The sequence below is a fragment of the Ursus arctos genome, unplaced genomic scaffold, assembly GCF_023065955.2.
Source record: "Ursus arctos isolate Adak ecotype North America unplaced genomic scaffold, UrsArc2.0 scaffold_12, whole genome shotgun sequence".
Classification (NCBI taxonomy): Eukaryota; Metazoa; Chordata; class Mammalia; order Carnivora; family Ursidae; genus Ursus; species Ursus arctos.
The window spans coordinates 36,283,876-36,428,054 of NW_026622786.1; the positions used below are offsets into that span (position 1 = coordinate 36,283,876).

At 44.3% G+C, this 144,179-nt stretch overlaps 1 protein-coding gene and 2 non-coding genes across 4 annotated transcripts; 2 read left to right on the forward strand and 1 right to left on the reverse strand.

Annotated features, from left to right (window-relative positions):
- The first annotated feature begins 7,968 nt into the window (after positions 1-7,968).
- On the forward strand, positions 7,969-82,666 carry LPAR3 (lysophosphatidic acid receptor 3). Of its 2 annotated transcripts, none has more exons than XM_044383942.3 (3): positions 7,969-8,069; positions 32,255-33,011; positions 80,850-82,666. In XM_044383942.3, the coding sequence occupies exons 2-3, from the start codon at positions 32,276-32,278 to the stop codon at positions 81,176-81,178; spliced, it is 1,065 nt and encodes a 354-aa protein (XP_044239877.1). In that variant the 5' UTR covers positions 7,969-8,069; positions 32,255-32,275; the 3' UTR covers positions 81,179-82,666. The 2 variants fall into 2 exon arrangements, with proteins under 2 accessions (XP_044239877.1, XP_057166504.1); XM_057310521.1 differs by lacking the exon at positions 7,969-8,069 and adding an exon at positions 8,363-8,485.
- Positions 36,851-36,957, forward strand: LOC113254847 (U6 spliceosomal RNA). The gene has a single exon (XR_003315970.1). It is a non-coding gene; the product is annotated as a U6 spliceosomal RNA (small nuclear RNA).
- A 6,350-nt stretch (positions 82,667-89,016) lies between the features above and the next one.
- LOC113254837 (small nucleolar RNA ACA64) lies at positions 89,017-89,139 on the reverse strand. Its single transcript, XR_003315963.1, has one exon. It is a non-coding gene; the product is annotated as a small nucleolar RNA ACA64 (small nucleolar RNA).
- Positions 89,140-144,179: the final 55,040 nt, after the last annotated feature.

Sequence of the window (144,179 nt, forward strand, 5' to 3'; positions counted from 1 at the left end):
CAATACAATATAATGAAAGTAAATCATAGCCCAGTAATAAAAAAGTTAAGATTTAAGCCTCCTAGAAAATCTTCTATTATAGCAAAATAATTTATCATGACATTTTCTTCTTTGTAAGTAAAATATTTATTAATGATTGAAAAGCCAAGTATAAAATGACATTATACAATTATTATAAAGTGCTTCTTTCATAAAATTGCAAAATCCTATTTTATTTTATACTATAGCTTATATTGTATTCTATATTATATTTCTAGTTTCAAACTTTATTACATTAAAAAGAAGACTCAAAACTTCTTAGCTGTTGATCTTCCATTTTAAATGAATCAATCCTCTATTTCAAATGGACTAAAGGTTAACAGCTCAGATTGTTTTTATAGTGCATTCATGTCTTAGTCAACTGTGTTATCATTCAAATTATACAAGAACATTAAATATTAATCTGGCTGGCATTTATCAAATCCAACTGAAAAAAATCAATCCCAGATATGAGAATGTTAATGTCATATTACAGCTTTCTTTTGCAAAACAAGGAAAAAAGTTTAGTGCCTAGAATGCAGAAAATTCTAACAAAATTTATTTACAACTATTTCCTTTTTCTTTATCAGGTTTACCAGAATAAATATTTGTGCAGCTGAAAGTGTTGCTATTAGCAAGTTCTTGGTGCCTGCCTCAGGCAAGGCAAGTGTCTAGTCATAGCTTGAGTACCAGGTTTGGGAGAAGTTAGCCTACTACACAAGGCGTTATCATTGTCCTCACAGGGCTTCAGCCTTGTCTGACTGGACCCTCAGCACCCCACATTGTTGAATATATGCAGCCTCCACGATACCCTCTTAAAGTATCCCTGTGTAGTGTATACACATTTCTCAGGCTGCAAACTTTGCAGGAAAACATATAATTATTTTTCTAAAAGTGAATCTAAATTCTATCTTGACCCTCCTATTTCTATCACTGACAGAACTGAATCATGTTACTTTCCAGGTAAACTCAGGCCAATTCAGTGGCTTTGGTCATTTGAAATTTGTACGTAGGCTTCTGTCCCTCTCATTTCTTTCCCTGTTGTGGGATCTAAGTTCCGAATGGACTTTGCAGTGTTCAGGTGTTGGGATGGAGCGGGTGGGTAATGAGAACCTGCTTCACTACATCTTTTGAGAAGTGATCCCCCCTCCTGATCACACTGACGTCTGTCCCTGCTGCATCCGCTGCCAGTATTTCCCTTTAGGTACTTTTCTGCAAGGAACTGACTTCAGTGCTGGTCTGCATCAAACTGGGGGCCCCGGAAAACTCAGAGAGAGTGGATTCAGTTCCTCCCGTGTTTAGCTATGCCATGTCACCACTCCAGTATCGCTGTTCCCCTCTCACAGTGGCATGGAGCGCGTGTGTAGGAATGGTTCCTATCCAAGTCTCAGATGGACGCAGGGCAGGGCGTAGTACTCTGTATTTGTGTCGGTCAGGATAGGCTTGTTATGCTGCGGTGACGAATACCCCCTCCACCCCCAAACCTCAGCAGCTTAGAAAGACTAAGGTCTACTTCTTCCTTGGGTGTCATTCAGGTCAGCCATGGTGCTGCTCCATGCCCTCTTTCCTCCGGGATCCAGAGAGATGGAGCTGCGTCTCCCTGGGACACTGCTGATGCCAGGGCAGGGGAAGAGAGAACACAGAGAACTTTCTGCTGGCTAGTACAGCTCACACTTTATTGGCCAAAGCAAGTCAAATGGATAAGTAGAGGTATAATTATAATTCTCCCCCAGGGAGGGGCAGCTTATATGTTTAATTAATACAATCTGCCACATTACCCCTGGGTTGCTAACTTAAGGGGGGATCTATTTTCTATAACAACGTAGCCTGAGGAGGGGTGAGGGGTCAGAAACGGGGCTATCAGTATTGCTTCTCCTCCAGCTCAAATTCTTCTCCCCAGTCAGGATATCTTATCTTGTCTTCAGGGAGGGTGGTCTGGTTCTCCCATCTGTTTTCTTCTAGTTGATTGTTTCTGGGGGGGGGGGAGTTTATGTTAACCTTCTTTCAGCATGTAGCTCTTTGAAACTCAAGAGAACCCATCTTTTACAAATCACAAACCTTGGTGTTTAGTTTTTCTGCTGTGAGTTTAAGGAAATCTACTCAGGAACCGAGGAGCTAAGAACTGATTTCTTTTATTCTTTCCGGTTTTTCTCTGAAAAACATGTTGTTTTGTGTTCTCCTTTATTAAATGCTCTGAGGAACAATGAGTGCTCAGGGGTCAGAGGGGCAATAAGGAAAAGTAGTCAAAGAAGACCTCCATTATTATCTCCAAATGCAATTTCATCATAACTGTAAAGAGAGTGAAGGGGTCGCTAAAATGAAGGCTGCTTGTGGGAGGAGAGATTTAGGGCGTGGTTATCTTGAGTGAATAAAGCGTGCTTTTCCCTGGTGGTAGTAGATGACCATTTTCCATCCCTTGGTCTCCAAGGCTCATTGTAAAGGATTTTGGTAAAGGACTTCCAATTACAATGCTAGCTTCCTAGCTTTTGCTTGGGACCTTTCCTTTGAGAAGTGCGGTGTTTGCCTGTGGTAGCTCACTAGCCAAGCTCAGAGGTGTGAGCAATCAGCATTCCAGGGAATCCCCACAAAAATGAGTCAAGCTGAAAATGAATAAAACAAGAAGCTAATTCTTTACCCTTAGATTCTGGTTTCTTGGACCATATAAAATTGAACAAACCCTCACATCTCAATTTGGCGATATGCTTTTCTTATTTATAGTTATTTATGTTTGAAAAAGCATACGTTCCACATGACTATTTATTTATAAGAATTTACCACTTCAAATATTATTTTTAGGAAATTTGAGTCACAAATATTATACATGTTCATGGCAGAAAATTTTGAAAATATAGCAAAGTATATAAAAAATAAAAATGGGCATAATCTGGCCTGCCCATAATATCTACAGTTAACATATAGGGGTATTTATTTGTGGTAGTTTTTCTTCTACGTAGGCAAACACGTTTTCAAAAGAAAGAACAGATTTAGTTAAATAGTTTTATATTCTACTTTTTATAAAAATTTAATATGAAATACAATGCGTATGGGGTTTCCTTTTGGGCTGACAGGCATGTTTGGGGACGTAGAAGCATTGTGAATGTCCTAAATGACACTGAATTATTTATTCACTTTAAAATGCTTCATTTCATGTTATGCGAATTTTGCTTAAATAAAACAAAAATAAGAAAATTCAAATAAAAGAGACACACTGAAAAAATTTAATATGAAATGATAAGTGTCTTCCTATGCCATTATATATTCTTTGAGAATATCATTATTAAGGCTGGAGACCATTCAGTCCTATGGATGTATGATAATTTATTTGATCAATTTCCTATTGGGCTTTCAGGTTAGACTTCTAGGTGGTTTTTAACATTTCAGTTGTATAAATACATAAATGTTTATATTTGTATTAACATTTTTACACGCCTCCAATGGTGTCATTAGGATAACTTTCTGGATATGAATTTGCTGGGTCAAATGGTATGAACAAATGGTATATCACAGTTCACCATACCCAAGGTTTCATAAATTGTAATGTGCACCATTATTTTATGTGATACCAAAAAGGAAAATGATGCCAATTAAACACAATGCTTTCTTATCACTATAGCTTTTACTTGATAATTATTGAGTTTTCTGTACTTATTTCAAAAGACAATTAGCTTATATTTTATTCTTATGTATCCAGAAAGAAGAAGCAAAAACCCTGGCTAGGTATTCATTCCTGAACTTCCTCATTCTTTGGAGTCACTTTTTGACTCTGTGTGGTCCTCGGCCTGAATGCATCAGAAGCATTTGGGTGCAGCATATATTAAAAATGTGCTCACTCTTTGCTCTGGGATTTCTTCCAACAGCTGACACCCAGTCTTTAAAATCTGGTGCATATAGGCAGCCAGGGACAGTCGAATCCTAAGTGCTGCCTGGCGGACAGTGATCATAAAACACATCTCAATTTAGAGGTGTTAAAATGTGAGAAAACTGTATTCCTGAGAATGAATGGAATATAGTCTATTGCAAATTGTCCCCCAGAAAAGTTTTCCCAATTTGTATCCCCACCCATACCACACAAAGTTAACCCATTCCCCTTACACCTTAGTTCATATTGGGAATCTTTTTAATCAAAAACCTTTGCCATTGGATAGGTGACAAGTTGTCTCCCATTTTCATTTATACTTGTTTTACTATTAGATCAGTTGAAATTTATCTTCATATATTTTTGGTCATTTGCATTTCTTCTTTTCCAGTTGCCCATATACTTGCCTTATTTTTGTTTGGATGTTAATCTTTTAGTTTTCTACATGCTTCTCAATAGCTGATGTAGGAAGGATGTTAATCTTTCATCTATCATATGTTGCAAATGGTTTTTCCCCTAGTTTTTAGTGTGATTTTTAAATTTAAATTTATGGGACTATTTTTACTATGTGTGGGAGTATCTAATTTACATGCAGTCAGTTTAGTTAATAACTTCTTCTGTGACTTCTTCCCTTGCTCTTATGTTTCAAAAAGTTCATCTCAGACTTCATTTTTATTTTTTACAAACTTTTAATCAAATAAATATTAATCTTTATTTGCTTCTGATTGTTTTAGGGTTCTTTCTCCTTTTTAACAAACTACCTCTTTCATGCATATGAGAATTGTTTTGATAACTGTCTAACCTTATTTCTCCTCAAAGGTTAATGAATTGTAGCAGGGCAACTGACTGAATAGGCCTTCCCTTTCCTACTGATGTAGGAAGTCAGATTTTCTTCAAATATAAACATTTTTTATACTTGTGATTTGTATATGGGATAGCTATTCTAGTCTAATGTTTCGTCTTTCTAGTTTTGTATTAGTGTCATATTGTTTTAATTATTAATTAAATTCACCATATAATCTAATCAACTGAACTAGGCTGCTTTTGCAAGTGAATTATGCCTGGATGACAGGCTCAAATCTGAGTCCAGGGGCACCCTAGTTGCAATGCTTTTATAATGTATTTTCATTTTTGTTACAACAAGATTCTCATCATGACTTTTGTTTTCAAAATTGGTTACTCTTTTCTAAAGCATAAAAATACACAGAAATTAATTAGTGATAGGAAGAGTATCTAAGAAGTATTTTTGAATGATTCACATACATCATATGAGGTGGTTTGCCCAGTTTAAATGAGCTTGAGTTTGATTTTTTTGGTATTTGTTGACTATTTCTGTGACTTTCTGTTGCTTTCCACTTCAAGTTACGCGCAATTGAGAGGTACTCTATGGGGCTATCACCTTGCTTATGCCATCTCTCTTTTCCTTTGGGTTCTGCACAGTTAACCTTTTGCTCAGTCTTCCCTCAGAACCTTCTAGCTAACTGTTACTTCAGGTACCACTTCCATCCCTCATGCCCTTCCACTTTCGCACACTATTCATCTGCTGTAGGCATCTTCATTGCTAATTAGTACAGAGGAGCAAAAATTTAACAGAGATTCAGCTCAGACTTCCCAAAGTTGAGAACAAGAAGTCTATGAATTTCTGCTCATGTAAGCAGAAGTCCAAACCAAGTAGGGGACAGAGGAACATGAGCCTCTTTCCATAAATCCTGAGAGGAAGAGAAGTCTTGCCTGAGTTCTACGTTGCTTCTCACTGTAGTAGGTGACAAGCTGGGTTTTAGTTTTATTTGTTTATGTATTTATTTTGCAGCCTTTATTCCCCGCCAAGTACACCCTGGTGGACACAGTTTCTCCAAGGCTATAATTGCTCCTTCAGCCATCACAATTCCTTTCCATCAAGCACCCTGGAATGCCCCTTTCTTCCCCTTTATAGAAACAATGTTATAAAGTTTTGTATCTCCAGGAACACAAAACATAACCCTCAGGACACAGGAAGCTGATCAGCAAATGTTTGTTGAAAAAGTTTTGAATGATTTTCTAGCCAGTGATCTTTAAGGCAAAGTATACCCTCAGCCGAGGTGTTTGTCATTTTTCATGTTAACTTTAGTTTTGCTAATAAAAACATTTTGGTAGAGAGGTGAGACACCACAGACCCTACCAGGACTTAAAGAAGGTTCTGGTGGATAATCCCACCAGAAGCTTCTTTCCAAAAATGAGAATTTGGGGCCACATCTTTCTTTTTACTTGTGCTTTGCCTCTTGTCCCTTTTGTCCTTCCCTGCCCATCGGTCTTTAAGCCAGATGTTCTCCCTGCCTCTTTCCCTCTACAGTTCTTTTCTGGCTCACTTTCTTGCCTTCCCCTCAGATCTGACCCACATTAGTTAAAAAAAATCATCTAGCTAGAATGTCTGTTTCCTTTCACAGCCCAGCTCGCCATCTTCCCTTCTCCTTTCTCCTTTGTTTGGGACTAATATATTAAAGGTAGTCACATCCGGCTTTACAGAATCCCTGTTCTCTTTTGCAGTGCTCACGTTCAGGAGGTTCCCAAGTTACAACACAATATGCTTCCCCAGTGCCTTTGCTAATAAGTTGTTTGGAACCTGGAAAAAATTTCCAACAAAAGAAGGCTTTCACCAGTGTTTACAGTTGCCCATTCACGGTTACAGCAACGGACTCAACATACTACACGTTAGCGTTGGCTAAGTGCTACTGGTTGTGAATTTCTGCGTTCGCCCAGCTGCCCTTTCAACACTGTGCTGTTGGAGTTGAGCTGTTCACTCCCCTGACCTTGTTCTCATATATCATCTGCCACGTTTTTCCTTGTTCCAGTAAACATGATCTTTCTTTAGCACTAGCTCTGCAAGTTGTAGCCCTCCCTATACCCTTCATCTGTAGGACACCACAGGAATTTTCTGAACACCCAGGTGAAGCAACAATAATTTGCACATGTCACTCAAAATGTAGCCATATCCCCGTGAAAGCTGGAGGTGTAGCAGGATGTCATGCCCTCTGGGATGAGGTCCATCACATAAGGAAGGAAACGTTATTAAAGTATCATCTTCAAAGAAAGCAGCATTTCTTGGATGGTAGGAGACAGGTTATCATGCAGTCTGTGTCCTGGGATATGGTTCCTAGTTGACATACAGGGGGTCCCAATATCAATGTCGAATGAATGGCCAAGGGCTACAGGAAGACAGGTGGGCACAGGCTCTCAGCGTTTCCCTAGGTTTTGAAGCATGAGTGGGAAGAACCTCATCTCGCAGTGTTTCTCTCTGTGAAGTTACCAGAAAGGCCCACACTTTTACCACATCTGTGACTTCATTTTGCTTTGCACAGTTCAAAGAGTACAAAGTCTTGAGGACATTGTTTCACTTTGCATCTTTCTTTACCAAAGGTGGGTCAGTGGAGGCTTTATATTTCAGCTTTGAAAAACAAAGTATCCAGGACTGTTTACCCCAGGAGGTTAAGAAGCCTCTTTCAAGAACTTTGTTTTTTTAAAATTACCTGTTTCAACAAAAAGGTGCCCAGGAAAGGCTCCAGGTCAGAAGTACGTGAACATCGTGGGCCGCTGGGGGCTGCCTCACCCTCGAGAAGCTTTAGGGTTCAAGTTTTAGAGCAAGCGTTTGGCCTGGCAGTGAGCCTGCCTCCCCTGGGAGGGTGAGTGTGGGCTGCACTGACCCGCAGCCACTTCAAACAAAGCTCTCCCAGGAGAGTGAGGAGAGAGGGACAGCGCGTTAATACCGCGCTCCGAGGTATGGCTCTGTAAGCCCCGTGGGTGCTCGCCGTCCTTTAGTGGGTGCCGTCTCCTCCTCCAGGCCGGCCACGCTCCTGGGGACCAGTCCGGGCAGGATGGCATCTGCAGGAGCGCCCCGGCGCACCGCTCGGCGCCTAGCCGGTGGGGGGCGCTCTCCCGTGGGAACTGCCGGACGCCTGGGGCAGGGCGGGGCAGGGCGGGGACGCGGCCCCTCCGCCCCCTCGGCGCCACCCCTCGCTCAGCCAAACTTTCCTCGGGCTCCGGGCGTGCCGCAGAGGCCGCTGGAGAGGAGGCGTGCCGCCGCCCGCCCGCCGTGTCCTCCGCCGCTCCCTGCGCCCGGCCGGACCCCGGCACCCGGTCGCCTCGTCGCGCTCGGCCCCGAGGGCATGCGGCAGCCGCAGGAGTCCCCGCTCCCGGGCTCGGCGGCGGGCGAACGTGAGCGGTGAGTGCGGGCGCCGGGCGCGGGGAGGGTTCCCGGAGCGGGGGCCGGCCGGGCCGCGCTTGGGGAGGCTGCGGCGCACCTCCGCCGGGCCGGGCCCGCGGCTCCTCAGGGTTGCCTGACGTCTAGCCGGGCGCCAAAGCCACTCCAAGCACCTGGGACAAGACTCTTTGGGGGGCGCATATGGCCCGCCCCCGCTGTTTTTTTTTTTTTTGGAGAAGGAGCCGGGATGCAAAATCGGCGTTGCCTCGTGCGTGCTGTGGGCTGGGGGGCAGGACGCCGAGGGCGCGGCGCAGGCTCCGCTCTGCTTTTGCACAGGTGCCTCTTTTCCAAGCTCGGCCTTGCAGCCGTCGATGGTGACCTGAGATGCTCCGGTGGAGCCCAGGGATGTCACATTTTTCCACCTCCAGTTACGCCCGGTACGTGGTGTGTCCGGGAAAAGCTGGAAGTCTGCAAGGCATAAAGATTCCGGAAATAGTTATTATTAACTAACTGGTAACACCGTGGGGGGTGGTGCTTTGTGAGTAAGCGAAGGTCCTAGCGATCCCCCCCACCAACGGCAGACAAAAGTGCTTTGTTCGGTAGCAGTGTTACTTTATTGCTTTCCAGCAGCAAGTTGCGACTACCCAAAATTGCTTAGAAGTTTCTCAACTTGTAATTTGAGTAGTGACGGCGAATATTGGAAACAATTTAGTCTTATTAAGGTAGTCATTAAAACAGCCCTCAAAAGCAATTTTCAACTAATTTCTACGAAATGCGTCCGCGTAATTTGTTATTGGCCTTGCAATGCATATTCCTCCTCACCCCTTTGCTGCCCAGAGTATTACCTGGTCTTGGAATGTTACTTTAGAAGTTAAGGGCCGCTTAGCTCCTCACGGTACCTACTTGTTTGGTTTTATAAGTTGGAGAATAAAGTAAATGGCAGTTACAGACAGATGATCCCTTCTTTACCAATAGGTTATCAGTCCATACCCTGAATGACATTTCATTAATGCACGGACTTTTCTGTTGCCGAGGAGAGGAGTTAGATTTTCCGGGGAACTATCTATCCGTAGTTGCGAACCCTGCTTCCCCTGAGACTTTGAATCCCATTTTGTGTGGTTTGGGTCCAGCGAATAGAATTTTCCTTTTTTTTCAACTGGAAGTCATACAGTTAGAAACATACAACCTTGGCTCTGTTAACATCATACTTGTCTAAACAAACTAGACCATTCTAAAAAGAGTAGCAAACAAATCCTGCCAGTGAGGTTTCTGTACTTGAGATAAGCTTCCAGAGTTGTCTCTTATGCCTTGAGACTGTGTGGACCTGGTATCATGTACTAGGACATGTTGCAGCTGGCCATTTAACCATCTGGACATAACTGATATTGTCACTAGGAAAGTAGATCATTTGGGCACATTTTTCTTATTTTCTTTGTTATCATTAGCATTCCAAACCTTTTAGCTTTGATTTAACTATAAATGACACATCCTCTTTCCTAAATCTGACAAATGTGTAAACCAACTACCAGCCTCTTTTTATCAGATCAGATCTATTTTAGGGATCTGGTTGTTGTACAGGATGTTTGATAGAACAGATCTGCATATGTTTTCTATAAATGAAGACTGAAATGAGAACAGTAAGACATGTGCTTCTTTTTTGTGTACGTTCCTCAGCCCATTTGAGAGTCTACAGCATGTTCATGCTTTCCCTCATTTTTCCAAAACACACACACTTAGGGGGACTAATGCACACACGGCATTGTAGCCAGGCAGCAACCAAGACACCCTCTCAAAGTCATACATACATACCCAAGGCGGGCTGCCTCTCCCCCAAGTTCTCCATTTTTTTGATGCGGGGCAGAAATGCACCATAACTTAAGTCCAACCTCTTATTTCTTTGGGCTGGGGCCAGGGGAATCGTTGTAACTCAAATGGAAATTACTGTAACTCAAATTACCTATTAGCCATTCTCTTTAGAGTTGCCTTAGTTCAGAATGCTTTCTGGCCTGTGATTATACCCAACAGAGTGGTTAAGTCTGATTGCAAGCCTCTAAATGGTAGAGCCCGGGCCCAAGGCCCTATTAATACGGTGTAAGGAACAGCGCGGAGTCAGGTCAGCCTTTGTTCCGGACCAGGCTTTGTGACCTTGGATACTTGCTTCACTTCTCCAAGCCTCAATTTCCTTGTCTGTAAAAATGAAGATTATATCCACCTCCCAAGATTCGAAGAGAAAGCACTTAGCAGAGTCTCTGATACACAGGAAGTACTCCTTAAATGCTGGTTGCCAGCGTTTCCTCCAAGAGAAATATTAAAATATTGATATTTCTGTAAGCAGCGTTGTGGCGAGGGTGCGAACGTAGATCCCCAAGGCGTAGGTGACTTAGAGGTGTCCACATACTTTCCTTGCTTGCTCTCCCCGGCTTCCTGGTCCTATTGCTCTTCCCTCCATCATTCGTCTTGCAGGTACGGAGCCTCCTCTTCGGCCTTGCCGGTCCTTTGTTCCTCATCCTGGATTCCGCATGGACGTGGAGGAGTCCCCCGGAACTTAGTCCCGCCGTGGTTGGGCGAGTTGGGGGTGAGGGGTGCAGCCCTGTTCGCAGAAGCCCTGAGACTGTGCTTTTACAATGCTGAGTTAGAGAGGCAGGCGGAGTATAGGGGTCTGGGTTCTAGTCCCAGTCCCACCTTTGTGAGTTCTTGTGACTTTGAATAAATCACTTGTTGTCCTTGAATTCATTTCCCCATTTATATAACGGGGATGATAATTCCTTTTCTACCTGTGTGCATGTATTGTTGGGTGCCATGGAGTCATCTGTGTGAAAGAGCTTTGCACCCAGTGAGGCCTCCATAAACGTTGTGGGGCACCCCAGGCAGGCTGCATGGGGGTGGTCGGGTCTCCGTGTGAGTGTTGGGTGTGCTAAGCTGCGGTCCCTCCACACCACTCTCTCCTGCCCTCTTGTGTTGAAGGGGACTTCAGGGAGGAAATCCTGCCAGAGGTTGCAAAATTGCTATATGGGAAATACACGAGGAACAGAAGTTTCAGGACTGAGATGACCTAACACTGTGTGATCTAAGGTGCAGGGCCAAGTTCTGAAGAAACTGTAATTCCCTCGTGGAAACACCTGTACTGTCTGCTCCTCTCAGTGCTTGCTGGACAGAAACACAGAGCTGGCTGGCCAGCCAGTGAGTCAGAAGAGTGGTCATGCAACTGCTGGATATTGAGTTGGGCTGCCTGATGCCACCCTCGCTGGCCTGTGCCTTCTTGCTAACTTGGGTCTTTAAGGTTCACTCTGCAAAGCCCTAAACCAACTCAGTGCATTTCCATGCTGCAAACAATTAAGCTAATTATTTAATTGAGTCTGAAAGTTGTGTTGTTCTCTGCCCTGCCTGGTAAGCCAGGAGAATAGTGCCCAACAAGAGGAAGCTTCTGATTTCCTGGGTTGCCCCTACGTAGCCCTCTTCGCTCCCCAGGCTGATGTCCTTCTCCTTATTTCTCTTCCCTCTTCATCTGCTGACCCCGCCTTTGCAGTACCTGAGCCCTATCCTCCTGTCCTGTCTGCCACTTGCCTTGAACTTCTCCCTTGCCTTGACCGCTGACATCACCCAGCTCCCATGGACCTTGCCTCCCCTCCTCAGATGTGAATCATTCATACACCTTAGGCTGGGCCTGACTGGGTGTCACTCTGAAAAACAACCTGCCAGTACAGACAGCTCCACCCCTTCCTAAGGATGTTAGTCAGCCCCCCTACTTACTCATCAACTAGTCCTGCGTCTTGATTGTTCTCTGGGACATTAGGCTGGAGGTGCTGCCAGCCCTGGCCTTAACTTAGCCCCATGTAGATTCTGTGGTATCATCAGGGATGGCTTGGCTGGTGGCAGGGCTGGGTTGGAGGGCACTCTAGCTCCTCCATAAATGCCACCAGTTTGTCCAAAGGCCCTCCAAACAGACATGCAGTCTAACAGAAGCAGTATGCTTGCTTTGTGAATGAAGCTTTAAGATTTCCCTGGTCTCCCCTTACAGATAGGCTGCCCCAAGGCTCCTCCTCTAAAGAAATTCTGAAGCTGGGGGCACCTGGGTGGCTCAGTCAGTTAAGCGTCTGCCTTCGGCTCAGGTCGTGATCCCAGGGTCCTGGGATCGAGTCCTACATCGGGCTCCCTGCTCAGTGGGGACCCTGCTTCTCCCTCTCCCTCTGCCCCTCCTCCCCGCTCGTGCTCTATCTCAAATGAATAAAAATCTTTAAACAACAAAAAAAATTCTGGAGCTGCCCCCAGCTAGACTCAGACCATATAAGTCAAAGGTAAACAGTGGAGTCAGTCCGAGGCATTCGTTCCCCAAGGAGAACTAAAGAAATCCAAAGTTAAGCTCTTGCGGGTAACTAGCTGTTGAAGACCAAAACAAGAGTTCAGATATAGAACTTACTGACTCATTTGCCTCCTGCCCTGGTTGATTTTTAATAGGTTAGTCCTTTGAATGGGGGCCCTTTCCCTGGACTAAACTGAAAATAAGTATGACCTTTTTTTTTGTATCCCCATGGCATTTGGATTAGTCAGGGTTCTCCAAAGAAACAGAACCAATAGGAGATATAGATAGATAGATAGATAGATATCTCTATATAAAGATATATGTGAGGATGCTTATTATAGGAATTGGCTCACAGGGTCACGGAGGCCAGGAAGTCTCATAATGTGCCATCTGTAAGCTGGAGAACCAGGAAAGCTGGTCATGTCTTTCAGTCTGAGTCTGAAGGCCTGAGAACCGGAAGCACTGATGTCCAAGGACAGAAGAAGATGTATGTCCCAGTTCAAGCAACAGGGCAAATTCGACCTTCTTCCACTTTTTTGTTCTAGTCAGGCTCTCAGTGGAAGATGACACCCACTCAGAGGGTGAGGGATGTTCTTTACTTAGTTTACCGGTTCAAATGCTAATCTCTTCCGGAAACACCCTCAGGGACACGCCCAGAGAATTTGCTGGCTCTCCGTGCATCCCTTAACCCAGTCAGGCTGACACACACAATTAATCATTGTACCAGCAGTTCAGGAAATTGACGTTGGTGCAGCTCTCTACCATCCAGTCTATAGAACCCATTCCTAGTTCATCAGTCATTCCCCCAGGTGTCTTTTCTTGCTTTATCTAGCATCCGAGTTACCTTTGTCATGTCTCTTCAGGAATAGTTCCTCCGACTTACTCTCTTCCTGAGCTCCTTGCCCCTGTTACAGGTCTCACACTTGGTAGGCGGATTCTCCGTCTGGGTCTAACAGGTGTTGCTTCAGAACCAGACTCAGGTCACGTGTCTTTGGTGGTCCTCTGCTCTTCTTGGCACATGGCATTAGAAGATGCACCATGTCAAACTGTCCTACCACTGGAATATAGGCCTTGAGCACCTGGTTGTGTTGGTGTCTGCAGATCCCCTCACCTTAAAATCACCATTTTTTCCCTTTGAAATTTGTTGGTGTTTGTGGGGAAGTACTCTGAGGTTATGTTAATAGCCCGTTCCTCCAATAACCTCCACCTGTCACCATTCATTGATGACTTCTGCCTGAATCAGCCACGTCTGTGAAGTTTGCCACATGGCGATTCTTTATTTCCATCACTCCTTCTGTGTTTACTCATCGGCATTATACTCTAAGGGAGAACTAACTTTCTCCCTCGTGTGTTCATTCATTTCTATTAGGAAGTATTGATGGATTCCTTTTGTATCCAAAATGTTGAAATCTGTTACTGTTATTATTTATTTTGATGCTCAAATTGTCCTCATTTGGCCAGCGGAAGTCCCTCTAAGCTGGCTCCTGTGTCCTTTTGAGGTCCCCATTATTCATTGAGCATTTAAAAATTTTTTAATCTTATTTATTTGAGAGAGAGACAGAGAGCGCGCAGGAGCAGGGGGAGGAGCAGAGGGAGAGGGACAAGCGGACTTCCCGCTGAGCAGGGAGCCCAGTATGAGGTTCGATCCCAGGACCCTGAGATCATGACCTGAAGCGAAGGCAGGTGCTTAACCGATTGGGGCCACGCAGGTGTCCCTCATTGAACAACTAAAAATTTTCTGGCCACACAAGATATTTCAGGCTTGTGTTGACTTTCCTTCACCTAGTCAGTCTCCCTTTTGGTAAAGAATGATATTATAAAGATATGGAAGTTGGATGTGCCCATTGCTTCTGGAGTGTCATTGCTTTAGACCTCTCAGCGGACCGAGGTAGGAAATTATACACACACACACACGTATGTGTTCATAAACTTTTCTGCATTAGGCCATGTATTATAAAATCATGAATTCATAACAAATACCTCCAAGTCCAGTCCAACACCCAAGGATCTTTCTGTTCTCACCCCTTTATATCTTTGTACATATCGTCTCTGGCAGTAGGAAGCTTGTAGCCCATTGTCTTCAGTATTTTTACTTATATTCTTATTTTTACACTGTTCTGCACACGCTAGCCCATCTCCCAACCACGAAGGCCATCCTGCCTCCCCTGTGCCCGACTCTGACACTGCCTCTTGTCCTCAGCTGCCAGGCCTGCCCATCCAGGCCTCTCCCAGCTTCATCAGCAGCCCCAGGCTCTGTGGCTCCCCGACCACAGCCCAGGTCTCGGTGCATCTCCCTGCACTGCCTCTCATCATACTGCCTTCTCACTCCCGAGCTGACCCCTCAGTCCTGGGGTGGGAAGAAAAGAGAAGGCAGAGGAAGAGAAGGGAAGATAGGAATGGAAAGAAAGCAAAGACAGACATAACATATAAACATTTTTACAGCTTTTGATGCATCTTGCCCCGTGGCACTCTCCACAAGCTCTGTCACTTCACCTTCTCACCCCGTGGTCTGCGGATGCCATTTCCCCTGCACTCTTGCCAACACTGAGTTTCCGTCACCTGTTTACACATCAGTCTGATAGCACTTCACTTTTGTCTCTCTCATAGCTCACACCATAGCCACCTCGCAGCAGTATGACACTTTGATTTGTCATCTGACCCTTTAGGTCAGGCTTTCTCAAGCTTGGCACCACTGACATTTGGGGCTGTGTCATTCTCGGTGGTGGGGGTAGCATGTGTAGCAGCACCCCTGGCCTCCAGCCAGCAGATGCCAATAGCACCCCCGGCCGTGTCTAACACAAATGTGTGCAGCTATCGTGAGATGTCCTGGGGCAGGGTGTCTGGAGGATTGGCCTGGCTCGATCACCCACTGCTCTGGATTACGAGCTTCCGGAGGGCATTTTACATCTTTAAAGTGTTTGCACATCTCTATCTCTCCTGCATAGAATGAACACTGACGACATGTTAACCAGACAGGGATGAGAGGGACCCACGGCGGGATAGCATTCACCAGGACAGGACCAGTGGAACTCACCCATTACGTATTTGGAACTCGTCACGTATGCAAAGTCCATGAATATCCAGCAGAGGGAAAAGAAAAGGAATGTCGGCAAGGCTAGGTCATTACTAGTCTTTCTCAGTTAATTTCCAGTCTAATTTCTTCAGTCAGGTCATTGAATTCTGTAGTCTAGTTCAACTGGTAGACTGTTGAGTTGATGGGGAAAGTAAAATGCTTTAGGAGAAGGCCTTTCGTAAGTCCTGTTGTTCAGTGCCCTAGAGGTAAACCCCAGTTGCTTGTTCTTCTGAACTTTCTCTGAAGCAGGCAAACTGTGACAGCATTGCTATTTTCTGTGATGTATTTAGAGTTTTATTCTGTCGTTTTCATTGGATTATATGAACTTTTTCCCAGAAACTTTTGTCAAAATTGCTAAGTAGAGATACGCTGACAAATTTTATTGACATTTAGCATAATCATATTATATTTCTTCTGGAATCAGTAAGTGCTTGCAAAAGGCATTGATGTCATTATGGAGAACAAATCTGCATATTTCATTTCTCGTGGGGGCATAGAATTAAGTACCGAAAAAGGGTTCCAGTGGTCAGTGTGGCCCCAGAGCCCTGGGCCGGAAGGATCAGCGCTGGTGAGAGTGAACCAGGCTGTCCGCTTTTTAGTTTTCTTCTCTGTAACGTAGAGAATGCTACACTGCCCGTCTCACCGTGGGATCCAACGGGAAAAGAGATTGGAACTCACTTGGACCACTGTTCAGTGGTATGTCAAGGAATGTGTTTTGATGGATTATTCTAGGATTCAGACAGAGTGGCCTAGTACAAGCGTGGTAGTATAATTAGAATGTTTCAACCCAGCTGGCTAAACTCCTCTAACACATATTCATCTAAATGTTTTCAGTGGTAGTGCAAAACACCAGTTCATGACTCTGGACAGGGTCGTAGAGGAGAGAGAGCCTTGTCTTTGGAGTTGTTATGCTGGGGACCCACCTAGTCTGAGGGAGGGATTCCCTCTTCTGGTCTCCTTTTCCCAGAAACCTCTGTTGAGACGCCCCACTTCTCGGCCTATTGGGAACAAGCTTGCCTTGAAGTTTACTGGAATCTCCTGACTCCTCTGGACTTGGAGATGGGCTGAGGTCTTTACATTGGCTACTTTATTCATTTTGTCCTAATGACTCAATAACCCAACAAGTTAGAGCTTCTCTCCCTTTTACGGCAGACAAAATTAAAGCTCAAAGAGGGTAAGTAACTTTCCCAAGACCCTATTGATAATAACTGTAAAGGAACATCAGATTTAAATCCGCTGACAGTCTTAGGAAGAAGATACTGTCATTATCCCTGTTTTAAAGATGAGGACATTGAGGCACAGAGAGGGTAACTGGCTGGTAGCAAGGCTTCAGACGCAGGCACGCTCCTTTGCATGTGGATGCCCAGTTTCCCCAAGACCATTTGTGGAAGAGACTGTCTTTTCCCCACTGTGTATTCTTGGCACCCTTGAAGATCCGTTGACTGTATACGCATGGATTTGTTTCTGGGCTCTCTATTCGGTTCTGTTGGTCTCTATCTCTGTCTTTTTGCCAGTACCACATTGTTTTAATTACTGTAGCTTTGTAATATGTTTTGAAATCAGGAAATAGGTAGCCTCTGAATTTGTTCTTCTTTCTTAAGATTGCTTTGGCCGTTTGGGATCCTTTGTGTTCTATATGCATTTTAGGATTTTTTAAAAAAGTGCTATTGAGATTTTGATAGGGCTAGTTCTGAATCTTTAAATCACTTTGACTAGTATGGACATTTTGACAGAATTGAATCTTCCTACCCACTAACGTAGCATGTCTTTCCATTTATTTCTGTCTCTTTTAATTTCTTTCACTGATGTCTTATAGTTTTCAGTGTGTAAGTCTTTTGCCTCTTTGGTTAAGTTTATCTCTCGGTGTTTTACTCTTTTTGATGCTATTGTAAATGGGATTGTTTTCTTAACTTCCTGTTTGAATGGCTCATTGTCAGTGTATAGAAATGTAACTGGTTTTTGTATGTTTATTTTGTATCCTGCAACTTTACTGAATTCATTTATTAGGTTTTTTTGTGCAGCCTTTAAGGTTTTCTCTGTATAAGATCATGTCATCTGTGAACAGACACAATTTTACTCCTCCTTTTCCCATGTGGTTGCCTTTTCTATCTTTGTCTTGCCTAATTACCCTGGCTGGGACTTGCAGTCCTATGATGAATAGAAGTGGCCAGAGTGGGCAGCCTTGCCTTGTTCCTGATCCCCGGGGGAAACGCTCTTAGTTTCTGACTGCTGAGTCTGGTGTTGCTGTGGGAGCCATGCTCTGTGTTCTTCAACCACACCGCGTCGTCTCTGCTCTCTCTCCCTCCTCCACTCCCTTCTCCATTCCTGCCTCCCTGCTTTGTTCCAAGCAGCAGAAGAAGGAAGTGGCAGTGCCTTCAGCTTAGTCACTGTGGCCCTGGGCCCATTCTCAGGCAGGGAGAAATTCGTTCCTAGACTGTAGTTATTTTAGGGTAGCTATAGGATGGATGACTTTGTCATCACTCCTTGTTAAATGAAGGTGTCAGAGCATGAACAGTTAAACTTCTGGAATGCCAGTTGTATATTCCATTGACTTTTTAAAAGAAATTTTGAGTTACCTAACTTTCTTGGAAAGTACGGTCTGCCATTTATTACTTCCTCTGTGCTAAGCATCTTGCTAATGACTTTGTAAACAGTGCTTTAATTTAATCCTTCGGCAATCCCATACAGTCATTGTAGTTATGGTGCCATTTTTCTAGAGAAAGGGAAAGGCTCTGGCTGCATCGGCAGTGTGCCAGGGGGAGCCGTTGCTGAGTGTGACGAGCCTCGGTCTGACTCAGGTGCCGCTGATGCCAGTGCTTCTGCTCCTCACCCCTGCTTGGCCTGCCCCGCCTGTGCCATGGCCTGCCGCGCCTGCCTCGAGAGGGTTTCGTTTACCAGACTCCACAGGTGGGGCCTTTTTCTCTCTAACCTCTGTTTTGTATGCCAGTGCTGAAATGTTCCTTTCTTTCTTTCTTCTGACTGGCCAACATCTGCTGTGTGATGGAGGAGTAGAAAGGAGAAAACGGCATAAAAATAAAACAAACTGCCATTCAGAAGAACAGGAGACCTGCGGCAGTCACAGGCGCCTGGAAATAGGAAGCCTGCTGGGCAGGAATTAGAACCTCTCTGCCCTGGCCGTGGAGTCATTCTGCGGCCGGCCCCTGCTTCTGCTCTCCAGGAGAAGCCTTGCGAGGACCCTGACCTTGACTTTGTTTCCTGTGACCTTCCCGTCCGTTCCCCTCTGCAGCCATATCTGAGATGGGTGTGGGAGTGGGTGTGCTCCTTGGGGGAGAGTGGACAGGGGCCTTTCCGGGCCCAGCTGTGGCCTCCATGGCAACATAATATCCTTAAGAAGTTCCTAGTCTTTCCGGTCTGTTTGCTTCTAGTCAGTCCCGCTCATCAGTCACCGCATTCACACTGTGTTCTGGACCAAGTTCTTAAGCTTGTGTGACTTCCCAGCTTCCGTGGTTGGCCCACCTCCGTCTTCTGTCTTCATCGGTCTCTACCCCGAGGTCCTCCAGAATGTGGACTGGGGCAGGAAGGCGCACCTTTACTCTGGTCTTTCCTATAGGCCTGTCTTCTTTGCTTCCCTGCACCATCTTGAGAGGCCTTCAAGAAAGGCTGTGAGCGGTGATAGTATCTTCTGCCCTTTGGGGTCCAGAGCAGTTAACTTCTCTCATCTCCCAGTCTCCAGATGCTGTCTGTTCCTTTACACCGTTGCTTACATTCTTACCAACAGTTCTTGTCTGAGCTCATCTCTTTCTTGTAATGCTTTGCTAAGAGCTGCAAGGAAGGAGCAGCCAGCGCACATTCCCATTCTGTTTCCTTCCAGCGCCTTCACCGACAGCTACAGGCTTCTTGGGCAGAGTTCCCAAAGCACAGTGGCTTGAAGAAGACAGAAGTTTATTTCTCTCTCTTGCTCACAGTCCCGAGGTGAGTGGTTTGGGTTTGAAGGGTCGCTTTCATCTCATCTTTCCACCGTCCGCTAGGGCAGTGTTTCTCAAACTGTCTGTTCAGGGACTGGTTTTCTTTATTTCCAATACAGCGAAGACCAGTAGCTGTGGTTTATACACCACTGATCATGCACTTTGTCTTTCACAGTAATGTCCAAGTGCCATAAACATTTCTAGGTGCTTATTTGCAATTTCGGTACTTATCTCCTCATTGATAGAAACTTGTCAACGGACTACGTAGGATCGTGCAGCTCTCGGGCTTCGCCCTGGTCCGAATGCTGGATGCGGAATCACAGGCCCGTCTCTATTCCAACTTGCAGGAAAGTGAAGAGCGTGGAGGGGCACAGGGCTAACCTGGAAGTAGCGAACTGTTTATGTTCACATTCCGCTGCAGAAACTTAGTCCTGTGGCCAGCCTAGCTGCAAGGAGCCTGGGGAACGGAGTTCGTTACACTTGGAGAACAATTTAGCAGTCTGTGCCATAGAACATAAAGCTAAATACAGATACAAAAAAAAAATTATCACGAGAGAAGTGGCAGGGCAGTATACAGTTCTGGGCAAATGAGTAGCAGAATAAGTTCAGTGCCGTACCAGGCAGAGCAGGACTTCCGAGAAATGGAGTCAAAGGTCCTGCTAGTCCTTGTTTGCAGCCTGAGGGTCAGAGGCCTGGTGCGTGGTAAGGTTAACAAGGGGGAGTTCACTTGAGGAGAGGCTGAGAACCATTCTCTGGGGGAAGCCCAGCAAGGATAGACGCAGGTTTGGAGCTGAGTTCGAATCCCCAAGGGCATAGCCAAAGGGCCGGAGCAGGAGCCGATTGAGAGCCCGGAACATTATAGTAGTCAGGACCCGGTGGGGCATCGGGGAAAGGGGCTCTACTAGTCTACCCTGAGCCTAAGCCAAACACCCAGGAGAGAGAGAACATAAGGCCCTGGCCAGTGCAAGTGGGACAAAGCCTGTCCCATTCCAAACCTCTCTGCCAGCAATGCTGTACTACAAACAAGGAGTGAGGCCTGGGGGGCGCCTGGGTGGCACAGCCGTTAAGCGTCTGCCTTCGGCTCAGGGCGTGGTCCCGGCGTTACGGGATCGAGCCCCACATCAGGCTCTTCCACTATGAGCCTGCTTCTTCCTCTCCCACTCCCCCTGCTTGTGTTCCCTCTCTCACTGGCCTTTGCTATCTCTGTCAAATAAATAAATAAAATCTTTAAAAAAAAAAAAAAATAGGAGTGAGGCCTGGGGTGCCTGGGTGGCACAGCGGTTAAGCGTCTGCCTTCAGCTCAGGGTGTGATCCCGGAGTTCTGGGATCGAGCCCCACGCCAGGCTCTTCCACTATGAGCCTGCTTCTTCCTCTCCCACTCCCCCTGCTTGTGTTCCCTCTCTCACTGGCTGTCTCTCTCTCTGTCGAATAAATAAATAAAATCTTTAAAAAAAAAAAAAAAGGAGTGAGGCCTGAGACCACCATCACTCTAGCTCCCTACATTAAAAACCTGGTGTTTAAACCTGCAACTTAAAAAAAAAAAAAGATTTTATTTATTTATTTGACAGAGAGAGCACAAGCAGGGGGAGTGGCAGGCAGAGGGAGAAACAGGTTCCCTGCAAGCAAGGGGCGTGATGCAGGACTCAGTCCTGGGACTCTGGGGTCATCACCCGAGCTGAAGACAGACACTTAACTAACCGAGCCACCCAGGCATCCTGAAACCTGCAACTTTTTTATTTTTTTTTATTTTTTATTGTGGTCTCATTATCTCCAACAGCTGAAATGGGGGAAGTCGAGAGTTCCAACCTCCATATGTACTACCTTTAGGGTAACTTTCTTCTTGCTCATCTTGAGGGCAGTCTGAGAGCTTAGCATGAGAGAAGAGGGGGTGTGAGAAGTGTCAGGGCTTGAGATAGTTATTCAGGAGTTATCCACATAGAGGAAATAATTTAAGCAACCATAGTTCTGGTGGAAGAAAGTTTTAAGGGAAAAGAAGAGGAGGCCGTGAACAAGTCCAGGTGTGTGTACAGGGTGGGGCTGATGGGAGAGCAGGGGACAGAGATATTGAGGACAGTGGGAAAACACCAGCAAAGGATATAGTCCCAGAGGCTCAGGTGGGGAGTTTCAAGAAGGGAATAACTATTTGTCAACGTCCACAGTGAACCAAAGGAGAAGAGGGATGGAAAGAGAGGATTTGGGGAATTACTCAATAAAAGAGGAACACATTTTTGTTTTGTGCTGATGACAAGCAAGTACTTGTTTGTGCTTCAAAGACCAGGGAGACAGGCTACCAGCTGTGCTTCCAACAGGTTTGGAAGTGATGTCAAGAGAAATAAATATGCGTTAAAGCATGTTGAATGCCATAGAAGAGGTGCCTGGTATTTTCCAGCCAAATTTCCTGAAAGAATAGCCTGCGCTTTCTTTTTACTCCTGGTTATTCAACATAATGTGGCCAAGTTTCCAAGTCCTCTGCTCGCTACGGCTAACTGAAGCTAACCAGCACGCGAACCAAACATTTATTGTGTATCCACTCCACGCCCCTCTGTTGGGCGTCAGGGGCACAAACGTAAGTAAGAAACTGTTCTAGCCCTTGCGAAGCTCACAGTCTGGTGGGAAAGGCTGCCCCTGGGGTAGGGTCACTCAGGGGAGTTCTCCCCAACAGTGGCTAAAACAGAGTCTGAATCTAGTGCATCAAGTCAGTCCAGGAAAATCAGGGTATACACATTGGAGAGTTCCAGCTGTATAGATGTGTCTGAGTTCCAGAGTCAAGGGTGGCCTCTGATCCCCCCCAAGCATGTTTGTATTCGTGCTGGAGGGAGCAGGTGTAGGAGCAGAGGTGAAGAAGGCTGGGCTACGATGAAGCTGTTATGGGACAGGGACGAGCTTATTCCTGAGACCCCCCAGACCCCCCCCCCCCCCCGCCCCGCCCAGTACTTTGAGCCTCCCTGCTTCTTGGCCTGTTCAGGGACTCCGTCAGGCTCATGTCCCCAGAGTCTAAAGATGGTCTGCCATCATAGCATCCCCAGTGATGCTGCAGGCTTCAGAGCTTCTGAGAGAGCAGCAGGGGTGCAGGGTTCCCCACTGCTGGCCCTGCCACGGGAGGCTGGATCGCTGGTGCCCACCAGCAGGGAGCCCTTGCGGGGTGTCTGCATTGCTTTTGCCTTGAGTCAGGGGGCAGTGCCTCCTCGGCTCAGGTTGTCATTACCTTCCCCCTGCCCTCCTCACAGGCATTATAAGGAAAAGACTACTGAGTCCTTTGGCGTACCGTCGGGTTTCAAACCTGGCTAATCCTTAGGCCCATCTTAACACTTAAATCCGTGTCCTTTATTTCCATGGTGTCTAAGAACAGCAACACAGTTGGAGTTGGGACTGATCCTGGATGACACGGAAGGACATCCATGATACCAACTCCGGTGTGCGGGGATCTGGTGGAATCCAGCATCGTCATCTGTATTTTATAGAACCCCTGTCACTGTGGGTAACTCACCTATTGATTAAATCACTGACTGTATGCAGAGAAATGTAGTAGGGTCCCAGCGCAGGTAAGGGGACACTGAGGGCGTCAAGAGAATTGTGATAATGGTCCATGCCCTCAGGAATGTGATTTATTCCTCCTTCCTTCTCTGGGAGTCGCTATATTCACAACCAAGAAATGTGAAGTGTAATAAATATTACTAAAAGATTTAAGAAAATCCACAACATATTAAAACCTTGAAAATAACACTTTCTGTTGTATTACAGTGTGCTGGAAAGGACATCTGTATTATCAGTGTTCCACCAGAAACACATGATACAAACTGGTCACGGGAGTGGGGGGACAGTAACTTGGTAACTGGGGGAGGGCAGAGTTCATGGAAGGCAACAAGAGAGCTGGAAAGAGCAAGGAGGTGTTAGCACCCCTCAACCTGAAAGCTAAGGGGAGGGGGGAGAGGAGACGGCCTATGTGGAGAGGTTGGCTGACCGGAGCTAAACAGGCCAATCCACAGCAACCCAGCGAGTGAGAGGGAGCAGGGAAAGTCAGTGTGTCAGCCTCGGCCTCCTGCCTCCTCCCGATGGCTTGCTGTCCCTCTCCTTGGCAGGAGCTGGAGTGCAAGGCCTGCTGATGCTGTCCTGCAGGGGAGGGAGCACATGGAGAATGGTGGAGAGGGGAGTCGGAGGGACCAGTGGATGACATCAGGCACGGCACTCAGATGCCCTTTATATACATTTCATGACCTGGCCACCTTGACCCAGACGCACTCTTTGACTAGGAGCGGGCACAGGGCGGAGAGGGCTGTGAGCCTCCCGCTCTCATGATGAATGCTGCTTCCTGATCAAGGCCTAGAACTCCTGCCCGAGACCCTGTGACTTGTCTGTTTAGTGGAAGCCTTGATTACAACAACTGTTTCCTCTGAGAGCCACATGCTTTGAAAATATGATTTCCCTTTCTCTACAGAGTTTTAGGATTTAGTCAGGCCCTAACGTGGGCCGGTGTGGTCTCCAGAAGCCCAGAGGGGTCCCTGCAGATCACAGTCCACCCATCGCTGGTAACGGCAGGGGATTATTTGGAACAAACAGTGCAGAGCGAGAAGATCTTGAATAGCCTTTACAGGACTGGAGGCAGGGGACAGGATCATGACATGGAATGAGCAAGGGAATGCAATGCCATGATTAGGTTAGGACAAGCAGTTTGGACCAAAATTTTGTCTGTTGTGGATTTTACATCTAAAGACACCTAATTTTCTTCTTGTGGAAGGTCTTTACAGGATCTCTGAAGTTTCCCAAAATATATTGTCACAGTGACAAAGTTGTTCGTACAAGGAGAGTATCTTTCTTCAGCTATAAATTTCGGCACTTTCCTCCTTCAAAGAGTAAAGCATGGGATTGCATCATGGTCTAAAGTTTATTTGCTATACAATAGAACACATGTAGTTATATTCTGTGTAAATATTAATTCTAAGCATTGTGATTAGCGTCTTTACAAAGTGTATCTGTCATCTTTCTAGCCTCATGAATCAGATGGCATGAAAATTGTATAATAGATGCAGCAAACACAAATATTTACCTTATATTCGGATATGTTAAGTCAGGGCATCTGCTGATTGTATAAAACCTGTGTCTCCTTTGGTTTAGTTCTGTATGTTTTCTGGTTTGCTTTCCTGTTTAATCAAGATGTTTAAGACAGACTTCAGTCATCAGTGACATCTGGGGAACAATACGTTTGCTCGCAGTTGTTTATTAAACAAGGCCTAGGGTAGGAGCAGTGTGTATATACCGGGGCCTCTTCTAAATCCACCCACTCGATGGAGTGAGAGAAAGCTGTGGTCGAGCCCGCTCACATAGGGCGGGCGGCCCTCCCGCCCTGGGGCTCCTCCGCGCGCGGTGGCACCGTGGCCTGTTTATTCTGCGAAGCCGCAGCTGCCGTGCTCCCCCGCGGGTCACCGCCCCCAGCCCGAGGAGGACCGGAGGCACAGATGTTTGTCATTTCCCAAACGCACCCCGTGGGTGCCTGGCCCTCCTCTGTGTGGCGGCCGCCTGGGAACTTTACTCCCGGTAGAGTCTCGGGGTGCATCGTGGAGACAGAGGGTCCCCATCAGAGCACTTTTGTGTGCCTGACTTTATTCTTTCTTAAGAGACGGAGCGGCGCAATGTTAGCAAAGCTGAGTGTAGCTCTCTTGAGAGAAATGATCTAGGGTACGAAGATAGGGTATCAGGTTACTTAACAAGCACCCCTAAGTAAACACAGTAGCTTTACCCAATGATCACAGAGGCTCCAGCACTCTGGTATAGACAATCTCCATTTACATTGAACCCCAAACAAATTGCGTCTCTCTGTGTATTTTACCCTAACGGAGGATAGTGACCGTTTATGAAACATGCGAGCTCTGTTTATCTTAAAATTACTGAAGTATCGCGAAGTTCATAACATTCCCCCCCTTTTAAGTCTATTTTAGTATTTCTTTGTAGAACAGTTTTATATTTACAGAAAAATCGGGCAGTATAGAGTTTCCATGTTATACTTCAACTCACGCACACAGTTTCTATTATGTACGTCCTCATCAGTGCGGTACATTTGTTATGATTAGTGAACTGGTATGTGACGGTATGATTAGCTAAAGTCCATGTTTTATTCAGATTTTCCTAGTTTTGACCTAGTGTCCCTTTTCTGTTCTAGGATCCAGGACACACATCATATTTAGCTGTTATGTCTCCGTCGGTTCCTCTTAGCTGTGACAGTTTCTCAGATTCTCCTTGTTTTTCATGACCTTGACAGATTTGAGGAGTCCTGGTCAGGAATTTTTCAGAATGTCACCCAATTGGGAATTGTCTGAGGTTTTTCTCATGGTGAGACTGTGGTTGTGGGTTTGGGGAAGGAAGATCACAGAGTAGAGTGCCCTTCTTAACATCTATCAAGATTACAGATTGGCAACAAGACTTATTACCACTGTTGTTGTTGACCTTGATCACCTCACTAAAGTCATTTGTCAAGTTTCTCCACTGAAAAGTGACTCCCTACCTCCACCCCCTTCCCTTTTCCTATTGCCCTCTGGGAGAAATTATGTTCTCTTTTAGAGCAGACATGTCTATATAATTTATTTGGAATTCTGCATGGGAGATTTATCTCCTCTTTCTCGTTTGTTATTTTATTCTGTCATTTCCTTACATCAGTACGCATTAAGGGTGTTAATTTTATACATTGGTTTATAGTCCAGTGCTGTTTTATTTTGTTGCTCAAATTGTTCTAGCTTTGGCCATTGGGTCCCCCTCTCTTGAAGTTATGTTTAAAGAGGAGCCAGTTTCTGATGTCCCTGCACACAAGGGAGAGGTCTCTACTGTGGGACTGCCCTTCAGACCACCCTGTTCAAGGGCGGCAAACTCTGCTCCTCACACCTCTCAGCCAGCAGGGCCCAGGGCCAGGTCTGTGGAGGGAAATGAAAGAGTTGTGAGATCCAAATTAGAGAGTACACCGAGAAGAAAGTAGTAATGCTCAGGTTGGGTGAACAGGGGCACGCAGGCATGCTTGCATGCATTTGATTTATTTCGTTCTACATTTAACAAGTGTTTACTGAGTGCCTACTATGTGCTGGACATTGTTTCAAGAACTCGGGATGCACCACGACGACACCGCATCCCTGACTTCCTAACCCCTGGGAACAGACGATAAGCCCAATAGACAGTTTCTATCTACTAGGTAGTGAGAAATGCTGCAGAGAAGAACCAAGCAGGACAGAGGGTGGAAACATAGCAGGGTGGTGTGAGGTGCTTTTTTAGGGAATGGCAGAGGAGGGATCTCTGTGCGGTGACATTTGAGCAGGAATAGGTGGGGAGATAAGCCTGTGTCTATCTGGGGGAAGAGGCTTCTGGGCAGAGAGAATAGCAAGCCTAAGAGGCTTTGAAACTAATGGCTAAAATGAACCTCAGGGATCGTATGTGGATTTAAATCTCCCATGCTATCCTGATTTTGCCATTAACATGAATTATTGAAAGGAATTCAGTGAGCAGACGTGATTGCGTATGCAGGCGTAGTCTCTTTTCTGGCTGTGGGCACGCCAGCCGACCTAACCTCTAACTGCCATCTGGCTGGCGTTTCCAGAGAGGAGAGGACTGTTCTACCTTTGCAGGCCCTCGGAGAAGAAAATATGCACGGCACCCGCTGACCTCGTTCAGGATGCCGCCCGTTCCATCCTAGGAGGCCGAGGGGAGCATTGTTGAAAGCCAGCTGAAAGGCCAGCAGCACCCTGTCCTGTAAGATGAAGCTAGAAATAAAAGCTGCTTGAGTGGTTTTCAAATGTCTTAATTTTCATAATTGTTTCCACATTATGGGCTGGCTGAACGTTTTTTCAGAGAATCAAGTCTGGGAGAGTCTAAATGAGAGCTTTGCTCATGAAGTTTTCATTTGGGTTCCACATATAGACTTTCTAAACCATCATTTTATGAAGTCTTAAATTACTGAAGTTTGAAGTTGTGGTGATAGCTCCAAAGTTTAACATCTTTTGTTTTTGGGTCACAACTAGCCAAATCCTCTAAACCTTTGGTATAAAAAAAAAAAAAAAAGAAGAAGAAGAAAAGAAAGGGAAAAAAAAAAGCCAGTTTGGGATTTGGAGATTAAAGTTTAGCAACATCAATCTTGAAATTGACCATATTGTGGGCCTACTTACCATAAAATTTGAAAACATATTTTCAGAAAAGTGCCTCTTCTGTGCTTCTCGGGGCTATTAGAAGAAAACAAAGAAACCCTAGGGGCACCTGGGTGGCTCATTCGGTTAAGCATCAGACTCTTGGTTTCAGCTTAAGCCCCTGGAGTCTGGCTCGGTGCTCAGCGGGGAGTCTGCTTGAGATTCTCTCTCTCTCTCTTCCTCTCTCTGCCCCTCCCCATCTCATGTCTGTGTGCGCACTCTCTCTCTCAAATAAGTAAACCTTAAAAAAAAAGAAACCCTAAAGGCTATTTATAATGCCCCCATTTTTTTTTATAGAGCAAGACAGTCTTTGAATGTGTTTTGATTGGCTTATTCTATTTTGGTGATTCTATAGTTATTGTAAGTATGACTATAGTTCTTGGTCCGTCTGGTGTTTCTTTTGCCCATGGAGAGAAAGTGTTATGTTGTCCATAAGCACTCGGGCCTGGGAGCACAGCCTCCCCAACAGAATCCAGGGTCTTCTCTTACTGGTTGTAGGACTGTCAGGAAGGGCACTTCAGTTTCCTCATCTGCGAAGTGGGTACGATAATAGCATCTACATCACTGTTGGGAGGATTAAATGAGGTGATCCACCAGGCACAAAGCAATCACGCAAATACTGGCAATTAAGAATCGTAATAACGAAGTGGAGATGGTAACCAACCCAAGAGCACGGTTAAGTGAAGCTGTTCTCTAACTGACCTATTTAGTGGGTGATGTGTAAGTCAGCAAAGATGTTTAATTGGACTTGTCATTTTAGTGGGGGAAAAGGTGGTGTAGGATGGAGAACCATTCATCCCTTCCACAAATGCTGATGCTACGGATGTGATCTTTTTTTTTTTTTTTAAGAATTTATTTATTTGTAAGAGAGTGAGAGTGAGAGAGAACATAAGCGGGGTAAGGGGCAGGGGGAGAAGCAGACTCCCCGCTGGCCAGGGAGCCCGATGCGGGGCTCGATTCTGGGACTCCAGGATCATGACCTGAGCCGAAGGCAGATGCTTCACTGACTGAGCCACCCAGGCGCCCCTATGGACGGACATGATCTTAAGAGTCGTGGTCCCTGCTGTACTCAAGCAGAACAGTCTAGCAGTGGGGATGGGCATAAAAACAAAAGAAAACACATAACAAATGATAGGTGCTCTGGTGAAGACAACAGGCCTCTAGGGATACTTTGGGTTGGTTGGAGAAGGTGTCTCTGTGGAGGAGATGTTAAAGCTGGGATCACAGAATCATATTTTAAGGTTTGAGAGGGTTCAAGAGGCGATACATTGATCGTTTGTTAGAAACCCCCTAAAGTTTTGGTAATTTCCAGCTAAGAAAATATGATGATGTGTCATTAGTATGTCCTGGGGACTGTCAACAAGCTTGGCAGCATATGGCAGGGAAGGAAAAAAATCAAAAGCACCAATTCATAGAACTGCCAGTTATTCATTTTTGGAGCTCTGGGGTGATTGCATTAGGAAATGTTTTACAGGAGAGCTGGGGAAAGTGATGTCCTGAATTTGATTATGGTTGTCAATGTGTAAGGTTTTACAGCTACATGAAATTTTAAGTAGAAAACCATTTTATTTTCATTATCACTGAAAAACTCTAAAGTGTGCTGTGCTGGTGAGAGTAATAATGAACATAGTGAATCCTTGAGGCTTTTCCTTTGAACATTAATTTTGATTTTTTTGGAGCTGTATTTGTCAAAGAAAGGTAGAATACATTAAGTAGGATGCGTGCTCCAAAGACAGAATTTTAATAGCATTTAAAACTCTATTTATTTATTACAGAAAATGTGGAACAGAGAAAAAACTGGAAATAATTGTTTTAAATGATTCCCAATTCCACCATCCTTAAATGAAGTATTTACACTTTTAAGATTTTTTCCTTATTTTTTTCTATATTTTTAAGATATTCAAGAAATATGTGTGTGTATATGGTTGTGTGTATATAAAATATGTATGTAAATGCATACATACATATATAATTATAATTAAAATAATGACATGTGCTTTTTCTCATATTACCACAACTTCATGGTAATGATTTTCAGTGGCTGTACAATATTCCAGCCTGTGGAATGTTTTTCACAGGTTTCCAATGTGAATGAACTTTATTTGCTCTCATCGTCTGTTTCTCCCAAAAGTAGGATTTGAGGCTTCGAGATAGGGAGCTGCTTGGTGGGAGCTCTGGTTAATTATGTTTTCTTCTGTACCTTTTCAACTTTGGAAGACAAAACCGCATCTCAGTCTCAGGATGATTTTTTGTTAAAATATGTCTAAGAATGTGCCATTTGGGTTTTGATGGGGGGAAAGTTGAATTTGAAGATTTTTCAAGTAAAAATTATTGACGTTTTAAGATATCATATAATTGCATTTCACCGAATTGTGAACTAAAACTAAAATGTTAAAACCTCTTCAAAAGGAAACTAGGAAAATTTTGAGTTTTTTGGTAGTATCTTCATACTAACATCTTTCTGACATATTAATTGATATTGCTGATGAGTTAGTCAAGGACAACATAACTTTTAAATTAGAAATGTGTTTCTCTTAGCTCTCCAGAGCATATAGCAAAATAAAATACACGAAATATTTTTTATTAGTGAAAGGACACATAATAGTTGCACCATGAAAAATTCTCTTGGATTATTTGTCTTGAATTTCTGTATACTTCCAACACTATTGAAAGCTGAATATTCTCCTTGAATATTTAAATTGAATTTCACTAGATTAGTGTCTTCTGTTCAATTCTCATATGCTGCTGGTGAGATTAGAAATATATGATCTGTCTTAAGGCAGTTTGACGATCAGTATCAGAAATCTTTAAATACATTTCTATTCTTTACTTCAGCAACTTGAGATGTATGCATTAATCCTAAGCAAATAATTGGCCGAGTATGTGAGATTAATGCACAAGAACACAGCCTTGCTTATGGGGCTAAATATTAGAGGCAACTGAAATATCCAACATCTAGGGATTAGTTAAGTAAAGTGTGTTATGATCATATACTGAAACATCACGAAGCTATTAAAATTAAATATCTATATTTTTAATTTGGGGAAATGACCACAGTACAGCATAGGTCAGTTGGCCTATTGTCTGGAGTTAACTGCTATTGGCAGTTAAACATTGGTGAATATCTGCCAAAGAGAGTAATTTTTGTTTTGTCATTAAAATCAGGTCCCCTTCCTTGTAATTGAAAGGCTCTAGAGTCATTTGTCTCTTAAGATCACTCCCAGTTTGTTTATTATAAGCTTATAAAATGATATTTTACCTTCCATTTGCTGTGGCAGAGAAGTATGTATCTAATTCATTTAAAAGTATCATTACACTATTAAAATAGAAATTAAAAAGAACACTAAGATATATTTGTATTTTGGGCTACTTCAAATATCTGATCTGCTTATCCTGATTCTGGATATGGTATTGGACTGCAGAATTTATGAGAACCTTAAAAGCTGGGGATTTCTATTATGCTTTTGCTATTAGACACTTCATTCCCACCAGTGGACCGCTCAGTGCCTGGGCCTGCTGGATCTCTGGTTCTCCAGTGAAGACATTGCAGCCTCGTTCCTTGAAAGGGAGCCCATGGTCATTCTCACTCTAAATTTCCTGGCTTTCAACTCCAGTCTCCTTTGATTGGACCCTTCATAGCTGTGGCCAGACCACTGTGAGGTAGAACACCTGGTTTTTCCACCAAGCATAGATGGAGAGGCATCCTTAGAGCCCCTCCCAACCACTCTTTGGCCAGAATCCCTTAGTTTTGGTGTCTAAGAGATCTTGTCCTGAGATGAACATCTTCTGTCTGCCTGATACCCCAGTTTGGGGTCTGCTTTCAGACATGTGTCCCGAGGGCTTGCCCTCACTTGGCAGGTATGTTCTTACATTCTTCGACATCTGCCCAAACTCCAGAGCTCAGTCTTGTCCATGGAGCCCTGCTCTTCCACCACCTGCTGTGTTGAAAGCCCAGAGAAGGAGCCTGACTTAAAGTGATTGAGTTGGAAAATCCAGTAAGCACATTCACCACCGGTACAATTTGGTTTAGGACAATAAGGAAAAAGTGAACAAAAAAGGAAGGAGGAGTATTGAGAACACAGTCTTCAGCCCTGTATCACATGCTTAATAAGTGAGCATTGTCATTATAGCTTGAAACCAAAAGATGGCGGAAGGAGGGTCAGGAGTGGAATCAGAAGTGGTAGAAAATTGATCTCTTGGGGAATCCATTTGGTCATGTGAAGAGTAACTCAACACTCAGTTATCTTGGTGACAGTGTGCCTGGCATTACCAACTTGCCCTTGTCTAATGAACAGAACCCATAAATAACAAATGAGCTGGAAACCACCAGGAGAAAGCATTATTGGGCTGTGCTGTAGTTATTACTGATGCAGAGTGGAGGACTCAGAATATTTGCTCTGTTGCCAATCCGTGATCGCTCAGTCAAGTCAGCCAACCCTCTGGCAAATACCTGTCATGAGGCAGCTGGGGCAGGTGGGTCTTGGGATTATAATGGTGACTAAGAGAGACACAGACCCTCCCTCACTGAGCGTGCACCTAGCCTGGGAAACAGACAACAAACAATTATTGATGCAAGATAAGTGCTATAATAAGAGGTCAGGACTGGAGTCCTGCAGCAAGAGACATTTACATTGGGATCTGAAGGACTAACAGACGCTGGCCAGAACAGGGGCTCAGCAGTGGCAATTGGTGGTTTAGTGATTGAATTGCAAGAAGAGTGATGTTTGTTTCTCCTTTGAATTTCTTTCTAGGATGTTCAGTCCTTCTCCACAATGAATGAGTGTTACTATGATAAGCGGATGGACTTTTTTTACAATAGGAGCAACACAGACACTGCCGATGAGTGGACAGGAACGAAGCTTGTGATTGTTTTGTGTGTTGGAACATTTTTCTGCCTGTTTATTTTTTTTTCGAATTCTCTAGTCATCGCAGCAGTGATCAAAAACAGAAAGTTTCATTTCCCCTTCTACTACCTGTTGGCTAACCTAGCTGCTGCGGATTTCTTTGCTGGAATTGCCTATGTATTCCTGATGTTTAACACTGGCCCCGTTTCAAAAACTTTGACTGTCAACCGCTGGTTTCTCCGCCAGGGGCTCCTGGACACTAGCTTGACCGCCTCTCTGACCAATTTGCTGGTTATTGCCGTGGAGAGACACATGTCAATCATGAGGATGCGGACCCACAGCAACCTGACCAAAAAGAGGGTGACGCTGCTCATTTTGTTTATCTGGGCCATCGCCATCTTTATGGGGGCGGTCCCCACGCTGGGCTGGAATTGCCTCTGTGACATCTCCGCCTGCTCTTCCCTGGCCCCCATTTACAGCAGGAGTTACCTCATTTTCTGGACTGTGTCCAACCTCGTGGCCTTCTTCATCATGGTCGTGGTGTATCTGCGCATCTACATGTATGTCAAGAGGAAAACCAATGTTTTGTCTCCGCATACAAGTGGGTCCATCAGCCGCCGGAGGACACCCATGAAGCTGATGAAGACGGTGATGACTGTCTTAGGTAAGGAGAGACCAAGTGAGCCGTTATTCCCATCCATTCAGCAGATCTTTATTGAGCACCTAGAGTCGGCAAGCTGTTTACTAGGTGGGAATGCAGGAGTGAACAAGAACAGTCGTAAATCTGCAGGCTGCTTGGAGCTTATACTGTAGCAGGGAAGACGACATAAGTATTCTAACAGGGATAACAAAATAATTTTATAATACATTTTAATATAACACTTATCAAATAAGATAAGGAGGCCAAGCAGGTCTGGTTGCAATTCTAGCTTCAGATAGAAGATGACTTTTGAGCAGATGGGAAGGTGGTGAGGAAGCAAGCCCTGTGTGTCTGGGGAAGGGCACCAGCAGGAGATGCAGGAAGCGTAGGAGCCCGGAACAGCAAGGAGGCCAGTGTGGCTGGAGTAGAGCAAGCCGGGAGAGTGGGAAGATACATGGTTGGAGGGTTAATGGGAGGTGCTGGGGCCACTCAGATCATGGAGGGCTGTGTAGTTATCGTAAGACGAGAAGCCATGGGAAGGTTTTGAACAAGGGAGTAAAGTGATTGGACCTACATTTTGATGGTATCTCTTTGGTTGCCATTTTGTGAGGAACAAGGGCAAAGGCAAGAAAATTGCTTAAGAGGGTATTTCAGTACTCAGAGTGGTGATAGTGACTGGGACCAGAGGGCAGCTGGGAGGTAGTGCTGTGTGGTTGGATTCTGGATGTTTTCTTAAAGGTAGGTGATAGGATTTGCTGACGAGTAAGTATGAAGCAAGGTGAGAGGAGGAAGGAGAGTGGGGAGTGTCATTCACCGAGATGGGGAGGCTGAAGAGGTTTGTGGGGAAGATCAGGAGTTTGGTTCTGGACAAACTAATTTTAGAATTGTATTCAACATCCAAGTTAGTTATTGAATCAGGAGTTCAGGAATTAAGTCTGGACTGGAGATTCACGGTCATTGGGGGAAGAAATGGTATTTTAAACCTCCAGGCTGAAAAAGCTCACGGTGGTGAGGTGAATGTGGATAGTGAACGTGGAGAAGAGGACCAAAGAACAAACCTTGGGGCATTCCAGTGTGAGGAGGGGGGGAAGGCAAGGAACAACCAGCAAAAGAGCAATCCAGGGAGTAGCTGGAAAACCCCGGGGGAATATGGTGGCTTAGGAGCTGCCAGAAGAGAGCCATCAAGGAAAGGGAGTATCAGCAATGTTAATACTCTTGGGAGGTGGAGTTCAATGAGGTCTTACGTGGCTTAGCTTAGCAAACAAGTAGTTTTTGGGTGACTTTGAGGAGATCTCATTTGGTACAAGCAAGAGCCTGATCAGAACAAAACGAAGAAAGGGAGGAGAGGCCTTAGGATAGCACGTTGGAACAGCTCTGAGGACTTTTGCTTTGCACTGCCAGCCCTGTCCCCAGAAGACATATTTCATGCAAAAAATTTTCCCTTTGGTTTATTGTCTCTCTGGTAGGCTGCCCCCCAATTCCAGTCTGGGTTACAGGTGGAATTGGTGCTGCGTGGGTTCACAGGCCTTGTCTTCTATGTTAGAGAGGCCATTTCTTACTATGTGCGATGGCCACAGCAGTGGGGACTATTCCCGAGTGAGGTCCCAGAGCATGTTCCTGTCAAGTCCTGATGTGAAGGAATTCTTGGGCAGCAATTCATATTAGAGGATGCAGGGAATATGTGGTGTGGGATGGGAGCTATCAGGATATCTCTAGGTCCTGAAATTGCCAGTAAGATATGGAAGTCAGAAGACACACTGTGTGATTGTTAAAATGATTTCAAACTGAGGATTTATTTTAGTTAACAAATATTTGTATAGTCCTTACTATGTGTCAGGCATTGTCCTAAGTGTTTTGTAGATAATAATCTCTTCTACCCTCATGCCAATCTTGCGATGTAGGTGGTACCATTACCCTTATTGCCCAGATGAAGAAACTGAGCAGAGCAGCCTGCCCAGGGCCACTCAGTGATGAATGCATAGGGGCGCCAACACTCACTCTGCCATTGGCCTTTGGAGCCCACATGTTTAACACCCTACTCTGCAACCAGTTTTAATTTATTTGAACTTTTACTGGTTTCCCTGGTTTCCTCTTTGTCCCATCTTCTGCTTTGACCACATCATTCTTCATTTAGCCCCTTGAGAAGAATGTAGGCTAAGAGCAAGAAAAGGAAAGGGAGGGTATCAGATTAATCAGTTTTTCCATCCTTGAACTAGACAGGATATTGGTATTTTTGGCAAAGAGTAACTCACATTCAGTATTTATTGGTATTGTCCATGAATTTGCTCTTTTCCCTCCTTGACTTGCAAGCATCATTGTTTGGCTGTGTGTCTTGAAACATTACCTTCCTGATTAAAGAGAAAACTCTCTTTTTTCAGCATCTGATGTATCATATACAGTGTGATAGAAAAGATATAATCTTAGGTGGGGAGAACAGGACTCCATAGGATAGTCATGGTCACTAGCTTCAGCTTCGAAGGTAACTTTGCCTAGAATGGTTACAGAAGGGTAAAATACAGGAGCGGTATGGTTTTGGCAGGTGTGGTTGGATAAGGGGAAAAAAAACGGAATAAAGAGTGAAATTGTTAAGTAGGATAAGAGAAGTTGTGGTGCTGACAGGGAACAATGTGGAGGAATTGGTTCATGGCGGGAAGACGGTTTGATGGCAAGGACCTGGGGAAGTTCCTTAGCGGTGAGACAGAAGGATCTAGTGGAAGATGAGAAGTCTGGGGACAGAGGAAGTGAAACTGAAGAGCTGGGTGGTTTGAGGTTTTTTGAGTTCTGGATCCTGATTTCTTTGGGTTATAGAAGGTATGGTTTTAGCCTCAAATCTGTCATTTCCTATAAGGGTGATCTGAAGTACATTATTAGCTCACCTTTTCCTGGTTAAATTTCATCATCTGAGGTGGAATAGATCATCTTTAATAAATTCTTTCCAAGTTGTAAAATCCAGTGATCCTGTTATAACAGTAAGTAACCAAAGTCCACACAGAGTTCAGTGTGTTGACTGTGTATCAAAGCACAGAGTCTTTTTCCATGAAAGCATCTACCATAATATCTCCTTAGGGAAGAAACCCCTCAGTTGCTCACTGTGATGCATGTAAGAATTCTGTTGGCTAACACGAGCGTCTCCCAAATGATAGTATCTTTGAAAAATCAACAGTGCTGGCTCTACCACCATTGTAGTTACTGGTTCTAAGTATGTGTAAATTAATAGCTTCATACTTATTTCTGTACGGAATACCTGATTTAATCATTTAAACCTTTTTCTTATGTCGATATATATGTTGTAGGAAAGGTTAATTTAAGATGAAAGTTTCTTATAAATGTGCCTTCTTTTAAATATTAGAAAGTCAATCAAATATATATTAACTGTCTTTTTTTTAAAAGATTTTATTTGTTTATTGGACAGAGAGAGACACAGCGAGAGAGGGAACACAAGCAGGGGGAATGGGAGAGGAATAAGCAGGCTCCCAGCGGAGCAGGGAGCCCAATGCGGGGCTCGATCCCAGGACCCTGGGATCATGACCTGAGCCGAAGGCAGACGCTTAATGACTAAGCCACCCAGGCGCCCCTATGAACTGTCTCCTAAACACCATCTAAAAGGCAAAGAGTTGCTTGAATTCAGGGAGCTGAATCTCATTTCAGAGAATGAAGATGGGATGGACAGGTGGAGTTGGGGGACAGCTTCTTGGAGGGCTTGGGGTGTGATCTGGAAGGATGGGTGGGATTTGAATGGGCAGGAGGGAAATTTTAAGTCAGAGAAATGGCAAAATCAAAAGTGACAGTAGAAACATCTAAGCTTGAGTCCAAGGAAGGCCCTTGCAGATGCGTGTTGTGGTACAACAGAAAATAGCTCAATTGTGCTTCCTTGGGCAGCACACAGACTAAAATTGGAACGATACAGAGAAGATTAGCATAACCCCTGGGCAAGGATGACACACAAGTTCATGAAGTGTTCCATATTTATTCAGCCATCAAAAAAAAAAAAAAAAGAAATCTTGCCATTTGCAATGACGTGGATGGAACTAGAAGGTATTATGCTAAGTGAAATAAGTCAGTCAGAGAAAGACAATTACCATATGATCTCACTCATATGTGGAATTTAAGAAACAAGGCAGAGGATCATAGGGGAAAAGAGGGAAAAATAAAACAAGACGAAATCAGAGAGGAAGACAAACCATAAGAGACTCTTAATCATAGGGAACAAACTGAGGGTTGCTGGAAGGGAGGGGGGTGGGGGGATGGGGTAACTGGGCGATGGACATTGAGGAGGGCACGTGATATAAGGAGCACTGGATGTTATATAAGACTGATGAATCACTGAACTCTACCTTTAAAACTAATAATACATTATATGTTAATTAATTGAACTTAAATTTAAAAAAAAAAAGTAAGAAAATAGCTCCATTGTGAGCCAGGAAAGTTTGGTTGGCCATCCTCTTTGGAAGGAGAGGGGGAGACCAGATGACCTCTGTATTTCTTTCCAGCATTAGTATTTTGGTTGCACACAAAGCATACAGAGCTGGACAGGGGGCAGATTTTTTTCCTTGCTGGGGGAGGTGGCAGTGGTGATGATGGTGGTGTGGCTCTCGCATGTGTGTATGAGTGGAAAGGCATCTAGGCATTGTGTTCTTATTTTAGCAGCCCTGAGGCAGAAGGCTTGCTCATTTCTGAGTCATGATGTGTGATGAGCCCTTTACATGCAAGAAGTTGCTTATTGAATGTTCCCATGGAAAAGACATTGGGGACATATGATCCTGCTTTCTATAGGGCACCAAGGCCCTGCCTCAGAGAGTCATATATTTTGAAATCCTACGTGTTAACAAGCCTAATCAGCCTTAGCAACTAAACAAGAAGCCCCCCGTGGAGAAACTTCTCATTTATTGTCAGACAACACACCCTGTGAGCTGTACACACAAGGATGTTCTGTTTCCGCAGAAAAGGGTTGGATTTTCTTCTATTTTGCACTGTCTTGAAAGGTGAAAGAAAAGAAGGCTGAGGGGGATTTGTGAACCATACACTGGAAATCTTCCATAAAAAAAATCTTCTATAAACCTTCTTGTTTCTTAGGGTGGTGTTTCCCAAACCTCAGGTTGTGACTCACTGGCAAGTGACAAAATCAATTAGGAGATTGTAACCGACACTTCCTGTGTGTGCACAGGATTGTAATATAAAATGTATTTCTTAACACGGGTTATGGTCAAGTATGTTTGAAAAGCCATGGTCTTAGGGTCAAGGTCTCTTTTCCGGCCAATAATGACTGAAATCTTTTAAATTACGAGAAGCATTATGGTGAAGGGACCTTGAAAAGGTTTGTGGTAATTGAAACAAAGAGCTGGGTGTTTTTCTTGTCATTTCTCCCTCCCACCCCTCCACTTAGGTCAGTGCTAAATCCTCCTTGCTTTCTCTCAGGGGAGAGAGCAAAGAGGCAAAGTGCTTGCAAAGAAACAGTGCTGGGAGTTCTCACACTGGAAGGAAATGGGTGAAAATTAAGTCCATCACAAGCCTTGCTAAAATACTAATAATCATACACGATGTTTCTGCAGCACTGTCTTTTTTAGTGTTTTAATACATGTTCTCATTCCATCTCGGGAAATCCTGCAAAATATTATAGAATAGATATTATTCCATTTTCCTGCCTCTCCCTTAGACGCGTCCTCCACTCAGTTATAATTGTTTATGGGTTTTCGTTTGGCGTCTCTAAGCCTTGCGCATGGTGGAATACCTTTCCCCTTGTTCCGGCTGGGAAACTCTTGTTCGTCTCATAAGACTCAGCTCAAGGGCATATCTTCTGTGAATCTTTCCTTGCCCTACCGAGGTAAATCTGCTTATGATGTCCTTTGGGCTGCCTCTCTATTTTGTTTATATTTCATCCACTTAATTGTTACACGCCCTCATTTTGAACCAGAGTGTGTGTGCTTTGAAGTCAGAGATGGTACCTTATTTATCTATCTTTGCGTATCTGACATGGAGCACACTGTCGGGAACATATTTGTTGAGATTATAATAGAACGAGTGAATGAATGAGGAAATAGAGGTTTAGGGAAGTTAAGTGGCTCTTCAAAAGCTGGAACTGAAAGTAGAAACTGGGTTTCCTCACATCCAGCCTGGCCTTTGGCAGGACCTGGCTGTGACAGACCTGTGAGGTGGATGGTGACTGAGGAATGGCTGTGTCTCCCATTTTATAATATGGGAAACTGAAGTCTTAGAAGGGTGAGTGGTAGCGCTGTCTTGGGAAGAGGAAAACAAATGAACATTTTTGAGTGCCTACCAGCAGGTAGTCTATGAGTTACATGCTTTGGGGATTTCATCTCACCTACCCCTCATAACAATGCTACGCAGATCTGTTTTGTGGAGAAGGAACTTTGGATGGACTTAAGCATCTTGCCCGTAGACCCATATTAGCAAAAATAATAACAGTTAACATTCACTTTGTGTTATACATGGTTCTGAGCACTTGGCATGTTCATTTAATCTTCGTGACCGCTCTTTGAGGGAGGTCCTGTTGTCATTGCCAGATGAGGAAACTGAGGCCCAGAGAGGTTCAGTGGCTTGCCTGAGATCAGTAGCAGAGCTGAGATTTGAATCCAAGCAGATTGGCTCCAGGACCCCACTCTTCAGGGTTAACCAGCAGCTTCACATAAGTGATAGGGATAGAACAACAGTGACCCTAGTAATGAGGTTTATAACTTGTATCTCCCTTGATTTCTAGTTATTTCTGTAAAGTCACTTGAACTGTCAACATCGAGTTCACTCTTGATTTGTTCTAAAGATTTTTGCCGTATGGTAGTGACCACTGTGACGGCATCTCTTGGGGAATGACAGCTGCCCTCTCTTGAAACTTTATGCAGGACGTAGACGGCAAGAGCAGGTGCTTGGCAATAGGGAGGGAACAAGATTTCAGTCCTGGCTTTGCCGCTTCCAGGTTGCGTGACCCTGAGCAATTTCCCTGACGCTCTGTGACTTAGTTTCTTGCACGTGGGGATACTGTCAGTGCGTCTGGCGTGGCAAGGTTTTGAGGATGCAGGGGGAGAATGCACGTACACGCTCCTGGTGTAGTGCTCGGCACATAGTGTGTGCTGATCAGTATCGGCTACTCTTCCTAGGCCTTCGTTTGACTCTGAAGAGCCTGGCCCCGCGTTTAAGCAGAGTTTCCTTTTATTCCCAGTAATGTCACAGGTCCTGTAGGAGAGGGAGGCCAGTGGCCATCACGACGGCAGGTTTTGTAATGTGGACGGATGGTCAGGAGGAAGGTGCCCGGGAGGGGGGCTGCCTGACAGCTGGCGTTGGCACCAACTCAGTTCCTGGAGACCCAGGCCAACCTGACTACGTGGGTGCCACAGAACTGAAAAGCTCTCAGTTTGCATTACTAGGCCCTGTAAACACCAACCCCAGCCCCGAAATGCTGTTAATGATTCCTGTCTCTGACAGATGATCTCTGCATTAATAATTCATTTCACTTTTGCAACATTTATGAATAAAACATTATAAGTGAGACCCTGACCATTAAGTATTAGCTTAATAAAAACCCCGTAACATGGCACCACCATCTTGTGTGTAATCTAGAAGACATTCCTCCTAAGAAACAGTCCCGTCTTGCTAATGAATCCTGCCAGGATGCCTTGTTAGTCGAGTCCTGTTACCGCCTATCCCAGGGCTGGGAGGTTGGCTCTTCATCTGAAAACAGCTGAGACCAGAACCTAGGCCTTTTGATATTATTTATGGGTTTCATCAATGACATGTCCTTGTTTCATTAAAAAAAAAAAAAAAGCGGACACACGCACACACACACGCACACACAGAGAAACTGGGAGTCAAGAAATGCTAACAGAATCCCGGGAAATCCTGCATCTGTTTGCAGCTTTCGTAGCCAGGTAGCGGCTTCTGCCTTGCAGAAGCCTTCTTGCCCTGTTTGCTGCCTTGCATGCCTGAGTTATCAAATACCTGTTTAAGAAAAAAGTGAGAGCTTTGCTTTAAGAAATGCTGAGACGATCAGATCGTTGGCACGCGGGAGCTCTCTTGTTGCTGGGCAGTCCCATCAGGCGGAGAATGAGTAATTCTTTTCAGAGTCAAGCCATCCAGGCACCAGGACTTAGTACATTGAGTTCAGGGGGTGTTCAAACTTTTGTTTTAAAACAGCTAATCCAGGGAGCACCTTTGTTACAGAGCTGTTTTGTGTGTGCTTCGTGGCATCGCCACAGGCGCGTTCGGGGAGGGAGGCACCGGCTTGCAGGGTGAGCTGGGAGTGCTCACGTGGCCCCCCTGGGTTGTGGCCTCCCACAGTACTGTTTGCCATGCGCCCTCTGTCCTCAGGGGGACATGGTGATGGAGAAGACCTCGCTGTCTGATGTTACAAGGAGGACAGCTTCAGGTTCAACCCCACTGTTGTGTGCCCCTCCATCCCACCTCTCCAAGTTGCCTGCGCTGCTTCAAAGCCCGTCCACCCAGATGTGTGGGTGGAAGGCTGTGCCTCCCCCCACCTCTACCTAGGGAGCTGTTAGGGTCTCTCTGGCTCTCAGTTCTTTTTTTTTTTTTTTTTTTTTTTAAGATTTTATTTATTTATTCGACAGAGATAGAGACAGCCAGTGAGAGAGGGAACACAAGCAGGGGGAGTGGGAGAGGAAGAAGGAGGCCCATAGCGGAGGAGCCTGATGTGGGGCTCGATCCCATAATGCCGGGATCACGCCCTGAGCCGAAGGCAGACGCTTAACCGCTGTGCCACCCAGGCGCCCCTGGCTCTCAGTTCTTTTTCCCCCTTCTGCTTCACTCCTTCACATGCCTCCCTGTGCAGTCAAATCAAAAGTCATCTTTCCAACTCATTGTTCTCATTTCCAGTACAATCCCTGCCCTACCTTCTTTCTTCCATTTCTTCCACACACCCCTTCTGTTCTGTCATACTAAACACAACTCAGTTTCTTTTATTCCCCCAGCACACTTCCTCCTTCAGAACGGTTTTTCTTTTTAAAGAAACCTGAAACCTTCCTCTTCAGCTGGAACAAACAGTGATTGAATCTTTCCCAAGTGTGAGGTACAGAAACATTTCTCAAATTCTACCTTTGTGTTTCCTCCAACTTCACTGAAGAATAACGGACAATCGCAGCTGGGTCTGTTTAAAGTATCAGACGGGATGATGTGATACACATACACATTGTGCAGTAATTACCAAGGTTGAGATAATTTATACATTCATCTGAGCCTCCCGCCCGCCCTTCCTTCATTCCTTTTTTTTTTTCCAGTGAAAATGCTTATGATCTTTTCTCAGCCACTTCCCAGTATGCAGTGCTGTATTCTTAACCGTGGTCATCATGCTGTACATTAGATCCTCGGTACTTACAATTCTTTTTTTTTTTTTTAAGATTTTATTTATTTGACAGAGAGAGAGACAGCCAGCGAGAGAGGGAACACAAGCAGGGGGAGTGGGAGAGGAAGAAGCAGGCTCCCAGCGGAGGAGCCTGATGTGGGACTCGATCCCATAATGCCGGGATCACGCCCTGAGCCGAAGGCAGACGCTTAACGACTGCGCCACCCAGGCACCCCATGAACTTAAAATTCTTATAACCAAATATTTATACCTTTTGACCTACATCTCCCCATTCCCCCTCCCCTTGGCATCCACCATTCTAGTCTCTGTTTCTATGACATTGGCTTTTTTCTTCCCTTTTTTTCCTCTCTTTTTTTCCCCTTACAATTCCACATATAAGCGATACCATGTACTGTTTCTCTTTCTCTGTCTGCCTTTTTTCACTTAGCAGAGATGTTCCATTACCCAACTATATCCAGTGCTCCGGCCAGCACCCAGCCAGCCTCCTGGAAGGTTTAGACTTCCAGAACTCAGTAATGCCTTCTCTTAGGGCCCCGATTTCTGCAAAGGGGAATGTGGCTATTGTCTGTTGCCCAGGTGTCACACCACTGGGCTCGTACCTGGGATAGCATGGTAGGTGCTGACCCATGGTAGAACTTTATCAAGTCTGTGCTCACACTGTTTGTATTTTTAGACACAGCTGGGGGCCCGCTGCCTTGTGTGTAGCTAAAGCAAACAGGTTGGGTGGGAATTGGGAGTAAAGGTGTTTTCTGGGATCATGGCCTGGTCAGACCTAGGGATCAATGTAGAAGCTGGGATAGAGGTCAGGTAAACCAGAAGTATTGGCTGGGGGACACCACAGATGAGCAGCCCTCGCCCTGCTCTGACAGTTGTCCCTCTACTCCAGCCGCCCACTCTCCCTCACCACCAGATTATTGGTATAACTGTAGCGTGTGAGAAGGAAAGATCCCATTACCTCGAAAACTCAATATCTGTTGAGAGGTTTGTCCAAGTTCACCTTGTAAATCATTGCTGGTATTGTGGCCAGAGCTCTGGACTTCCAAGTTCCTGCTTCTTCTAATGGGTCTCCCTTCTTGCTTTGGTGAAATATACCTGTCCTTGGATGGCTAAGTGACCGTGATATATACCAGAGTTGTTTGTTTTCATCAAGTCAGAGAGTTCACGGCCCAACACTGGGCCCGTTTTATCCTTTTGGATTTCTGAACAGGAAGAGAGTTCTGGTTTTTACATTTTCTCATCGTAAACATTTATTGGGCACCTCTGCCCTAAAGGCACTACGAATCTGTGCTTGTTCTGATGTTTTATGGTTGTCGGGAGATGACCAAGGTTCGTGAACCAACGGTATGGTTGTCGGGAGATGACCAAGGTTCATGAACCAACGGTTGGGTCATGTGTGAGATAGATTACACAGAGGCAGGTCTGCTCCGTTGGCATTTTGTACATAAGATTTAAAGGGAACTCTGTTTATAGGCTGATCTGAGAAAATAAGAAGGTTACCAAGAAAAAATAACTAATAGGATAATCAAAGGAACAAATAAATATACAGAAGGGCCAAGTGAGGGGGCCCAGGCAAAAAACACTGTGGGTTTGGATGGTCTGCGGAGGCTTCCTTGAAGAGGCAGGATATGAACCAGATCTCAGTATAACAGGTGGAGAAGAGAGGGCAAAGCCTTGCAGACAAGTGGAATGGCAGGATGGAAGACAGGCATACACATATCCAGGGAGACCATACTGGGGCCAGGAGTGGGAAGAAGGATGTGGTAGACTGATTTCTGGAATAAGGGGTTTGCAGAGTAATGACAGTCTGGTTTGAGAGGCATACTAGGGTCAGAGAATGGAAGGCTTTGAGTCCTAAGATGGTGTGGACTTCATTGTGCAATGTCTACAGAGGCCAGGCAGATGGCATGGGTGCCTGGGTTGGCCTTGGATTTATAAGGCAATAGGGAGGGGTGGCACCTGTGGATGCCTGGACAGATTCAACTCTTGTTAAAAGACTCTACAGGCCAAATTATATAGTCTGTGGCCACAGCTAAACTGTCTTATCTGGCAATGGAGAGCCCTGTGGGCTCTTGAGGGCATTGACGGGTTGAGAGGAAGGTGGGAGTTGCTAAACGTAGAATTTTAGAAAGATGGGGAGAGATCATTTAGGAGATTGCTGGAATTGGCCCAAGGCTCTGTGGGTGGTAGGTAGGTCAGATGCCACAGAGAAGGCAGAGCTGGACTCTTCTGGAGCAGGAGGGTACAGCTGTCAGCAGAGGCCAAGTCTTCATGGTCCGGGAGGAGCAGCCAGGGAAGCCCAGCAGTGGAGCAGAAGGGGAGCAGGCCAGCGGAGCATGAGCTTGCAGAAATCTGGCAAGAGGCCGAGATCGAATAAGCAGAAGGCCAAGGTCAGAGACACTTGGAAACAGGAAGCAGAGATCCATCCCGGAAACTAAGATCCAGGGACAGGAATTCATCCTGGAGACAGATTTCTTAAAGCCTTTGAGTTTTACCCTTTCTCAACCCCCAGCTGACCTCACCTTCCTTGTTTCCTTCTAACCAAGAAGATAGAAGTCATCTGGTGTGAATGTTCCTATTACATCTCCCTCCACCATTTTAGCTAATCCACAAAGGCCTCACTTTACCTTCTAGCTTTCTACGAGAGCCCATTACTTCCAGCCTCCCCAGAAGCCTCTTCTCATTACTCTTGCTCTGCTGTGTATTTGACCATTAAAAAATACAGCCCCTGGCCTTCCATCCCCTTTCTAACTACTGTTCTATCTTTTCTCTTCCATTTCATATCCTGTTTTCTTAATACCCCAAGCCATGGTAAGCTAGCTCTGCCCCTGTTAAGATTGTGCTGATGAAGCCACCATTGTCCTCCCAACTGCCCGCCCCAGTGATCTGACCTGAGCTCCCGGCTGCACAGCCGCCTGTCTCAGGCCACCCTTTGATGGTTTCTACCCCCTTCAGTTCCTTCTCTATCTCCTGTCCAGTCCCTCCCATCTCTGGCCATCCGGGAAATGCCCTTTGTTCCTGTCCCCTGTGGCTGCCCAGGTTCTCTTAAGATGACCTTCCTCCTGTGGCTTGGACTAGTGCCCCTTTGTCTGCTCAAAGCTGTGTCTCCATCCTTGGCCTCTCTCACGAGATGCAGATCTCTCTTTCCAGCTGTGAGTTGCGCGGACACAGCCAAATGCCCTACAGGCCTGGCGACTTCATCTTCCCCTATAAACCTGCTTCGTGGGTCGTGTTGCACGTCTGCAGTGGAGGTCCCACCTGCCTTCTGGAACGCTTAGTATGGCCATCTCTCTCACCATCTACATCCAGTTAGTTACCGCATCTACTTGAGGGGGGCCTCAAATCTTACGCATCCCCTTAGACTGAGTCTCACCATTCTGTTGCTTACCATCATCGCTGGGTTCCCTCCTGCCAGCTTTTCCTGCCCCAGGCCTTCCTACATACTGCCAGCTGACGCACCATCCTAAAACACACAGTGAACTCTGTCTAATCTTTTCTGGGCCCTTCTTGCACTCTAGATAAAGCCCAAATTACCAAGCTGGAATTCGGAGGCCACTTTCACAATTCTGGTCCCAACCTCCTTTTCTAAACATCCCCCCTCCCACACAGCCCAGGCGTCAGTGGTGCGAAGCTTCTCCCCATTTTGCTGCTGTGCAGGGTCTGCTTAATGCTGTTCTTGGGTAATTTTTTTTTTTAAACATGGGTGCTAGAGATAGACCACTTGTTTGTTTAATTCTTTTAAAAAAATTTTTTAAAGTAATCTCTACACCCAACATGGGGCTCGAACTCATGACCCTGGGATTAAGAGTAGCATGCTCTACCACTGAGCCAGCCAGGTGCCCCTCTTAGGTATTCTTAGCATCTCTCTTTTAAGATCCTTCTCTGTGATAGTTTCTGACCCTCCCAGAGTTAATTACCCAGAGCTTCTAAAGCATACTATTTATATGTATAAAAGTATTTAGCCTGTTTTATTATGATTCATTTGCTAAGTGCTTGTATCTCTGACGAGACCGGGCTTGTCAGGGACGGGACTGTGTCCGTCTTCATTTCCGTAGTGCCTGGCACACGGTAGTTGTGCCGCGGTGGCGTAGCAGAAGCAAGTGGTTGTGGGCTCTGTGGCTTAGCAGCTGAAACTCCGTCTCTTCAGTAACATGGAATGAACCCTCGGAAGGGCAAAGAAGTGGTCCTACAAGACGTTTGTGCTAACTTATGGGCTACTACTGGACTCTCCTCCATTTGCTCTGACTTGGAAGGGAAATAGTGTTCCTTTGCTTTAAGGCAGCTTGCACGTTAGAGACTGTCATGAGCCTAGAGAATCTTTAGGCTTCCTGAGTCTTCTTTGCTGGCCTCTCTGTAATAAGGGATCATGTAGACCTGACTGCGGGCGTCTCTCTGGATGTGGAGAGGGACAATGCCAAGGACCAGCCATTGGATTCTGGACTTCTGTCACTTGGGGTGAGGGGCAGTGCTAGCCTGGGGATCCTGCAGGGGCAGTCTGGAAGTTCTTAAGTTGAGGGCTTTTTTGAATTCCTTTAAGTTTAGGAAGGGGAGGTAACATAGGAGAGTTCAGTGGGTGGTTGGGGTCAGCCAGAGGAGGCTCAGTGATTGTGGGGTAGAGGGGCTGTGGTCTTCAGGACCCACACGGAAAGGTGGGGCTCTCTGGTCTGAGGAGTTCTCTGGGACTTGGCTCTGCAGCCCTTCTGAGGCACGTTAGGCTAGTCTCTGGGGACCTGGGAACCTCCTGCCAGACCCCTTCAGGGTCTCAGGAGAGAGTAGCCATCTTGGATTGTTCAGAGACTGGTGTGACCAGGCACGAGATGTTCAGAGAACACAGCTGAGCCAGGGTGAGCGGGGCTCATGAGCCAAGGGCAGCCTTGGACAATAGAAAAGAGGGTATATTAGGGTATAAGAGTTCTGTAAGAGAGGCCTCATTTTCTTAAGGTCCCTTGAAGGCATATTGGAATATATTAATGCATCTTCTGTAGTTATTAGTCGGGGGATACTAGGCTGAGACAACCCTTTATCCAGTGAACGGGAAAGGCTGGATGCAAAGCTCATAGCACGTATATCTAGAGAGCTTTCTGGGCATTCACCAGGCATGGACGCCTGGAGACCTGAGAGGACAACTGGCCTGCTGGACCCTTGGCCCCCTCGGTGGAGCTTCTCCAACGCCTCCAGACCAGGAAAGGGTCACAACGTGACGACCGAAAGTAGTAGGTGGGAGCTGCCACACTCAGATGGAAAGCATTTGTTCCCTTCAAGCTGCCACTGTCCAAGCTCTGCGGCAGGTGGAGGGCGGGGGCAGCTGGGAGGCTGGGGCCAGGGCTATGCTATGATGCAGGGCAGCAAGGAGCTGGCTGGATCTGGGCAGGCACACAAAGGCCCGTGCCTGCTGTGTGAGGCAGTGCCGAGGGAGTGCCACAGGCAAATCGGGACAGTGGCAGCTTCTAGAGGCCAGCACAGTAGCATGGGCCCTGGAATAGTGCCAGGAGCTGGCAAGGAAGGCCCGGGGTCTAGGCAGGAGAGCTGGGGACAACAGAGACCACTTCTACCAACCACCAGGTGCAGGAAGCCACCTCAAATTTAGTAGTTGGAAGTCAGGGAAACTTGACTGCAGGTGGTGGGAACCCAGTCACTGAGCTGAGCCGAGCTGGGGAGCAGGATAGGCGGATGCGTCCTCTGGCACGGAGGGCTGCAGGGCCCTGGGGGACTGGCAGGAGGCAGGGAGAGGCCCAGGCCCAGCAGACCTGGAGTAGCAGTCAGGTCACGGTGGACACATAATTGGTGGGGCTAAAGTATAAAGCAGAGACCAGGAACAGGGCCGACCTGAGGCTGGGGGCTCCTTAGATTCTTCCTGATGAGAGGTGGGCTCTGACCGGCTCCCGGGGCTTGGCTGGGAGGGCTGCAGGGAGAGGGCCCAGACGGTCTGTTACAGAAGTGAGGTTGCAGGAGGTGGGGTGGGGGCATTGTGTCAGGATCACAGGCGGACAAGTCTCCCTCCCCTCCTGCACGCACGTACCACTTTCTGCCTCAGCGGTCTGCTGCTAGAGCCCTGACCTGCACGTTTTGAAGAAACTAGCCGGGTCCCAGGCAGAAACACTTCACAGAAACAAGAGTTACTATGGCGGCAGTGAGAAAACAGGAAAAATAGATTTAACAGGCGTTCAGAGGACAGACGCCTCAGGAAGGGGAGCAGCAAACGGAAGAACCCAGCTTCAGAGCTTTACATGTGGATGACCGAAAGAACAACAAAAAAGTGCTTTATAAACAGAAGTTCAGTGAAATAGACCCAAAGCAGATATTCTTAGAGAACATAAAATATTGTACCTATGTTTAAAACCTTTGGCAAATACCCCCTCACCCCAGTCTCTAGGAGCATAAAAGTCCCTCAGAAGTTCCAGGAGCACACTGAAGCCACAGCATCTGCTCTGAGGGGACCCATCTGTTTAATACACTTCTTCTCTCCTGCCTGTCTATCAAGAGACTTCAATTTTTGTCATTATCTTGTTCTTTTAGTTATCAGGACTAAACTATGTTGTTAGGTTGAAATTAGCCGGTTTGCATTTGTATCAGATCTCATTTGTTCTGACACAAACAATCCCTTTGTGGGTAATGGAAACAATTTAATGGTGTGGTCTGAAGGAGAAAACAATATTACTCAAGCTATTAACACCGAGGGACAGCTCGCTGACCTCTCACAATGACCTGCAAACTGGGCTTCCGATATTATTGCACTCCTGAGGAAGCCTGGAGGAAATCTCGCCCCAAGATGCTTTAGAGAGCACTTCATGTGAGAAAGTCACGAAAGGAAGAAGGAAGGATGGAAGGGAGGGAGGGAGGGAGGAAAGAAGGGGGGAGGGGAGCGAGGGAGGGGCCAAGACAGAGAAGGGGAGGCAGGACTTCTAACATTAACCTGATGACAACGTTGACTAGTTCGAGCTGCATGTCTTCAGTATCAGGGCTGGAATTGGGCACAGGAAGCTGTTGGACTAGTCTCTTGAAAATAAAAATTGCATGGGGTTCATATTGTGTTTTGAGATTCTCTAATAGAACTGGAACTTTCAGAGAAGTGCCAATTAGTCATAGCTTTTCGGAGCTTAATTCTGCGTGTTCGTTGACTCTCTCTGGGGCAGGGACTGCTGCATCTCGTTTGTCCTTATTGGCACAGCACGCTGCACATAGTGCGACTCAAGTAGTAAGCAAAAAAGTCTTCAAGAAGCCAGTCTTTTGTTGCTGTGAAACACCTCTGGATGACACTCTCAGGAAAAGAGAATAATTATTACGATTTAAAAAATAATATCTAGAAGCAATGTAATCAGTAGTTATGTAGTTGAAACATCTGTAAAATGCCCTTTTTTCTTTAAATAGGAAAACTTACGCGGGAATGCTTTTTGATGACCTTTGATGATCAGTAAACCTACTATCTTGAATTTGTTTATTATATTACTCAACCATGCTGGTGCTGGGGAATTGACAGAACTTTGTGATGCTAACACTTGCTTGCCTGAGGCTGAGGGCTTTGGAGCACACCCACCTTTTTAGAAATGAGCCTTCTTATTTGAAGCCTTGGCAAGAGTAATAACCTTTAGGATCACGGCTGCGTGGGACTGATAGTACACGTTGTCCTGTCCTCTTGTTTGTACATAATGGTAGCATTGCGTAACAAGCAAACCTTTAGAAACTTCCCAGTGTCAGAATGACGGCTCCTGCTTTTTTCTAAAAGTCTCATTTTTCCTCCAAGTAAAGGCGTGTTTGTTTTAGCAAAGCCTGTTTTCTCTTCTTCTTTTTAATAGTCTCGACTATTTATTCTGAAGAGGTTTTCCTAAACAATTACGGTTTGGGGTGCATAAAAGCATTCATTTGAGCGTAATTAAAGGGATTAATTGGCCTTGGACCAACACATTTGCAGGATAAGAAGCATAAAGTTTTTTCACTGTAGCTTTATTTCATTTTATGCTCCTAAGTGTGCCTGTCCCTGCTCCTGACTGTGCCAGGTCCCTTTCATCTGGGAGGGGCCGTGCCCTGCATGGCCTTTTCCTCCGCCTTCTCTCTGGGTAATACCTGGAATGGAATGAAGGTTTAAAGTTGGCGTTGGATTCTAATCCTGCAGTCTGAGGGAGAAATTCCATTTCTCTCCACCTGTTTCCTCACCTGTAAAAGTCCTACACAAATCCCTCCTAGAGTGTATTCTTTCTTTTTTTTTTTAAAGATTTTATTTATTTGACAGAGATAGAGACAGCCAGCAGAGAGGGAACACAAGCAGGGGGAGTGGGAGAGGAAGAAGCAGGCTCATAGCAGAGGAGCCTGATGTGGGGCTCGATCCCGTAACGCCGGGATCACGCCCTGAGCCGAAGGCAGACGCTTAACCGCTGTGCCACGCAGGCGCCCCTGTATTCTTAGGAATAAATGAAATTTAATGCTAACAAGAAGCTTCAACAAGAATATAATAATATGAATAATGGCTTCCTGAATTGACTTAGTAATTTCAAAATGTTTTCAAAACTCACCCCGTGAATTTAATTTAGCCAGTAACCCCAAGCAGCAGACAGGACAGAAATTCATAGCCACATTTTATGACTCAGGAATAAATAAAGCCTAGAGAGGTGGCAAAACCTGTGAATCTGGACATCGAGACTAGAGCTCAGAATGTAAATAGTTTTATAAATATGAAGTGCTTTGGCTCCAGAATTTAAATATGTTTAAATTCTTTTTTATTTTTGTTATCATGAATGTAGTCCTTGCTGGTTGTCAACATTTACATATTACAGGAATCTATGATTTAGAAAATGGAAGTCACCCTCAGTCCTGTCTTTAGAAAGGTCCGAACCACTGTTAACAGTTTGATGTGTCGTCTTGTAGACCCTTTCCCTGCAAATAATAAGTGTGTGCGCGCGTGCGCACACGTACTCCTCACACATACATGATAATGAGTTTTGTATAGAAATGTGTTGTTAACATTTATAAAAGTTGACCCAGCTTGCTTTTTTCACTTGACAATATATCTTGGATTTTTTTTCAGTCAGTATCAACATATCTAACTCTCTCCACAAGTGTATAAGATTACACAGTATTGCACAACCAATTAATGATATTTTATGGTCTATTCTGATTTTTTATCCTCACAAATAATGCTGCAGTGAGCATCCTTAAAGGTACATCTGTGTGCATTTGTGGAACTATTTTTGTGGACGCTCTTGTTTGAGAATTAGTAAGTCAAGAAAATGCCGATTTAAAATGTCGTCAGGAATTTCTAAATCGTGCTCTGATAGACTGTCTCAGTCCACACTCTCGCAAGCAGCGCAGTGTCCTCCTCCTTATGCTTTCTGTCAGCACCGGGTTTTTACAACTCACACACCTTTACGTGAAGCATTTCTGCTTTAGCACAAGATGCTGGAGAGGGTGGAGCTCTCCGTCTATCAGCGCTTGACAGCAAACCACGCAGAGAAAGCAGAGAGGAGTAAATGAAAGCCGACAGGGAGGTGAGCATATGTTAAGCTAGAAATTGAGATATTTGCCTTCCGTTCCTACTGATTCATTCAAATAGTGTTCACGAAGGCCTGTTATGGGCCAGGCCCTATTTAGGTTCAGGGCATCGAATAATGAACAAGGTGCAGCTCCTGCCTTCACGCACTTGCATTCTCCTGTGGGGGAGCCAGAAACAGATAAATCAGAATATAATGTCAAGTCGTGTTAGGATCCCTGATGAAAAATAAAGCAGGGAAAGGGATAAACAGTGGCGGGGCAGAGACAGGGGAAGGCTAGGCTACTTTAGGCCGGGTGGTCCCAGAAGTTTCTCTGCTGACGTGCCAACTGCATAGAAACCCAAATGCAGTGAGGGCTGAGCCCAGTCACGATGGGGGACAGTTCCATTTAGGCAGGGCTGGCGACAGCAAGAGCAGAAGGCCTGAGAGAGGGGCGATTTGGCAGGCCTCACTGAGTTTTGATCTGCCACAAGAGGACCATTGGGCTACTTACTTTCTTTGTAAAAGGCCATGTTCCAGCGAATGAACTGGTGAACTGCTTGCGTCTCTATAGGAGGGTGCTGCTATTAGTGTTGACGAGAATTTAACCCCTGAAAGCCTTCGAAGTCTCCGCCAATGGCCAGCAGGTATGGAGCTGCCCACAGCCACCCCCCTGCCCTACCCCCCCTCCCGCCCCCAGCAAGAAGACCGTCCACACGATACTGATAGAAAGGTGAACTAGGCCCACTGCACCTCCAGTGTGGAGAAGGTTAGGCCTACACACTCATGATTGGGTCCTTCCTACTTCTTTGCCTCCTTAGAACCCACTTCACTATTACATGTGTTTTAATGCAACTGAAGGGAAAAGTCATAATTTAAAACAACGTTTGTTGGAAGGTGGTCACAGAGAGGAGCTTCCACACCCCAGGCCCGGGAAGTTACTCCTGTTTCTGAGGAGGGATCACTGCCCGTCTTCCCTCCCAGCTCAGAGCTGCGGCCAGGGGCTTGAGGAATAGTTGTGTGCAGGGGAAGAGAGGACATGATGAAAGAAAGGAGGCAGTTTTAAGCGTGAGGAGGGAGAAAGGAGTTAGAGTTTTCTACAGGCTGGAGCCTTCTCCACAGGCTCTGAACTTTGGACACAGCCCTATCACCCACCAGGTCTGACTTGATTTCTGCAGTGTAGAGACCAAGATGGGAGTTTCCTTTCTCCTCAGTGCTGGGTCCCCTTTTTTTGACCTCATCTTTTGCAGGAAGGATGAAATTGCTTTGCTATTCAGCTTAAAAAGGCTGAAGAATTGCTTCTGGGGTGTTTTACACTAATTTCTTCATGTCTCCACACGTAGTGAACCGTTTTTTTTCTTTGCTCCCTCCAAGAGTCTTATGCAAGAGGGCTCAAACAAGAAAAACCTCCTTGTGAACAAAACAGCACCCCTGGAAGACTTTGAAATCCATGCCAAATGTGATATTGAACTTGAAATTCAAACATAGGACTGTTATTATTATCTTCTGCTTCTAAAAGAAACTCCCAAATCTACCCTCATTTACCTACATAAAGAAAAAATGTGCTGACTCATAAGTACTTTAATAGATCATTTTTTTTAAATGACAATTTTTAAGAGGGCTATGAATAAACAGACTGATGAGGTTTGTAATCTGCACGAATACTTTTATTTTATCAAAATGAAAGCGAATCTACTTGAGAGTATTTCTTTAATATATGTCTTCAAAGCTCTAACTTATGAAGCTAAAGAAAATGTAAGGAAGATGATTTCTGCTAATTCATTTCCATCATTAAAAGCACTTGTGTAGCCCACACATTATCGTTTTTTTTCTTTAAACTCTCTGAGAACTTTTTGGCTTTTGACCATGGACTGAACTTCTTTTGTCTAAGACTCTAAAATTACAGCAAAAGATTCATTTGATAGTGGTGGCTATGACATATCTGGAAGAAACTATATATTTCAGTTTGCAGCCCTATACTTAAATTTGGAGTTCTATTCATGTATTAACTATCCTTTCGATTATAAAAACAGGAACCAACTCTTGTCACTTAGGTGAAAAAGAAGAACAGAAGTGTCATAGAACCCAAGGGTGTGTAGGTCACCACGCCTAGGGAATAGCCTGGCACCAGAGGCTGGAAAGCCCTGTGCTATCCAGGAAAGCCTTCTTCATCTTAGTTTCTCCGATGTGCTTATTTTATTCTTACCTTCCTCTGCAAACTGCTTTTCTTCTCCCCAATCCCCCCAGCCTCTTCTGTTTATATTGTACAAAACATGGCAACTAATCGTTCCAACGTGTGTCTATCAAGGTCTCTGTCTTTCTGGCATTTATAAATTTTCTGGGAAGGGACTCAACTGGTCCAGGCTGGAATCAGATGCCAACCCTTAGACCATTCACATCTGACCAGAAGCTGCAGTCTAAGACGGGAATTTTAATTGGTCCGTTATGGATCTGGTGCTTCAAAGGAGCTAGTTTTGGTCAGGAGTGGACTCAGACATGCCAGGAGCTTCGCCTGTATAGCCATGTGGCTGGAGGATGCGTGTTTATGACAGAGACAGACAAGGGAAAACTGACAAAGACAGAGACAAGGAATATGAAACTTTGATACTGAGGGAAAGACCGAGACAGAGAGATTAATTGAGAGGGGTGGGAAGCTAGAAGCAGCCATCAGAAAAGAGGGAATCTGACTTATTGGTGTCCATTTTAATCCCAAAACATGAAGCCATGAACACCAAATGACATCAAAGTGTAGAGGTATAAGCTTGGAGAATGACAGAGCCATTCAGAATTTTCTAGAATCTCATGGTGGCTTCATCCATTTTCCTTTTTACGAAAGGACAAATTCCTCTTCAGCAAAATCTAGGGCTTCTCAGATTTTTAGTCATAATGGGGTCTTGTTGTCTCAAAATTTTTTAAATTAAATTAATTAGTAAAATATTATTTGTCATGAGATGCCATTGGTGGTTCTTGCAAACCTCTCAGGCAAATAAAAATGTTCATGATTTTGCAGTTTTTTAAGTAGGGTTTAATCTCCGTCACAAAAATGGGAAATGGAGTTTCAGGAATTCATTTTTGACATGTGATTTAGAAAGTAAAGCTGTGAACCTCAATGAATACTTTACTATTTTCACTGCTGATCATTGCCAAAGGATAGATTACTGCTGAGAACCAAGGGATAACATTAGAGTAAAAGTTCTGGTTGCTTTTTCTTCACCCGGAAATTCCCATGAGCATTTTAATGGCTTACGGACATGAGGGCCACAGCTTTGGATTGCTCAGCAAAGGGTCAACTCTGAATAAGACTTTTCTCTGTGTCTCCTTTGATGAAAACTAGCAACTGTTTTCAGCCCCTGGGGTCTTCATTTCAGTAACCTCTGAGCAAAGACAATATGCCTAACAAGAAACACAGTACTTAATTAACGCCACAAAACCCTGTCACAGTGTTTACTCTTTTGGTTATATCTTTTCTTAGACAAAATTTTTATCTCGAAAAGACATCTGCTTTGCTTTTAAGAGCACACAACTAAATCCCCTGTCAAGGTCTGAAGATGTAAGTTTTTTCACTGTCCATAAGTAATTTGTTCAGGGCATTTTTTCTATAAAACGGAGCTTCTTTGGTCCTAAACATTCCCACAAATCAGATATGGTCCTGTTAGTCTTAGGAAACATTACCTTGTAACTTTCTTCTAAATTTGGCCCTCACATGTGGGGGCACACTTTAGAGAAGTAAGTGGTGTGCTTTGAATCCTCTGGAACATTTTCTCTTCGGAGTTGGTTAGGAGCCCACTCCTTCATCTGCTGTTGTCCTTGTTGCTGTCTTGTAAAAGTCTACTGATGGGATATTTTGTAAGGAATCCTTCAGCGATGTCTCCGATGTATTGTAACAAATCTTTGGATGATGATATTTAATTTTAGAACCAGCATATATTTGAGGATTGTCACTTGATCTTAGCTCCTCTTGCCAGTAAAATTGAGCTAATGATATTTATTCCATTTCACAAGTGGTTTGAGTTCCTTCATTAACATGAAGGCTAATAATGGCAAACACTTATATAATCATTATATATGCCAGGAACTCCTCGAAGCACTCTACACGTATTAACTTCTTTAACTCTTACATGAATTATATGTTATCATTATCCCCATTCCAGGCAGAGGGGTTAAATAACTTGCTCAAGGTCACACAGTTAGTAATTGGAAGAGCTGAGATTTGGATGCAAGCAAGTGGGTTCTAGAATGTGCCCCCAACCTGTATCCCATATTGTTGAGCACTGTCATCCTGTATCAGTTCAGCACACATTTAGTGAGCTTCATAACTAGGAGACCACTCAAAACCAGACATGTCTTTTTCCTTTAGGACCTGTAGTCTATGGTACAGAAAATTGGGAAAAAGTATAATAGTACGTTTTATGAGAAACACAGGGGGCTCTGGGAGCACTTAGAAGCACATAATCCAGCTCTGAGAGATCATGCCAGCTTGCCTATAAAAGGGGAACATGATAGTAGTTACCTCAAAGGGTTGATGCGAGGATTAAAGAACTTACTGCATAAAAATGCTTAGAATGGAACCCCTCACACTGAGTGTCGGCTACAACTTTTATTAAGGCAGCACTGGAAGCTGTGGAGTCATGTGAAGGACTGGCTTGTGGATCTTAAAGCATGTTGAAGGCAGAGGAAGCTGCAAGGACAAAGACCCAGGAATGAAAGATGGCGTGACCAGCTCAGGGCATTGCAAATAACGCAGAGCACAGAATAACGGGTCAGGGGAACAAGGAGGCCGGTGGGTCCGTCGGGGTGAGGTCATGAAGGAGCTGTCTCTCAGGCTGTGGACTTTGGGCTTGTCCTGAAGACTCTTCCACAGGGAGGTAGCTTCATCGGACTTTATAAACAGATTGCTGACCACATTTTGGAGGATGAATTAGACGGGGTAAATACTGGAGGCACGAAGGCCATTTGGAAGGTGATGAAATTAATGCAAGCTACAGATGATGATGATCTGATGTAAGGGACGGCTAGGCTGGATGGGAAGAAATGAACGGATCAGAGTGATATCGATGTGGTAGAATTGATAATACTTGATGACTGTTGCCATGTGTTCCATGAGGGGCAAGTCAAGGATGACACCCAAGTTTTTGGCCCCGACAACTGAGAGAAAAGTGATCCCAAGACCTGTAACTCCGAGCATAGAACGTGTATCTAGGAATGCAGACTGGAATCACGAGACCACGAGAGATGGTGGAGTTTCTAATGAAAGAAGGAGATCTACGAAGGAATTCATAGTGGATCCGGCATCCACACCGGGTGGCAAGGCTTTCTTAGCGTTCAGGCAGAGAGGCTACTAACCCGCCTGTTGGCACAGCTCTGCTGACCACAGTGATCCCCATCCACGGATACTGTTTGCTCCAAGGATCCTCATCTTGCCTCCTGGCCTCCAGGGTCTGCGCTGGTGGGAGGTGAGGAGCAACTTGTTTCTCCTCGAGTTAGCCTGGTGCTCTTTATGCCCCCAAATATGTGTTTTTCAGTGCTCTGATGTTCTAGGGAGATTTCTAGAAGTCCATCCTGTTACACCAGCTGGGACCTTAGAGGCCATCCAATGCAAGCATCGCAGGATGGTATTTCACAAGTAGACATGATAGGACCACGTTATGTGTTATTGTAAGGATACCATTTCTGAATCATTTTTCTTCTAGCTCCAAATAATAATCTTTTCACCCTAGTTCTTGTGCAAATAAAAATGTAAGTTTCTACCGTTTGATTTTACTATAGTCCAGCAAAGAGGTAGCATATAAAGCCTCACTGCCCTCTTGTCTTCATATCTCATTACCACTGGTAGTATTTCAGCCTTCCTTTTCTGTGACAACACACTGATATGAGTAGTGTGTGTGTGTGCATGTGTGTAATATATATGCAGTAAAGACTTTACTAATGGACTGTATTTCCATGTTTTATGATGAGAAACTCCTGCCTAAGTTTGACATTCAGTTGACATTTCTGTTGACTCCATCAGAGTAATGTCACCTTGGTTTTTTTCTAGAATGGGAAAGGACCCCAGATTCTCTATGCTGGCCCCAAACTAACTCAGAATCTGCAGGGAGCAGAGGTGCTGACTCTAAGGAATCGGCCTAGAGGAGTTTTCTGTCTTTCTTTAAATAACTGAAGAGCTGTGTTCATAGAAAGTGAGTTTTTAGAATTAATAACTGATAGAGTAAGTGTTTTCTTTCAGTGATGGAATTACCTTTTTTCTTAAGAATATAGGTATTTTAATTTGCAGGCAGATCAGCCTTAATTGTATTATTTGCTAATAAGATTTACTTAACTATCTGTGTCTCAGTTTTCTCATCTATAAAATGATGCCATTAGGGCAACACTTTCGGGTCCCCTCCCTCTTTGGGAGCTTTGTACTGTCACTTTACTATTGCTCAATAAACTTTGCTTTGGGGCACCTGGGTGGCTCAGTCGGTTAGGTGTCTGCCTTTGGCTCAGGTCATGCTTCAGGGTCCTGGGATTGAGCCCCACATCGGGCTCCCTGCTCAGCAGAGTGCCTACTTCTCCCTCTCCCTCTGCTGCCCTCACCTGCTTGTGCTCTCTCGCTCTCTGTCAAAGAAATAAATAAAACCTTTTAAAAAAAAGTAAATGGGGCGCCTGGGTGGCACAGCGGTTAAGCGTCTGCCTTCGGCTCAGGGTGTGATCCTGGCGTTCTGGGATCGAGCCCCACATCAGGCTCTTCCGCTATGAGCCTGCTTCTTCCTCTCCCACTCCCCCTGCTTGTGTTCCCTCTCTCGCTGGCTGTCTCTATCTCTGTCAAATAAATAAATAAAATCTTAAAAAAAAAAAAAAAAGAATACAATAGTTGCGAACTTTAGAACTTTACATTTCATTTTTGGACCATGTTTGGAGATTTTTTAATATTTTATAAATGTGAGCAGTTTTGTATAAGGTCAGAAGATAAGTCATAAATATATATTGCTTAACTGTTTTTATGTTTGATGAAGAATCATATGCTCAGCAAATTGTAGAATGGATTTTTAAGTGAAAAAAGAAGAAGCAGTGTTCAGAAGATACCACTTAAATGACAAATTAATGGGATAGACCAGTGATGGGTAGTAAGGAGGGCACGTATTGCATGGTGCACTGGGTGTTATACGCAACTAATGAATCATCGAACTTTACATCGGAAACCGGGGATGTACTGTATGGTGACTAACATAATATAATAAAAAATCATTAAAAAAAATAAAAAATAAATTAAAAAAAAAGTTGCTAGAAAAAAAATAAATTAATTAAATGACAAATTAACCTAATTTACATTTTGTGATAAGGTTGCCGGGTGAATAGATAATGGGAGTGCTGTGGACAGTATGTATGTGGCTGTCAAGAAGGCCTTTGGTAACTGGACATAATATTCTGATTATCAAGAAGAACTGTGGGCAGGGTGATAGAGCAGTCAGGTGATTCACCAGTAACTGAACAATTACATCTCAAGCTTGGTGATAAAAGACAAGATTGATACCAACCTGGCAAGAATCTCAGGGACTGCCAGAATTCTTGCACTTGGTCAGTATTTCCCCAGCAAAATAGCAATGACTTAGAGAAGATGTAAAAACATTGCTGGCATACATGGCAAAAAGAGGCAAGAATAGCTCGTCTGTTCAGGAAGAGATTCCAGATTTAAACAGCTGTCAGCAGAGCAGAATGATATGCCAAAGCAGGCAAGAATAGCATTTTATAAGAATAGACCTGGTCCCTAGGTTTATATAAAACACACCCATGCACACGTGGCAACTACACAACCACAAAGGTAAGGTAGACCTCCTTTAAAAACAGTGCATGTTTGGGCAAGAGAAGAGAAAGACCCAAGGATTTTTACCAACCGGAAGTGCTGTTGTGGAGAGGATATCATGCTGTGTGGTTGCCAAAAGAGAAATGTGACCCTGGGCATACTAACTGAACGTGAAAAATCCAGTTAGAGAAGAAATTGTCCTGTTCTCTCTGGATACAAGTTAAGTCCATGGAGGCACCGTAAGGCCAGTTATGGACATCACATTTGTAAAGGAATATTGTCAGTGTAGTCAGCATCTGGGATTTTGAAGGATCCAGGACAGATGAAGGAATTGGGGAAGAGTCACTAAAAAAAAAAAAAAGAAGAAGAAGAAGAAGAAGGAGAAGGAAAAGGAGAAGAAAGAAGAAGAAGAAGAAAGAAGGAAGGAAGAAGGAAGAAGAAGAAGAAAAAAAGGGGGGGACGTAACAGTTATCTTAACATTTTAAGAATTGTTACCTGGAAACGGGATTATATTTCAGAGGTTGGGAAGTTAAAACTAGGGTCAAGGGTAAAAATTACAGAAAGAATATTCGAACTCACAATTGGAAGAATTTGATAGATTCAAGCTAGTCTCCAGTGGAGCTGGCTGTCTAGTGCAGTGAGGCACAATCCCGCTTGTTGGAAGTGTTACACAGGTATTAGGTGCCCCTCGTGTCTGGTGTTACTTAGGGATTCTTTCACTGCGTAGGACAGGTAGACAAACTTTAAGAATTCTTGCAAGTCTCAGAGTCTGTGACTCAACAAAAAATTTTTATTAGATTTACCTACTGATGAGATTTTTTCAGAAGTATGGGAAGAAAACTTGATCTCATTTTAAGTAGGCACAGGCATTAACTACTTTAATTGCATGGGTGTGTATCAGTTGCAAAGAACAAAAGCATCTTGCCAAAGGCCCTGTGCAATCCATTAGCTCAGGACGGGCTAATTAGAATTGGCAAGCAAACAGGATGATTCGTAGGAAGAGCTCCATACGGTAAAAACGAGGAACTGTGAAATTGAGGTTCCAGGTTATAGGAATGTTACTCCTGTTCATTTATCTTCTTCCTTGCAATGGGCTCTGTCCTAGTGATCCCAAGAGTCAAATTTGGTTCTGTTAGTGTTAAAAAGTCTTCTTGAGGGGCGCCTGGGTGGCTCAGTTGGTTAAGCTTCTGCCTTCGGCTCAGGCCATGATCCCAGGGTCCTGGCATCGAGCCCCTGGTCTGGCTCCATGTTCAGCAGGAGTCTGCTTCTCCCTGCCCCTGCTCTTGTGCTCTTGATCTCTCTCTCTCCCCCCCTCTCAAATAAATAAATAAAATCTAAAAAAAAAAAAAAAAAAAAAAAAAAAGTCTTCCTGAGGAACCTCCATACTGTTTTCCATAGTGGCTACACCAGTTTACATCCCCACCAGCAATGGCAGGGGTTCCCTTCTCTCCACATCCTCACCAACACTTGTCTCTTCTTGTCTTTGATTTTGGAATGACTATGTTGTACTCATGAAATTAACGTCACATTTTGTGTCAACTATACCCAAGTACAAAATTTAGAAAAATAAAAAGTCTTCTTGCACTTGGGCAAATATCTACACATATCTTTAGACTATTCTTCTATTCACTTATCTGACCACTCACTCATTAGTAAACATTACGTGCCGCTTTATGTCAGGCACTATGCTAAGAACTGGGGATACAAAAGTAAACTGGCTGAATATAGTGCTGGTCCTTGAGGTCTATCTGGTCTTGGAGAAAAGGAGCATAATAATGAAAACAAATGTTTGCAGCCTTGCTGGCGCTAGAATAGAAATATGTGGACGGGATAGGGCTCAGATGCTACTCCTGCCATTCACGTCTTTTTCACTTGGTGCCTTCTGTACAGCTCTGTTCTAAAACACTCCCTTTCCTTTAAAATCCTCTGGGATTCCTTAAGGAACAACAGAACGTTCCTGCATCTCCTGTAACTCTGGAATCTTAGTATTTTTTCACCCTTTTTGAGACTCTTGAGTTTGATTCTGACCATCTTCAACCCTGGAGAGCACGGTCAGCGCAGGAATGGCTAACACGTGAAGTCAAGCACTGATCTGTATACTTTATGAATAATCAGTCATTTGGCCCTTCCAGCAACCCCAAGAGGGGTGGGTGTTCTTATTCTCTTTATGTTCTGGGTAAGGGAGCAAAGTAAGGTACAGGTGGGTTAAATAGGTTTCATAAAAAGTGCCCAAGGGTACCCCAAAGTAAGTGGTGGGTCTTGGATTTGAACCCAGCAGTCTGGCTCTTGAGACCAAGCTGTGAAAACACTATGTAGGTTTTCCAAATAGGAGATCGCAAAAGGTCTTTCCTGGAGCAATCATAAGAGATGCTGATCGTGACAATGACCTTGTGCTAAATGCTGCAGTGGAAGGCCTTGTGTTCCTTCTTTCACTTGGGCCTCACCAGCCCGGGGACGGGGATTTTACTGCCTGTGTTTTACAGATGAGGAAGCAAGGCTTAAGAGTTTAATTATCTAAGTTTACCTAACTAGTAAATCCTTCAGTATATGTATGTCCTTAAGTAAAAATACCAAGTAGTCATTATACACAATAATAAACACGTTTGTTTCAGGAAAATAAAAAGATAACATGTTGAAAGAGGAAGCATTTAAGTGTTTTTCTTGGGGATGGTTAAAGGGATAAGAAGATGAGCCTTTGGTTATTTGACTATTTGACTTTCATGATGTCTTTAGTTCCACAATTTGAGTAAAACACTATTCCAGACTTTTTTATTTGCCGTTTATTGAATTTAGTTTAGGGTGTTTGGTTTGTAAAAAGATGGTCTAATTCAAGGAGTCCTTTAACCTTTGAATGGTCTTTCTTAGCATCTGTATTTATGTGATTTGGATGTTTCTTCTTCACTTGTTAACAATTTACAAATTATTTGTTGTTTACACATTTTGACTTACTAATCTCATTTGATTAATAGGATAGTAAAAGTAACTTTTTAAACAGAGGGTTCTTTCAAACAATGATGTAATGTGGCTTATGTGAGTTTGATTAACCCGCATGTGGAAAAACATGGACTATAAGAGCCGCAGACTCTTCATTCTGAATTATAAGAAACTATCCCAGTTCAGAAGAGGAGTCCTTGGCTTCCCCGGTACCTGTGATAACATGGTTTACAGACCCATTGGGTGAGATGAGCACTGGGAGTTGTCCCATCTTTCTTTTATCGCAGTACAAGGTATGGTGCCTGATCTCAAAGGTGTTGGGTGTATCCTATGCTAGGTATCTAGCCGGTGGGTTGGGGGACAAGTTGAGAGTGTTCTTTCTATCTAGCAATTCCTGCGTTTCCTTCATGATCCCCCTCAAACCCCGCTTTCTCCATCAGGTCTTCAATCACCCCAACATGTGGAGATTTCTTCTCTGCATTCCTATATTATCCCCCATTCCATTCATTTACTATGTGTCATTTACTGCCTTAATGGTAATTTATTGTTATGTGTGTGCCCTTTCTGCCCTACTAGAGAGCAAACACTTTAAGGGCAGGAACTGTATCTTATTTGCCCGACACTTATTGCTGAGATTAATAAATGTGTTAATGATTACCGGAAGACACAAGAAAAAGCACATTAGCATTTTGTAAAGGAGTTCTTCAGTGGGGAGGAAGCATGTTTATGACTGGCAGCACAGATTGGAACCGTGATCATCTTGCCCATAGCGGAATGTGATGATTGGTTAGGTCATATTGCTCTGTTAGCACAGACAGTCCTCGCATTTAAGTTGGCTCCTTGATTTCCAGGATGAAGTGATAAAACTAAGTTCAATCTAATTTTCTGTAGAAACAATGCCTTAAAGGGAAACTGTGTTCCCACCCAAGGGCCTGAAATGTTCAATCTTTCTCTAAAGGAGATTTTTGCCAATACTTGATTTTATCAAGTCTGAACTAAATATTTGTATATAACATAAAGTAAGTGTATGTATTTGAAGTGTGCATGTATATGCATTTGTGTATGTCCCTGCATTATACAGGGTAAATAGAGTAAGCAGTTGTATGTTTTAAGGTTTAATTTAGTTTATTTTCAAATACAGAGGTGTAAGAGGCAGAAATAACTGGAAGACAGAGAGGAGAACCTCAAACGCTCTTTGCCGGAACTGTCAGGGCCTTAGGCCAGGTGATGCTCACAGTTTGGGTGGAGACTGTTAGAAGTTGTTTCACACATTAGCAAGAATAGAAAGGGTATAACTGTTCAAGAATGAATCAGTGAAACATTGCAAATCAACTTCCAGTTAGCCTAGAATTGCCTATAAAGTAACCAACGATATATGGGTGAAATGGGCTTTTTTTTTGGTAACTCAAACCGCATATATCAGTTGTGCTCATGACAAAGTTAATTTTGAATTCCAACCAACCAACTTGCACAGTTTGCAAACAGACCATTGAGTGAATTCACAAGGTGGGTCTCCTGTGGTGCCTTGCACTTTCCTTGATGGCACGGAAATGTGATCAGGGCTGACTGCCTGGGAAACGTTCTGTCTGAAACCAGTATATGGGGATGAGTCGTCTAGTGAAAACCCAGCAGGGAGAATATTTAATTTTCTCCTGTGGTACCTCTACTTCCTGTCTGTGACATTCCAGCTTTCCTTGCTTGCTTTCTTGAAAACTGAGCGCCTACCAAGCATCCAGTCCTGGTCAGGTGTCAGGAACCCAAGGTGACTGTGGCAGCATTTCTGCCCTGCAGGTGCTCTCAGTCTCACCAGCTGTTAGAGGGACAAGCCACCAATGGTGTCTGATTTGACAATAAGATCAGGAGAGTACCATGGAAACATGGAATGGGAGAACATCTGACTTGGCCTGGTTGGGGGTGGATGGGGAAAGCTGTGAAGAGCAGGTGACAAATGAGCTGGACTTGAGAGAATAAGGAAGAGCGTACCAGGCAGTAAAGGTGACAGAGGGAAGAATGTGAGCAAAGCATAGGTGTCACTACTCCCTTCCTTCCTTCTTCCCTTTGGCCTGCCCTCCCTCTTAATTACCAAGGGGTTTGGATATTCAATACCTGGCAAGTCCAGTTACAATCAGAGGTTGCCTTTCGTGCTGAATCAGAACATTAGAGACCTCCCAGCCACAAGAATAGACTGACCTTGGCCAAGAACTTTTCTCCCTGAGAGTTGCATAAGGTACTTCTAGACGTGTCTGGCTCCAGAGACATTCTTTCTCCTGAGATGTTATCACCTTCAGTCAAATTTCCGTAAAGCTGTTGCAGATCCAAGGACCATAATATCTCTTTAAGTGACTTTGGTTTAGGGCTTAACTCAAAGAGCAAGCTTTTTTCTCCCATTTCCGGGTTCTCACGGGATAACTTAATGGCATCTCCATATATGTTTCGCAGTGGCCGTCTTTCCTTCCATCATTACCTTTTACACGTATTCTATTTATGTCCTCCAACCTTACTTTGCTATATACATAAGCCACCCATTTCCTCATATTTCTCCTATCAAACTTTGCAAATTTGCTCCATGCAAACTATAAATATGTTTCCAAATACTGTTTTTTCTTTTTCTGATGGCATAGTTGATCCATTATAGTAAGTTTAATTAGGTTGTCCTTTACCAACAATTTTTTTTCTTGAGTATAAGCTTGACCAATAATGGTTTTTCATAAGCTCCTATAGGCCTAGGCCATTTGGTATTACCAAATTACGTTTTACACGAGTCTACAGACTATATCAGAATTGGAGACTTTTCCTTTCCAGCAGAAGGATCCCCAAGAAACCATTCTCTCAGTGGGATGGAAACAGATATGATCATCAAACTTTTGGATTGATGGATAAGAGTTAAGACCCGGGTTTGTATAAAATCGAGTACTTTGCACATTTGCCCTGAGTAGGAGAATCCCTTAGAATATTTGTTAAATATTCGGATCCTTGGGCCCGACTCCAGACTCCTAGAATCAGAACCTCCAGAAGGGAACGAGAAAGTACCATATACATGGAAGGTGTCTGCAGGTGAATTAAATGGGCAAGGGCCTCACCTTCTTGTTTACTTTCCAGCTGGGGTGCCAGGCAATTAGTAAGTCAGTCAATCAACCAGGCAACTAATAAACAAGAAAAGTGCAGAGAGTGATACAAGAAAACCAAGCAGAATAATATTTTAGGGAATGGCTGGGCTGGGCACTACTGTATATGGCACAAAGGAAGACCTCTCCAAAGGGCACACTTGGTGCTGACACCTAAACTGTGAGGAGGAGCTGGTGACGTCAAGAACTGGGGAAGGGCTCGTGTCCATCTTGTTTACCTCTGTGTTCTGGTTAATTTGCACTATCATCAGCTCCTCTTGGGGCTCAGTAAATTGTTGTTGGATGATATATGCTCTTGGAGGGAGGGGGAAGTGATCATTTGGGACCTGTTGGCCCAGTGTACAGTATAGTATGTCTTCCTTTCTTTACCCTGTCCCTCTTGTGATTAATATACAACTAATGGAAAATGTTTTTTAATTAACATTGCAATAACCTCACATTTTACACAATTGATTTTTATTGGTTCTACTTCAAAGGTTATGACATGGTTTTACCATTTGATGACTTCTCATACTCTTTCTATGCATTTTCCTATTTAGTAAACTACCCATAGGTAACTTGGACTGAAACACCCATTAAGAGATTTGTTGGGAGGGGCGCCTGGGTGGCACAGCGGTTAAGCGTCTGCCTTCGGCTCAGGGCGTGATCCCGGCGTTATGGGATCGAGCCCCACATCAGGCTCTTCCTCTATGAGCCTGCTTCTTCCTCTCCCACTCCCCCTGCTTGTGTTCCCTCTCTCGCTGGCTATCTCTATCTCTGTCAAATAAATAAATAAAATCTTAAAAAAAAAAGAGAGAGATTTGTTGGGAGAAGCAGTCTTGACCTTCCTGTTTCTCAACTACATAGGATCAGTCTTATGCCATTTTTTGCAGTAGAAATCTAGTGCATGCAAATATATTTGTTCCCAAAATAGAAACAAAACTATGGTAAGAGCTTATTATTAAAAAAAAAAAAAATTGGCTCCTAGCAAAAAATTAAAGACAATAATGAAAGAGGTAAGGAAGAAGGTAAATAGCACCGGAATCATGTTGCCTAGAGATTATATTTGCTAGGGTATTTGGATATACTGTACATTTTGTGGTCTTTTCTAAGTGCACACATGTACATGCACAAATATATCTTGTTCTTTTTTAAAAAAAAAAGATGTATTTATTTGAGAGAGAGAGAGCAAGTGCGAGCAAGGGGAGGGGCAGAAGGAGAGGGAGAGAGAGAATCTCAAGCAGTCTCCTCTCTGAGCATGGAGCCTGATGCAGGGCTCAGTCTTACAACCCTGAGATCATGACCTGAGCCAAAACCAAGAATTGGACGCTTAACTGACTGAGCCACCCAGGTGCCCCTTAATTCTTTTTAATCAGAAGGGATTAATACTATATTCATAGTGTTTATAACCTGTGTTTTATGTAAATTCAACAATATATTATGAATATCTTCTACATCAATGTTTTCAATACTACTGTTTATATCAATATTATTGTTTTCAATTATTTAAATGTTTCAACAATATTATTTTTAATATATAAAAAATATTGTTTACATTGAAAACAATGTAATAATACCTACACTGCCATAGGGTATTCCTAACATTTGTATCTTCTTTTTAAAAGATTTATTTATTTATTTTAGAGAGAGAGACAGCATGCTAGAGCATGCGTATGAGCGGGGGGTGGGGGGGCTGAGGGAGAGGGGGAGAATCTAAAGCAGACTTTCCACTGAGTGCAGAGCCTGACAGAGGCTCAATCTCACCACCTGGAGATCACGACCTGAGTCGAAACCAAGAGTCAGATGCTCAACCCGCTGAACCACCTAGGAGCCCCTACATTTCTATCCTTTGAAAAACTCAACCCATGGTGACACTGTAGAGGATGGTAATTTCAACTCTTGTGAAGACCATTAGGCAGTATGCCCTGACAATATCTCATGCATACCTTGCACGGTAATCGTTTACTCCTCTGTGTCCTTTGACTTGCTATTCCCGGTGATTAGCATAGTGTGTAACAGTTCACAAACGCTCACTGTGTGTTGATCGAATAAACATTGGTATCTGAGAGCATTCTGGGTGTCCCCACCCAGATACCAGTTTCTGCTAGAATCATGTGACATGCATCTTAAATTTACCACAGAATTTTCTCTCTGTCACTTGGCACCATAGAGAGCATCCATGTTTGCCTTTCTCCTTAGTTACTTGGATGTTCATTGGCCATGACTGGAGGAAGCACTGAGTGAAACCCAGAATCATCAAATGTGAGAGCCAAAAGGAATCTTGCATTTCATTCTAATCCAATCCCATTAATGGACAGATGAAGAAATTGGGAGCAGAGAAACAATGACCTTTTAAAAAGCATACTCTAGGGGCGCCTTGGTGGCTCAGTCAGTTAAGCATCTGGCTTTGGCTTAGGTCATGATCCCAGGGTCCTGGGATCGAGCCCCACATTGGGCTCCTTGCTCAGTGGGGAGCCTGCTTCTCTTTCTCCCTCTGCTGCTCCCCTTGCTTGTGCTCTCTCGCTCTCTCTGTCAAATAAATAAAAAAAATATTTTTAAAAAAAATTGTTAAAAAGCATACTCTAGGGTCTGGATTTGAATTGTGATCCCTTCACATAACAAGGTTTTATTACGTACCAACTATGTGAATGGTGCTTGGCTAAGCACTGGGCATCTCAACTTGAGTAAGATACAAAAGGGGTCTTTCGGAGTATGTCAGCCTAGCAGGGCAGCCAAATGCATGCAGAATTAGGACCAAGTGTAATAAATTGCGTGTGTGTGTGTGTGTGTGTGTGTGTGTGTGTGTGTGTATTCACATGTGGGTACACAACAGCAACTAAAGCACCCTACTGGATGTGTTTATGAATTACCTTAGGAAGCACAGCAGGGAAGACAACCCACACTATCTGAAGTCAGAACTGACATTTTCTGTTGGACACTCCATGTATTATCTCATTAGATCCTCACAAAAATCCTGTCAGGTCAGTATCATGCTCATTCCGTAGCTTAGAAAATGGTGGGAGGCCCAAGAAGGTGAATGGATTTGCCCATGGTCAACTCAGTGTCTGCTTGATCTCCAGCCTATGCTCTTTCTACTATAACAGGGATGGTTAAGTGGGTTTCATCTCAAGGGCAAATTCCATCTGATTGCTAGAGGCTGCTTGCAGCTGTGCTATGAAGGATTCAAGGCCATGCGTAGATTCCGACGCAAGTAGTGTGGTTGATTAATAATGGCGGCCAGGGTCATGGGATGGGAGGTGATAGCTCTTGTGTCAAGACATTGTAGTTTCTAAGCTATAACATGCTCTTTCTCCTCCAGGTACAACTTTCTCTAAGTCAAGTCCTGCTCCTGCTAATTCATGTTCCCTTCCTCTGAGCTCAGAATGGTGTTTTGTGCCATCTGGGTGGCCAGAATCTTGTATACTATTCAAGTCAACTTTCCTGTGCAGTGTCCCATACTATAGTCCTTTCGAAAATTTTCACCACATTGAAGATACCCCTTTAACATCCCCTCAGAACCTTGACCATGCCATTGACCTTTGCCAATGACCATTTATATGATAAAATATTAGATGCCTATAGCTTAATATGTTTACATTTTTAGGTAGGGTACAGCAGAGACCTCCTTAATCCAAAGGAATGACTCCAGCAAGAATTTCGAATCCTTGGGCAGACTAGTTGGGATCTGTCCGTCTTTAAAATTATACCCAGCCAAGAGCTGTTACTTTGCCAATACACGCAGCTGACCTCACACCTTTTCTTAGATGCTGGAGAGCCCTTGATGTAAAAGTTAGTGAGGTACTGAGGTATTGTTGGTCCATACATATTATGCTTAAAGAGGAATCTGGAGGTGGAGATGGTGTTCTCTTCCTTATTCAGTTTATGATTTCCAGCTGTTGTCCAGAGTGAAACACTAGAATTAGGTCTAGGCTGTGGTTCTAGCTGCTATATGCCTCTCCTTTCAATTTTATCTCGTAACCCCTTGGCACTGAGATTTTCAATTTTCCAAAGCTGGCCACAGACTTAAAACAAGTGTCTAAAACCAGTTGTTAGAGTCAAAAGAGCCAACAGAAGTGACAATAGTGTTAAATGAATCATTTGTGGAATGCTTAACTGCCCATCTTCTATTTGAAGTGTCTTAGCGTTTCCTTGCTTTCTGTGGTAAAAATAAGTCAGGTTTACTAAAAGTACATATTTTCATTCCTTTCACTTATGTGACAATCTATTTTCTGAATTATTGGATTTCTGAAACACTGTGGGCATACGAAAATGAATTTAAATGCAAACCACAATCTAGAAGCGTTATTTTGAAATTATTGAACAAATTCTTTGCTATCCTGAGAGCATTTCCACTGATATATTCTTAGTGTGTGATTTGCACATTTATAACACTTCTGATCAAGGATAGCTTTTTACTTTAAAATTTTACTTTGAAATTAAATTTCTTTTCAAATAAGAAGAGAGAGCTTCCCTCGAATGAGGTTCACAACCTGATTTTTATGTAGAGTTGTAATTTTCTATTTTAGTAAATCAGACAGCCCTGCGGCTTACTAGGTTAGCATTATTGCCTGTGCCCTGCCACTTTTTCCTGGACTAAAAACAAAGAAAAACAGAGTGAACATATTTAAAATGTATCCTCCTGTTTGATGAAATGGGTAGTCCATGCGCCAGCGTGTGACTATTCTGTGTGAGTGATTGCTTTTTATTGTTACAGATGTTTCATTTGTGTGCAACTCACAGGTCAGGATTTTTTTTAATTGCATGTGTGAATTTTTAAACAGATGAAAATACGGGTACAAGTCTGACTAGTGGAACAGAGAAAAAAGTACGAGTCCTGCAGAACAGGTTTCATGCACCTCGAAGTCTTCCTCTCCTGCACATCCTGTCACCAAAACCCCAAGAACGCTGAACTATCTTAATTACATTCCAGGGAGAGGCCCTTCTTCCAGATGCTGCTGGTGTTCTTTCTGATTTCCTGTATATGGTGGAGATGAAGTATTAGCCAGAGGATTGTTGAGATACTTTGAAAACTTCCAAATAAGAGAGGAGGGTTGTTATATACTGTCTAACATGATATTGATTAGGGACTTAGATTTTTTATTTCATTTGTCACCAATGTTTTCATCTGTAATTCTATCTTCTGAAGTGTTAGACATGCCTTAATTTGATATTTCTGATTACCTTAAATTGCAGTCATTAAAGATCATTTCAGCACTGTAATCGCATATTCTAGTAGATGATTCACTGTGCTTTAAAAATTAACATTGAACTCATGGTACTGGTTTTGGAGTATAGCACTGAAACTAGTTAATTTAATTACCAGAGGAAAGCTCATTTATAGTCTAATTGGACAATTAGTGAGTCTCTTAAACAGGTACTGAAAGAACACAGTGCCTCATTAAAATAAGACCTAATTGCTTCTTGTCACTGTAACTGACCTGTCACTTGGCAATAGAAGGAAATTAGATTTGTTATCCAAGTGTGATCATCATGACAATATTCACTCTTACTAGCTGGCACATGGTAGGTGATTGCTTAGTAAATATTTGTTAATGGAAGGACATATGGCCGAAGTGCCCACCTAGTGCTGATGACTCGTGAGGCAGCATTTCAGTCTGGAGCTCTCAGAGTGCCACCCGCCCGCCTTCTACACAGCTCTGGCTTGACGAGCACAGGTACTGCACTTACGATGCCTCAAACTGAACACCGTCTCGTCCTTCTGAACCTGTCCCTCCGCTGCCTCTCTGCTTGATTTTCAGAACCACGCGCAACCCCGTCACCACTCCCTCAGTTCCCACAGCCAGTTCTTATCAAGTCCTCCAGTTTCTTCCTCCTTATCATCTGCTCATAAGCATCTGCTTCTGTCCGCCCCCGCCAGCACTGCTCTTCCCATCCTTATTCTCACCTGAATTTTAGCCAGTCTTCGGGTGAGTCTGTCTGTCTAGGCCAGTGGTTCTCATGCTTTGCTCTACGGAAGTATTCCCCAGGGAGCTAGCTCAACCTGGAAAAGCCTAGATCTTACTTCCATCCGTTTCTCACTTGGTAGGTCTGAATGGGGCCCAGAAATCTGAATTTTGAGGAACCCCCCACCCCCGGTGGTTCTGATGCAGGTGGGAGCAGACTTCAAGCTCCCTTACCTCTAGTCCATCCTGAGCACTGAAAGCTTTGCTCTAAAATAAAAGACTTACAAGTGTTCTATAGTTTTCAGAGTACAGATCCCTTATCTTTTTACCTCTTTGGTTAGGTTCATTCTTAGGTATCCTGTGATTTTTCGTGCAATTGTAAATGGGATCAATTCCTTGATTTCTCTTTCTTCCACTTCATTGTTAGTGTGTAGAAATGCAGCTGACTTCTGTGCATTGATTTTATATCCTGCGACTTTGCTGAATTCATGTATAAGTTCTAGCAATTTTTTGGTGGAGTCTTTTTTTTTTTTGAGAGAGAGAGAGAGAGAGAGCATGAGCAGCGGGGAGGAGCAGAGGGAGAGGGAGAAGCAGACTCCCTGCTGAGCAGAGAGCCTGATGCAGGGCTCAATCCCAGGACCCCAAGATCGTGACCTGAACCGAAGGCAGATGCTTAACCAATTGAGCCACCCAGGCGCCCCTGTGGAGTCTTTTGGGTTTTCTACAGAGTATCATGTCCTCTGCGAAGAGTGACTGATTACTGAGGCTGGGACTTCCAGTACTATGTTGAACAACAGTGATGAGAGTGGACCTCCCTGTCATGTTCCTGGGAGAAGGTATTTGCAAATGACATATGAGATAAAGGGCTAGTATCCAAAATATATAAAGAACTCATCAAACTCAACACCCAAAAAACACAAAATCGGTGAAGAAATGGGCAGAAGACATGAACAGATATTTCTCCAAAGATGACGTGCCAGTGGCTAACAGACACATGAAAACACGCTCCACGTCACTCGGCATCAGGGAAATACAAATCAAAACCACATACCACCTCACACTGGTCAGAGTGGCTAAAATGAGCAAGTTAGGAAACAACAGAGGTTGTCGAGGAAGCAGAGAAAAGGGAACCCTCTTACACTGTTGGTGGGAATGCAAACTGGTGCAGCCACTCTGGAAAACAGTATGGAGGTTCCTCAAAAACTTAAAAATAGAGCTACTCTACGACCCAGCAATGACACTACTAGGTATTTATCCAAAGGATACAAATATAGTGATTCGAAGGGGCACATGCATCCCAATGTTTACAGCAGCAATGTCTGCAATAGCCAAAATGTGGAAAGAGCCCAGATCCATTAACAGATGAATGGATAAAGAAGATGTGTGTGTGTGTGTGTGTGTGAGAGAGAGTGAGAGTGCGCGCACATGCACACACACGAGCGTGCGCGCGATAATGGAATATTAGCCATCAAAAAGAATGAAATTGTGCCATTTGCAATGATGTGGCTGGAACTAGAGTATATTATGTTAAGCAAAATAAGTCAGAGAAAGATAAATACCATTATGATTTTACTCACATGTGGAATTTAAGAAACAAAACAGATGAACACAGGGGAAGGGAAGGAAAAAGAAAATAAGATGACAACAGAGAGGGAGGCAAACCATAAGAGACTCTTAACTCTAGGAAACAAACAGGATTGTTGGAGGGGAAGGGGGTAGAGGGGTGGGGTAACTGGGTGATGGGCATTAAGGAGGGCGCTTGAAGTAATGAGCACTGAGTGTTATATGCAACTGATGAAACACTAAATTCTATCCCTGAAACTAATAATTCACTATATGTTAACTAAATTGAATTTAAATACTTTTTTTTTAAAGGAAACAACTTATCCATGCCCCATTGAAAACCTTCCAAGAACTAGCATTCTATAGCAGTTTTCGAACAGCGGTCAGTGGCGCTCCCATGGGAGCCTCAGTGTGTACACATGTGGGGGGGTCGTAGTGTGAAGAGGGGTGTGGATGCTGCTGTCAAGGGCTTTACTCAGCTTCTCCTCACCCCTGCTCCTCATCTCTTTCTTTAGTCAGAGAAGCTTGGATTTTGAACTTTAACAAGAGATTTCCTTTGGGAAGTGTTTCTCTACTTTTTAAAAAACTGATTTGAAAAACCACTGATCTATAGAAGTGGCTTAGACTTTTTTTTTTTAAGTCAGGACCACAATAAGAAATTGTGTACATTCAATATCATGGCCCAGTGAGCACACACCTTTTTCTGTGTAACTGAAACAAGTTTCATGAAACGTACCCTTACTTGAGGCACTCTGATGTTTTCTGTTCTGTTCTATTTCATCTTCCAGAAAATTGCTGGTCGCAACCCACTAAATTGATTTCACAGCTCACTAATGAGTGGCAGTTGAGACTGGAAAACCTCTGATCTAGCCTTTCTCAATGGGATTCCTTTATGAACCATGGGACATAGAAATATTTCTTAATCTTCCTAAGGATGCTGTATGACTCCTACCGTTCTAGATGCTTGGAAGAGAAGTTAATTCAGTACATACAAGGGACACCTGAGGGCAAAGGCTCTGGGGTCTGCTCTTTACAGTAAATCCAAACTCCTGAGTGTTGAGCGCAGGGCCCTTGCTCAGAGGTGCCTGGGTGTATGTGGGGGGGGGGGGCGGGGGGTGTGGTATGAAGGTGACAGTGAATAGGCAGCATGGGTCTGCCCCAGGTCGTCTCTCAGACTTCACCGTACTTCCTCAGTCACCTCTCTGGCTTAGCCATCCTGGACTATCTGGAATCCCCCCAGTGCACCCTGCAGTGCCTCACCTCTGCACGGCTGTTCTTAATCGTCAATGCTCTGCTCGTTCAACTGGCTGTCACTTCACCTGAGACCTTCCTGGACCGTAGTCAGAATCGTCACACATCGCATCCAGGTTCCGACCTGACGCCGTTCACAGCAGCAGCGCTGCGGCGGGTGCGGTCCGTCGCCCGGGGAGGTCTAAGAGGAAATCTCGCCCACCTTTCCCTGCATCTCTGCTCCTGAGCGTGGGGCTCCGTACTCAGTTCTGAGGACGCGGGCTGCCGATGAAGCACAGCCCACCTCCTTAGGGAGCTTAAATCAGGCCTGAGACAGAGAATATGTGTATTAAAAACTACCTCCAGTTTAGCCCTGTGCCCAAGAGTTTGGTGGGGGAGTCAGGCCTAGGTCCAAATTATGGCTCTTCTGCGTGTTGGCTTCTGGACCCAGGACACATTCTTGAGCTCCTTCTGCGCTCCAGATCACTGTACGTAAGACTGGGAGTGGCAGCCTCACAGGGCTGTGAGTTTTAAAGGACCAGCGCGTGTATCGTGCTGAGCACACTGGCCGCCCAGTGCTCTTGGGAGATGTGAGAGTGGATGAAGCAGGTGATGTGCTCAGCACCGTGTGGCTGTTATGGGGGAAAGTGCTTCACGAGTCGAGAGGAAGGGATGATCGCTGTGCGTTGGACAATGGGAGAGGTCCAGTGGAGGAGGCAGAATTTGAGCTAAGCTTGGAAAGAAAAGTAGACCTTAGATTAGGAGGCGGGAAGGCATTCCTGGCAGGACAAACCGGAGAGCCGACAGAGGCCAGAGGGGGACATGCTTGCCTTGCCTGTGGTCTAGTCGCGCTGCTAGTGTCCGTACATTTATTTATGTATGTGATGTGCTCAAACATTTTTCCAAATGGAAGCTGAAGGTATTGATCTCTAGAGAGGCTTATTTTCTTATTTTGAAGAACTCTGACCCCTCTCTCTTTTCCCTGACTTTTTACTAAGTCTCTATGGAGTCTGCAGTTTTGCTGACAGGGTCGGCCTGAATAAACTGTTTTGAGTCAGCGTAGAGAAATGGTTTATAGAACTGGCCGTGCATCACCACCAACCAGGGAACTTTTTCATCGTATAGATTTCCACATCCCACCCCAGAGGGTCTAACCGTGGGACCAGGGAATTTGCATTATTTTTAAAAATTATTTATTTATTTGTTTGCAAGAAAGAGCAGACACACATGAGCAAGGGGCAGGGCAGAGGGAGAGGGAGAGCAGGCTCCCCACCCCCCAGCCCTGTTGAGCGGGGGAGCCTGAGAGCCCAGCACCCTGGGATCATGACCTGAGCTGAAGGCAGGTGCTTAAGCCATCCCGGCGCCCTGGGAATCTGCAGCATTCAAGAGCTGCCCTGGTAATTCGGATGACCAGCCAGGGTTGGGGACAGCCTGCCCAATGTATTCACCTCCACCAGTTTGCAGCCGTGCCGTCTGGTAATTGTGTCCGGGAAACAAACAAGTGAAATTTGTTTGCATTTTATTGGGAGTCGAAATTCATAGTTTTGTAGAATGTAGTGATTTTCTACTTGGAAAAGAATTCGGAAACCACTTCACCCTATCTCTCATTGGGGAGAAATGCCTTCCTTTTGTACGTCTCAGGATGATCCAGGCAGGGGAAGTATGCTGCTTTGAGGGGCCCTCTGCCCACTCAACAACCAGTTCCCCTCCTAAATAGCTTTGTGTACCTAGAACTCTTACCTCCAAATTTTGCCTCTTTGTACTTTTCCCTCTGTTTCAGGGTGACCTTCTGGAATGGCGCAGGACAAGTCTATGTGTCCTCTTTCTATTTGACGGCCTTTCAGGCTTTTGAGGCAGTTAGCACATTGTGTCTTTCCTAAGCCTTTTCTTCTCTAAGGGGAACATACTTGATTTTTTCCACTGGTTCCCAAATAGACATCTTGGATCCACTCTTACCTGTGAATGCCTGATTTAAAAAAAAAAAATGATTGGGACTTGTCATGACCTCTCTTTGAAAACTCTGCTTATTCCCAGCTGGCATGGTCTGAGCATTGAGTCTAAATACTCAAAAAAAACTTCCATTCTTTTTTTCTTCCAAAACTTCTTGGAACTTGATAGGGGACTGACTGATCTATATTTCCCAGGCTCCATCATCTCCCCCCTTTGTCAGAAACAGGCCAGTTGCCCATCTGTTTGTTTATGACATCCCCTGCATTCCCTGAGCATTTCTCCGAGGTTGCAGATTCCCAAGGCCAAAACCATTCCCGACATGTTCTCCTTCTGAATTGTTTGGGGGCCTCATATCTAGCAGCCGACAGACAGTAACCCCCCCACCCCGCCCCGCGAATGAAGTGTTAGATGAACCTCGCCCTCTGCTGAGATGTGCTTGGTGGGGAAGTTGGCTGCCAGGTGGAAGAGTCAGGAAGCCGTGTCTCCCCCAGGGTTACTGCCCCGTGTGCGGCCATCTCCTCAGACAGCATGCCGGAGCACGGGCTCTCTGGCAGTGGAGGGGTCTGGGCCGCTTGTCAAAGAAGACTTGCCGTCTGTTGTTCTTGGAAACAGTATAAAGGAAAGGTCAGCAGATTTTTGTTTCTTCTTACTCCTACGGCCAGCCTGTATTTTTGTTGGAATTCTTTCCCCCTTCTTTCCTCCCCTCCCTTCGTCCCTTCCTTCTTCCCTCCCGCCATCCCTCCCTTCCTCCCTTCCTTCCTGACAGAAAATCTTTACGCTAGCAAACCAAGCATGACTTCATTGTTAGATACGCAGCTTCACAGTCAGATGTGACATACCATAGATGGGACTCTGAAAGCCAGATTACCCTTCTCCCTCCCCGATCACTCACTTTAGTAGTAAGATTCTCTGTCTGTTGCTGAACAGCCTAGCATGTGGACAGGAGCCCAGCTTCTGGGGCCAGGCTGCCTGGGTTCAAATCCTGGCCCTTCCATTTAGCAGCTCTGTGGCTTTGAGCATGTTACCTTGCTTCTCTGTCCTTTCGCTTCCTCAAGTTTAAAAAGAGAGTAGCATTAGTGTTTTATTAGGCAGTGTTCGTAATACTCCTAGGGCTGCCACGGAGACTAAATGGTTAAGGCACATAAAATCCTTAGAGCGGTGCCTGGCATATGTGATCATTGCTCAATGAAAAGTTGGTCAAGTGGTGATTGAATGAATTGTTGGGTGGAATGCAATGCAAAGGGAAAATACACATGAATTACTGCATTGTGACAAACAAGACATCAGTTTGGAGACTTTATTTAGAGTGTTTAGGTCCCCTGACTAATCTAAAAGCAGAGTTTCGTGCTGGGGGGCAGGGAAAGCTTTTATGATTTAAAAAAAGATTGATTTTAAAAACAGTTTTTAGGAAAGCATATTAGCAATTTACTTTTATCCTTTTTTGACATGTGTATGTGTGGAGTATATCATTCAGACAAAATGATAAGCGACATATGTACAGTATAAAGAAGAACACCCAAAAGAATTTTTAAAAAACTTTAAAAATGCCTGTATACCCGCCACCCAATGTAGTAGAACATGTCTAATATCTTCAGCCTCACCTGTGTGGACCTGCCCCAGTGAGCACCCTCTCTTATGGAGAAATAACCGTAACATAAACTTCATGTTAATCATCTTGCTTTTCCTTATCGTTTGTACCACATACAGATCTAATACTAGACATCAACTTGTTTAGATTCACCTGTTTTTAAAAAACAATACAATTAACATTGAATTTGATTGTCAGTATATTTGGATTCATTTCCAGTATCTTCTTTTGTTCTTTCTTTGTCCCACTCTTCTATGTTTGACTCCCGTCCCCCTTTTTTTATATTAAGATCTTGTTTTCCTTTCCTTTGGTTCCATCCTTCCCCTTCCATTGGTTTGGAAATTTATTAAATTTTATTAAATTTTGACATGCATATTTAACAAAGTATAAAGTTAATCAATATTTTTCCCTCTTTCCTGTTAACACAAGGACATTGGAACTCTCCCACTGGGATTTCTTTGGAATTATGCAATTTCACACAGAAAGGAGTCCTCACATCAAAATTGGCAGCAAGAGCCTTTGATGTCTGGTTTGTTTAGTTCTTGCCTCTTGACAACATAGTAACCCTCTCTCGGGAAGAGCAGAGAACAAAAGTGTTACTGTTAGGGGGAATACAGACCATTGGAGCTGGAGGGGGCCTTCAAGATTATCTAAACTAGTGTTTTCCAAATTTTTTGACAAAGCCTAACAGTAAGAAATAATAGTTTACTTCATAACCAATATTCACATAAACATAGTATGTAAAACTGAAATGAAAGTTGCATGAAGCAAAACTTCCCTTAGTCTGTGCAATATACTCTGAGCGATTCCATTCCATTCTTGCATTTTAAAATCCCCAAACTTGTCCAAACCCATTAAATTGACTGCATACCCACCAAGGTCACCTGGCCCCAAATTGGAAAAACCCAGAACCTGCCTTAAGTCCTCAATTTATAGTTTAGGAAGCCAAACCCCAGACAGATGACATGGGTCTCCCAGAGTTGTACAGTAAGTAAAGGCTAGGACCCAATCTCTGATCTCTTATCCCCAAGTTTTTAATTCACATATGTCGGCCAGACCAAAAATAATACAGAAAGGAGTGAAAAGGGAACCATTGGTGAGCTGTAATTACGAAATGGGGAATTAAACCCTCCTGATAACTCCTAAACATCTAATTTTGTCTTTGACAAAGCATCTCATGATAACCGCTACTTAGTGAACCCAACTCAGTACTGGGCACCACTTTCCAGTACTTCTGACCCCTCACGACCACCCATACAGTCGGGATTGTTTTCCTTATTTTATAAATGAGGGAATGGGAGGGTGCTTGGGTGGCTCAGCTGGTTGAGCTTCTGACTTTGGCTCAGGTCCTGATCTAGGGTCCTGGGATAGACCCCTGTGTCTGGCTCCCTGCTCAGCAGGGGGTCTGCTTGTCCCTCTCCCTCTGCCCTTCCCCCCACTCATGCTCGTGCTTTCTCTCTCTCTCTCTCAGATGAATAAATAAAATCTAAAAAAAAGTAAAATAAAAAATGAGGGAATGGGGGTTCAGAGAAGTGCAGTGATTTGCCTCATTTGTGCAACTCATTAACGAGGAGCCGGTCACACCTGTCTGACCCTGAGGCTCATGGCATTTTATGGCCTCACACAGCCTTTTTAGAATTCTTGACTTGCTTATTAGTGTATCTCTCAGAATGAAGATAAAGCGACAAGAGGAATACCATCCAGGACTAATTCTAACTTGTGAGAATAACTAGTTGGTGATGTGATTTACAGACTTGCTAGTTTCTTCTGTCTCCCCGTTAGCACCTTAGCTCCTGGAGTGCATAGTCTTTGCCTCATTTACAGTCTAGTGCAGTTCCTGGCACATTGTAAGCTCACAGGGGATGTTTATTGAATGGATAAGCAAGGGCATTTAGAAATGATAAGGACTTTGGGGGAAAGAAACCATTTCACAGTATGGAGACAGGTCACATATGTAGTGGCCGGGAGCACAGCCTATGGAGAAAGACTGCCAACATTCCACATTCGATGTCCCTTACAAGCTGTTTGATGGTGAGCAAGTTAACTTTCTTTGCACCTCCCTTTCCTGGGGAAGATAACAATGCCTACCTCATAGTGTGGTTCTAGAAGTTAATAAAGGAAAGCATTTACACCAGTGCCTGGCTCACGGTAAGCATTATATGACTGTGAGCTGTCATGGTTATCCAAGGTGATGGTGACAAAGTAGGGGAATATTGAACCTATGTTTCGTATTTTAGGAAAAACATGTCAGAAAGTTTTAGTGGTAAGTATGAGCAGATGTCTAGTGACTCAGAAGACACTACCCTTCGTGTACAGTTGGTGCTAAAACGGTGCTAAATAAATAAATCTGCTACAAACACATCTCTACCTCATCATGAAACAGAAAGATTTATTTCTGACAACAACCAACAAGAACAAAAAACTTAATCCAGAGCAGAAATAAGCAGATGGCCTATGAATATGTCAAAAAGAATACAGTGCTTACTCAGCATCAACGTGGATTTATAAAGAATAAAATTTGTGAGCAGCTGACTTAGATAAGAGGCTAGCAGAATGCCATAGATGCAGTGCGTCGTCTTGTCAGGAAAGCATTTAGAACATCTGAGTTAGAGAACAGCGGAGCACCGGGCTAAAGGCGCGAGGCCCTCCCACGTACACTCCTGGCATTTGGCCTTGGTTTTCTCATCTGCAAAGCATGGATGATGACTACAGCAGCCTCCTAGTGTGGTTCAGAGCGCTGACAGAGATGAGGTATGTGGAGTGCTTAGTAAGCGGCTGGTAAATGTGAGCCCCTCAAGACGCGCCCTGGGTAAGCAGATAAGGAGTTGAAATAGAACGCGGTGAACAGTCAAGGGAGTGCCTGGCCGTTGGCCTCTAACAAGCCCAGGTCTCCAGTGCTCAGAAGAAGGGTGGAAGTTTGCTTTGCAGTGGTCAGAACAAATCCTTAAGGTCCCTTGATGCCACTGACTGAAAGCTGGGCCAGAAGAAGCCTTGGTAAGCAGCCCGCTTCCTTTTGTCTCCCCACAGGGGCCTTCGTCGTGTGCTGGACCCCGGGCCTGGTAGTTCTGCTGCTCGACGGCCTGAACTGCACGCAGTGCGGCGTGCAGCACGTGAAAAGGTGGTTCCTGCTGCTGGCGCTGCTGAACTCCGTCATGAACCCCATCATCTACTCCTACAAGGACGAGGACATGTACAGAACCATGAAGAAGATGATCTGCTGCTGCTTTCAGGACAAGAACCCAGACAGACGCCCCTCCCGCATCCCCTCCACCATCCTGAGCAGGAGCGACACGGGCAGCCAGTATAAGGAAGACAGTATCAGCCCAGGCACGGTCTGCAACAAGAACAGTTCCTAAGCTGTGGGTGTCCCCGTGCCCACCAGGGCCTCCTCTGGGAGAGGAGCTGTTAAGAATGGCTACCTGTCTCTAACAACACCCACCTACAGTGTTATTTCAGGTCTAAACTAATCACTGGTGGATTTTTAAAAATCTATTTTACATAGTTTCAAAGCATGGGGACACAGTGCGTTTGGAGAAAATGCACAAAAGAGGGAAGACAGCACAGTGGAACCCTCGGTGATGTCCTTGGAACCGCTTGGAGCACCATTCTGGGCCCTGCCGCCATCTTGTAGCCATTCTCTTTGTGTTTTAAAAGGATGTTGTTGATAAAAGGCTTAGGCCAAGATAAATAATAATGTTACTTGAGCCACTTGATATAGCTGCTTGGAAAGCCTATGTAGTTCTTTCTGCATGCATTTAAAGTTTTGAAAATGCTTCAGCTATGATATTTGTTTCCTCAAAGAAACCGTGGCCAGTAGCTAGGTGTTCAGTAGGAATCTCAGAATAACAAGTCAGTCAGGGCTCCAGATTAGACTTGACTTTTAACTAAAAGAACATTCTGAGGAAGAAGATTTAGTTAAATTAATAACAAAAAAGGTAAATGTTAGAAACTTCTCTTGAAGCAGAAAAAAAAAAAAAGGCCTTGATGTGGTTGTCCTAATGTGCATGGGTGTGTATACACACCTGTTTGTTTATACATTTCTAATTTGTATTTAAAGACCTCAAGGGCAGTGATGGTGAAATAAATTCACTGGCCATCTGGACTGTTCAGTCTAGGACTTTAGCTGTAGAAATGAACTGTGTGCTCTAAAAGAAAAGAGAAAGAGGTGATTCATTTGCAAACAGACATATGGACATACAGCAGAGTAAAAGGTATATTGATAAGTGGGAGGTGATTCATTTGCAAACAGACATACAGACATACAGCGGAGTAAAAGGTATATTGATAAGTGGGCTGAATTCCTTTCATATAGGATCAAATATGAGCTTGACTTGAGTCCGTATTTTTAGTTACCTCCATACCACTGATGGCTCATCAGACTTAGTATGTGGAATAATTTTCACATGTCATATTTTGCCCACAGTTACCGACATATTTCTGGTACTTGTCTTACTTATGGACTGAATTTTGATCTGAGTTCAATTTACAATTTTCTCCTTCAAAGACCTAGGTAAGCAACGTGAAAGGCAAGTCAGTAAAAAAGAGTGTTGTACACATAGGCTACTGACCAAAGTTTTTTATGTAAAGCATTTAGAATATATTCTGATTTTAAAATAAGAATAACTTCAAGGCAGTTATTATAGTATTTATGTAGTTTGCAAAAGAAGTTTACCTTTTTTTGCTATCGTGATGTAACATTTAAGTGCGAGAACTACTTGTAATAAAACGATTTGAGAAGTCGTGCTTTTTAGATGTAATGGCCTAAAATAGAGAGTATTATGATTTGAAGGTGTAGATTGCACAAAGTCCATGTAGTAAGTGGGTCTATCTGAAGCTTATATCAAAACTACCCATAAAATAAAATCGAATAAAATAATTCATTCTCTCTTGTTGAGGTGCATTATTGCTTTGCGTATTTTCTAAGTAAAAATATCGTCTGTGGTAACTATAACACACATTTCTATTGCAGAAGAAAAATCAGATTTGCCATGAAGTACATACTCTCAGTGTTTTATGTAAGCACTTTGAATCTACAGCTGGCCAAAGGGTGGAGGATTGAAATTGAATTCCAGTCCCTGAATAGCTACTAAGGGATCTTTAAAGGTTTTATTTTGAGGAGAGCACCATTTTTAGTACCCTGCAGCAGAATGTCATATTCAGAATAGTGTCTGGAGGGGATCCAAGTGTGGAAATGTATGATGGAAATATATAGCTTTTGTTTTTATGTACACACACATATCTCAGAGATGGTGCAAGAGTAAAGAAGTTGTATTTGGAAATGACAAGGGGCAACGGTCACAAGGCTCACCCAGAGCATGGCAAGCCCATCTCTTAGTTGGAGAAAAAATGAAGAAAGAACATTTTCCCTCAAATCCCAGGACCCCAAGCTTACCTGCAAGTCATCGAGATGACGGTTCTAAAAATTCGATCTAGACCTTTTCAGACCAACCCTTGACTCAAAGCTTGGGCTACTCCCTAGCCAAACAAGATTTAATTTTCTTAGATTTGTAGCACTGCCCAAGGTGTTCTCATACATCGGTGTTGGTGACGGAATTTGGTTCTTTGTGAGGACTGCCTGCTTGGAAAGAAAGAATTTTTGGAAATAAATTGTTGAAGATTTTTGGTGAAATTTTTTAAAAAGTGAGTGGTAGACTTTGGGCCATGATGTGATCTTTAGAAACACTAAGCACTGAAACAATTATGGCCCCCATTTATGTAATTCCAATTACAAACAATAGTAAACGATAGAATAAATGCAAGCCTCTAACAAAGCTCTCATTGCCCTTACCATCAGCCCTTTGATGCTTTTTATAAATACTAACAATCAAAATTTAGGAATTTCGCTGCCCCTATTTCACTGGGCATGCCGAGAACACGCACAGCCCGTGGTCGGATGGCCCAGGATCCAAGACCGGGTGAAGTCAGCAACATCAGTATCAGGTGGCGGGCGGTGGGGGAGACATGGGAGCAGGTGGTACAGCTCTGTTCATCTGTGGATGCCACCCTTCCTACTACGGGGCATGCCACGTCCCAGGTCTGTAGACTAATTTCATGAGGTTGGAAGTGTTTTCAGCTTATTAGCCCATTAATCCTTTAATCATTCGGGGTGGGGGAGAAGAATGCTCGGCCCTCTTTTAATTGACTGAATAGCCATAATGAAGCTAAGCCCGTGAAGACACCCGTGAAGGTGACTTGGCGACAAGCCCTGTTAGAACCTGGAGTAAAAATAACCAACGTGATGATCCATCTCACTGTGTACTGAAAAGAATTTAAAACTTGCAAACGCAGATCTGACTTCTGGGTTACTTACCAGAGAATTCTATCCCCTTGGTGGATACATTGGAAACCCCTAGGGCTCCTTGCAGTTTTACACACTGTCTTTCAGGTATAAGTGTAGGGGTTAGAATCACTTATAGACATGAAAAAATTTTAAAGTAAGGGAAGCTGCATTTTGTGTGAGCGATGCTCTTTTGAACGCATCACTTAATTTAAAATACTCATAATTTAAGACCAGTTTTCACAGAAGAAGAATGTTAGGATGGGAGATGCTGTTGCTGTGGGGGTTGGGTTTTGGGGGCTCCTAATACTGTATTTTATTTTTACAGCATTCTCTTCAGTGCTTTTTAGAGTGTGCTTCCTCCAAAATTAACAGATAATCAACTATTAATGGTTTATTAAGATTAAGAGTTCAGAGTGTTTTACCATATATAACTTCTGAGCTAAAGGTTTATAGTGCAGACGACAGTACAATGGTCACCAGAATCACGTGGAGGTTCCAACGGACATCAGTAAGAATGTGGGTCACATTGTGCTATGGGTACAATGCAGTACCTTTGCATGCCAATCCACGAACATGGTTTGCAATTCACTGGGTCAGCTGGTCTTGGAATGCACAGTGCTTGCCAGCTTTTTAGAGAGTGGCAGTTTTGTACAGCAAAACTTATAAAATTTTTCTGTATCAGCAACTTCAAGTTTGAACAATTCAAATTTCCATAAACCATCTGTGTTGTGTTTGTTACTGAGATTACAGCCAGCACATTCTATATTAGTCATACGGTTATATTGAAAAAGTGGGGAGGGAGGAGGCTGCCTGTCACAAGCCCAGGTTACATGTTTGCACATATTAGAAAGTGCTAGCAAGATACTCAGCTTGCATTTATTGGAAAATCATCTGATATACTAATTTTGTTGGAAATTTACTACTACTAATCAGAAAACTGTACTAATATATATGCATGTCCATAATATGATTGGCATACTTAGAGTTGTTCATTTCACCACTCATACAAATGTACATGACAAACATCTTAAAGAAAGCAGTAGACTGCAGTTCAGAATACTGGGGTTCCAATCAATTTTTTTTCTGCCCTAAACTGTCAATGAAACTCTAGATATGATTGCTGGCCTACTAAATGAGGGGCTTAAATGACCTATAAGGACCTTTTAACTCCAGAATTCTGTGATTCTATACATCACCTCCCCCATACGAATCATGGAAAGATCCTAAGTCTTTGGATTCTTTGGATTTCACTCCTTGTGTGGGGATTTCAAAGAGAAGGAGCTCTGTTTTCACTTATTACAATGGTTCCTCAAGATTGGGGCACCTGGGTGGCTCAGTCGGTTAAGTATCTGCCTTTGGCTCAGGTCAGGATCCTGAGGGGTCCTGGGATTGAGCCTCATGTCAGGCTCCCTGCTCAGCGGGGAGCCTGCTTCTCCCTCTCCCTCTGTCTCTCCCCCCCTTCCCACTTGTGCTCTCTCTCTGTCTCAAATAAATACAATCTTTAAAAAAAAAAAAAAAAAACAACCAAACAATGGTTCTCAAGCTTTGGTGTATGCTAGAATCACCTAGGGAGACCATCTAAAATCTATAAGGGACGCCTGGGTGGGCCAGTCTGTTAAGCGTCTGACTCCTGATTTTAGCTCAGTTTGTGATTTCAGGGTCATGGGATTGAGCCCCATATCGAGCTCCCTGCTCAGTGGGGAGTCTGCTTGAGGTTCTTTCTCTCCCTCTGCCCATCCCGACTCATGCATGTGCTCTCAGAGAAATAAATCTTAAAAAAAAATAAAATCCATGAGATTAAGGTAGGTGTGAAATGTGTAGTTATAAGTCCACCATCAATACAGGGGAAAGGATTTCTGTAATAAAATCGAATTGCTCATCAAAATGGAGAACCTCAGAGACCTGACGCCTGCCTGTGTGTGCTAAAGTGAACTTAGATGTGGTATGTGTGAACTGCTGTTTACGCCAAGGCAAAGAGAAACACACACATTTATTTTTACATTTAACCAAAATCTTTGAACATCCCCTAGGTGCTAGGGAACAAGTAAAAAGTCCGTCCCTTGGGGTGCCCAGGTGGCTCAGTTGGTTGAGCGTCCAACTCTTGGTTTCAGATCAGGTCATGATCTCAGGGTTGTGAGATCCAGCCCTGTGTCGGGCTCCATGCTCAAGATTCTCTCTCCAGCTCCCTACCCCCCAGACTTTCCCCCCCTCTGCCCCTCCACCCCCTGCTTGTGTGCACTCTCTTTCTTGCCTTAAAAAAAAAAGTCCTGCTCTTAAAAGAATTAACAAAATCATTAATCAAACATATATACAAATAATCCAAGGGAAATAAAGTGAAAGGGAGCTGAAAATATTAACGAGGTTTATGAATGGATGTAGCCATCCTCAAGGTATCACTTTGGAACATCGGTGATATTGGTGTTATATTTCTTTTGATCTGGCCTCTGTGGTATAATTCTTGATGCAGAGTTCCCCAAGACCTGGCAGAAGAAAAGGAAATCACATAAAGGGGCTACTTTTTAAAGTTAAAATGAGTTTACAACTCATGGGTTAGGGATCTGGTACTGGTAATCTAAATTACACTTGTGTTTCTTTTAGGTGAATGCCTGATCACAGGTTTATATAAATTGGGAGATGGGACACATCAACCAGGCTTCAGTTAGGAAAACAGAAACCATTCTGGGTACTTGAAGCAGAAAGATATTTAAAATAGGCAATTAGGCACTTATAAAACAGTTGGAAAGGCTAGAGGAGCAAAGGTAAGAGAAGCCCATAAATGGCTCTCAGGTTTGCAGCTAACTTTCTGGGATATATTGCCACACCGCTCAGGAACTTTTGGAAACTGCCTCCTGAGGCAGGTAATTTGTGAAAGGACACCCAGAGGCCATGACAAAATCTCACATCTGCTGCTAGAGCAGCAGATGAATACAGCTTTGGCTTCCCTTCTGCCTTCCTCATCTCTCATAACTGTCTAGCACTGGTAGCATCTAGATTGGGATATTTGTTGGCTTTGTGTTCTGGGAAATAGGGTGCCCAGGCTTCTAACCTTTCAGATTCAGGGGAGACAGAAAAGATCAGCAATACAGCTGATTGCAAAAAGCCAATCCAGCACATAGAGAAAGGAAAAAGGAATGAGAGGGGACTTCTTGGCTTCTGAGAATGTCCCCATTCTGAAATATGTGTCTTTTAGCTGTTCTTGACTGAGGGTAGAAGATACAGCTAGTTCTGGAATAAGGGGTGAAAATTCTCTAAAAAATAAAGTGTTGGTACATATAAATTACAGGTTCCATATATTAGTAAATGGATCTTCTGAAGGCTAAATGGGAATAAGACAATAAAAGTGGAGTTCACTTATTATGGCTATTATCCAAACCTATAATATCAAAGTTAAGATTAGAACATGAGAAATAAAATATTTGTGTCACAGTTGATATGCAACCATGACAAATATAGCTCTATTCAATCTTTCTTTCAGGTTCAGATAGTGAGTAGAAGAGGATCTTGAAACAATAAGGAGTGAGCCAAGGCGGGTGTAAAACTCAGATTTGCCAAGTCATTTAAAAGTCAGAACTCAGTGTTTCATGGTCTTAAAAGATGCAATGGATCAACCCCTTCCAGAGTAGAACAGTCATAGATCTAAGTTTCAGAGTTTGTGGTTTGCTTGGGGGAAAGTAACACTAAAGTTTCTTCTTTTGACAGAAATTAAGACCTGATAAATGCGTCTTTGTGAGGAAGTTGTAATGTTGGGATTATCTTGAATTTACAAATGGGGAAACTGAAGACCACGAGATTGAATGAGTATGTAAGATACACAGTGAATAAATTAAGGATCAAACTTAGCTATTTCAAGTTCTTCTCTAGATTTTCTTCTCTATTCATAAAACAGTCCTTGGGGGCGCCTGGGTGGCTCAGTCCTTAAGCGTCTGCCTTCGGCTCAGGGAGTGATACCGGCGTTCTGGGATCAAGCCCCACATCAGGTTCCTATGCTGGGAGCCTGCTTCTTCCTCTCCCACTCCCCCTGCTTGTGTTCCCTCTCTCGCTGGCTGTCTCTCTCTTTCTGTCCAATAAATAAATAAAATCTTGGGGGAAAAAAACAGCCCTTAATAACTGTATATGACTTCAGATTTCAAAAAGCCAATGTTAATTCATAATAGGTTATCCATTTTAGGGATTAAGAATGTTTATGCTCTTTGAGCAATTCAACTTCTGAGAATGGTTCTAAATTAGGAAGAGGGCTTTGTACACAAAGGTGGTCAAAACAACATTTCTTACACTGGAAACTTCTAAACAATGTAATTATTCAAGCACCGTGATAAATGTAAAGCGTTGTAGTCAAGCACATGGACGCTGAAATCCTATTGCCTAGGTATCTCAGCTTTTTCACTTGCTAGCTACGGGACTCTGGGCTAGTTCCTCTTTGGGCAATTCCGCCTACCGTAGGCTTGTTATGGAGATTAAGTAAATTATGTCAAGCATTAACACAGTGCTGGGGCACTCTGTATGTGTATTTATTGTTATGGATGGAACGTTGTTCAGCGATTTTTAATTAAGGGCATGGTTAACCTAATAATATTGAAAAACGTGCAATTGAGGATTTGCTGATGGACTGGATATGGTAGCGAGTGATGTGTCTTAAAGAGACTTCTAGGGTTTGGGATTGAACTGCTACAAAAGTAGAATTTCTTCCCCCCGCCCTTTTTTTTTTTTCCAGACCAACAGCTTTACTGAATGTTGAAAGCAGAGCTCTCCTCCCCTCAGGGTGCTAGCGGCATGGGCGTCAGCGTCGGGCCATCTGGGCATCTGGCAGGCAGACCACGGGTCGGGGGTCAGAGGCCAGAGCACACGCATGCGCATGGGCATGCGCACGCGCAAGCGCGCTCAGGGGGGCGCAGGGTGGGGGGCCGGAGCAGCGGCGTGTGCAGACGCCTGGCTTTCACCCTTCGACACAGACGTGAGCGGTGAGCTGAGGTTCCTGGCAGCGCTGGATGTCCAGTCTAGCCCGGGGCCACGGACAAAGCCATAGTGGCCAAAGCCAGTGAGGACCTCCCAGCTACCACACCGCGAAGCCACGCGCGGGGAGAGGCTGGGGCATGAGGCGCGGACCTACCTACAGCCACCTAAAGTAGAATTTCTTCTCACCGAGATGGAGAGGTTGGTAGGAGCAGGAGAATTGGGGGTGGGTGGGAATCAGGAATTCAGTTATAGTGTGACTTTTCATGTTGCAGAGACAAAACCAGGTGGAGATGTCGGGAAGGCAGCTGGACAAACAAATCCGTGTCCAGGCTGGAGAGGTTAATCTGGGAGTCACAGTATATGAATGGCATTTAAAGTCATGGGGTTAGACTAAGTCACGTAGACAGTGAGTTAGATGGAGATAATAAGTCTGAGAACTGACTCCTGGGCATTTGCAATGTTTGAGGTCAGAGAAGAGTCCGTTAAGAAGACAGAAGGGCACCCAGTGATGTAGGAAGAGAACTAAGAGGCAGTGAAGACCCAGAGTGACCAGCTGTGTCAAATGCTACAATGGGAGGCTTGAGAATTGACTGTTGATTTGGCGTTGGAGGTTTTGGAGGCCCTGACAAAGCTGTTTCAGTGCAGTGGTGGGGATGAAGGCCTGACTGCAGGGGCTTCACTGGGACACTGGGAGGAAAGCAGCAGAGAGAAGTGAGGACTAGCTAGTTTTAAATTTTTGTATTTTCCTAAAAGGGGACCAGCAAGGTAGGGTAGTAGTTGGAGGGCCATGTGCAGTAATGGGGGGGGGGGCTTATTTTAAGATGGGAATTATTATAGCATGTAGTTCCGGGTGGGAATGGTCCAGTAGGGAGGGAATAAGTGATGATTCAGGAGAGTCGTGGTGATGATTGCTGGAAGGAATGAGCTCCAGGGTCTAAGTGGAGGATCTGGTCCGTCACAGAAACAGGGATGTTCCATTCACAGTAAGAGGAGAGAAAGCAGAGTATGCACGCCGAGGTTGGGAGATGTGCCGATGCGGTGTGTTCAGGGTTTTCCTCCTGTCTTGCCAGTGAGTGCTGCAGACGCTTAGCAGAGGGTAATGATAAGGCAGGAGTTGAGGGGTTGAGGGGAGGAGAGGAAGTGAGAAGTCACATCCGGGAGAGTGGGACAGTGAGTGGACAAGGGAACTCAGGGCTGCCACACCAGGGCCCACCTAGCGAGGCTAGTGGGCACAGATTTAAGACCATTCAGAAAGTTCATGTATTTCCCTTCAGCCTGTCTAACTGCTTGGCTGCAGTCATGGTGCAGACAGAGAGCTGAATTGTCTGTCAAGTAACATCTGGGCTCTCTCCCAACCAATTAAATCAGAATCTCTGGGGCTTGAGCCCAACCATGGTGTATATCTGAAGGGATTGCCATGTGCAGCCAGGCTACAGAACCATGGATTAAAGCAAGAAGGTGAAGGGAAGGTTCACAGAAGAGCCCGAGATCCAGGACATCCTGCTGTGAAAAATTCAGTGTCTGTTTAATCACGTAAGTGTGGACTGAAAATTTAACTGAGAAAAGGAGCCCAAGAGGGGAAACTAACATTGAGTAAGTGCCTACTATGGTTAGAAATTGTGCTGTGCACCTCACGTGCTTAGTCTTGCGTAAGATAAGAATTAGGTAAGAATCTTGGAGATAAGAATTTTTAACCTCTCCTTTATAGTAAAGAACCTGAAACTCAGAGAGGTGATGTGAATGGCCCTCAGCAACCCTGCTAATAAGTAGTAAAGCCAGGATTTGGATCTGGACCAATTTGCTCTAAAGTTTTTGCTTAAGATTTTGTGAAAGATGTGAGACTAAAGCTCTGTGTTCAAGGAGGAAGTGGGTTTTGATTTTGGACATGTAAGAGGGCTTCTCAGCTGGAGGAATACTCAGAAAAAAGACCTGGAGGCAAGAAAGAACACGATGAATACAAGGAATATTTAGGGAGAAGGATGCCTCCTGTGGCCAGGTGGGTTGAAGTAAATAAAAGAACAAATGATTCAACCAGCCAGCAAATAAATGAGTTGGGGGAGTGTCTGTCCTCAGTGGCCAGATATCTGGGCTGCCTGCCAGTGTACTTGGGGCCCATGGAAGCCGCATTGCAGAACTGCTAAGCAAATGTTCCCTGCATTGTTTGTACAATTCATTATTTTTTAAAAAATGATAGCTGTTGGGCTCCATTGAGATAAAAGATGGCCTCTGAGTATAATCTCATTATCATCTGTCACCATGGCTGGGGAGCTTTATGTGTCCACAGAATCTCAGAATCTATATTTCTCTAGCTTTAATCTCAGGGTCGATATCCCAACACAGCACTGCTCATAATAAATAGCTAGTAGTAAATGATAAAGTAGGCTACTGTGTTTTATTTTATTTGGCTTTCAAGCCAATCAATTTTATAGCTGTCTGTTTGAGTGCTGAAAAAAAATTCTGGAGACAGCAAAGAATCATATGAAAAACTAGAACATGCTGACGAAATGAATCTTTATCTCCCCAGCTTCTCCCATGGAAAGAGGCCCTAGGTAGACTGTTGATTATGCATCTAATAAGGCGGCTGCTCATGGAAATGGTCCTTTTGATTGGTTTGCAGACTATGTATGCCCCTTTGGCCAGAGATACAGCTTCTCATATGCACTTGTGTGGTATATTCAGTGATGACATTGGTTTGCTTGTCTTCTGTCAGCGATTTTTTTTTACTTTGAGAATATGGAAAATCATAATTCCTGAAATGATAGCAAAAGAGAGAGAGAGAGGGAGAGAGAAGAAAAATAGAATAGCATCTGTCCTCAACTATACTGCTGATTAAAAAGCTGAATCTACTCTCTTTCTGACTAGTATTCTTCTTGCAAATATGTGTGGTTCAAATAAGGTGGAAGGTGTCTTCCTTGTCCCGGGGTAAGAAAGTCTACACTTTTGAGTTTTTTTATGTTACAGGGAAAAAAAAAAGAAATAGAAATGATCCAATCAAAAACTATGCCATAAATTCAACAAAAAAGGCAACTTCTAAATATAATTGCTATGCTTGTCTGTGTTTCAAGTTTCCGACCAAGAAAGTCTATTTGGTTCAAGTCATTCGTCAGTGCAGCAGGCACTATTCATTCATTCCCTGAGCAAACTTTATATTATAGAGTATCTACCATGAAAAAAGCCAAGGGAAATAAGATGGACCCTCAGTTCAAAAACAGCTTGACACTAGTGACTAAGGCTCTTCCAGTAGATATTCATGGGACAAGAAAGGGACTAATACTCAGAGGTTGCCCCCACCGTCCAGAATATATGACCAGAGTTGTGGCTATTCAGAGTGCCATTTGGATTGCCTTTGTGCAGCTTGCAGGGTACGGTATAAAATTCACCATTGCTGTGGGGTCAACAGGAATCTTCCTAAGAACCAGTGACTGCAAGGGCATTTGCATGTGATGTGTATATTTTATGTAGATTATGTGAGTGAGTTATAGGCATACTTTTAAAAAAATATCATTTCTATCCTGAGGTGTATTTCTTGATTTTTATTTCCTTTATTATTTTTTAATTATTAAAATCCATTTAATTCCCTTATGGAAGTCTATGCAGAAAGGCAAAAGATGTTTAGCTAGAGAGGAAGAGTCAGGGGAAATTGGGAGGGCTACAGCAGATGTAACCCAAAGAGGCTCATTGTCATCACATAGAGAACATTCCCAGAGTTAAATGCAGACTCTAGCGCCATGGAGGACAACACAGCTCCTTGGTTTCCCAGGCAGCACATTCTCTTCATTGCCCCTTCTCAGTCTCTTTTGCTGGTTTCACTTTTCTCCCTGCTGTCTTAAATCCTAGTGGGGGCCACCACTGATTCTGTTCGCTTTTCTTTCTACCTTCACTCTTGGTCACATCCTCAAGTCACACAGCTCTGAATACCGTCTATATGCTGGCAACTCCCAAGTGTATATCTATACCCAGGACCTCTCTCTTATTGTCTCTTTCAAACTCTAAGCTCGTGTAGAAAATTCCCCTTCAATATCTAGTAGTCATTCCCTCTACCCCAGACTTGCTCTACCCACAGCCCTCCCCATCTCAGTTGATGGCAATACAGTCCTTCTGGTTGCTCGGGTCAAAAATCTTAGCATCTTCCTTCACCTCTTTTTTTCTCCCCACATCCTGTATATCAACAAGTAGTGCTTTCCATGATCAAAGCAGTGTCTGACCACTTCTCACCACCTCCAGTACTGGGTTCTGGTATGAGCTACCTTCGTCTATTGTCTGGATTCCTACATACCTTCTGATTGGTCTCTCTGCTTCTACCCCCCCCCCACCACTATCTATTCACACTGTAGCAAGAGTGATCCTTTTAAAATCCAGGTTAAATCATGCCATCCCTCTGCTCTTGGCCTTGTGATGACCTCCTATTTTATTAAAGTGATGCCAGTGACCTTCATTATCTAGTCCTGTCATCTCTCTACCTTTTCCCCTTCTATTCTCCCCCTCTCTCACAGCACTCCAGTTGCACTGTTGTCTTGCTTGTCCTTGAACGTGTCAGAGATGCTCCCACCTCAAGGCCTTTGAACTGTTGCTTCCCCAGCCTGAAATGCTGTCTCCAATATATGTGCATATGGCTTACTCCCTCACCTCCTTCAAGTCTTTACTCCAGTGGCTCCTTCTCCATGAGATCCGCCCTGACCACCCTATCTAGATTTCAACCTACCCCCCTCCTGGCGCTGCCCTGTCCCCTTCCCCTCCTCCGTTCTATTCATAGTACTTTTCATCTTCTATAAGTCTCCCCCAACTAGAACTTAAGCTCCATGAAACAGGGATTGTTGCCTGTTTTGTTTAGTCATCATCCCAAGCACTTAGAACAGTGCCCAGCAAATAGCAGGTGCTCAATAAATATTTGAATATAAATAAAAATGAATGAATATGTAATATGCAGGAAGGAACCTCCTTTTAAGGAATATTTCAATCTATACCAAATTTGTGTTCAAATAGTCCCTAAGGAAACATGGAAACACTCTTCTGAAATTCTAGTATTCTTTTTTTTTTTTAAGATTTTATTTATTTATCTGACAGAGACAGCAGGAGAGGGAATACAAGCGGGGGGGGGCAGGAGAGGGAGAAGCACACTCCCTGCTGACCAGGGAGCCCGACATGGGGCTCGATCCCAGGACGCTGGGATCATGACCTGAGCCGAAGGCAGACACTTAAAGACTGAGCCACCCAGGCACCCCTGAAATTCTAGTATTCTAATCACTAACATTTTTTGTGTGCTTGTTATAAACTGGGCACTGTGGGAAGTACTCTCCATGCACCATCTCTTTTAGTCCTCACAACCCAAAGAAGTAACTTGGAATGACGTTACCAACATTTTATATACAGGAGTACACCAGCTCAAAAAGACTAAGGAGTTTTCCCAAGCCACCAGCTTATACGTAGAAGAGTTTCTTTACCACTCTACAATGCCACCTCCTTTAAGTAAAGACCTGTTGAATTGGTTCATTGAGATTCATTTTTTCAACAGTTTGTTCAAAGTCCTAAGGGAATTTCTAACCAATTGTTTGCAACTGGCAGTGGAAAGACCTTAGAAGTATGACTGACTAGCCAGGCAGAACCATAAGAGAGATACAGAAATTCAATTGGATACTGTTTTAATAACCCTAGATATTAATTATTTTAACAGATTGGAAGGATATGAAAAGAATCCAGGATTCTGTCAAGTACAAATGTCTTTAGAGATAACCATACAATATATTTACATACGTTAAGAGTCAATAAATGCAAAACCTAATCGAGTAAAGCGTGTAGTCCAGGTGGGAGGAGGTTAGGGCAGAACTCTATGAGGGGGATAAAGAAATCCACTAAGACGGAATGTGAACTCAGAGCTGTGAACTATGAGACCAGCTCATCTGAAACGCACTGATAGCAGTGCTGTAAATAGAACTAGGAAGTCCCATCAGTGTTGCTGCCAGAAAGGCACTCACCTACCACCTCTGGACGTTACCGTGATTCACTTGAATGACAAGCGCCTTTGGGGTAGAGTGGGTTGAACGGTGGCCCCTCCCCCAAAAAATTATGTCCACATTCCAAATCCCTGGAACCTGTGTATGTTCCCTTTTTTGGAAAAAGGATCTTTGCAGATGTAATAAAATTAGAGATCATGATATAAGATCATCCCCTAGTGGTCCAATGACAAATGTCCTTGTAAGAGAAGAGGAGGCACACAGAGAGTGTAGCGTGAGGATAGAGGCAGAGATTGGAGTGGTTTGGCTCCCACAAGCCAAGGAAAACAAGGAGTGTCTGGAGCCAGCCAAGCTGGAGGGGGCAAGGAGGAATTCTCCACTCAAGCCTCCAGAGGGAGCAGAGCCCTGCTGACACCTGGATTTCAGACTTCCAGCCTCTAGACTAAAAGAGAATAAATTGTTTAAGCCACCCAGTTTGTGGTCATTTGACACAGCCCTAGGGAACCAGTACAGTGCTTAAGTATCACTCAGCTCCAGGCTGGTTTAGATTTAAGTACGGATGTGTTTAAGGAAGTCAACCTGCTGTATATTAATATTTTGTGTGAGGGAGAAGCATATATTTAGCATTTCATGTGCCTGTAATGTTTGAGACAATTCAACCTTTTATTAAAATGAACAGAATTTAAACTCCAATTTATAACATATGAATAATTGCTTTAGATTTTTAAGTTATACTTTTACTAAGTTTATATATACAGTGCTGCAATATTTAAAAGGTTAGCCCTCCTTGTAAGTTTGACTTATCAGTGTTCTTTGTCATTTGAGTACTCAGGTAGTTATGTTAGTTCAATCAAAACATTGAAGTAATAAAAAAAATAGAACGCATTGATTTATAAATGCAATTTAAAATGTTTGAAAGTACTAGCTTAGAAATAGGATCACATATTATTCAAAGGCCTTTAACATAGTTTAAAAATATATACCAGGCTATATATAATATACAAAGAACAGGGAGATTTGATACAGAACTCAAAAGCTTCAGGAAAAATTAGTTTTTTTAATCTGTAACTTTAATAAATTGAATATTAATTTTTAAAAACGGCGTTTAACCTCTGAATCGTTTTTATTGCCTCAGAACCACCCGAGGGCACCAAAAAGCTCACATTTAATAGAAACAACATAAACTTTCTAACTATGTCGTCCTTCAGGAACGGGGCCAAGGGAGGCAGTCAGCAGGAGTGAATCAGTGTCCGGACAGTGTGAAGGTGATCTGTGCTCTGGTGGGAATAGCAGAAGGCTGTGAACTTCGCTGGTGGGTGCCTTTGTTCTGAGTCAAAGCGTTCCTTGGCATGCGGAGGAACATCAGGTCCAAAGGCCTCTAGTGACTGAACAGATAACATGAGTTCCATCAAAGTTCAGCTCCGCTCATCCCTGCTTCTCCTCCACAAGACAGCGCAGTGAGTGTGGCATTCAGGCAAGCATTTAATATTCTCTTTCTTTATTAGTTTAATTTGGAGAACCAATTCTGTCCCCACAGAGAAAACCATAGAATGATCATTTTGAAATGGTAGCCATTTCTGGTTTTAGTACTTAAAATCCTCATTCATTGCTGCACGTGTCATTGGTTTCCTTACACGTGGCTGCTGGTCCTAATTTTCATTTGCTTTCACATTGGGTCACTGGTTAGGTCCGAATGGTAGAGCCTTGGGCAAGTGTTTCGTGACCTGGAATGCGCGGTGTTGGTCTTCATGTTACTATTATCAGGAGTCAGAATAATCACAGTGGATGACTGAAGACCTGTAACGTGGCAACCATAAAGAAACAAATGATTTTATATGAAGAAAATGAAAGGGGACTTTATAACGATCTTAAATGTATAACCAGTTTTAGGACTGTCCGTAGTTCTGTCCACTTTCATCTTATGTTCACTTCCAAGCTCTCAGGTGCTCTAGGGGCTTGTAGAGGACAGTGGGGGAAGCAGGGTGCTGGGGAGGGACACGTGGCTGGCATTGCCCTGCAGAAAGCCGTTCCCCATTCCTGGATGCTGGCCTGACTTGGACTGCAGAAAGCTCAGCACTCTTTCTCTGCTCTGGGCTCTACCTGCCAGTTCCAGAAAAATAGGAAACATTGCACTTGCTACCTCCCACTATGGTTTATTATGAGAACAAGAACACTGGTTTGCACTGGGTTTAATCAACAGGGTGTTTTGATTTTATCTCCCTGGGGATTACTCAGGAGGAAAGCAAAGCACAGTAAACCAAGATTTTTATTATATTTCACCGGAAATTGTTCCTGACGTCTCTTTAAAGAAGTTCAGTGTCCAGCTCTAGCTGAGTGAAGAGGGAGAGCACACGTGCGCCTTCTCTGCGAAGTCTTCCCCGTGCCTCCTGCTGGCTACCCCAAGTAAGCTAGTTGTGCTGCCATCTTTCTTCCGTTCAGCTGACAGACCCTTGTTTGGCACTTGCTGTACTGGAGATATAAAAATAAAAGTTTTAGTCTCTGACTTCAAGGAGCTTTTAGTATAGTGAGGAGAGGGAAAAATAAACATACAGCAGTGTTATAAACACTAATGGAAGCAGTAGGGCTGCTGTGTATCATTATGCAAAGTATGTACTGCACAACCCTGGGTTCACTGAACGCACAGCCACATGTGGCAGCTGTGGTAGCTCTGGAGGCGGACAGCAGGGGCAGCTCGTCAGCTGATGAGAAAGAGCAGAAGGCAGACAGACTCTACAGCAGTTCCTGTCTTCCCATCTCCTGTGTTCACATCCCTCTGTAGCCCCTTCCAGAGTGTGGCCAGACCTGTGACTTGACTTTAACTAATATGAATCAGCAGAAGTGAGAGGATGTCCTTTCTAGATTGTTACAGAAGACTATAATGCCCCCTCTTGCCAAGAGTGCCTCTGCTTTGCTGGCTTTGAGGAAGCAGGCTGCATGCCGTGAGCTTCCCCAGGGAGAGGGCGACTGGCAAGCAGTTGTGGGCAGCCAATGGCTGCCAGCCAGCAAGAACCTGAGGCCCTCAGTCTGACAGCCCACAAGGGGCTGAATGCTGTCGGCAGCTGCAGGAGTTTGCCAGTCTTCCGATGAGAAGCCAACCCTAGCTGATGGCTCGACTGCAGCCTAGTGAGAGACCTGGAAGCAGAGGAGCCAGCTACATCGTGCCTGGACCCTGATTCCACGGACGTGAGAAGATAAATGTGTGTTGTTTTAAGCTGCTAATTGAGTGGTGGTATTGTTATGCAGCAAGAGATAGCATCTCAGGTCCCATAAGCACTATGTTCCCATGGCACTTCGGAAAATCCTCAGAATGGTGCATTGTAAATGTCTCTCTTCCCTCTTGAAGCCATAGACCATGGCTCATTCCCCAGTTTCCCCATCTATAAAATAGGATAATAATACCTGCTACCTAGGGCTGCAGGTTAGATAATTTAAGCAATGTTCTTAACACTGTACCTGTCTTAGTAAGTGCTCACTAAATACTACCTCTAAATCTCCAGGGCTTAGTACAGCACCTGGTGCTTGCTTTATAAATGTTTAGTGCATGAATGGTTAGATGCAAGAACTGATGGAGAAGGCCAGTATATCAGTGCCTTATGGCAATAGGCAGAGTATCAGCAGCTTGGCCATCATCCCTCAGGGGCAGCCGGAAGGAACCAAAGAGGTATTAGACAGTGGTGTCAGGGTGACTAAGCACACCCAGGCAGGAGCAGGCCCAGGTAAGGTGGCGTTTGTTGGGAGCTGCTTTGGGGTTCTGCCTACTGTGGACACCAGGTTCTTGTTGAAATAGATATGTGGCTTTCAACCAGGAGCTCTCTTAATTCAGGTTTGATGAATCCACACTTTGTATTGAGAGCTTTGAACAGTTTACTTACCTATATACAGGCATACCTCATTTTATTGTACTTTCTTTATTGCACTTCATAGATAACTGTAGGGGTGTTTTTGTTTACAAATTGAATGAAGGTTTGTGACAACCCAGTGTTGAGCAAGTCTACCAGCTATTTTTCCAACAGCATTTGCTCACGTCATGAGCACGTAGTGTCACATTTTGGTAATTCTCACAATATTTCAAACGTTTTCATCATTACTTTCTTTGTTATGATAGACTGTGATCAGTGATTATGACTCACCAAAAGCTCAGGTGATGGTTAGCACTTTTTTAGCAATAAAGTATTTTTTAATTAAGACATGCATATTGTTGTTTTAGACATAATGCTATTGCATACTTATTAGACTATAGTATAGTGTAAACTTAACTTTTGTGTGCACTGGAAAACCAAAAAATTTATTTGACTTGCTTTATTGCAATATTTGCTTTATTGCTGGGGTCTGGAGCCAAACCTGCAATATCTCTGAGGTGTGCCTGTAGCCTGTACAAGAAATACCGGAGAATCAGCAGATTGATTCTGCTGTGACTTTTTTAATTCCTCCTTTCTATGGATCTGATAATAATCTTTAATACCCCCCCTTGCTGTTTCTTTCATTTATTATGCATTCATGTATTCCACCCACAAACATTTATTGAGGACAACTCTGTGCCAGTCTTTGGGGTAAGCACTGGGAATACAGCAGTGAGCCGAACAACTGCTCACAGTCCTGGGGCTCATTAATGTCACATCTGGTTGGAATCTCTTCTGTATGTCTTGAGCACCCAGCCCCCACTCTCCACCCTTGCTATTTGTGTTGTGCTGGAATGTTCTACTCTTGTCTTGGGGTCCTTAGTATTCTTTGCAGTCTTTACCCTTTACTTACGCACTTGATTCAAGAAGAGTCTTTATCTATTGAGTCTTCATCAGTTAAATTCTGTGGAAGTTTCTTCTCCCTCTAGTAGGCTTTCCCCGTGGGACTAGGCAAGTGATTTGGCAACTTTACAGCCTCTTTAATCTGGACGTTCTTTGTGATCTCTTTTCTGATGTTTTCTCTGAGGAACTGGGGAGATAAGAAGGCCCTTTGATGGTTAAAAAATCCTTCATTGCTTGGAACACGAGCTTAAAGTGGGTCATGCGTTGCATAACACCCCACATTACAGACATTATGGAAGGAAGTTGGTGGGATACCCTACCTAACCGAGGCGAACAGCTCTAGTTGTAGGATGGGGTGAAGTAGTCACCAACAGGAGCACAGAGAGCAGTAAGGAGAAAGCCCAGCCATAAGAAATAGGACGTAACCTCAGTTAATCATGGAGGCCCGGCACCTGACACCTCAGTCTTGCTATTGCTGATTTTTTAGCAAAAGTTTGAATCCACCAAATGGAATTATAAACAGGGGCAGACTTGCATTACAGTTTGTTGTCTGGTTTTAAAAAAACCCAAACAATAAAATGAGCAACCTAAGAACCTACGACACAACCTAAGAAATAGTATGTTATAAATATCATTGGAGTTCCCTGTGAGTAGGGTTCCCAGATTTAGCCCAAAACAAGCAACAACAATAAAATAGACCCTATTAATTTTAAATTTCAGATAAACAATAAATAATTTGTAGTATAAGTATGTCCCATGCAATATCTGGGATATAGTTATACTGAAAACATTATTCATTATATAAATTCAAAGTTACTTGACCCCCCCCCCAATTTTTATCTGGCAACACTGTCTTTACCAATCACAGCCCTGTGACGTTTCCCTGACAGATAACCATTGCTTTTAAATTTGGTTTTATCATCCCTTTGCTATAATTTATAATTTACCATATATATAATGCATCCCTAAACAAAATATTGCTTTGCTTGCTTTCCAAGTTTATTAAAATATCATATTTTATGTATTCCTTTCCTCTCAACATTCTGTGTCTGAAATTCAGTTATATAGTTGATTTGTTTTTACTGTTATAACCGTTTTATGAATATACCACAATTGATTTGTCTATTCTCCTGTTGAGTTGTGTTCAGTTTTTTGTTAACAGAAACAGTGCTGCCTCAAACATGTTGCCCAGTGCTCATGTGAAGAAGTTCTTCTAAGGCCTGGTCCTGGGGGTCATAGGAAACGTGCTGTATCACGTGAGACGTGATTATATCACCCATTGCAAGTGTTTAGGACACCTCGTTGTACAGGCTTTATATTTGTACCAGTACACCTACTGGTGTATAAATATCTCTCATTGTGATTTCATTTTGCTCTTCCTGATTACTAATGAAATTACTAATTTTGTATATTGATTGCCCATTCATGTTTCCTCTTCTGTGAAAAGTTTTTCATTCCTATTGCTCATTTTCTTTTGGGTTCTTTTTGTTTTCTTACTGATTTTTAGGTGTTCTTCATGGATTCTATATACTAATTTTTAGTTAATTATATGTATGACAAATATTCCCTCTCAATTTTTGGCTTGTCTTTTATTCTCTTTACAGTGTCTTTTGATAAAAAGAAATTCACAATTTGAATTTCTCTAATTTATCAATCTTTTCCTTTATGGTTTGTATTTTCTGGGTCTTGTTTAGAATATACTTCCTTACCAAAAGTCAAAAATATTTTTCCATATTAAGACATAAATTTTTAAGGTTTTTCTTTTCACATTTAAATCTTCATTTCACCTGGACTTTTTTTATATATGATGTGAGGGAGGAATCCAATATATTTTTATCCAATATGGATCAACTCTTGTTCCCACACTGTTGAACAGTTCATTTCCTGCCATCCCCTCTGCGTCTGCCAACTGCTCTAGAGTGCCGGTAGACCAGTCATCATATATTTACGGATCCATTTCTGGGCTCACCATTCTTTCCTTTGGTCTGTTTGTCTATCCCTTTTCCAGTATTCCATTGTCTTATTTAAATAGACTTATCAGTCTTACTATTTGGCAGAGTCACCCCATCTTACACACACACACACACACACACACACACGCACCCCTTGTTCTTATTCCTCAGGAATATCTGAGTACCTTGACTATTCGTGGGCCTTTGGTCTTCCATGTAAATTTTGGAATCAGATTAATAAGGCCTATGATAAACTGTTGAGATATTGATTTTAATTGCATTGAATTTGGGGAGAGTTGACGTATTTATAATGAGTCTCTCTGCCTAGGAACATGATATATCTGTTTGTTAGTTTTGGTCTTCTTTACTGTTTTTCAATAAAGTTTTTCTCCATAAGGGTCTTGCCTTTATTTTATTATAGTTTTGTTTCTATTGTAATGGTATCTTTAAAAAATTCTATTACTATGATTTTTATGGCTGCTGTATGGAAATGCAGTTGGTTTTGTTTACTTAGCCACTTTGCTAAATTAGCTTCTCAATTCTAATAATTTGACTATAGATTCTTTTGAGCATTCTCTCTGGGCATCATATCAATCTGCTAATACTGATTATTTTATTCCTTCTTTTCCAATTTGTATACCTTTTCTTTTTTATATTTTACTCATGCAACTAGAATAATGTTGAATATAATAATGACATTGGTCATCCTCAATTAGTTTCTGATTTTAAAGGGAAGGCTTGCAGGTTTTACCAGGAAGAATGATCTTTGCCATAAGTGTTTTTGGCTTTTATCTTGTTAAAAATTTACCTTCTTAATTATAATCTTCAGAATTTCTATCACAAATTAGGTTGCTTTTACTCAAATGCTTTTTCTTCATCTACTGAGATTGTCAGATGACTTTCCTTATCTGATCTGTTAATGTAATGAATTAAATTAATTATTTTTATAATGTTAACCCAACATTGCATTCCCAAGATAAACCCAATTTAGTGTGATGGGTTATCTTTTTCAGACTCTGATGGATTGGCAATTGTTTAGAATAGTTTTGGGGTGTTTTTTTTGTAATTTTGCTTATGAATAAGATTAACCTGTAGTTTTCCTTTCTAGTTCTGTTTTGTTTGATTTCAGGACCAATGTTATACTAATCTCATAAGATGAATTGGAAGAATTTAAGATTGCTATGAGGATGTTCAATTATGTTTCAATTGAAATATCAAGATTCAAGATACAAACTTCCAAAGTGAGGTGATAGGCCAAGATAGCCTTTTCAAAAGACATATCTAGGAACTGGTTCCTCGACATTAACAACTCCTCATCCTTTCAGGCATGTAAATGGCTTGACAGAGGGAGTGTGATGGAAGTTTTGCAGGTAGGTATCTTTGGCAAACATGACTGCTATGAATTGAGACAGCCGAGGAGGGATTCAGTAGTTGGCCTTAGTCCTCTGCAACTAGGCAGGTCTAGTGGACTTGTGTCTGGCTCTCATCTGAAACACAAAAGGCAACAATAGGGCTAGCTATCTGCTTTGGTAATGGAGTGAAAGAAAGGTGCTCCTGGGCTTAAGTCAGTCTGCATGCCCCAAATTTGCCTGGGCAAAGAATCCATGAGTGTTTCTTTGGCTCAAATATAGCCAGATGCATACAAAGGAGCTGGCACAGGGTCATCTTATATTGTCTCAAGTAGAGTTGGGTCAGTTGGAGAGGTAAACAGGTCTCATTACAGGAGAAGCTGGATGCTGCTTATCTGGCCATTAAGTGGAGGTTAATAAGCAACTCCCAGAATACAGTGTATTCATTTAGATCAAAGGAAATAAGCAGTGATGGGGTAAGAAAATAGGTTTGCCAAAGTTCACATGAAAGCCCTCCCTGAGAAAGAATCAGCTTCAAATACCCAGCAGGTCCAGAGACAGCAAAGCATTCTAATAACAGTACCAGTTAAGTAAGGGCTTTCTGTTCCCTTCCTTCTCCCATCTCCCCAAGCTGGAGAGGATCAGGAAAGCAGTGAGTGAATGTGGGTGTGTCATGTACTAAAAGTCCACGCTTTTTTCTCCGCTCTGTGATGCTAGGGCCACCCTCCTGCAAACCACAGGTCTGCTTTGTGAGATATTCCCTGTTGGGCTCTGGCAGTTGAAGAGATGGTTGGGGACTGGGAGGCTGAGGTTGTGGAAGGGGTGTGCTCTTCCCTGCTTCCTTTCTGTCTGGCCCCTGTGAGTGTTCCCCTAGCACAGCTGCTTCGCCCCATCAGGGACAATTCCTCTCATAGCAGCAGCCAGTCCAGTTTACAGTTTCAACAAGACTTGTAAGACCACGTTCATCACATCCTCCCCTTCATCCTGAGACAGGACTGTATCCTCTTCAGAGTTTGGGTCTCGAGTCATGAGCTCCGACCTCTGAACTCAGGCACACCAGCATCAGCCAACCATCACTTCCTCGTCAAGATCCAGAGTTTCAGTTCTGTAGGGTCTGTAGTGTGAAGTTTCAAGAATTTTAACATCTTTCTTTTATTCCCTCAGCCCTGGGGATGGTAGTTTCTGCTTGAAATTGCTACACTTATGATACCTTAGAATTTTCTTCTTGTCTTATTAGTCATCTGGTTAGTAACATCAATTTAGTTAATACTTTTTTACATTAATTTTGTTCTCAAATCACTGCTATAATTTCAGTTTCTTGATTAACCCTGACTTATAGATGGGGCAATGGTGGTGGGAAAGTAGGAGAGAAAAAGAGAAGAGGCTGATTCCATTTCCTTCCCCCCGAACAGGTGGTCAGTCTGCCACAGCCCTGAGTTGGGAGAAGAAAAGTCTTAACTTTTAAATTGAAAGCATATCTTACATTATATTGGACATTTTAAATTACTAATTTGAGTCTGGGTTTATGTCTATAGGTTAATACAGGCATTTCTATTACTCGATAATAACCTTAAAAGTCAAGGGACTTGACTGAGTTTTCATCCAATGGCAGAGGAAGGATTACCTTCACTGAGAAGATTTAAAGGGACAGTAGGAGACGGCAGTGTAGTAACTTTCTTGATTACATCCCATGAATCCTGCTTATTTAGCATACTGGTTATAATCTGAGGCTGTAATTGAAATGTCTCCAAGAACTCACAAATAAAACTCTCAAAGCCTACGATTTCTTTCAAGGGGAGATTTTTACTGCTGATTATGCAGGCTTTCTATTTCTTTTTTAGTCAGTTTTGGTAAGTATATTCTTCTAGGAATTTTTCCATTTAAAATGTACATTTTCAAACTTATTGGCATAAGATTTTTCTGTCTTATATTTCTAGTATATTTGTGATCTTTTTGTAGTCTTCTTTTTTATTCCTAATATTATGTGTGTTTTCTCTCTATTTTTTCAATTTCCTTATTCAGTCTTTGTAGGAGTTAGTCTCTTCAGAGACCCAAATTTTGGTTTGATGATCATCATTATTGTCTCTGATATGTTTCTTTAAGGTTATTATTTCCTTCTTTTTACTTTCTTTGGGAATATTCTGTTATTTTGTTTCTCCCTTCTTTCATTTGATGCTCATCTTATTATTTTAAACTTTTCTGCCTTTTCCAAAGAAATACTGAAAGCTATAAATTTAATTTTATGTGTACTTTGCACAACTCATCATCATCCTCTGTCAAAGCTTATTTCCCCTTGATCTGAAGGAGTTCACTACATACTGTAAATTTTGAGTGCAGTGTCATGCAGTCTTATTTTTCATACTTTATAATATGATTTCTTTTAGTTGATATTTTTTTATTTTTAAGCTCTTTATTGAAGCATAATATAGAAAATGTAAACATATACACATATAACAAAGAAAAATGCACATAAGAGTATAGCTTGAAAAAGTTTGACAAACTGTATACACCCATGTATCCAGAGACTAGGATTTAAACACAGAGATATAATGAGCACTCTTTTTTATCGAGGTAGAAATTCATATAAAGTTGAAGTGCACAATTCATGTAAAGTTAACCAGATTGAAGTGCACTCACAATGTTGTGCAACTATCACCTTGTCTAGGTCCAGCACATTTTCATTACCTCCAGAGAAAACCCCAGACCCATTAAGTAGTCATTCCCCATTCCTTTCTTCTCCCAGCCCCTGGCAACCACAATCTGCTTTCTGCCTCTGGATTTTAATTGTGCTTTTAAATTTCTAAATGTATAGAGGTTTCAAGGTGTAGGTTTTACTGATTTCTAACTTAATTGTGATGCAATCTTATGATACTGATCTTTAAAATTTGTTGAGATTTGATATTTGCTTTATGTCCTGCTTCATCATTAGTTTTCATAAATGTAATATCTGGTCTGGGAAAGAAAGCATATTCTCCAGTGGTGAGTGCAGTGCTCTATATAAGTCCTTTACATCAAACTTGTTAATTATGTTGTTCAAAATCTTTATACCTTTGCTGAATATTTTTGGCTGTTTGATCTATCAGTTACTAAGAAATATGTGTTAAATCTCTCACTCTAATCAAGGAATTGTCAATTACTCCGTGAAGTACTGTCAGTTCTTGCTTTCATGATAGACTTTTCAGATAACACAGAGAGGCACTAATCAAAGCAGAAACTTCAAATGTGCTACATTTGCAAAAAGACTATCAGCTGCCTCAGTCTTTTCTGCCATATTAACCCAGTTTGGTCAAAGTTTTCCCAGAGCAAGGTGGCCCTGCTGTCACTCTGTCTCCTGCCCCCACTCTTCTCCTTCCTTCCATTCTAGAAATGCATATGTTTAAAATCAAAAGAATGGTCTAAGATGGTGTTGAATAAAAATACTCTAGATCCTTGGGATTTCCTTGTTTCATTTCAGCAATAGAGTTAAAAATATCAGCAAATGATTGTTTCACTAACCACCACACAACCTCAAGGTTTACCATTGTCCACAAGGGTCTCTGTGCACCAGAGGCAGTGTTAGATCAGGGGTGGACTGGGCACTGTTGGCATCTCATGTCTGTGTATTCTCCAGAGTTGTGCTGCCTCTTCATCAGGCAGCAAAGGATGAATAATGAGTCAGGCCACACTGGGGTAGTCTCTGTCATCCCACAGCAGAATTCAGTCTGTTCGTTTGCTACCTTAGAAAGGAAAAAGAAGCATATGTAATGAATCGTTGGGCTGGGTCCAGCATCGGGCTGGGTCCGGCATCGTTATTCCTCATTACCTTCTACATCGAATACGATTGCTAATTGAAATAATTACCGTCTTTACCTGGTAACAACATTCTATTTTCTTTATAAGACAGGCTGACTGATGTGCTTTGAAAAAGCAGCAAAACCTCTTTCACTGAGCTTGGATTCATTTCCCTTAGCAGATGATTTCAATAACTTCACATCATTTTTCATCTGGCAAGTCAAGGGAAGCCAAGTTTTGAGAGAAATAAAGCTTGTTCCTTGGAGTGGAACAATGCCAGGGAAGGTGAAACAACTTCATTTTCCACACAGACATGTGGGCCCTTCTAGTTTTTGCACGGAGAGCTGCCTGGATTTGCTCAAATCAACTTGTGGTGCTCATACTAATTGGTTGTTTGAAATGGGCCGGCCAGCTGGCAGCTGTTTGGGCCGCTCCAATAGCCCTGGGGTTGCTGATTCATTTCTCTCCCTCAGACTGAATGGCCTATTATCTGAAAGGGAGGATGGAGCCAGCCCACTTCGCCCCAGCTTGCAGCGGGTGACCTAGGAAGCAGGCTGCCTCTCGGGTGTTTCTCCTGAACTCTGAAGAAGTCATTTGCACCCTAGTACAATAGACTGCTGCCACATCTGGTGGCCTTGAGCCTGGAGGTCAGAGACGATCAGGAGGTCTGCAGGGACAGTGTGTAGTGTGAGGAAGAGATGGTATGTTGAGGTGTGTGAACCGGTCAACTGGTGTAGTTTACAATATTTTGGATTTGTTTCTCCACCCAGGATTAACCTCCTCCGACTCACTTTCCTGAACTGAGAAGCAGTGGCAAAGAAAAGGACCATGGAGCAGATGATGCCAACTATTTTGGTAATTAACACTTTAATATTCATCTACACACCCTTGTATGCATCGAGCCCATCAATGAATGCATCTAGATACATTTACTGAATGTCTGCTATATGCAAGGAATGGTGCTGAGTGCTGTGAGGGAAATAAACTAGAAAACTAAGATCACTGCCCTCAAAGTCCTTTAAGTCTAATTAGGGGGCCAGACATAAACACAAAACATTAAAGAACAATACAGGTGTTCAGAGAGACCAAAATAATATACATAAGAAAAGGCCAAACTCATTTCTCACAGATCAATTTCTCTCCACCTCTAGAGGTGAAATTTTCAATCTCTACCTTACTCAATGACTTGAGTCTTCAACATAACTATCTCTGGTAATAATAATGAACATAGGTGACCTTACTGAGAGCTTACTGAAGGGAAAGCATTTGTAAGCACTTTACCCGTTATTTTATTTCACTTTTAGAAAAATCATTAAAATGATGCAAAAATCTTAAAGAGTGAAACATGATTCAAGTTTAAAACTAGATGTTACAATAAACACTTTGAACTTAGCCTTGGCCCAATTTGTGTCAAAGCCGGGAACTAAGATTCTTCTTTATCTTATAACATGATGCATTTGCATCTGAGAAGCTGATTCAAGTCCAGGCCACAATTGTGATATAGACCCATAAATGTACACATGGGACTGTGTACTCCAGTGTGCTGGGGCATGTTCCCAATTGTGACAATGCATTGTAGGGGGTTAAGGGCAGGAGGCAGCAACAAACCCTTGTTAATAGGAAGTCTTTGTGGAAGAGAAGGCATTTCAAAGTCAAAAGCTCTATTTACAGATTAGGAACTAAGGTAGAGATTGAAAATTTCACCCTATAAACTTTCAGCCCAGTATCTCAAGATTAGATCTCCATTATCAAATTAGTATTTTTTTAAGATTTTATTTATTTGAGAGAGCACGGGGTGGGAGAGGATAGGGGCAGAGGGAAAGCCAGAAACAGAGTCCCTGCTGAGCAGGGAGCCATATGTGATGCAATGGGAGGACTTGATCCCAGGATCCTGGGACCATGACATGAGCCGAAGGCAGACCTTTAACCGACTGAGCCACCCAAGTACTCCCGTTATCAAATTAATTTAACAAAGGAGCAACTTGGATCCAATATGGCTCGAACATCTCCTTGGAATACCAGACTATAAAACTATGCTCTTTATAGCCTGACTTGTTAGTGTTCTCAAGAGGCTTCCTCTGGAGTAGTACAATAAGGAGCAAGTAAGAGGTAAAACTGAGCACATCACCCGTTTGCTGCAGACTCTTGTCCTTAGTGATCAAGTCAGGCCACTCTCTTCCAGGAAGCCAGGGTTGAGTTACATGCCCTCCTCTGTGCTTCCATAGAGTCTAATCCCCAGACTCTATGTTCCCTAAGGGTAGAGACACGTCTTACTCATCTTGTATCCCTAGCACTTGGCATAGAGCTTGGCACATAGTAGGTGCTCAGTAGATGTTGAACTGAAGAGGAAAGGTTGGTTGGGGTCCCTTTGAGGGTTTTATAGTCAGGGTCCCCTGGGAGAGGTGGGGGTAGGGTACAGTGGGGCTATACATGTGGTAGGGGACTGAATGTTTGCTTTCCTCAGGGAGGAGTGTGATGTGTCACAGATTACTCAGCCAGCTCTGCCTTCTGTGCCCTAACCTCCATGCCCACCGGAGGCATGCCCTTCTCCTGAGGGGGTGTGTAGACCCAGGCACGGCACGCTCCCCTACAGTGGGGGGGGGATAAAATGAGAGTAGTTGTTACTGACCTAAGTGGATCAGACACGGGGATGGGGAAAGAAGACGGATGGAGGCTGAGTCACAGCGCAAGATGCTATGGCTGGCTGTGACCACCTGGTCAGGAAGCCCTGTGGGGAAAACTGGAGGGACAGAACCCCCCGGAACCCTGCCAGCAGGGTTAATAAGAATCACAATGAGAATAATAAACACTTATAGAGGGTTATCAGCGGCGCATTGTTCTAAGCACTTCATTTATTTAGTGGGAATAACTGGGAAGAAGAAGGCAGCCAGGTCCATGAAAGGAGTCCTCTGAAACATGCTCACTTCTTTTTTTTTTTTTTTTTTAAGATTTTTTTATTTATTTATGTGACAGAGAGATGGCCAGCGAGAGAGGGGAACACAGCAAGGGAATGGGAGAGGAAGAAGCAGGCTCCCAGCGAAGGAGCCCGATGTGGGACTCGATCCGACGTTCCGGGATCACGCCCTGAGCCGAAGGCAGACGCTTAACGACTGCTCTACCCAGGCGCCCCAGAAACATGCTCAGTTCTCAGAGCACGAATCGACACTGTTTCGAGCACCACCTCAGGGGAGGTCAAGATTAGAGTGAAGGGGGCACATGTAACCCTGAGGTTGGCCGTGAAGAATTAGAGAAACCACTGGCCTGTGCCCCCGCCTGACCCAGCAGCCAAGCTTCCTGTAGGCAGGGGCTTGGGGACCTTTTTTGCTGCATGTCCCCACGAGCTCAGGGCAGTTCCTTTGCCAGGGCCCTGCCAAGCCCTGGCCCCTGGAATCTGCCTGTCAGGATTAAGCACCCTGCCGGGGAGAGTATCAATATGGATAGAGCATGGCATCTTTAAACATTGTACAAGAGCAGAGGGACAGCCAGGTCCAAATGATAATATTTTGAAAAGCCACAGGGAGCCTCTGCTGCTGTGGAGTTAGAATTGCTCCTCTTTCATGTGATTAAAGAAGCCCTTGTGGGTTTTTTTCTTTTCCTTAGAGACATTAGCAGGGTTTCCCCCCCTCCTACTACAGCGCTGAATGATTTCTAAGGTTTCTAAGTGCACCGCATTTACATTTACTACTCGTTGGTTCTCTAAATGAAAGGCAGCCTGAAACACATTAATGAGCCTCCTGATTACGGCAGCCCTTGAGAAATTAATTAGCGACAATGCAGCGTACGCTAACATCCCTCCTGCTCTCTGTGACTGGAACGGCACGGAGCATCGCTTTCACCAGCACCCAAGCGAGAGTCACCATGCATCTTCAGCCGCAGAGCTGCCTTCCCTGGCACATTTTGGCCTGTTTTTCCTGGAGAATGACATTCCCTGGATAATTAAGTGAAGCATCTTTCTCATGGTCTGGAATTTTCCCCCCTGAACCGGGTCCCTTCCTTATACTAATAGCCAGCAGTGAAATGTTGCTTAATTTGTCAGGGACTCTTTGTGTGTGTATGTGTGTGTGTGTGTGTGTGCGTGTGTATACGCACGCGCGTGTACACATTTGCCTATTAAAATTTCACAGTAATCCTGGGGTAGGGACTATTATCCATTTTACATTTTTCATCTTTCATCTTTACATGTACATCTTTCACAAAGAGTGAATTAAGGTACTGAGATGGCCATTAAGTCACTTAAGGTCACACAGCTGGTAAGCTGCAGAGTCATCATCTGAACTCAAAGGGATTGACTCAAAATCCATACCTTACTACTAATCATAGCTTACAATCCATACCTTACAATCCATACCTTACTACAGCTACCCAGAGGGATATTTGTATTTGGGTTATTTGGGGCTTCTTATAGTACAAATGTGTATATTGAGATGGTTTCCCACTCATCTTGACTCAGGGTGCTCTCTGTCCTACTTCTGCCTGGAGGCATATCCTTCAATGACCTTGATTTGCCTCCCCAAGACAGTAAGAAGAGCCAACACATGGAACTATCATTTGGGCCTGGATAAATTCCAAAACGATTTCATAGCATCCAGGCTTCTCACATCTAGGAGACAGGAATCAAGCTCTGCACCCAGGCTCTTTGTTCGTTAATGTGTTTCCTCTTCTCTTCTGGGGGAGGGATGGAGGAGCTCTTTACAAGAAGCATATTGTCTTGTGGATATTCTCTTGTCAATGCTGAAAAGGCTGGAAAGAAGTTGGCATGATTATCCCGTTTTATAGATGAGGACTCTGAGGCTCCAAGAGGATTACTGACTCACCTGCTCAGGAGCATGCGGATTTTTTAATTTTTGTTTGACTCTGTAAAATTGCAAAGCTACTGATTCCAAATTGCTGTTCTTTTTACCAAACTGCTCCGTGTCCATGTGGTTCTGCTGGATGAACCATTCACTGAGATGGCTATCTTTTTATAATCACTTCTGATCTCAGGGCTGCCATAAGAGTGCAGCAACCTTACACATGTGAGTCCCACACATCAGGTTCTTGAAAGAGCTGTGCAACTTTTTGGCACCCATAGGAAGCCCTGAAATAAAGCTAACCAGAGTGGCATTCATGGGCATCCTGGTAGCAACCACATTTACCTTGTAAAAGAGAAGCAACAAAGACTCAGAAGGCCACCCAAAAAGCAACTTTGGTTGAACCTTAATTTTTTTAAAGATTTTATTTATTTATTTGAGAGAGAGCACAAGCAGGGGGCCAGGGGCAGAGGGAGAGGGAGAAGCAGACTCCCCGCTGAGCAGGGAGCCCAATGCAGGGCATGATCCCAAGACTCCAGCATCATGACCTGAGAAGAAGGCAGACACTTGACCAACTGAACCACCCCGGTGCCCTGAACAATATTTCTAAGTAAGAAAACAATCATACAAGGAAGTGGTTTTCATGATGAGCAAAGCATCTTCTAGGCAACACACAGCTTCAAAAGTATTCTTTCCTCCACACTCAGCCCTGAGGGTCTGGGAGTGCCCTCCAACACAGCAGCACAGAGCAGGAGATCCCAGAGGTTAGGAACGTGAGCATTTGGACTGAGACTAGACCCAAGCTCAAGCCCCGACGCTGCCATGTCCTAAGTATGTGAGCTGAGGCAAACTAGGTCATCCTTCGGCCTCTGTTTCATTATCTGTAAAATGGGAGAATCGTTGTACCTGTGTCATAGGACTGTTGTGACAATTAAATGAGACGGCGCATATAAGAAGCACACAAGGTATGCAAAATGCTTGATTACACACATAGTAAGCATTTCATAACACAGCACCCTTTGCCAGATTCCTCCTTCTACTGAGCACCTGCTGTTCTTTCTGACACGCTCTGCATTCAGGACCCTGTGTTCAAAGGGCAGTCATCGGCAGACCTTCCCCGGCCCCACCCAGAGCAGCTCACATCCTCCCTCCTTGCTTTGTGCTCTCCCTGGCACGGGTCACTATCAGATGCTGTATTCTACAGTAATGTGTTTATCTGTTTCTGGCCTGTCTGCTTCCACAGGAACGCTAGCCCCACGATGACGGCAACTATGCTGGGTTCACTGCTGAAGTCTCCGTGCCTACAGCAGTGTCTGCCATGTGGAGGGGACCAAGCAAATACGTGATGAAGGCAGGTGAGTACAGCGCAGCTCTTCTAAATAGATTGTGATTCTATACAATGGTGCAACCCAAAACCTGAGGTCAGGCACCAGAGCGGCCGAGTGTATCTGGGAGCAGCCTCCAGCCGAGTGCCCGAGAAGACCTGACCCGCGGAGCCTCTGAGCTGTGCTCCAGTGAGCCCTGCAGCCCTGAAGTGTAAAGTCGTCACCAGGCCAGGCTGGAGGGGATCCAAACCGGCTCAGCCATTCTTTGCTCCGAAAGTTATAGCCTGAAGTGACTGCCGGGGAGGGGGGGGGTCCCCCTCCCTGGTGTGCTTCCCATCCTTGTCCTTCTCCCTCCCACCCTCCCTCCAGGAATCATTACTGGGTGGTGCAACTTGCTCACCGACAAAAAAAAAACATGTCTTAAAAGTAACCTGTAGCAATGGATAGTTTACTGCTTTTAAACTCACGAATTATTTTTTAATGGCAGCACATATCCCGTGATTTTCAATAAATAAAAGCACAGTGGGTTTTGCTCCTGGCCCTCGCTGGTTGCCGCTGACGTACAGCTACCTGTGTTCCTGCCGTGAGGGCCCGCAGCTGGCAGCTGGTGGGGAGGAGTAAGGGGCTGTGTGGACAAAGAGCTGCCTCCTCAACTGCGGCCTTCGGGGAAGGCAGAGCAAGTGAGGCCCAGGGAGCATTAAACTCCCTGGCACGGCCTCACCGAGGTTTCACACCTCCCGTTAAGGTCCAGGCAGAGAGCGAACTAGACCTAGTAAGGCACCTCAGAGCCACTAGTGGAGGTTCTGACTTAGAGGCTGCTCCAGAGGGCATGGAGTTTTTCTAAAGTGCAAGGCTTGTAAATTCCAAGCACTTTCAGAGATTCTAATAAGCAGATGTGTGTTTCGCAAAGCCTGCAGAGAGCAGAGACATCAAACGAGAGGGAAGGATAGTTAGATAAAATAACAAATAGCAAAAAGAAGAGCATGCTCGCTGAACTCTACCCTGACCTTACAATTCTGATACTTCATGTTAGAATCGAGTTGTTCTGTATCCACACTGAGCAGTGAGATTGGCAAGGTAAGGATTGTAGAAGTTGCCTTCGGTCCGTAACTGTGAATTATCGTCTGTGCCGTAGACATTGTTTTTCCATGTTAATATATATGCTATATAAATGTAACTGTCTATAGTAACTACTGGATAGGGCGCATGAATGAATGCAGTCATTAAGAACTGTATTACCCCAGGGTGCCTGGGTGGTACAGTTGTTAATGGTTCCACTTGTCATTTCAGCTCAGGTCATGATCTCAGGGTCGTGGGATTGAACCTCGCATTGGGTTCCATGCTCAGCGTGGAGTCTGCTTGAGACTCTCTCTCCCTCTCCCTCTGCCCCTCCCCCCTATTCTCTCTCTCTCTCTCTCTCTCTCTAACATAAAAAAAAAAAAAAGAACCAAATCATGCAGGGAGAACCCAGACTGTCGTGATGATGTGAGGTAGGCCCAGCAGTGTGCAGTGCAATGTTTTTCCCTAATCATTTCATGTCAAATCACAAGTTTGTGGCCCACTGGACAAACCTAGCTGGATTTCCTGGGTGGTGTTCAGTCTCTGGCTGTGGATGGGTTGCTTCTTCTTTTTATTTATTTATTGTAGCCCCAACTTGGAGAGTTTCTTAAACGTAGTTCTTATTGAAGAAAACATCTGTTTGGGATTTCCCGGGCAAGACTGTGCCAGAAGAGTGGCCTTTCTTCAGACAGCTATACTCTTACGGACAAATATAGCAGAAATTAGGATAACTGTGGAAGATTAGGATGCTGGCAATCTGTTGTCTTAACCATTTCCCTGGAGCTTGAAGAATACGATTCACGTGCCGGATGCTGGTCCCCAGCAGACTGGGCAGGCAGACCTCTGTGACTGTGAGGACTGAAGCCTGACAAGCAGGTGTAAGAGCATCTGGAAGAGCTCACGTTGTAACTTTCATTCCCCCAAACAACTGCAGGTGTGGGCGAAGCTTCCCCCCTCCTTCTTCCAGCTCTTCCCCCTTGCTTCTGCTTTGTGCCCCCACTGAATGCAGTACTTACTTTTGACATGTCACCTGTAACATTTTGTACTGATTCCCACTGCCACCCCATCTAAAGTTCTCTTGCGGACCCACACGGTCCCCGGAGCCTGGTGCAGTTCCTGGAGCAGAGTAGAAAGTTGTTCACTTATTTGTCTGAGGACCCTTCCTTCCTCCTGAGAGTGACAGCGAGTATTTATATGCACAGGGATAGGATCTGCCTTGCAGTAAAATGCCAAGAAATGCGTGATAGAAGGCCAGGTGTACAAAGAAATCTGACATGGGAGCGTAGATCAGGAATTTACAGAAATTTCCTTATCCAATCCCGAGGGTAAGGATGGCTCAAGTAGCTGGGATTCAGTGTAGCCTTGAACAATGGAGTGTTGGCTGCTCTCCTACAAGGCCCTCCCTGGAATTCTTGGAGACAGAAATTTAGTTCCACATCTCAGCCAATTGATAACAAGTTCACCTCTGATGGTGCTTTAAGGTCCCTCAGGACCCAGATTGTGTTTGGTTGCTAACCCTGTGGCGATGGTCCTTGCAAGTGTTGTAAGCTTCCGGCCTTCTGAGGCTTCGTGATTGAGGAATGTATGCTAATGGTGGCAAAGAAAGGAATGGTCTTACAGAGGAAAGACAAGGTACCTTGGCGAGTAGCAACTGGGTTTCTTTTGTCATTGGATTTCTTGGCCGGTCAGCCTCAGGGCCTGTGAAGGCGGTTAAATCCTTAGATCAGAGGTCCTGCATTTGAACCAAGGAGGATCCTAGGAGGTGAAGGAAAGACCTTGCCCAGAGGCACTGACTGCAAGGCATAATGCTCCCAAAAGCCCAGGCCTTTCCTACACCTGAAGCCAGGATCCAGAGCCCCATCTCTAATGGCTCTGAGACTTGGATTTGGTTATTCCTCACTGTGGAATTGCCTGCCTGCAAAGAGAGGGGTGTGTGTTGGTGGAAACTCCGTCTACACTAGGAGCCAGGCCCAGGCCTTACCTGGAGACAGTTCATGGCCCAAAGAGCTTGAGGAATTCCTCCCTAGCAACATGTCAGTTGCACCCTTTTTACCTGGAATTTTGGCAATATGGATGCTTTTTTAAAGGGTATATTGATATATTGATTTCTTTGCAAACAAAAGGGCATTCAGGCTCCAGGGCCCTGGATAGGCCCCACAATTCTTTTATGCCCAGAGCCAGGCCACCTTCTCCACCTAGGCATCATCCTCCCTCCTGGGCCCCGTGGGGAGGCTCCCTGCAGAGCTCAGGACAGCAGCGCTGCCACCCAGCTGAGAAGGGTGGATAGAGCGCCGCAGGCAAGGCTGCTCTGTGGGAACAGAAAGCCAAGGCATCGGCTCAGGGCAGAAGCTCCGGGGTGCCCCGTGAGGAAGCTGTCAGGGCCCTTGGTGCGCAGTCAGGGGAGGCTGATAGGCTGTGCCCTCGCTGCCAGCCAAGGGACACAGAATGTTCCTTCACGGTACAGCAGGCCCCTCTGGGTGGGGAGCCCTGCACGGCCGGCTTCTCTGGGCCCATGCCTTTGCCATCTGGAAGGCCACAAGCCATCACTGTTCATTCAGATGGCTCTCCGTGAGGCCGAGAAGGCTGGCCCCATTGTCCCGCTGCCCTCAGCTCCCCTCCATCCTCCCACCCGCAGCCTGGGATCCTCTCTGGCTCCTACCTGTCACTTATGAAGGTACATCCTTTAGGAGTCTCTTGGGACTGGCCAGGAGGAAAAAGGCATATTTTACAGAGCAAATGAAGCTTTGGAGCATTTATTAAAGGCATCTGGCCAATGTCCTATCAAGTGTTAAGCCTTCTGTCCTGTGGAAAGGAAGAAACACATCTATGGAGTATACACAACTGCTCAGGCAGAGAGCCTGCTGCCACAGCACCATTAATATCATCATCATCATCGTCGTCGTCATCAAAAAGCATCTTCCAAGCCCCTGATTGCCATGACAACCAATAAGGAAGGAGACTTCGGTGGGAAGTAGTTGAACTTGAAGGGGGGAGGCCTGGATTCCCATCCCAGCTCTGCTTCCAAATGCTTCTGTGCCTGTGAGCACAACATGGTTTCCCTTGCCCCTCTCAAATTCTTCACTACTATCATAGATACAGCCCTTACCCTCCGCATTTTCCCAGCCCGTGCCCAGTGCAGACATGGCTAATCAATCACCATCCCACAGAACCTTAGAACATAGGCTCAGAAACCTTAGCAGAACTCCTGACAGCCATTGCTCACTGATTTGAAAAGCAGTCAAGATGAAACTGATTTGCCATCGCCACCCTGATGAAATTTATAACCTGGGAATGGAATTCTATACCAAGAACAGGCCAAGTCACTCCAAAAACAAAACAAAACACCCAACCTATCAATAAAGCAATAAACCTACCTGAACAATGTAGACTGGCCAGGTGAATGATACTTAGTTACTAGGCAAAGATAACTTCACTGAATTGTTTTATCTGGGTAGACCCAGGGCTAAAGATATCAAAGCACACCCCAAATCAGAAATGTCCCTCTTTATTGCACAGATGAGGAAATGAAAGCCTCAATGGTTGTGACTTCCCCGGACCCCCAGCCTGGCAGTGGCCACGTCAAAAACCCAGCTTTTCTGGTTTCCAGCACAATGCTCTCTACCCACTGACTCCATTGTCTTGGGTGGCAAGGGAAACACACACGCACACATACACACACACGTACACATACACAGCTATTTCAGGTACAGGCAGTTAACGGTTCTCAATAGCGTTTGTGGTGAAAATTAATGAACAAGTGGCCCCTCATTGAGACTATAAAAAACAAATTTCCAAACACTGCATAATTGAACAGTGAATCAGAACTCCTTCATTTTATTGTAACTCCACCACTCCCTGTTTGCATACCTGGAGAGAGTCCCATAATCCATTTTTGTTCTTGGTTTTCTTGCCTGTACAATGGGCACCAATAATGCTGTCTGTACTTGCCTCACCAGGATGGAGAAGCTAAAAGCAAAAGATGTGGCACATCCAGTTAAACAGCAGTTAGCATGAGAGGAGTGATGAGCATCAGGCAGTGGCTGTCACTCTGGGATTGATGGCAACATTTGGCAAATGCCAGATGTGTGGGTTAAATGCACCACAGCCCTAGGATGACTCAGGTGATTCCAGCTGGGGTCAGGCAGGCTTCAGAAATGATCTTTATTTGAATGAGAGTTTCAGGAAAAGAGAAAACCCAGAAAGGTGTACCAAATGACGAAGGATAGTTCCAGGCCAGCAAGAGACCCAAGGGGTCCTTCCCTCCTCTTTCTGCTGCAGGTGTGTGGAGGCGGGCTCTGACAGCAGGGTGAAGGCTCAGATTGCAAGCACTACATGCATGCTTAATGAGTGTTAACTGGGGAGCAGCAGAAAGCATAAGGGCCAGTGTGTAACAGATGAGCACACAGGGAGTAACCCAAGCACACCTCCTCCCGATTGCATTTATCAGGGCACCTCACTGGGTGTTCCTAACATCAGGAGCCTGGCTTTGTAAACGCATGCCCACCACACCAGAGCCTTTGCTATAGGAAGTAGTGTGTTCGCACAAAATATCTTCCTAGGACATGAATTAAACATGTGTGTCTCCCAGGGCTGGCAATTTGACGCACTCCTGCAAGGGGCTGAACTTGCTTTGTTCTTTTGCTTCATTGAGAGCAGAAGGTATTTAGGAGAAAGAGTCCTCAGGAGTGACCACTAGATGGCGCAAGAGTTCTACCAATGAGTCCGCGGATGGCGCAAGGCCTTTTTTGGGAAATTCTGAAAGGAATTTATAGCTTCCAAGAATTTCAAAGCAGGATAGGGCCTTAGAGGTCATCTAGTCTGACCGCATCATTTTAAGGCCGGGTAAGAGGAGCTCAGAGAGATAAAAGATCTTGCTTGGTGTAAACAACCAGTTAGTGCAAATCTGGGATTAGAAATCACATCTCCTGCCTCTGGATCAATCTCATTCAGTCAAACCACCATGTTTTCCTTTTTCTCCCCCTGTTGTCTTGGATTCTTAGCCACTACTGAAGCAGGAAGCTGGTTCAGTATTGAGGATTAAACATGGAGAGCAGGAAGGAAGTGGAGTTGCTGGGTCTCTTCCCAATGGTGTGGACAGGCCTCTCAGATGCCCCAAGGGCCTGGGTCACAAGGTACAGAGAATTCTTCTGTGGTCCTGCCCATGCATGCTCATTGTCTGGGGATGCTGTCGTCCTGCCCTGGTCAGATCATGAGAGTCGAAGGCAGGTGGGAACCAGCCTGGAGACCTCAATTCTCTCTTCATTCTGCTCACCACTTGCCAAACTCAGGTCACTAAGCCTTGGTTTCCTGGCTTACTAAAGCAACATGACAAAGGGAGGGTAAACCCCACCATCAGGTTTCCGTCCCAGACTATGGGGATCCAGAAAGTGAAGCTGCCATTGTATTTCTTTTGATGTTCTTTATTACTTCACATATACCCTACTATGTTCCAGAAAGGAATTAAAGCATAACGAACAATAGGATATTTCACAGAGGCCAAGAAATATTTGATATTAATGATGATTCATTCAACAAAATCAATCCAACAATACTTATTGGATGCCAAGTTTGTTTTTATATATAAAATCTACTTTATATGACACTCCATCCACCAGAAATCACATTTACTTGGCCCAATTGTACTTTTTCTTCTACATAGTAATTCATATTTATACTAAATGCGGCACTTGCACTCTTGGAAAGGCTCAGAATGCAAGCTCTGCCCTGGTTTGAACTTTTCTGCCACTTCTGCTCTGTGTAACATTGTGAATCATGTAACCTCGCTAATCCCTATACTTCTCATCTCTAAAATTGGAATCATATTTTGATTCTAAGTTATCTTATAATCATAGAGACTGCTACCTAGCATCCAGATCTTGTTTTCTAAAAACCATTCTCCAATTAAAGGAACCAGGGCTCCTTTGGAAGAGTGGTTGATTGTAGGACTGAGGTAGGGAAAATCCAGGATGAATCTGGGGCATTTTGGTGTGTCAGAGAGTAAGGAAGAACCCACAAAGGGACAATAGCATGTCAAAAGGGCATAAGAGCTAACATGAGAGAGGTTCCAATAGCCAGAGCTGGGACAATTTGTGCAGCAAAATAAATAATGATAGTACTGGATGAAATTCGTAGAATGAAGTAACTATCCATGAGTCAACACGGATATAAATAAATAGATGAATAAATAAGTAAATGGGGAAGGGACAAATCTTTGCAGAAAAATTACAACTAATAAGTGAGGGAATGAGGGACATAAAGGATCACCTTAAAACACTACAGGCAAGATCCACAGATGGATGCTAACATTCCATGCAGAAGTTTGAAAGGAAACATGTTATTTGAATAGTCTCCAAGTATCTCTGCCAAGACACTTACCCATTACAAAGAGAAAACAGTGACTCTACAGTGGGGAAATCCAGCCGACATCACCTTCACCAAAGGATCATGGTCAGCATCACCAGTGATGACGCACTAGCGTCATGTGTCCCCTGATATGATTGAGGATACATCACTTCTAAGGCATTCTTGATAAAAATGCATAATTTCAAACTAATCATAAGAAAACATCAGACAAACCCAGTGCAAGAGACACCCTGCAAAAGTAACTGACCAGTCCTCTCTGAAGTATCAAGGTCATGGGAGACTAGGGAAGACTGAGGAGCTGTCACAGACAGGAGGAGCGTGAAGAGACAGGCCAACTCAATGCTATGTGGATCTTGGATTAGAGCCTGGGACAGAAGAAGGACATTCATGCTCCTGGCAGAGAGGACAGCATGAGAAAAGGCCTGGGGCCAGACAAGACGTGGACCCCTCAACTTCTGGTCGGAGGGGGCCTGGGTCAGCCTCTGTTGCCCCGTGCTGTACAAATATTATTATTATTTTTTGCATGTGCCACTATGGCAAGGAAGTTTGGCAGCACTGAGGTTGAGGACCAGACAGTAGTGAACCTTTCCCCTGCCCCTCCTGCTTCCATCATGCAGATTGGCCAAGGGCCAAGAGCAGCCTCTGAAATCAGTGACCCCAACCAAGCTGGGCTGGTGTCTTCTGGGGCAGATCCCTCACATCTGTGCATTCTACTTTGGGCCTAGTTTCATTTTGGGGACACAGTACAGAAGTTACTTAAACATATAGCAGGAAAGGCTTTGGGATAAAACACTTTTGTGTTTAAATTCTCACAGTTGTGAGATCTTGCATAACTTACTTAACCTCTTTGATCCTTGATTTCCTCATCTATAAAATGAAGATTAATAATCACACTTGCCTCTCAGGGCTGTTTGTTGGAAGGATTGAATGGGACATGGTAAAGCCCCAATCAATAGGTTGTTTGCCTCTTTCTATATCTGTCTTTGATGGTGTTGACAATAATGGCAGGTTACCCTGGAGGCATTAGGCTTCTGTTTAAACAGAGAGAATACCACCTGGCTGCCTAGAGAAGCTCAGTCTGTTCTGGTTGGAATATATCACTCACAACACCACAAGTGGCCTCTCTATATAGGGAATAGGTAATAAGCATTAAAAGCTAAACACTGATTTAAGGGAGAACCAAAACCCAAAACAGATCAAAGGTCAGAACTCAGATCTTGGGAGTGAAAGAGCACAAGCAGAGTAAAGATGGGGTAAGGCACACACTGTTTCTGTTCTACATATATCCTCCCCTACTTTCCCAGTAATGAGCTCAAGGTGTGTGCATGGTGGCAACATAGCAGCCAAAAGACTACATTTCCCAGCTTCCTTCACAGACAATTACACCCAAATGACTAACTTCTGGCCAATAAAATATAAATGGATGCTATTAGGTGGAACTTCCAGGAAGATTTCTTAAAGAGGAAAAGTCGTTGAAATGTGCTCGTTTTCTCTTCCTCTCTTCTGCTTCTTATCTGGAAGGCAGGCTTAATGGCTGGAGTCATTGTGACCAAACTCGAAACACAAGGCAGCCTCAAAGTGGAAACCACATGCTAAAATAGAAAGGTACCAGAGCTTCAGTTCCTGCTGACACTGGAGAACCATCAAACCGGGCCTAGACCACCTACCTGCAAACGACATATTGATTAAACATTATTGCCAGTCTGTTATCAGCAGCCAAAAGAAATTTCTAACTGATACTGGGGTATGGAAAGACATGAGCTAGAGTAAAATGAGGCGACTGGTGCTGGCCATCACGAGGCAACAGTTAGAGAATGAAATCTCAATGCATAAGAAAGAAAGCTTGGAGGTAAGAATGGACTAAAAGCGCACACATAAACACACACACCTTGACCCATTTGCATAGACGAGGGATTTCGGCCTATACAGGAGAGCACGTGATGTTGTCTGGGCTAATGATCAGAAGCATTGTATGAGTATCTTGCATTGTTCCTCAATCCTTGCTTCAACATCTATTCCCAAATTTAGCAATCTGTTTGGCAAATGAGACAATAACTGCAGCCATAGACATCAGATTCTCTTGGCTTCTAGAAGCCCCAACAGAAGTTGGTTATTGTGAACAGTTTTTTGGGGTGGCAGTCCTGTGAGTGTAATAAAAATCGTTATTTTTTTCTTTGCAGGAAGCAATTTCTTAAAACTCTATGCAAATCATCTCTTTCCTCTTGGGGAAAAAACCCACCATATCATATAAAAGCCTTACAGCATATTTAGATGCTCCATCAAAGCAAAAGACAGGTTGGCTCATGCTGGGCTGGAAGAATATTCATTGTATTCCTAACTCAGGTAGAAACCTCCCTGGTAGACTGTAAAACATCATGGTTAGGGTTTTAAAAGCAAAAATGCCAGATTGCCAGAAGAGTCTGATTCTGATGCTCAGGTTTTGGTGTTATACAGAAAAAAGGCCACCAGGCCTGATGATGGATAAGAAGGTATTCTGCAAAGACTCTGGGTTATCACTTGTCCATCTGTCTATCCATCTATCCATCCGTCCATCCACCCAAGAACATCCGCTTAGGGCACCCTATGTGCCAGGCATGGGGCTTACTGATGACTAAGACACATCCCCTGCCCTTGAGGAGCTCCTATTCTAGGAGCCCAAATAAGGATATAAACCACTCAACAAATGTAGTAGAGCCTTATTTCTCAGCACAAGCATAAATTAGTAAGTTAGTGATATGGAAAAGTAGAAAGCTAAAAAGCAAATAAGTATAGATCGGTATTTTCTGCATGTATTAATTATTATAGGTTACTGTTTATGAAGTGATAGCTTTGTGCCAGGCACTTGACATGCACAATCTCAATTAATCCTTACAATGATCCCCCCTGAGACAGACATTCGTATCAGAATATCTTCAGTCACAAGAATCTGAATACTCAGCTCTCACCGGCCTAAATCTTAGAGTCATTTAGTTATCTCATCAGCAGAGATGAGAGAAGTTCCAAGGGAGTCAAGGAGCTCGATGATGCCAGGCTGACAGGTGAGTATCTCTACATTCTCCTGGTCTTCCCTGGTGACATGCTTATGGCAGCCCTAAACATCACAGTCTCCTATGACAGCTTCCAAAGCAGAAAGAGAGGAAAATAAGAGAAAGAGGAATCTTCTCTCACGTCTTTTATTATAGAGAAATTATTTCCCCAAGAGACTTCCCCTGTCAGCCCATTGGCCAGAACTGTGTCAACTCCAGCTACGAAGAGGGATGAGAAAACACGTATCCGTTATACTCCGCTTCTGGAGAGAGGCAGGCAAGGAAGACAGACGGGGCTGGGCATGTGCTATCGTCATCTCCCTTTTACAGACAAGGAAGCGGAGACACGGGGAGTTTTTACTTATACTTGCCCCAGCCACACAGTTGGAAGTGTCAGAATTGGGATTAAAATTCGGGAAGGTCTGATCTGGAGCCCAGACTCAATCACCACCGGCTACTTCCCTCACCGGCTGTACAAGACTGCATCAAGTTTAACAACTTTGCCCATTAATTGTATTTCCCTGCCCTTCCTGTTCACCTTCCATTGAGGTCTGATGTTGTAAATTCTTTCTAGAAGGCAAGAGGCATGTGCAGTGTCTCACCAGCATGGTGATGGAACAGAAGGGACTGTTGAAATAATAAACACCCCGAGAAGGGAGCAACCGGGCAGAGAGATGGTGGACGCATGCGTGTGGACCAGGCCCTGCAGCGGCTGGAAAACCACCGTGCAGGTGGGGATGGCTGATGAATGTCTGCTGTTCAGCAGAAGTTTTGTCACTGAAATGAAGTTTAGGGTGAAGGGCAGATCTCGGCCCCCCAGCAAACTGCTTTAGCATGTGCTGTACCTTGCGCACAGTACAATTTCAGTCATTTCCCCCCCACCATGATTTTTAATGCTGCTCTCATTGGAAAATGCATTTTAATTTCAGACAAGGTACGCCAGGACTCAAATGCCCCGTAGGTGTCATGGTGATTCAAGGGCTTCTTCTAGCAAGTGGGTGAGGAAAAATAACTTATTAACTCTCCGTCTGCCAAGCCCCAGGTGAGGAGCCAAGATTGAGGCATAAGAGGGAAGAGGCTCAGGAGGTCCGGGCCCAGGGGTGGAGACAGAGGGTCCAAGCTCCTTGTGAATTTTCTACCCATAAGGTGGCAGAAGTGCCAGGCTGTTCCAGAAACTGCAGCTCAGGAGTCAGGGGGACCGTGAGCTAGATGGGACCGGTGGGGAACGTGCTGGAATAAAGAGCTGCTAGCCACACAGTCCAACTGGTAAAGAAGGCCAGTCCTGCCATCCCCCCCGGGTCCCATCTGGCTCAACTTCATCCTGGCACTTCGGCCATCCTGACTACTAAGGTGAGACTGGAGGGGACTATGGTAGACAGAAGGATGGTCCCCCAGACATATCCAGTCCTAACCCCAGGAACCTGTGAATATGTTACCTCACTGGCAAAAGCACTTAGCAGATGTGATTAAGTTAAGGGTCTAAAGATGGGGAGATTAACTCGGATTATTCAGGTGGGTTCAATATAATTGCCAGGGTCGTCCTAAGGAAAAAGGGGGTGGGGGAGGAAGGAGGTTCAGAGAGAGATTTGAAGTTGGAAGAAGGGACCATGAGACAAGGAACAGAGGCAGCTTCTAGGAGCTGAAAGACATGGAAATGGATTCTCCCTTAGACACACAGCCTTGCCGACACCTTGATTTTAGCCATATATGACCTGTTTGGGACTTTTGACCTCCAGAACTGTAAGAGAAATGCGTTTTGTTTTAAGCCACTCGGTTTGTGTAGTTGGTTACAACAGCCTCAGGAAACCAACACAGGGGCAGAGGGGGACACAGGTGCCCAGCTGAATGCCTGTAGACAAGGATGGGGTGGTCAGGGCGCCGTGGATGCAGGCAGGGAGGGGAGGCTGGGCGAGGACACAGCCTCAGCTGCCCTGTGGCCTCTGTGCTCCCCTCCACTGCCGTCCACATTTGTAAACTCTCCTCCCCATCCCAGACCTTTTCCTAAAGCATGTGGGAGCCTCCTGTTTGGAGCCAGGCACCCACCTCTAGTCTCTGAGCTGGGAATACACAAAATAACTTCTTTCAGACCTAAAGGGCTGACGAGTATGCCCTTGATTTGGGGGCTCCTGCCCGTTTCCTGGGTCGCACTGAAGTGCCCCAGCGTGTTTCTCTTCCAAAGTGTTTTCCTTGCTCTAGTTTTAAATGATTCAGCTGATGGGACTGCTCGCTGTCTCTGGCTTCCTGGGAGTCTTGGTTCATTACATCCATTAGCACTTCCCTGTTTCTCCCCAGCAGGAGATTTTCAGAGTATTAGTTCAAATGGCAGCCGCCTCCCCTCCAGCAGTGTGTTGGCATTCTGGCTCTTTTCTGGATCTCTCCCCTGTCCCTCGGCAGTGGAGACCTCCCAGGTGGCCTCTCTGCATTGTGAGACCTGTTTCTGGTTAGAGAAAGCTGTGTGCCCTTGGGCTTTACAAGGATTGCATTCCTTTGCCGTAGTTTCCTGCTTGGGAAGATAATCACTTTCAGAGCCTACAGAGAGAGTGGGGGGAAAAAAACCCAAGGTGCATAAAACCTGCTTTCAGCCTTAATTCTGGAGTTTTCCTTGTTTTACCTGAGTTGACTGTGATCACAGGGCACCGCATGGGCTGCCTGACTCAGGTTAGCCACCTCGTTAGAAAGCGCGTGAACAAAGACGGGGGACTTTTCTCCAGCTTCGGGCACCAATGCCCTGCTGTGGGCACCCAGTCAGGTAAGGCTGCGTAGAGGTATATCTGGTTTATGGCAAGAGCATCTTGCTCTCTGAATTGCTAGATGAAAATCAGACTGTGCTTCGTTGTTAAGCATCCAGAAAACATTATTACTTGAATAGAGAAGACAGCATTAGGCGGAATTAGCTATGCAGATAACCAGCAGCATTTGAGGCTTAGAACATCGAAAACTAAGATTTCAAATAATAATAATGCCTTCGTAAGTCCAATTATCAATGGAAGGTATTTAATCCAGCCGCATTTTGTTTTTAAGATCCTTTTCTCATTATTTAGCCAGAGCTATGGATAATAGGAACTCCTATACATGCTGAATCTACGGGCTGAATGTCGATAAAGTCAGCTGGAAGGGCAACAGCTGAGACACTGGCTCCTAACACCCAAGCACATATTGACCAAAAAATTATAAACACCCGGGATTATGTTATGTTAACAACAACAACAAAAGTTATGTGCCCTTTGGAAGCTTCTAGTGAAATCATTTTTTTTAATGGCATCTATGCTGACACGCTCTTCCCGTGACAGCAGCAGACTTCGGTAATCAGCCACCATCCTGTGCCTGCTAGGTCAAAATGTTGCATCAGAATCCTTCTCTGCACAGTCAGGGGACAAGGTTTGCCAGGCAAGATGAAACTCCAGTCTGCACATTAGTCCCTGATCGGGAACTTCATTCAGAAATCCCTTTAAATTTCAAGGACTTAGCTCCGTAGGATGCCTACATGTGTAGAGCAGTGTGCTAGGCATTGGGACAAAAGGGATGTAAGGGAGGTTTTGTGGAGCTAACTGGAATTTGTAAGATAGGGGAAATCCTCTCAGGAGAGGTAATATTTCAGTTGGCCCTTAAAGGGAAAGAAGGAATCAAGACCAAAGAGAGGGGCAAGAGCATGAGCAGGCAAGACGATGGAAAGCATGCTCCTGGCATGTTCCAGGTCACATAAGGACAGGGTAGGGGGTATGGCTAGGAAAATAGGCTGAAATCCTTATGGGAAGGGCCTTGAATGCCATAGTAGGAGTTTCCTGCAGCAAATGGAGAGCTGATGATGGTTTGTGAAGAGCGACCTTGGGTCACTCTAACCCACTGCCACCTGAACAGAAGGTGTCTTTCCTTCATTTCCCCAAACCCAGTTTACACTCCTCCCTTCTAAGACGTCTGTTCTGAGTCACACGCAGACATCATTCCAGAGCTTGGGCTTTATGAATCCACGGGTGTATACTCCTTTCATGCCCCTGCCTCCAGGAAGGCTGCGCTGCCCCTTTGTTTCCAAAGGCTTTGTTAGCTCAGGCTCTTAAAAGGGTAGAACCAGCAGCAGCCGTCCACGGCCACCTCTGCCATGGTACGGCGGAGGAACGGAAGCCCTGTTTTACCCAGTTTGTGAGTGGCAGAGTCAGGATTAACGTGGTCTCCTGACCTCTCCACCATCTATAAAAACTTGCAGCTGTCTCTCCTATTCACGGAGTACATGATCCATGAACTTTCTGCAAATAGTTGTTAATGGAGGTGACAACCATATATGGATTACTGACTCTGAAAGATTTTTTTTTTTAATAAATTCCATTTGACACCACAGTGGCATGGAACAGGATTTTTAGGGGGTGGTTATGCTTCAAAAGGCACTCCTCAGTCTTGTCTCCCGGCGTTTGCATAAATCCCAGTTGCCGTCACTGTATTGGCAATGGGGTCAATTCACATCAGCCCCGCAGGGGGAGAGTTCGTAGACAGAGCACCGGAAGGAGGGAACCGTGATAAAACACCCACCACAGTCCTGGCCTAGACTTGGGTCTCACACTCATTACCTTGTTGTTATTGTTGGTGTTTGTTCCTGTTCTGAGGTCCTGCAGCTCAGGTCTGAGATGTCCCATTCTCCAGAAGCATCCAGGAGACACCCGGGGTCGGGGGATGGGCCTGATTTTCACTTGTTAAGTCCCAGCTCAGAGCCAGGGACAGTGTTGGCTTCTTTATCTTGTCTATTCTTCTCACCCCCCAGCGAGGCAGGCATGGTCTGTGACTCTGGGGACTTCATTACGTTGCTGGTACCTTCTGGGCCTAGTTGTCAGCTACACACTACTGTCGGGAAAGTGTTATAAATTGTACGTTGTGTTCATTTGTTTTTCTTTGCATTACACATGCTGTTTTAGAACATAAATAATTTGCATTGGTGGGTTTCCTTTCCGTAAAAGGGGTTAATAATAGCTCCTACTTACGAGTGTGCTCAGGAGAATGACATGAGGTGATGCATGTAAGCTAATCAGAACAGTGTCCGGACACATGGCACCCACTCAGAGTTTCTTTTTAAACTGTAGTTCCTATACTGATGACGGTTGATATTGTTTGCGTTTAATGTTACGTGTTTTCTTTTCAACATGAAGCTAATTCTTTTCTAATAACAAAAGTTACACAAGAAAAACATAAAATGGAGACTAGCAATGAATCATATAAAACACTTTTAATACCTTGGCTAGATTATTTTAGATCCTTTCTGTATACATATGCCCAGACACACAAGTACATGTACACATATGTACATATAAAACGTATTTCCAAAGGCACCTGGCTGGCTCAGTTGGAAAAACATGCCATTCTTGATATCAGGTCATGAGTTCAAGACCCACGTTGGGGGTAGAGAGAACTAAAAAAACAAAAACAAATACATATTTCCACAACATTTTAAGCTATCAAGAATTTAACCCAGAAAGCAGTCGTTCATTTAGCCCTTAGTTATGCGATGGCTATTATTGAGAATTGATGTATACAGCACTGCTGGAGGCGTTGAGCAAGGCTGTGCTGCCTTCTCAGGGCTTTCAGATACTTTTCATGGCTTGAAATGAGTGACTTGGAGAAGCATGTAGGATTTCTGTAAGAGGAACAAACCTGGCTGGCTGATAGCAGAACAGACCTGCAGGCTCCTTCATATGACACTCCTCAAGAGCCTTGAGGACATCTGCCCCCACTCCCAGTGTACTCCCATTTTAACCCCCCCCCCCATTCTAGTTACCTCCACACCTCAGCCTTCCCCTCCTCCCCACCCCTTTAAACTCTCAAACCTTCCCTCCTCCCTCCCCGCCCCTTGCCCTCACACCTCACTCTCCGTTTTCCCCAACACACATTGGTCAAGGTGGTGGGGATGGCCATTGTTCCAACTGACTTTGTGAGAAACTTTGTGGCTTGTGTGAAAACAAATATCTTAATTTTTATAGGGAAACATGATTGTCTCAGCAAAAAGCTCATTCACTGATTAAATGTAAGAAAAGCACTAGGAGGACTATTTACTGTTGGCAATTAATCAGACTTAATCCATCTAGTGGTCAAGGCCAGCACTTGCACCCGGCCACGTTCAGGGAGCCAATTAGGGCCTTGGAGCCTCTGCAAGGACTGCCAGTAAGCCCTGCCCAGATTGCCGGGGCAGGAGTAGTGGGTGTGTATTATTTATGTTCCCCTTTCAAAACAAGCCCAACAAAAGAACAAAGCTTCCCTTCTGCTGGCAATGTTGGCAGCTCCAGCATATGGCGCTCCCTGGCTCTTTCTGCTAAGGAGTGGGCGTCCAGGCTGCGGGAAGGTACTGCCTGCAGCCATCTGCTGAGCGCCACCTCTTCACTCGGAGCTGAATGCCAACCGTGAAGCAAGACCTCAGGAGGGAGGGGTGCAGAGGAGAGCTGCTTGGAGAGAAGACACGATTTGGTGACACAGGAAATGTGTTCATCCAGATTGCCACTCATTGCATACGTGGTCCAAGTCCATTCTCCAGGAGACGCGTGAGATGGTGTGTGTGAGAGAAAAGACGTTGAAGGGCAGGGTCGGGAAGAGAAGGGGAAAGCGAGAGCAGGGAACAGGGAAGCTTAGGCATGCCAGGGAAGCTGTTGGTAGGTTCCTGACCACAGTTTATCTCTCCAGGATGTTTTGGTATTTCTAGCCTCTCTCACAGATGCTTATGAAAACAGTCACAATGAAACCACCCACAGGGGGTGAAGACTGTGTTTTCAGGAGTGACTTGGGCCATGAAATTCCTGTGTAATTCAGTGTGGCATTACTTTTGTGTTCAGGGGTTCTGAAATGAAAGACCTGGAAAATCCAGGCAGGGCTTGTGGCATCAGTCTGGCCCTTTTTGTGCAATAAACGTTGCTTCTGTGTCCCTATAATGGGACATACAGCAAAGGAGGAGGCAGTGGTAGAAGTCCCAGAGTACTGAGCTGGGTGGGTGGGTGTGTGTGTCTGTGTGCGCGCGCGCGCCTGAGTGCTTTTGCAGTTGCTTGAGACAATTAAAAATACTTCCCATGTGTGATTTTGAATGTCACAGGCTGCGTGCTGTTGGCCCAGAGTGGCCTGCTGTTGTCCAGGCGCACTGACATAAGGAACATACACAGAAGCGTGCACATTTTAAAAACCAACACGAAATGCTTATTTGTCCCTGGAGATGATAAAAATCCCCTGAAGACTGATGTTTTTTTGGCTCAAACTCTGAGCAGTGGAATTTATTACCTTAAGCTAAGATTAACTGGGCTGTGTCAGGTTTTCTACCCCTTTGTTTCTCCTCCTCCCCCCAGAGACCCAGGGGTCTTACCGACTTCCTGAAATGGCCACCTCACACCTGTGATAGTCAAAGATGAGCCCGTGCCTTCCTTCCCCCAGCATGCCTGAAGAGCAGAGCCTTTCAAGGGTTGCTAATCCCTCAGCAAAGACAGAACAGGTGGTGATGGCATCTCTCTAAGTTAAAAAAAAAAAAAAAAAAGGAAAAAATTAGAGGAATTTGAGCACTTTCATTTTCTAAAGGGTATTTCTCTTCTAGAGTAAAAATAACATGTTCCCCGACCTTTGCCCCTCGGCCCTTATAGGTGGGATGCCCTGGGGAATATCCCATTGGTGCTGATGCCAGGGGAAGTCTAGGATCCGACACTGCTGTTTCTGATGTGTCCTGTTCCTGATGTTTGCCTCTTGGAGCTCATTGAGTTGCCTTTCTTCCCAGCCAACAAATAAAATCTGAAAGTATCAAATTTAATTTGCAAGAAAGAGGAGAGGAGGAGGAAACGCAGTACTTGGCGTGTCTTAACACGCATTCCCTAATACCAGCTCCAGGTTTGGTCCTGGCGATGGTCCGTGTCTCCTGCAGGGACCGTCTACTCCACAGTGAGCGAGTTTTGCCATGAGCTACTTGGATTGAAGCCTTGTCAGAAAACGAGGTGTGCTTCGGATCCCAGCCCCTCGGAAGTGGGGAAACTGCAATCCCTTAGGGCAGGGCTCAGCACACTTTTCCTGCAGAGGACCTGCTAGATAGTAAGCGTTTTAGGCTTGCAAGCCAAGAAGCAAAATTTAGCAACAGTTCTCACTGAAAAGCTAACAGACCTTTGGACATTTTACAATTTACATTTTAAAATGTGAAAACTGTTTTTAGCTCTCAGGCTGTATGGAAGGTGCAGCAGGCCGACATGTGCTGTCCCTTGGCAGGCTCCCCGTAGATAGCGGCGCCCACTTTGCTTCAGCCTCCAAACCAGAGGACACTCCTCGCCTCTCAAGGTCCCCAGATCCATTTGAAGGCAGTGAAAATTTTGAGAGAACATGTCTTTATATTGAACTACACATTGCCCTCCTGCATTTTATTACTGAAGATTTACTTTAAGAACTGGTTTTAATCATTTTAAGAACTGATAAAAGTGTCTACAAGTATTTATTTATTTATTTTTTGGTGGAAATCCTCTGTTGCTCATTCCCTTTCTTTGCAGCTGTGTTGTAAGCTTCTCTTAGTGTGTTGGAGTCATTATGGAAAGAAATACTTGTGTTGTGCTGTGAGGCAAAGAAACAGTGAGGAGTTGCTGGGGTTTGTGGGGCTCTTGGCCCTTATATGAAATGTCCCTGCGCTGCACTCTCCATGAATTCGTGTTTCCTGTTCCAGGTTTTCAGCCTGATCCCTTATCATAGGAACGTCACCCATGTCCATTGTCCTCATTGTCCACATGCCCACTGAAGCAGGGAACAGGGAAGCTTAGGCATGCCAGGGAAGCTGTTGGTAGGTTCCTGACCACAACTTCACCCCCCTCTCGTAATTCAATGCTTCTGTCTTCCAGTGGACTAGCAACCTAGCTGCCAAGAGAGAGCACACCCCAGGAGCCCCGGGACCTTTGGTACTTGACTCAAGTACTTTCATCAGTGACGTATTTAAACCACTCAGAGGCAAATTCTCCCTCTTTCTTCCTCTTTCCTTGCCTCCCACTCCCTCTCAAAACCAACTAGGTTTTTGAGTAATCATGAACGTTTGCCAGAAGCGTGGATTACCATTTGTGTCGTTTACCAATTATAAATTCCTCAAGGGCAGTGACTTTCTTAACATCTTAGCCTGAGATCCTGGTCCAGTGCTTTTACTGGTAGTAAGATTAGGACTCATATATCATATGGTTTAGTAACCGCAAGAAATCAACCCTTAGGGACATGACAGAGGGAGCCAACTTCCTGTATGTTATTTCCACAGATCAATCACTCACTGTCACGTAACCTGGATCTCTGTGATTTAAATACGAGCAGGCTGTGTGGCCCTGCTGCTAGACTACGGGTGGGGCTCCAGGCTTGGCTGTGCGGACATGGTCTCTGTTTGTAGCTCCAGATTCTGGGAGGTAACCGTGAGCTTTAACTAATTATACTCTGCCTCACCCCCAGGAGGTAGGTAATGATTATAGATGTGCTTGGCTGAAGTAACTCAGAATGTCTTAATAATCACTTAATAGAATCTTATCATGAGAAGCAAATTGCATTAAATGGGCAAATGAAGTTGACTGTGAGAAGCAGAGTTAGGAAATAAAATGCTGTGGGGGGTTTTATATGGGAAAAATCCAATTAACACCTCTTTAAAAGAGTTGGCCCCATGGCTTTTTCATATCCCTCGCAGTGCCTATCACAGGGTTATGCCCTGAATGAATACTTTCTCAATCAATGTGAAAGAAATTATAGGTAAAAGGGGCTGTGAAGGGTACATGGGGGATGGGGAGGCAGGTGCAAAAGCCATCTGAGATCACAATTCCACTTAGCAGCAAATGGCAAAATGATTTGATTGTGAAGCCACTGGGATAAGCTTTACAACGAAGACACATTTCTTTTTCTCATTTTATTGTTAAGTAAAATGGCTGGTATGCAAAATGCCAACCAGGTAAGTTGTGTGTGTGTGATGGATATATGCTCTATTTATCCAAATCTGGGGAACCATAGTGTTGAAAGAGCCAAGCCTGGATGTTAAGGCAGCAAGATAACAAAGTTGGCAAGAAGAGAGGTCAGGTGGTGTAGAGTCCATATAGATACCCTTGGGAAGATGGCTGGAGTTTTGTGTCGCAACAGAAGATAGGGAGACACTGTGAGACTGTGACTGTGAGACTCTTGTGACTCTGAAGATACAGAAGGCAGGTGATCTTTACTCCGGTGAATGATTCTAGGAAGCATAGTGGTCAGTAATGGAACTGGGCTTTAAAAAAAACAAAAACGTGGGGCGCCTGGGTAGCGCAGTCGTTAAAGCGTCTGCCTTCGGCTCAGGGCGTGATCCCGGCATACCGGGATCGAGTCCCACATCGGGCTCCTCTGCTATGAGCCTGCTTCTTCCTCTCCCACTCCCCCTGCTGTGTTCCCTCTCTCGCTGGCTGTCTCTCTGTCACATAAATAAATAAAATCTTTAAAAAAACAACAACAACAACAACAAAAAAACAAAAACGTGGAAGGTGGCAGAGAGGCACGCACAAAATCCAGACAGCATGTCCAAGATCTTCAGATCCAGCATGATGTGTAGGGAGATCAGCATGAAGTGGCAGGGGGTTGGGGGAGCCAGATTCTGGGGGGCAGACCAAAGCAGCACCCAAAGAAGGACACCTGTGTCTGAGACTCAAACTGGACCCCAGTTAAAGCAAGAAGAAAGATTGCACCCCAGAAATAGCACACGGGATCATGGAGTCCTCAAGCTGAATTGCACAGCCAGAATATACACATATACTTACATACATGTATATATATACATTTGTACATTTGGAAAATTCCCAAACTATCCAAGACGACCCCCTATGGAGAGCTGAGTAGAAAGGAGATAAGGAGAGAGCGCCTTCACTTTTTCCACATACTGTTCTGTGTTATTTGATTTCTTCCTTTTTATAAGGAACATGCGTTCAGGTAAAAGAACCACCACATAGTATGTTAGAAAATAAAATGGGAAGGTAGTGGAAGTGCATACCACTTAACAGAAAGGACACTGGGGCTTTGGTGTTCGCGGAGAGAAACTGCCTCTCTTGTTACTTGAAGGACAAGATGGACCCTGAAGCTGTTTCATAATGTTTAAGAGGATGCTGGGATTTATTTCTCTCACAATGCAAAAAAAAAAAAAAAATTTTTTTTTCTTTTTTACCTTTGCCTTTTTTCTGGAGGCTCTTGTAGCTCCATCAATACTAGGAGCCTTTTTGTGACCATTGTTTGCCTGCATTTCCTTTACTTAGCACTTCACTCGCCTACGGACACGATGCCGTGCTGCGTGGCCTCCCGAAATCAGCCTCATTTCCTCTGTTCCTGAGACTGAGGCGCCGCTCTGGCCATTACCGCCTAATGGCATGTTCTGTTGCTTATGTTTCTCATATCTGTGATGGACAGACCTCGGGGATGCATTTTCGCGTCATTCTAATTGAGCACGGAACATTCTGTTTTCCTGCCTTGTCGGGGTGCCTAACGACAGAAAACAAGCAGGTGCAATGAGCAATCAGGGTCACTTTCCTCCCACGGAGGACCAGCAGCCGCAGAGGACAGAGCGGCAGAGGCACTGATGGGCATAGGGAATGAAGAGGAGAAGCAGGCTTGTCCAGCATCACCCACAAACTTGAGTTGCCTGCTGCAGCTTCCTGGACAGTGCTGGTTCTGCCCACAACACCTCAGCATTAATAACCTAGTGGATTTTCCAAACCGTGCTCAGATGTGAATCGCTGATGCTTCCAGAATGCAGTTATGTGTTTCAGCAGAGCAGATTTCTGCTGACTCCTTGGGGAATTTTAATAACATGTCATTTAACAAATTAGAAGGTAAAGCAAATTAAATACAGTAAATCAAAGCAAAGCTTGAAAAACAAAGTAGATGCAAGCAGATCCTTTCAAAGCATGCAGATTTGAAAATGTAAGGTTTCCAAAGGATTAGCAAAAAAGGGAAAAGTTACCATAGCAACTCTCAAAGTCCTCCTCACTAGCTAGCTGCCACAAGCCTTCAAATGCCCCGCCCCGTGCAGGGGGAGAAGTGGGACATGTTTTGAGTACAGTTTGGGTTCTTTTTCTTTTTTCAAATAGGGGAAATAAAGAAACAAGCTTGCTTGTAGTGGATTACAAATCACCTTTAAATGCCAGGAGAAGCCATCTAATGCAGGTTTCAGGAAAAGAACAAATCCCTCAGTAATGACGACTGATCGCTAGGTGGCGCTGTTGTTCCACTGCTGGATGCTGCAGGGACCTTTCCCTCGCTAGTGAAAGACCTCCTCCCTTCCCAAGCAGGTGCTCTTCTGTGAGCCGCCCTAACATTCATGTATTCAAAAAAATATCTATAAAGTTATCTACCAGGTGCCAGAAACCATGTGGGTTTCTCAGCTGAATTGGTGAACAGAACAGTCTGTGGAGCTCCTACAGCAAGAGAGACAAGTAATCAAATGAAATAATTACACGTTGTGGTCAGATCAGACTTCTGAAATAGAAAATAATTGTGGGCAACTGCCTTCATACAAACTGGTCAGGAAGACCTTTCTGCTGAGTTTTTAGGCTGCTCTCTACCATCTCCCACATACAAAGGGATGGAGGAAGTGTACCAAGCAGAGGGAGGGTAGGGGTCACCCTGGCTGGAGCACAGCAAGGAAAAGAGGAGTGTAGGGAAGGCTAAGCAGATAGGGCCGGATCGTGCAGAAACTTGTAGTCATGGTAAGGCCTCAGTTCAGGTTTTATTCTTAGGGCAAAGGGAAGCCTTTGAAGAGTCTCAGCAGTAAAGTGAGGTTATTCAACTTAAATAGTTTGCTTTTCACGCTGTGTAGTAATTCCTGTTTTATCACCTTTACTTTAGATCTATGGGAACACTTGGGAAAAAACATTCAGGAGAACAATTTCACATTTTTACACAGCTATGGATTTTTATAATTATAAACTATAGGATATAAAGCTTAAAATCTTTGCTGGTAGGGAAGAGTTTAAGAAGCTGGAGAGAAGCAGACAAAAGATATGGTGAGAGAACACTGGATTTTGGTAAGTCAGGAAACTGAATTTAGCCACCCCTCCTCCTAGCACTTCTCATACTGTGTTGTCATTACTTTCTACCTTGTCTTCTTCCCCACTAGACTCTGGGCTTGGAGGCAATAGACACACTTTAGAGACAGGGACTCTCTTGTTCATCTTAGTAACCAATGATTAGCATAGGAACACAGTAGACTCAAATGTTGGATGGAAGGAGGGAGGAATGGATGGATGGTTGGAGGAATGGATGGAGGGATGGATGGAGGGATGAATAGGGGAATGGAGGGAGGGAGGGATGGATGGAGAAATGGAGAGAGGGAGGGATGGATGGAGGGATGGATAGGGGAATGGATTGAGGGAGGGAGGAATGGATGGAAGGAGGGAGGCAGGGATGGAGGGAAGGAGGGATGGATGGAGGGAGGAATGGATGGGCAGGCAAAAGTAAGAGGTGCCAATGCTAGATAAGTGAGACATCAGAATTTTAGTGACACTTTTTCAAAGATAAATCATTTTCAACTTCCAGGTGTAAGACAAAACATTTCTCTGGCCTGCTTGCATATGTACCAAATATCAGTTGAGCACCCACTATGTACAAGACGCTATGCTAGATCAGGACACAAACATGAGTAAGCCATCGTAATAGCCCTCAAGCTACTTATGGTCAGTAAAGGATATAAGACCAAAGCATAACTGATTCACAGTTTGTTTTTAAGATTTTTTAAATTTATTTGAGACAGAAGGAGAACTAAAGAGAGAGAGCACACACACAGAGGGAGAGAGGAGAGAGAGAGAGAGAGAAGCAGACTCCTCACGGAGCAGGGAGCCCAACATGGGGCTCCATCCCAGGACCCCAGGATCATGATCTGAGCCGAAGGCAGATGCTTCACTGACTGAGCCACCCAAGTGCGTCTGACCCACAGTTTAGAAAGTTATGCATACAATGAGGCGTGGGTTAACTGCGATAGGTGTTGAGAAGAGGAAAACTTTCATAAAAGTGACATGTGAGTTTCATCTCAAAGGAGTGGAGCTTTCCTTCTGGGATGACAGGGCTCAGAGGCTCCACTAAGAGCTAGGAGTGGTGGCTTGTTTTTTGTTTTGTTTTGTTTTTTAATTTATTTATCTGACAGAGAGAAAGCCAGCGAGAGAGGGAACACAAGCAGGGGGAGTGGGAGAGGAAGAAGCAGGCTCCCAGCAGAGGAGCCTGATGTGGGGCTCGATCCCAGAACGCTGGGATCACGCCCTGAGCCAAAGGCAGACGCTTAACGATTGCGCCACCCAGGTGCCCCTGGTGGCTTGTTCTTGAACAGGCTGCACCTAAAGGAAAAAGAATGCAAAGCCTTCTCCTACCCTACTCCCCATTTTGTGAGCCCAGGGTGCTGCCATTCCAATGCATCTAGACAGCCCAGCTTCCCAGACCACAAGCTGTAGGCCACCATTGGGTATATTCTGGGAGAATGTTCTAGACCACAAGGTCTAGGCAGTCTTTGTGGCTTTCTGTTAGAGCCTTTGGTTTGAGGACACTTTTATGTTTCTGTTGTAGCATTTTTCCAACTGGAGATCACAGTCCATTAAGGCGTCAGGCACCAATATAGTGGCAATCAATATACAATGTGACCAGCATTTTAAAAAGTGGACTAGAGGGGGTCCTGGCTGGCCCAGTCAGTAGAACATGCAACTCTTCATCTTGGGGTCATGAGTTTGAGCCCCACATTGGGTGTACAGTTAAAAATATTAACTAAAATTTTTAAAAAATGGGATGGAATAAAATGAGAACTATGAAAGTACATTGCATAGTAAGGAAAGTATCATTTTGTGAAATCTTTTTTCAGTTAAATGTAATGAGTGAATGGTGGCAGCCCTGGGAGGTAATCATTTTCTTAGAGATTCCAGGGGGTAAACTTCTTGCCAGAGCACTGGTGCCCACTCACGTGGTGCCTTCAGCCTTCCACAGAATTGAGCAGAGTGCCCCCAGTTTAAATGTAGATCTCCTCTTGGGCCTCTGAATGGGTACCTTCATGCCATAAGTTAGTAGCATCAGAATACCGTTGTGCTAAACATAAACATTTTTTGAAAACAGATGCCTTTTTTGGAGGACCGTGGAAATATTCCCAGTTCTCCATCCTGTGTGTCGTACACGAGCGTGTCCTCCTGTGACAGGCAAAAGACACTTTCTGTCAACACTCTGAGCAACGTCCCTCATCACGTGGGAAAATACAAGTCAAAGTACCACAGAATGTTGGGGCCAGGGAGTCAGCCAGAGCTTCACAAAGCCACGGGGCCTTTTAAAGGACCTCCGTTTTGTTAGAAATGTTTACAAACGTGATTTCCGCCAATACTAGATTTGAGTCAGATTCTGTTTTCTCCCTTAGTAATGGCTCATAGAAGCCTTCAAATGCAGGTTTTTGAAATCATGAAAGTACAGTTCCGTGTGGATGATCCCAGTGGCGTATAGCTTGTCATCTAGCGCTCCAGTCGCACTGAGAACTCAGCAAGACTTTTCCTTTTTAGGATGGGACTGTGGAGAATAACACATTGAGAACAAAGAATGAAACTCCGCCTTTCCTAAGCGAATGAAGACATTTTAATGATTGCATCATAGCATCAGCAGGGCAGGTAACATCATGTGGCCTTTGAAAGCAATTGCTCCTCCTTTACAGAAGATCCGAACCCGCCTCAAGAATGAAGCAAGATACCTTATATGCTGTGTGAAGCACGGTAGAGAATCTGGAATGGATGTGAGCCCCGGCAAGTGTGTGCAGAAATGGCAAGTCATCCCCCTCCCTATGGGTCTGACATTGTTTCCAGAAATTGTGGGCACCTTGCAGCCAGTAAGATTCCAAAGGGCAACAGGGGAGATTTGTCGTCCGCTGTTAGAGCTGGCGGTCAGCGATAGCAACTAACAAGCTGGTGAAGGGATTCAGATGAATGTTTAGTCACTTCTTCTCATGTTCAGATTTCCTAGAAGTTATTAATTCTGGACATACCAACACTTACTTCCAGACGCTGTAGCCCCGGCCAAGCAGCCTGTCCTACAGAAGGGGAAGGGGGTGACATCATGTAGCTGTAGGTACAGTGGCTACAAGGATTATGTTAGAAGCCCTCGCTGTGGGTCAGGTCAGGGCTGGAGGCCTGGAAGAAGCCATAGCTGCTAGGCCATGTCAACCCATCTGGAAGACTCTGTCCTCCAACAGCAGCCAATGCCTTCTCTGTTCCAAGATTCCTGAGACTTTCTGTAAGAGATTCAGGGAATAGTTTAATCTAAACCCTTGGATCTTAGCAAACTCTGGCACCACTTGGCTTCATCATAGAGGACCCCTGACTCGCCTGCTTACGGCTCATCATCCCCAGAGTTCTCAGGAGCACAGCTGTCCTAGAGATGACCCACTCTTGGGCCGTGGCCGCAGGTCTCCACTGGATCTATTCATGGGGGGTTGGAAGCCCATTGGTCTCAGCAGATAAGGCAACCTGACTCATTCTAGGTTATCTTGCATCCAAGAGCCTTGGGAGGGTGAGTGTGAGCAGTGGGGAAGTCATATTCTCTCTTGCGCTTCAATAAGGAAGTGTTTGCTTGTCCTTCATGAGTGGACTGCCTATATAAATATCCTGAAATGAAGCCACAGGTAACTGAGCAGTGCCGACTCGCCTGCCAGCAGCCTCATCCAGGATTGTGACAAACTTACACATTCCCAGTATACTATGTCAGTCACGTCAAAGCGTTTGTTTAAGATTTTATTTTTAAGTAATCTCTCCAACCAACGTGGGGCTTGAATTTACAACCCGGAGATCAAGAGCCCCCACGCTCTTACGGACTGAGCCAGCCAGGCGCCCTGAAGTCAAAACAGTTTTTACAAAATTTAAGCTGAGTGAATAAAACCTGGATGGACTGAAGCTGAATGAGTGGAAAACAACCTGTTGTTTGCAGTGTGGGGTGGGCGTTCAGGTGTGGATTCTCACCTAACTCCTCTTTGAAATCTACCATTGAAATTGACGATGTTAATATGTCATAGCACATGTGTGACTGGGGGCAGGGGGGAGTTCTAAAGGCCTGACTGGCTTTCATCCTGGGGTGGGAAAGGAGGGCCGTGTTCTGTGTATGGTCTCAGCATACAGTCATGCTTTTTTCTCACCCTTTCACACTGTCAGCATGCTACCGACAAATTGGTGCTTGCAGACAGCTGGGGCCTTTGTTAGAGGGGCCCTGGCCAGGAGCCTCTTTCCAGTGTTCCTGCCTGTTAGGACAGTGGTCTGGCTTCAGCAACTGGGCTATGGGTGGGGTCGGATGTTTCCAGATGGCAGCTACCGAGTGTCTGCACTCCCAGAGTGGGTGGCAGGGGCTGCCTCAAACTTGCTGGAGCTGCAGGTTAACCAGGAAGATTCCCAGACTCCCCCTGAGACCTACTGGGCTGGGAATCTGGGACCAGGGCCGTCCGAGGTGGGGCCCTGGGAACCCAGGCTGCGTGCTTCACACGTACCACCTCTAATTCTTATTCCAACTGAAATTTGACAACCATAGCCTACTGGGAACCAAGAGCCTGCCTGTGCCTCAGAATCCTCTAGGGATCTTTGAAAAACACCGGTCCCCAGGTCCTACCACACACCAATCAGTAAGAATTACACAGGAACTGGCTAGTAGCATTCCAGGTGATTCTAATTTGCAGACAGGGTTGAGAACCAAGCAACTCCTGAAAACAAATTATGACAGTTCTCCAGGTACCTTAGGGGAGTACGCGCCTGTCCTGGTTCCTCTCCTGTACCCTGAGGCAAGTGTGGGACTGAGCCCTGAGCTCCTTTTGACACTAAGTGGGGTCAAGTCAGGGATGACAGGACAAAACCCAAGGATTCCTTCTGGAAGCGGCTGGTTTCTTCCCCGGAGTCCGCGCAGGGCTCCCTTAGCTACCATGGGCTTTCTCACATTATGGAGGAGATGTGGCAATGCTCCTAACTTCTGGACGTGCCTGCAGAGCAAGAGGACCAGTGAGAATCAGGTTCGTGGGAATACTCGACTCTTAATTTTTTAATAATGACATTGGGATACAGAATTTGCTTTTAGTCAAGGTAATTTTTTTCTTGTGTGTTTTCTGTCTGGAGTAATATATTAGAAGAGATGCTGCTTTCCATATAAGGAAAATTTAAAAAGCAGATTTCAAAAGAAAGTAATATAATTGGTAAAAACTCCCAATCTTAAAGAGACTCACCTGGGGAATCATTATGACCTTTGACATTTAATACCCTGAAATTCTGTTAAGGATTCACAGACTCCAACAGCAATAGGCTTATGTGAGGTGCTGTTATGATACAATGTCTTCAATATCTCCATAGTTACTACCCAGAAAATATTTTCTGAGCTAATTTTGACTAAATGCCAGGCACTATGCCAGGCAACAAGTACAAAGTCAGCAAGACCGATCTCAGCCCTAAGGAGAATGGGGAATGTAGATAAGTAAACAAATAAAAAGGAGATTTTAGCACTGGTGAAAATATTGGGAGCTATTCATCAAGGCCTGTCTGAATTGGCTAGTTTGAGCTCGGTTTTGAAGGGTTAGTAGGAGTTTTTCAAGTGGACCTGACTGGGGACTCCAAGCAGAGAAATGAGAGGTGTAAGAAGTGTGGATGAGCAGGTCACCTTTGGAAAACTAGGTGCATTTGTTTCTATTCCTGCTTTTAAAAATTACCATAAACTTAGCATAAAACAACACAGATTTATTACCATATAGTTCTGGAGGTCAGAAGTCCAACATGAGCTAAAATCAAGGTGCTGCGTTCCTTTCTGGAAGCTCTAGGGGAGGGTCTGTTTCTTTGCCTTTTGCAGTTTCTAGCCACTGGCACATTCCTTAGCTCATGGCCCCTTATTCCATCTACAAACCCAACAATGACAGTTCAAGTCCTTCTTATGTCATCTTTTCTCATCATCATGTCTCTCTCTGACCACAGCTAGGAAAGTTTCTTTGGTTTTAATTAGGTTGAGCCCACCTGAATAATCGAGGATAATCTCCCCATCTCCAGGTCCATAACTTCAAACACATTTACTAAGTCCCCTTTGCCATTTAAGGCAACATATTCACAAATTCTGGGGATTAGGGTGTGCACCTCTCTGGGGGGTCTGTGATTCTGCCTCCCATCCCATGCATCAGTTCACCGAGTGACCTTGATGGGCCAGCATACTTAGAAAGAATAAGTTGAAGTCACATCATAAAAGGCCCTTGTGTATCCGTTGAAGGAGTACTCAGTTTATCCTTTGGGGGACCAAGAGCCACTGAAGGTTGTAAGCCGGGGGTTTCCCTCTTAGAGATCTCTTTGGCTGTACTGGCTGATCATAGGAATCAATGGGGGGGGGGGGAGTTGCTTGTTAGTAAGACTGATATGCAGGCTTGGAGATTCTCATTGAGTAGGTCCAGGGTGAGCATGCAGGGACTTGTTTATGACCAGGCAGCTTACCAATACATGACTAGAGAAGTTAGTTGAGAATACAGCAAGACTGGAGATGAGAGACCAGTGAGGAGGCTGTACCATCCTTCCCAGTGAGAGCTTACAAACTCGTAAACTAACATAGCAAACAGCTCTGCGAATGGAGAAAAGTAGGTGGATTTTCAGAACATTTAACAGGGAATTTTGGCAGAACTATTGGTGATCTATTGGCTACAGCTCTGGGCAATGGAAAAATGCATGTTTTAGAATCAACAGATGTGAGTTCAAATCCTGGCCCTACCTGCCACCTATAAGCAGGTGGACTTTGCTGAAATAATCTGAATCCCAGGATCTTTGGCTATTAAATGAGGATAAAAATATAAAATTTACAGAAATAATAAGGATTCGCAATAATGTATCTGAGGTGCCTAAAATGTAATGGGCTCTCAGAAAGGGCCGCCACTATCATTATTGTTATGGTGGTGATTGATGTTGTTACAGGGATATAAAATGTGGTGGTGGCTGACAGAGAAGGCTAGAGATAACTCACAGAGTGCTGGGCTTGGACGGCCAGATGAGTGGAAGGGCCATTCACCTGGACAGAAAATAGAGGAGGAGGAACAAGCCCGGGTGCAAGGTGAGGAGTTTCAGTTTTGAACGAATTGAGCTGGAGGTGGGGGGTGGGACTCTGAGTGGAGGGTCCAGAATGTAGGAAGATATACAGGTTTGGAGTCAGAAAAAAAGAAAATCTGGGTAAAAGCTATGGTGGTTTTTCCATGGATCTGAAACTTTTAAAAGATATATTTGAACATAAGCCACAAAACTGTAGGAATCAAAAGAACTACTAATTCATCAAAGCCTTTTTACTGCTTAAATCACTTTGTGTATTGTAATAATGCAAAAGTAATTACAATGTTCCTTTTAAAGTAATAATACCCTGACAATTGAAAGGTGTGCTTAGACAGCCACCAGTCCCTAAACATTCATTCTGAGCCCTCACAGAGCTGTTTGGTTTATGGTTTTACAAGTTTGCTGGAAGCGGGGTCGTGAGGAGGTTAATAGACCGTGCTGGGATTCCTCCGGGAGCACGGCAGCAGCCCAAATGCAGGTCTCTGCGGCGCCGCATTCACTCTCCTGCTTTAACCCAACACTGGACCCCCCTGGTGAAAGGACTGCCTGCATCATTACAACCCACTCTGGGCTTTGCTAATTTGACTTTCCTTCCTGTTAGAGCTATAAGGTGTCCGTTCCTTCTGTCCATGGATTTGGGGAGGGGTCCGATTCCTATTTCTCCCTGGCACCTGCTGACCAGAGGGTGAGGCCCTGCTGCCTCGGGTTCCACTGAGTCTCTAAGACACACTGATACTTGGGACTTGTAGTTCATATCTAAACCCTTCCTTTCATGCTCAAAGCGTTGGTAGTC

Coding starts and splice junctions, on each gene's coding strand:
- LPAR3 (XM_044383942.3), top strand. CDS start 32,276: ATGAATGAGTGTTACTATGATAAGCGGATGGACTTTTTTTACAATAGG. Junction 33,012..80,849: donor GACGGTGATGACTGTCTTAG/GTAAGGAGAGAC, acceptor GTCTCCCCACAG/GGGCCTTCGTCGTGTGCTGG.